The 144179-nt window shown below is 40.8% G+C and overlaps 3 protein-coding genes across 4 annotated transcripts; 2 read left to right on the top strand and 1 right to left on the bottom strand.

The window, feature by feature from the left end:
* Positions 1–44741: 44741 nt before the first annotated feature.
* On the bottom strand, positions 44742–59670 carry RWDD4 (RWD domain containing 4). The gene is made up of 8 exons (NM_001286853.1): positions 59439–59670; positions 56106–56186; positions 53151–53260; positions 52912–53059; positions 50867–50984; positions 48065–48114; positions 47926–47928; positions 44742–45124 (listed from the first exon to the last, which is right to left on the bottom strand). Exons 1-8 carry the CDS (start codon positions 59460–59462, stop codon positions 45092–45094), a joined length of 567 nt encoding a protein of 188 aa, NP_001273782.1. The 5' UTR covers positions 59463–59670; the 3' UTR covers positions 44742–45091.
* Positions 59671–59881: 211 nt separating this feature from the next.
* TRAPPC11 (trafficking protein particle complex 11) lies at positions 59882–108468 on the top strand. 2 transcript variants are annotated; one of them, XM_038560440.1, is made up of 30 exons: positions 59882–60054; positions 62808–63032; positions 64378–64547; positions 65407–65477; positions 66316–66430; positions 70477–70576; positions 70924–70997; positions 72700–72796; positions 74424–74557; positions 75183–75330; positions 77224–77317; positions 78417–78496; positions 78603–78681; positions 78764–78818; positions 79158–79303; positions 79741–79802; positions 79913–80045; positions 80859–80989; positions 84505–84660; positions 86433–86620; positions 86720–86868; positions 87051–87172; positions 87695–87814; positions 91851–91916; positions 92014–92170; positions 95941–96052; positions 99440–99531; positions 101909–102042; positions 104031–104198; positions 105600–105953. In XM_038560440.1, exons 2-30 carry the CDS (start codon positions 62829–62831, stop codon positions 105633–105635), a joined length of 3393 nt encoding a protein of 1130 aa, XP_038416368.1. In that variant the 5' UTR covers positions 59882–60054; positions 62808–62828; the 3' UTR covers positions 105636–105953. The 2 variants fall into 2 exon arrangements, with proteins under 2 accessions (XP_038416368.1, XP_038416367.1); XM_038560439.1 differs by lacking the exon at positions 105600–105953 and adding an exon at positions 108200–108468 and having other exon boundaries at positions 59883–60054.
* Positions 108469–113253: 4785 nt separating this feature from the next.
* LOC119869495 (translation initiation factor IF-2-like) lies at positions 113254–135365 on the top strand. The gene is made up of 5 exons (XM_038559199.1): positions 113254–113296; positions 116485–116978; positions 117126–117366; positions 117483–117576; positions 134934–135365. Exons 1-4 carry the CDS (start codon positions 113254–113256, stop codon positions 117488–117490), a joined length of 786 nt encoding a protein of 261 aa, XP_038415127.1. The 3' UTR covers positions 117491–117576; positions 134934–135365.
* Positions 135366–144179: the final 8814 nt, after the last annotated feature.

Below are 144179 nucleotides of genomic sequence, written 5' to 3'. Positions count from 1 at the left end.
TGGAAAAGATTATCTTTCAGCCTGAAACAGTTCTTCTACTATTTTGAGGGTTCAATATTCTTTATTTGATGACATTATGTTTATGACAGTTGATAACTGGCCGAATACAAACTTAGCAACTGTATTTTTCTGGTCTGTAAAACCAAAGAGCCTCAGACAATTGATTAAGATGATTCTCCACCCAGGAGGTTTATGAGAACTTCAGGATATCATGAGATTTCAATATTTTACAACATAGATTAGGGGGGAAAAAGGATTGAGAAATGCTAGTCTAGAAGACCATGGAATCAGCACAGGGATTCTTTGTCTATCAACTGACAAAGGTAACCATAATAGGCAAAGTCTTCTTTTTTACCTATAATGGTCCATTTACTTTCAACAACCCATTAAAAATACTCAAATCGGATGCCACCTCACACCTACTGGGATAGGTATAATGAAAAAGAAATAGTAACAAGTGTTGGCAAAGATATGGAGAAACTGGAGCCCTCATACAACAGCTGGCAGGAACGTAAAATGGAACACAGTCTGGCAGATCCTCAAAAATATAAGCCTAAAGTTACCATATGACCCAGCAATTCTACTCCTAGGTACAGTAGGAGGTTTCCATTAACCACATTCTAGTTACCCAACATCAATAGAAGGACATGATCCTCCTTCTGACTAGGCATCAGGATGTGAATACTACCCTAATGCTAGGTCACAATACCTACATCATTCACCTCACTTCATCTTGTCATGTAAGCATTTTATCATCTTATGTCATCACAAAAAAAAGGGTGAGTACAGGATGTTACGATATATTGAGAGCAGAACGAGAAGCCACATTCAAATAACTTTTATTACAGCATGTTCCTATAATTGTTCTGTTTTATTATTAGTTGTAGGTATGTATGTATAGGAAAAAAGGTAGCATATATAGAGTTTGGTACTATCCATGGTTTCAGCCATCCCATGGGGGTCCTGAAACAAATCTCAGGTGGGTAAGGGGCGGGACTACTGTATATACTGTCTATATCCAAGAGAACTGAAAGCATATGTTCACACAAAAACTTATACACAGATGTTCATAGCAGCATTATAATAATATCCAAAAAGTTTTAACAACCCAATATCTATCAATTGGTGAATAGATTAATAAAATGTGATATATCCATACAATGGAATATTATTCAGGAATAAAAAGAAATAAAGTAGGACACATGCTATGACATGGATAAACTTTGAAAACATTATGCTCAGTGAAAGATATAAATCACAAAGGATCACATATTAAACGATTCTATTTAACTGAAACATCCAGAATAGTCAAATCCATTGAGACACAAAGTAGATCGGTGTCTGGGTTTGGGATGGGGAGTGCCAGGGAATAGGGAATAGGGAGTGATGGCTATATGTGGTTTCTTTTGGGGTGATAAAACGTTCCAAAATTATTTAGTGATGATTGCACAACTCTATGTATTTATGAAAAACCACTAATCATATACTTTAAATGGGTGAATTATATGGACTATGAAATATATTTTAATTATTGTAAAAAACAAATAATAACCAGCTTTTTTAGTACGAGTTGCTTTAAAGACATGAAACATTCCACTCATCTTATAGAATCTTAGGGAATCAGAGAATGTCGAAGACAGAATAGATTTTGTTTTTAGTCATCTGGTCTTTTTATCTCATTATTGTCCTTCTCATCTTCTTTATCCATTTCCCAAACTTTAATTTAAATTAACAGGACTGCCCATTTATTAACTAACAATGGAAAATGAATTTACTAATGTACCTGGTGTGAATAGATCCACCAAAAATATCAAATCAGATTAGAAGGTTGTTTAATGAGTAAAGGTTTAGAATAAATGATATTAGATCAACCCATTTGAAAGAAGAATAGAGAACATAAAATCTCCTAAGGCATAGAACAATGACTTATATTTTTAATTTTATGACCAGTTAAAAAAAAAGTCAGAAGACAACAAGGAGGGGCTTTGGGCAGGAGGTACCAGAGACCCAGGAAAGCCTAGGGTTATTTGAATTTTGAGACCCAGTGTTAGGCCGAAAATACCCCTTAAAATGTAATCAAGTCAGGGTGGAAGGAACACATATCTGTGAAGAACAGCTCTCTTGAATTTCTAGTCAGAGGTAGTAACTAAAGGAAAGAGATTGTCCTACTAAATGACTCAATCTAGTGATCGATAACCTATGACCATAAGCATTTAAATTACAGAAGGGGGAATTTGAAATACAGAATATCAAATACTAAGACCTATGTCATGACTTCAAAATGCGGAGGGATTGCATGGATAAAAATAGACCTTAGGTCATTAATCAAAACACCAGCTGATTCAGAGGGAAAAATAAACAGGCAGAAGGTTCCATGCAGGCCCTTTCTGATTTAGGCGGCACTGGTGTTCCAATGACGCTCGAGTGGCAGCGGGATGAGGTACAAAGTGATTCTAAAGAGAAATAAGTCCTCCCAAAAGGGAACCCAAAACAAAACAAAACAAAAGATGGGAGGAAGGTGGCTCTTCACTCATTTTGAATGGTTTATCACATAGAGGTCTCCCGTCTTGGATTTGACCTTGGATCAGGAGTCAAACATTGCTCAGAAAATGGAGATTCCTGAAAGATGGTTGGAGTGCCAGCTACTTCAAAGAAGCACTTCCAAATGCTGCAATTTCCATTACAGAAACACAAGAAAAAACAAGAGCTATGGAGAAAGACACTCACTGGCAATAGTCTTTTTGGTTTTTGTTTGTTTGTTTGTTTGTTTACAGTGCTATTACGACACCATCCACTCTATTCCCTATGCTGTACCTTTGATCCCTGTAACTTATTCATCCCCTAACTGGAACCATATACTCCCCACTCCCCTTCACTCACTAGCAATATTCTTTTTTTTTCTATTTTTTTTTTTACAAAAATATTTATTTATTTATTTATTTATTTATTTATTTATTTATTTATTTTAGAGAGAAAGGGGTGGGGTGGGGTAGTATAGAGGGAGAGAGAGAGAGAGAGAGAGAGAGAGAGAGGGAGAGAGAATCTCAAGCAGACTCCCCACTGAGCGTGGAGCCCATCTCCGAGCTGGATCTCACCACCCTGAGATCATGACCTGAGCTGAAATCAAGAGTCAGACATTCAACCTACTGAGCCACCCAGGTGTCCTACTAGCAACATTCTTAATTTGTGACCCTTTAAGATTATGCTCCAATGATTGAAAAGCCCCATCGTGCTTTTGTAAGTGAAGGCCTATAATGCTTTGTACATGTCCTAAAGGCATAAGTGAAGTTAAATTTAAGGCCCCAAATTCCCACCCCTTTTTTTTTCTGTGGACTCCATGAGCCAATTTGTTCAAATCTCTTCCCTTGGTTTGGCTGAAGGCCTGGGATGGAGAACCTCTTCTGTCTCTCCTGCAAGCTGGTGGGAGACCACTTCGTGCAGCTTCCGAAAGGCCCCTGTCAAGTCACTGGAGACTCCATTTAAATTTAACACGCTGCAATGAATTCTCCCAAAAGCTTGTGCCTGGCAGTTTAGACGGTGTTATGTAAGAAGATGGTGCTCAATTTGGTGGCGGATCAATTTACAGTTGAGTTAGCATGTTTTCGCATGAGCCTTGAACCTTGCAGATCCCCCAGCTCTCAGCTGGGTTTCTTAGCTTCTTTCCCGGCTCCTGGCCACCCCCAAGCGTCACCTAAGCCCGGTGCTCTACCAGCTTTCCTCAGACCCTCACTTCGGAATTTGACAACACATCCGGAGAGAGCACTAGTGAAGTTCCAGATCAGGAGAAGCAGGCTGTTTATAACCTTGCCCTTCTTATCGTCACCTTCAGTATTGCGGGCATGGTCTTCCCCTAAAGGTATTGATCGAACTGACCCAGTTGTCAGTGCAGACTCTTCATTTTAGGGAGTCAAATGATAATTTATAATAAGCCATTAATACTTTAAAACCCAAATAAGATAAATTTTATATCTTTTTTTGATTTGATGTACATATCATACAATCCATGCATTTAAAGCCTATGATTCAGTGTTCTTTTTTGTATGTTCATCAGGTGGTGCAGCCATCACCATAATCTGATTTTAGAATGTTTTCATACTTTCTAGAAGGAAGCTTGTGCTCATTAGATGTTGCTCCTTACTCCCTCACCCCACCCCCACTCCCTCACTCAAACCCCCAGCAACCATAAATCTACTTTCTAACTATTGATTTGCCAGTTCTGGACCTTTCTTTCTTTCTTTTCTTTTCTTTCTTTCTTTCTTTCTTTCTTTCTTTCTTTCTTTCTTTCTTTCTTTTGATTTTATTTATTGATTCATGAGAGACAGAGAGAGAGAGGCAGAGACAGGGAGAAGCAGGCTCCTTGCGGGGAGCCCAGTGTGGGACTCGATCCCAGGACCCCGGGATCATACCCTGAGCCAAAGGCAGATGCCCAATCACTGAGCCACCCAGGCGTCCCCTTTTCTGGACATTTCATATGGAATCATAGTATATGTGATTTTTTGTGACTGACTTCGTTCACCGCATGTAACATTTTCAAGGTTCATCCACCCTGTATTGGATTGGATGGATCAGTATTTCATTTATTTTTATTGCCAAATGATACCACTCCATTGTATGAATATACACATTTTCATATCCATTTGCCAGCTGGTGGACACTCACTACAAAAAGCTTATATAAGAAAAAGCAGTGGCTCTTATATAACCATGAGACCTTATCTTGGTGGTCTGCTGCTCATGTTCTGCAAGAATTTCTAAATTCTAGTTGAAGTGTGATTTACCTGGAAGGCTGGCTAGGAATTGTGACACCGAAAATGAATTACAGCATGGGTAGTGTTTTATTCAGATCTTTCTGGATTAGTAGAGCCTGTCCTCTGACGTTTGCACACCACCCTTCCAGCAATCTCTGGTCCGACGTTCCACAGCAGATGAGGGTGTCCTAAAGAGTGCTACCCTGGGTTTGACAAACACGTTAGTCATTCTGCAGCAATTTTTACATGGTGGTGCTTCAACATGGGTGTTCTAAGTTGCCAGGAACTTCCAGACGATCCAAACTAAATCCATTCTCTAGAGTCAAGCCTTTAGAATGGCTGCCCAGCTCTGAGTCTGATGAGGGGAGATTTGCGTGGAGCCTCAGGCTGCAGAGAGAGGCAGGGTCTGAATTGGGTCCTTCCAGAAGCGATGACTCACTGTCTACAAAGGACACTTTGGAGCTCATTTGCAAACATAACCTCAACCAATTTGTGCAGGGCCGTGTAGCTTACCTGCCAATAATCATTTTCATAAATGATGCTATTTCATTGCCTGAAGATTAGTAGTTACAATACTGGCTGTCGTGGCAACAGGAGCAGCTGAATAGCCACCATTCTAATCCCCAGGTGAGTGGCATCGGCTGCTGCATGAAAGGATTGGCCCCCTCAAAGCAGTTAGGGGCTGACTGGACTAATTTGAAGGACTTATGAATAAAATATAATAGCCTCAGCTATGGAGGGGGGGTGGGGGGTACGCAGCGCCTCTCAGACACAGGCAACGAATGCCCTGGAAACTCAAGCGTTCTGTTTTTATGCTTGCTCTGCTAATGACATGGTGACACCAAGCTGTCATGTCTGTTTACTCCACTGTAAATGCAGATGGTGTAATGATTGTCAGAACGGGGAACTGAAGTAATATATGTAAAAGTGCCTGAAATCTGGCAGGCGTTCCATAAACCATTAACTGGATCTGAGTGGAGCTACAGGAGTCCAATTTGGCTCATGCCGAACACCAGTAGAGCGTTCTCTATTTTACAAAACAATTCCTAAGTCCTGATTATTGCAACAGTTTCCAACAGAACAATTTCTGTGCAACGAACAATGTTTAGAGAGCCCCATGAATGTCACTAGAGGTTGATATGTATAGAACAGTCGGGTCACATCAGCGTGCTACTAGGGATATGGAATAAACAATGGGGACATAATAATTCCTGTTCTCAAGAAGCTTCTAGTCTCATGGGAGGCCAGGGTTACCCTTACTATGTACGAATTCTGGGCACATATGTTTTGCAAGTCCCTCATCTATATAAACAATTTGATTGGAAGACTCTATTACCAAATTTAGGGACCCACCTGAGGTATAGTGGTATATCAATGAAAAATTAGGATACTGGTTAGAGAGGAGGTATTGAAGCATGTGTTCATTGTCCGATCAGTGCATGCAAAGATTCTTCTTGGTTTTCAAGCACCATCCCTTTCTGTTCACACCCAGGAACCATCTCTGTGCTCTCTGTCGCCAGATGCCCCATTCCTGACCACACCGACATCTCCCACCATGAGGAAAGGTAGCAGCGTTGTTCACCCTCGCAATGCCAGGGCAGTATTTGTACATATTGAAAGAACATAGATCTTCTCGTCTCTGCGGTTCTCCATGCTGTGTATTTAGTGCTGGATGCATCGTTATTCATGACGCTGTATCATTCCCGGGCTGCCCATCAACACTGGCTTCCAATGACTCAGAGGTTGGTGCCATGCTTTTTTTTTTAATATTTTATTTATTTATTCATGAGAGACACACATAGAGAGAGAGGCAGAGACACAGGCAGAGGGAGAAGCAGGCTCCACGCAGGGAGTCCGACGTGGGACTCGATCCCGGGACCCCAGGATCACACCCTGGGCTGAAGGTAGTGCTAAACCGCTGAACCACCCGGGCTGCCCAGGTACCATGCTTTGTTAACCATCACCACCGATGCAGGTCTTTTGCAGACTAGGGAGGAAAATGTGAACAATAATTTCTTTTCTGAGCAAGTAAGCTTTTCTATTTGGAACGTTATAATTTAAACATAAAGCAACGCATAATCCGAGTATTTCTCCTCTTGATTCTTCAGGCGGCAATCCCTGCACTGTTAGAATGCGTTCTCTTCGAATGTTGTCTGCACCCCTACCTTCCAGAGGCTGCCACCAGCAGGGGGATAGAGGGGTGTGGGCAGGAAGAGAAGAGTGGTCCAATTAGTGTAAGGAATGCCACTCATTTCTGGCAAAACAGGCGGCATATTGATTGGAAGCAGGAGAGGACAGTGATCAGAAGGGTCCATTGGAGAGGAAGGGCCTGCTGGCATTGCGGAGTAATCGTCCTGAAGGTGCGTGGAGGAGGGAGGCACAGCCCCTTCTGGGGGGAGGACTGGCTGACATGTGTCAGGAGGAGCCTATGGAGAAGGAGGGGTGACTGTCCTAAGTGACAAGGCTGTAAAGGATGCCTGCACCATCCTCAGTGGCCCTCAGGTGCTATTGATGGGAGGTGGCGTCCCACTGGGACACGGGCAAGTGAAAGCCAGCACTGCCTTCCCAAGCTTGTGACTTGGTTGCACAGAAATGAAACCACATGACAAGTGGTCTTTCATGGCTGGCTTCTTTCACATAAACAGGTGTTTGCACGCTCTGCTGTCTCTGTCTTGCAATCCTTAATAATTTTATCTGTGAATTTGTGTCTTGTAAGTGAAGTCCGGTGGGACGATGGAGTATGCATGTGAGCAGCAGAAATATGCCAGGGTCCAGGCCCTGAGCTTTGATGTGATGGCTGGGGGTACACACACACACACACACACATACACGAGTGTGCCCTGGGCATAGTCTGGGCACTATCGGGGGCCTCCAAGGGGCCAGGCCCTGGGCCTTGATCACTTGCAGCAACAGCAGAAGCTGTGTAGGCCACAGCAGCAGCCACAGTCTGAGGAGGAGAGTGGTTCGGTGTGGGTGTCGTGCCAGGACCTGGGATGGGAGGTGGCCGGACCCTCTATCCCCAGAGCCCATTCCTGCATATGTGCACAAATATTAACTCTTCAGCCTGAGCATCAGGACAGGAACTGCGGGTGCTCAGGCAGGAAAGTATGTCAGTAAATTACTACAAAAGAAAAAGCATAAACATGGGAATTGCAATAAAGCATATCAGGAAGGTATTAGAATTCTCTAAGAGTTTCGGATCTCCTGTTTTTAAAACCACTAGAACAGCAAAGCAGAGCAAATATCCACAGGCTTGGAAATTAAATTTAAAGGTCATTGCTTTCAACTGAAAAGAACACTACTTTCAGAAGGAGCTTCAAGTGAACCAATTATTAATGAGGAAGAAAATTTTTAAATTAAATTTTCCTTGTAATTGAAGATACAATTATAGAATGCATAAACAAGTGTTTTAGCTGTATAAAAATCAGGAAGCCAATCTCAGACACCTCCATAAGGTAGTGGAAATGCCAGAGAAACCCTTTAAATGTTAGTGTGTAAATTTAATATTTAAAATTAAATTCAGATTTACACAAAATTGATTTGTATGAAGAGTTAAGTCTTTTTTTGAAAAAAAATATTCTGCGAGAATCATCTCTAGACCTGCTGAACTTTATATTTCAAAGTAGCTTATCAAAAATTTCTCCCAATATTGTCACAGACTGTAAATGCTCTTAGAGCTCTCAAAATGGAAAAATTACCAAAAATTATTGTGATCTTGCATTTGCCAAGAGTGCCTGAAGCTGCTTTTCGATTATATCGATTAAAAATGAAATGGCTAAAAGAATAATTTCTGATCGTTTAATCAGTGGATATACAAAAAAGCAAGTGAGAAAAATCTTAACGTTAAGTCAAGATTTGGCGTATTACATAAAATAACATCAGATGATGGAATGTTATTCAGCCCTGAAAATAAATGAGCCATTAAGGCATGAAAAGATATGGAAGAAACTTAAGTGCATATTTACTAAGTCAAAGAGGCTGATCTGAAAGGCCACATACATCCTGTGAACCTGAAACTGCCTAAAAAATAAATCCTCTTTAAAAGGGGAAAAATGGGAAGCGGTGCCTGGGTGGCTCAGTCGGTTAAGCATCTGCCTTCCACTCAGGTCATGATCTCAGAGTCCTGGGATCGAGCTCTGCATCAGGCTCCCTGGTCAGCGAGGAGTCTGCTTCTCCCTCTGCCTCTGCCCTGCTCCTGCTCGTGCTCTCTCTTTCTCTCAAATAAATCAATGAAAAATCTTAAAAAAAATAAAAGGCAGGAAAATGGGCAAGAGATCTAAACACTTCATGCAAGACCTCCAGATGGCAATAAGCCCATAAAGATGTGCCCCCTCCATCATGCATCACCAGGGAGACGCACATTAAAACAGCGGTGAGATACCCGCGCTGGCCCATCAGGACGGTGACGGCCCAGAATGCTGACACCGCCAGGAGCTTCACCTGGACCTGGACCTTCACTCACTTCTGGAGCTTCACCAGGAGATGCACCTGGACCTTCACTCACTGCTGGCGCAGGTGCAAAATGGTGCAACCACTTTGGAGACAGTTTGGCAGCTTCTCACAAAGCCAAACACTCTTGCCCCAGGATCCAGCAATCACATTTCTCGGTTTATGCTCCAAGGACTTGAGGATGCACGTCCACCCACCCACCAATCTGCACTTGGATGTTTATGCCACTTCATTCATAATTATTCAGAGTCACTCACGGTCATTGAGGTTTTCTCTCATATTATCTTCTAGGAGCTTTATAGTTGTACATTTTACATGTAGGTCTGAGCTCCGTTTTGAATTGATTTTTGTGAAGGGCGTAAGGTCTGTGTCTAGAGTTGGTTTTTGGCACATGGATGTCCCTTATTCCCCTGCTGTTTGTTGGAAGGACTATATTCTGACAATTTTCACCAGTTGTCTCGTTGCTTTTATAAAAGAAAGAATTTTCAGAGGTCTCACTCTGTTGTTTTTCTGAAGTCGACTCGCAGTAGAGAAGCGCTGCTTAAGACCTCATCATATGCGCCCCTAGTTCATGTTCATGTCAATGGTTTAATCATTTTGCATTAGGACAGTTCTGCTTTCCTGAAGCTTCCCATGAGACCTCTAGCCCTGTGCCTCTGGCAGCGCAGCTCAGCACATTTGCCACACGCATCTGTGAGCAAGCTCTTCGGGTTTCTTTTGGGATCATAGTTCTCAGAGCTGTAAAGCATCTTGGGGACAGCAGTCTGTCTTTAGGGGAGCAAAACAAATAAATAAAAAAGCAAAATGATCTCTCCGTAGCTTTAATTAATTTTGTTTCATTAGTTCTGCACTGTTCATGCTCCTTCCTGTCACATAATTATTTGTAAATTATAGTCATAACTGCTTCTTAATTTGTAGTAATTTTATCACTCAGAGGATAATTGTTAATTATTTTCCCTATGATTATCATAGAAGAAAAACAAGACTTCTAAAAACTGTGAAATTAAATTGGATGAGAATTTCAAACAGGCACATTCCCCTTTGCTCTGACATCCCAGATGGTGTCTGTGGTTTGTATTCATAGTTATGCAAAATGACAGATGTCAGGAGCAAATATTTTCAGCATATTAATAAGTGCAATGCACTGGCCACTTTTGTACTAGCAGGTATACCCCTGATAAAGGCGCCTTGGTGGCTCAGTCGGTTAAGCATCTGACTCTTGATCTCTGCTCAGGTCTTGGTCTCAGGGTCATGATTTCAGGTTCCACATTGGGCTTCATGCTGCATGTGGAGTCTAAAAAAAAAAAAAAGAACGTGGAGAACTCTCAGATACAGCAGGGAAAAATAAAAGGCTCACTCACTGTCTTTTTTTTTCAGGATTTTATTTATTTATTCATGAGAGACATGGAGCATGAGGCAGAGACACAGGCAGAGGGAGAAGCAAGCTCCATGCAGGGAGCCCGATGTGGGACTCGATCCTGGGACCCCAGGATCACGTCCTGAGCTGAAGGCAGATGCTCATCCACTGAGCCACCCAGGTGCCCCTTAGGCACTGTCTTTAATTAACTTAGTGTCTGGATCAGTAAATGGACAATCACAAAATTGAGGCAATGACTTCTACTCCCCAAAGATTTCCTGTGTGACTCTGGCTATGCTCCTTTTGGAATGAGAGAGGGTTTTGAATCAATAAGTGCACTAGGAAGTCTAATAATAAGGAGACAGTAACAACTTGTGCATTCAGCATTATAATCAGGGAATGAGATAGTGCATGTACTTTTCCAAATATCTGAAGTTCATTTCTTTAAGTTCTGAAATGTTGATTGTATCCAGTTTTAAGGAAATCCCAGGAAGGCTTATGGTGCAGGTGAGGCCTGAGAGCAGTTTGCTGGATAATTCTCTCTTACTTGGGAGGGTTGATCTCTTCCTGCTATCCAGGCCTTCAAGTGATTGGATGAGGCCCACCCACAGTGTGGAGAGCAATCTGCTTTATTCTACCAATTAAAATGTTACTCTCATCCAGAAACACCCTTGCAGAAACACCCAGAATAAGGTTGGACCTAATATCTGGGCACCGCATGGCCCAGTCAAGTTAACACATAAAATTAACCATCACAAAAATATATGAAACAGACGGGACAAAAATCCCAGTATTTACATTGTCCATAAATGGACTCTGTATTGTTGTGAAAGGAGATCCGCAGTGGCCCAGACGTCCCTTCCTCACGTGACCACTTCCAAGGACCCTGCCTCTCTTGGAGGCGATGTAGCATGCTACAGAGCCCTCCAGCCCACTTCTCTCCCACAGGGTGCGATTCAGTAAGAGGATTCAGAGTACTGCTCCTGCAAGTCCCTTCTGGAACGTGCTGTTGCGTGAGTTAGGCTTTCTCAGCATACAAGAGCAACGTTTCAGCTCCAGCACTTTGCTTTAACTCCTGCATCTCCCCTGCTCCCGGTTTCTAGTGGAATGGAAAACCAACATGAAAACCAACATGATTGGTTTTCACATAATTTGTGTCTCGGACGCATTGGACAATAACATTGATCTCACTTCATTCATTTTAGCTCCCTCTGCTGTTTCAGCAACATAGATCGTTAAAACATAAGTAAATAAACAACCCAAAAACCACACCACAGACACACAAGCTCACACAAAACCTCAGAACTCTTAAGGAGAGGAGAGGAACCGGAAACTGATTTGAGGACTGCGATGGTCTGAATGTGCCCTCGCCTCACATCCAGATGTTTGAATCCTAACCCCCAAGGTGCTGGTATGCGGAGGTGGGCCTTGGAGAGTGGTCAGGTCATGTGGGCAGGTGACCTCTGTCTTCACGATGAGATCAGTGCCTTTATAAACGAGGCCCAAGAGAGACCCCTCCCCGCTTCCACCGGGTGAAGACACAGTGGGTCCTCAAAGGCACCCAGTCTGACCGGAACCATGACCTTGGACTTCCAGCCTCTAGAACTATGAGAAGTAAATTTCCGTTGTCTATTAGCCCCTCAGCCTATGGGGCTTCTTTATTTTTATAGCCGTCCAGACGGACAAAGACAAAGATGGTAAGGAATATGCCTTAGATCTAGATTTTAAAAAGAAGCAATCTCCATATGAAAAAGTAAACAAGAAGTTACGGAATGTACTTTTTAAAAATAGCTACTTTTTTTCTCCCACTATTTCTTCCTTTTCATCGTAACTAAAAATTGTGTTAGCAGAATTCAATTTTGCCAATTTATGCATCATAATTTGTGTCTTGGAGTTATTTATTCTTCAACAAATATTACTGGAATTCCTTATGTACACAGTGTTGGCTGCCGAGGATACAGTGATGGGGAAGAGAATTGTTTTGACCATGCTCTTTTGTCTTATAAATCTTCAAAGCTTTGTTCCTAATTCTCTCTTTTGTCATGCCCAATCCCTGGATAATACGGGAAATCATTAATGAATAGTAATGCCATTTACTACAGATTTAGTTTTTAAAATAAGGCCCTTTAAAGGCACCCGAGTGGCTCAGTGGTTGAGCGTCTGCCTTTGGTTCAGGGTGTGATCCCGGGGTCCTGGGATCAAATCCCACATTGGGCTCCCCACAGGGAGGCTGCTTCTACCTCTGCCTGTGTCTCTGCCTCTCTTCTTTCTGTGTCTCTCATGAATAAATAAATTAAAATATTTTTTAAAATAAGGCCCTCTAAAAGTCTTGTCTTCAGCTGATCTTCAAATCCATCATTACAGCCAGTCATGAGCAGCTTGAGAGCACAGTTTTGGGCAAGGGACTTAAACTTTCTTTGCCTCCATTTCCCCGCAGTATAATTGAGATGATGATAAGAATGACACTACTTCAAATAGGATTGTTGGAAATAGTAAATGAGTGCACACATGTAAAAGTGCTTAGCCTAGGGATCCCTGGGTGGCGCAGCGGTTTGGTGCCTGCCTTTGGCCCAGGGCACGATCCTGGAGACCCGGGATCGAATCCCACGTCGGGCTCCCGGTGCATGGAGCCTGCTTCTCCCTCTGCCTGTGTCTCTGCGCCTCTCTCTCTCTCTGTGACTATCATAAATAAATAAAAATTAAAAAAAAAAAAAGTGCTTAGCCTAGTGCCTGACGTATAGAAAACACAAAATAGGGCAGCCCGAGTGGCTCGGCAGTTTGGCGCTGCCTTCAGCCCAGGGTGTGATCCTGGAGACCTGGGATCGAGTCTCACGTCAGGCTCCCTGCATGGAGCCTGCTTCTCCCTCTTCCTGTCTCTCTCTCTCTCCTCTCTCTCTCTCTCTCTCTCTGTCTTTCATGAATAAATAAATAAAATCTTTAAAAAAAAAAGAAATGTGAGTGGTTATTATCATTTGTGTGCAAATGAACTGAGCACCTACCAGGTCTTTGCTTTCCCTGTGAGCAAATATACAAACAAAGGTTTGCTAATAATGTATTGTTTCCACACGGTAGGAGTGCTGACAATACCGACTCCATCTTTGGCCTGCTAAGTTGCTGATGCCTTGATGCCTGCAACATGGTGCCCCTCAGGGCTACTGCCCGATGCAGGCCCCTTGGGGGTTAATGCACCCCCCCCCCCACCCACGGAACATGGAAAGGCCTGTTCAGATCCTTCCTAAACTTGTGTAGATAACAAAGAGAGAGAACATCGCTTCTTGCCCCGCCCCTCTGGTGCACACAGGGCGCCATGATGTCTGTTAAATATTAGACCCTTCGTCCTCACCGCAGTGACCTCTGCTCATCCCCTCGCTCTGGAAAATCTGTGGACTAAGGTCCAGACTTTGTGGAGAATGGCTGTGCCCACCTGATCCCCTGTAAGTCAGTCGCCCTGAATAAAACTGCGTAAACTGTATGGTGTCACCTGCTTTGTTTTTTGGCCTCAAAGTGCCTTCTCAGTTTGGAGGACACTCTACTGCTGTCCCTCTTCCACCTTTCAACACTATACTCCTTTCTCATTCAACAGCAAACTGTCTGAAAGCAAGTCTTCCCTTCATTGCCATCTCTAGCTCTTCCTGCTGGCCACCCCCGAATCCTCTGCACTGGATCTTGACTCTGGTTCTCTTCAGGATTTGTACTTCTCAGGGTCACTAATATCCCCACAGTCCAGTAAGATGTTTCCAAGGAGTGTCTCCTTCTTGAAGTCTTGGAAGCCTTTGGCCCCCCCTTGTGTGCTGTCCCTGTGGCTTTTCGGACCCCGTGGTGCAGAGTTCTCTAAGCTCTTGGAGCTTTTCTGTCTCCTTTGCCCTTTGTTTAGTTCCAAGTATGAAGATTCTTCAAAGTTCTCTACTCAATTAACTTCTCTTCTTTCCCTTTTGCTTCCTTGGGAGATGTTGTCCATCTCGCCAAGATCAACCATGACCACCGGGAGAAGAGTGACGGGGCTGAGAGCACCAACAACCCATTCTCCACATACCAACTGGGTATCCAACGACTCAATTCAAGCTAGTGTTAGTATCAGATTCCACAGATTTAAGGATTCGGTCCCAAAAGACTCTTCTCACCTCAGTTGCCAGTCACGGTTCCTGGCTACCCATACTTCTGACCAATCACTATTAACCAGGGGTTCTTAGGACCCCCTTTCTGGATTCAACAATTCGTTAGAACAGTTCACAGAACTCAGAAAAAAACACTTTCCTTAGGTCGACTGCTTTATTATAAGGGATACAACTCAGAACAGCAGACAGAGAGACATGCAGAAGGCAAGGTGTGGTGGTCGGGGGCCCCGAGTTTCTGGGCTGCCTCTGGTGTACCATCCTCCTAGCACCAGCCATGAAGCATAGCAAATCTTGTTATTTAAGAGTTTTTACAGAGCTTAGTCTCTAGCCACCCTGCCCTTCCTAGAGAGGTTAGTGGATGGGACCCAAAGTTCCAATTTCCTATTAACTTGGTCTTTGGTGGTCGGCCCCACCTGAGGCTTTGGAAGGGCTCTACCCTAAATCGCCACATTAGCATAAACTCAGATGTGGCCAAAAAGGGCTCATGATGAGTAATAAAAGATATCCCTATCACTCCGGAAATTTCAAGGGTTTCAGGAGCTCCGTGCCAGGAACCAGGAACAAAAGCCAAGTACATTTCTTATTACACCACATCTTTCGAGCCAGACTGCCTGGGTTGAACCCAGGCACCATGATTTGTGAGCCATGTGACTTGGATGCCTTAAGTAATCTCCATGTACTCCAGTTTGTTCATCTGTCCTGTGGGGGTAATAATAATAGAACCTAGCTTGTGGATCCGTTGTGAAGTTTAAATGACTTAACAAGAGCACTTAGAGCAATAGCTGATGCCCAGGAAGCAATCTGAATTGTTCAACTGCTATTCACTCCCAGGCTCACCCTATGGTAAGATCAAATTCTGAGTCCTCTGTTACCTACAGGTTTGATTCCAAAGGGCATTCAAGGCTAAGTATTTTGTAAAAGCATCAATGCTGTATTATTCACAGCACATAGTTTATTTATTTGACAGAGAGAGAGAGAGAGAGAGAGCACAAGCAGGGGGAGCTGCAGAGGGAGAGGGAGAAGCAGGTTTCCCACTGAGCAGGGAGCCCAACATGGGGCTGGATCCCAGGAATCTGGGATCATAACCTGAGCCGAAGGCAGACTGAGCCTGCCAGGCACCCCCAGAACATAGTTGGCTTTTTTTCCCCCAGCACATAGTTTTTTTTTGTTTCCTTTTAAAGATTTTATTTATTCATGAGAGACACACAGAGAGAGAGGCAGAGACATAGGCAGAGGGAGAAGTAGGCTCCAAGCAGGGAGCCCGATGTGGGACTCGATCCCGGGTCTCCTGGATCACGCCCTGGCTGAAGGCGGTGCTAAACCGCTAAGCCACCTGGGCTGCCCCCCAGCACATAGTTTTAATAAGCGTTAGACACCAGTGAGTTTGGTTAGCAGTGTCCTTTATTCAAATTGGGACCTTGGGGAGTGTTGGCTCTGTGTGTGTGTGTGTGTGTGTGTGTGTGTGTGTTTATGCAAATGAGTGAGTGACATTTAGAGAACTCCACCCCCTGGAATGCAAATATTTAGAAAAAGTACATCCATCCTTTCAGTTACACCTATCAGAGAAGTTTCAGACCATTACTCTTGATAAGAATGAAGCCAAACTGTCTTTCTAAATCAGAAATTGAGGAATAACTTTTGACTAAGATATTTTTAAAAATTACGGCAGAATTTGTTATAAAATGTTGATTCAAATCCAGGTATTACAGGGGAGGGTTCATCGTGTTGCATTAAAACCTTTGAATTCAAGGGTGCGCATGCCCTGATGCCTCCCAGGGCTATTACACAATTTTCATTGAAACAAGGATGAAGCGGGTTGATTCACTAAACCAATCATGAAATGACAGCATGCAATAAGTTTGAGGACAAATCCATACACCAAAGTCAGGTTGCAAAGCCAATTTACTCAATTATCTTTCCTTTGCAACTATTTCTGGGTGTGCGCTGCAGTCTTATCTATGAAGAATCATAGAATCTTTAAAAATCTGCCTGGAATTTGTTCCTCTGTGCCAACAAAATCTTATGCTTCCTCCAAGACTCAGTTCAAGTCACACCTATGACAAATCTTCTCCAACAATTTTATTTAGCATGGCCCCCCCATTCCTACTGGCTCATCACCACAATCACCCCGTGACTTTTTTGGGGGAAAAAAAAGTCCCAGGCCACACTTGTTGAGATTCCCATTGGGTAAATTTGATGTGGGACCCAGCAATCTACAATTTTATGTTTCCTAGGGGATTATGATTTTCAGACAGAATTAGAAGCCACTGGTCGATCTCAATGATCTGCTACTTGACCAAAGTGCAGTAGACGAGGTTTGGAACTATCCAGACTTCCTGAGACTGCCCTTTTCTGACAACTTCCCCCCTCTCCACAAGGGATAGGTCTAATAGTGCCTTGACTGCCCGTTAGGCCATAGTGATTTGTCCGAGGGAAAGCATCTGGTAGAAAATGGGCCAGATTTTTTTTTCTCTCACTTTATTTCAATTGAGAGACACTGAGACTGCCGGAGATGGAGCTGCAGGACCCAGAGGAGTGTGATGCCCAAGGTCCACAAGCCTACTACCAGGTCCCTGGGGCCGCCCAAGTTTTCACCTTTCCTGAGGCCCGCTGTGTTCTTTCAACTTCTTGACTTCTGCAGAACACTCTGTATTATTTTCCAAGGACTGCCATAATAAACTACCACCAGCTGAGTGGCTTCAAATGAGAAACATCTATTCTCTCACAGTTCTGAAGCCCAGAAGTTGAAAATCAGATGTCAGAAGGGGTGGTGTCTTCTGGAGGCTCCGAGGGAGAGACTATCCCCTGCATCTCCTTGCTTCTAGAGGCTACCAGCAATCCTTGGGGTTCCCTGGCACATAGGTGTGTCATTCCAATGTCTCCTTCTCCATGTCTCTGCACCTTCTCCTCTTAGGATACTGGCCACCAGATTTAGGGCCCACCCTAAATCCAGGGGGATTTCATCTCAAGATTTCGAATCAATTATACCTGTAAGCAAAGACCCTATTTCCAATTAATTCTGAGCTTCTGGGTGGACACAAATTTGGGCATGGAGGGGGCACTCTTCAACTCAAAACACACTCATTTGCTAAGAAGCCAAAGGCCACATGCTCGCAATCCCCAAGAAGGGAGAGGACTTCTCTTCTACACCATTTATATCAGTGCCATAGAAGAGCTCAGGGGTTGGCTTGGGTCACATGACCTCTTCTGGATGAGTCACTGTGTCAAGGGAGGTGGGCATTTTGATTGGCCAGCCTGGGCCACACATTCGCTTGCCCTGGAGAAAGAGGGTCCACATGATTGACAGCCTCACACTCAGGTGGAGCCCACTCACTCGGAATAGAGGGAAAGGTCCCAACAGGGAGAAATGCTGGATAGATTATATATCCGCCATATGACTCCAGCCTTACAACATCACTATTGTTCATTCCAAATTTGAAAGAAAAATAAAAATTTAAGTCAACACTTCCATCGTTCACAGAATTTGTAGCCAAGTGGCTCCAAATGCTCTTTCCAGAGGGTTGGCAAGTTTGAGAGTTCCCACTGCCTCTTAATTAAAGATCATTACAGAGGTGACATAAATCTTAGTCCCCAAGTTCCCAAGTGCAATATTATTTTATTCATAGAACAACTGTCTCTATCCAAAGAAATGACAGTTATTCACATTTACATGACACTTTGCACATTTATATAAATTATCAAAATTAATAAACACAATAACCCTGGGAGGTAGGCATGTATTATTATTATTTTTTAATTTATTTTTTATTGGTGTTCAATTTACTAACATACAGAATAACACCCAGTGCCCGTCACCCATTCACTCCCAACCCCCGCCCTCCTCCCCTTCTACCACCCCTAGTTCGTTTCCTAGAGTTAGCAGTCTTTACGTTCTGTCTCCCTTTCTGATATTTCCCACACATTTCTTCTCCCTTCCCTTATATTCCCTTTCACTATTATTTATATTCCCCAAATGAATGAGAACATATAATGTTTGTCCTTCACCGACTGACTTACTTCACTCAGCATAATACCCTCCAGTTCCATCCACGTTGAAGCAAATGGTGGGTATTTGTCATTTCTAATAGCTGAGTAATATTCCATTGTATACATAAACCACATCTTCTTTATCCATTCATCTTTCGTTGGACTCCGAGGCTCCTTCCACAGTTTGGCTATCGTGGCCATTGCTGCTATAAACATCGGGGTGCAGGTGTCCCGGCGTTTCATTGCATCTGTATCTTTGGGGTAAATCCCCAACAGTGCAATTGCTGGGTCGTAGGGCAGGTCTATTTTTAACTCTTTGAGGAACCTCCACACAGTTTTCCAGAGTGGCTGCACCAGTTCACATTCCCACCAACAGTGTAAGAGGGTTCCCTTTTCTCCGCATCCTCTCCAACATTTGTTGTTTCCTGCCTTGTTAATTTTCCCCATTCTCACTGGTGTGAGGTGGTATCTCATTGTAGTTTTCATTTGTATTTCCCTGATGGCAAGTGATGCAGAACATTTTCTCATATGCATGTTGGCCATGTCTATGTCTTCCTCTGTGAGATTTCTGTTCATGTCTTTTGCCCATTTCATGATTGGATTGTTTGTTTCTTTGGTGTTGAGTTTAATAAGTTCTTTATAGATCTTGGAAACTAGCCCTTTATCTGATATGTCATTTGCAAATATCTTCTCCCATTCTGCAGGTTGTCTTTGAGTTTTGTTGACTGTATCCTTTGCTGTGCAAAAGCTTCTTATCTTGATGAAGTCCCAATAGTTCATTTTTGCTTTTGTTTCTTTTGCCTTCGTGGATGTATCTTGCAAGAAGTTACTATGGCCGAGTTCAAAAAGGGTGTTGCCTGTGTTCTTCTCTAGGATTTTGATGGAATCTTGTCTCACATTTAGATCTTTCATCCATTTTGAGTTTATCTTTGTGTATGGTGAAAGAGAGTGGTCTAGTTTCATTCTTCTGCATGTGGATGTCCAATTTTCCCAGCACCATTTATTGAAGAGACTGTCTTTCTTCCAATGGATAGTCTTTCCTCCTTTATCGAATATTAGTTGCCCATAAAGTTCAGGGTCCACTTCTGGATTCTCTATTCTGTTTCACTGATCTATGTGTCTGTTTTTGTGCCAGTACCACACTGTCTTGATGACCACAGCTTTGTAGTACAACCTGAAATCTGGCATTGTGATGCCCCCAGATATGGTTTTCTTTTTTAAAATTCCCCGGGCTATTCGGGGTCTTTTCTGATTCCACACAAATCTTAAAATAATTTGTTCTAACTCTCTGAAGAAAGTCCATGGTATTTTGATAGGGATTGCATTAAACGTGTATATTGCCCTCGGTAACATTGACATTTTCACAATATTAATTCTGCCAATCCATGAGCATGGAATATTTTTCCATCTCTTTGTGTCTTCCTCAATTTCTTTCAGAAGTGTTCTATAGTTTTGAGGGTATAGATCCTTTACATCTTTGGTTAGGTTTATTCCTAGGTATCTTATGCTTTTGGGTGCAATTGTAAATGGGATTGACTCCTTAATTTCTCTTTCTTCAGTCTCATTGTTAGTGTATAAAAATGCCACTGACTTCTGGGCATTGATTTTGTATCCTGCCACGCTACCGAATTGCTGTATGAGTTCTAGCAATCTTGGGGTGGAGACTTTTGGGTTTTCTATGTAGAGTATCATGTCATCGGCGAAGAGGGAGAGTTTGACTTCTTCTTTGCCAATTTGAATGCCTTTAATGTCTTTTTGTTGTCTGATTGCTGAGGCTAGGACTTCCAGTACTATGTTGAACAGCAGTGGTGAGAGTGGACATCCCTGTCTTGTTCCTGATCTTAGGGGAAAGGCTCCTAGTGCTTCCCCACTGAGAATGATATTTGCTGTGGGCTTTTCATAGATGGCTTTTAAGATGTCGAGGAATGTTCCCTCTATCCCTACACTCTGAAGAGTTTTGATCAGGAATGGATGCTGTATTTTGTCAAATGCTTTCTCTGCATCCAATGAGAGGATCATATGGTTCTTGGTTTTTCTCTTGCTGATATGATGAATCACATTGATTGTTTTACGGGTGTTGAACCAGCCTTGTGTCCCAGGGATAAATCCTACTTGGTCATGGTGAATAATTTTCTTAATGTACTGTTGGATCCTATTGGCCAGTATCTTGTTGAGAATTTTTGCATCCATGTTCATCAGGGATATTGGTCTGTAATTCTCCTTTTTGGTGGGGTCTTTGTCTGGCTTTGGAATTAAGGTGATGCTGGCTTCATAGAACGAATTTGGAAGTACTCCATCTCTTTCTATCTTTCCAAACAGCTTTAGGAGAATAGGTATGATTTCTTCTTTAAACGTTTGATAAAATTCCCCTGGGAAGCCATCTGGCCCTGGACTCTTGTGTCTTGGGAGGTTTTTGATGACTGCTTCAATTTCCTCCCTGGTTATTGGCCGGTTCAGGTTTTCTATTTCTTCCTGTTCCAGTTTTGGTAGTTTGTGGCTTTCCAGGAATGCGTCCATTTCTTCTAGATTGCCTAATTTATTGGCGTATAGCTGTTCATAATATGTTTTTAAAATCGTTTGTATTTCCTTGGTGTTGGTAGTGATCTCTCCTTTCTCATTCATGATTTTATTAATTTGAGTCTTCTCTCTCTTCTTTTTAATAAGGCTGGCTAATGGTTTATCTATCTTATTAATTCTTTCAAAGAACCAACTCCTGGTTCTGTTGATCTGTTCCACAGTTCTTCTGGTCTCGATTTCGTTGAGTTCTGCTCGAATCTTTATTAACTCCCTTCTTCTCTTGGGTGTAGGATCTATTTGCTGTTTTTTCTCTAGCTCCTTTATGTGTAAGGTTAGCTTTTGTTTTTTTGTTTTTTTTAAATTTTTTTTTTCAATTTTCATTCATTTATGATAGAGAGAGAGAGAGAGAGAGGCAGAGACACAGGCAGAGGGAGAAGCAGGCTCCATGCACCGGGATGCCCGATGTGGGATTCGATCCCAGGTCTCCAGGATCGCGCCCTGGGCCAAAGGCAGGCGCCAAACCGCTGCGCCACCCAGGGATCCCTAAGGTTAGCTTTTGTATTTGAGTTCTTTCCAGTTTTTGAATGGATGCTTGTATTGCGATGTATTTCCCCCTTAGGACTGCTTTTGCTGCATCCCAAAGATTTTGAACGGTTGTATCTTCATTCTCATTAGTTTCCATGAATCTTTTTAATTCTTCCTTAATTTCCTGGTTGACCCTTTTATCTTTTAGCAGGATGGTCCTTAACCTCCATGTGTTTGAGGTCCTTCCAAACTTCTTGTTGTGATTTAGTTCTAATTTCAAGGCATTATGGTCCGAGAATATGCAGGGGACAATCCCAATCTTTTGGTATTGGTTCAGACCCGATTTGTGTCCCAATATGTGGTCTATTCTGGAGAAAGTTCCATGTGCGCTTGAGAAGAATGTGTATTCAGTTGAGTTTGGATGTAAAGTTCTGTAGATATCTGTGAAATCCATCTGGTCCAGTGTATCATTTAAAGCTCTCGTTTCTTTGGAGATGTTGTGCTTAGAAGACCTATCGAGTATAGAAAGAGCTAGATTGAAGTCACCAAGTATAAGTGTATTATTATCTAAGTATTTCTTCACTTTGGTTAATAATTGATTTATATATTTGGCAGCTCCCATATTCGGAGCATATATATTGAGGATTGTTAAGTCCTCTTGTTGAATAGATCCTTTAAGTATGATATAGTGTCCCTCTTCATCTCTCACTACAGTCTTTGGGGTAAATTTTAGTTTATCTGATATAAGGATGGCTACCCCTGCTTTCTTTTGAGGACCATTCGAATGGTAAATGGTTCTCCAACCTTTTATTTTCAGGCTGTAGGTGTCCTTCTGTCTAAAATGAGTCTCTTGTAGACAGCAAATAGATGGGTCCTGCTTTTTTATCCAGTCTGAAACCCTGCTAGGCATGTATTATTAACGCCATCTCAAGGATTTGGAAAACTGAGAGACAGAGCATTGCCTAAGGTCACACGATCAGTTAGTGCAGAACCAGAATTAGAATCCAGATGCGGGGATCCCTGGGTGGCGCAGCGGTTTGGCGCCTGCCTTTGGCCCAGGGCGCGATCCTGGAGACCCGGGATCGAATCCCACATCAGGCTCCCGGTGCATGGAGCCTGCTTCTCCCTCTGCCTGTGTCTCTGTGCCTCTCTCTCTCTCTCTCTGTGACTATCATAAATAAATTAAAAAAAAAAATTTAAAAAAAAAAGAATCCAGATGCACCTGATTCCTGATCCAGTGGTTTCTGTGCTTACTGTAATGGCCCAATTCTGGTGTCCCCTTGAAAGCTAGGACAGTGCCCGGGTACACATTACACCTTCTCATCCGCCAGACTCTCCGTGATATAGAATTACTTTTCTGCCGGGATGTTCTCTATTACATACTTCTGAGCTCACAAATGCATTTTTTTTCTTCCCCAGAGGCATGTATTTTCATTCAGAAGAAACGTAAAGCCCAGGGGTTGATGGAGAGATCAATCTCTCTTGTTTCCTAGGAGAAAGGAAAAATAGAAAGCTTTGACATTTTTCTTCTTGTAATAAGAGCAACAACAACCAAAGAAAGAATGGCCCCTTTCTCCTCTGGAAGTTTGAGAACTGAGGCTTGAGGGTGATGGGCTCCAGTTGTGACAGGGGGGAATGTGTCAGGAATCCAAGCAGCATCTGGGTGTAGACTGTCCTACTAGGCATATTCATGGCATATGGCATGAGGAAATACTGTTAATTTTTTCACAACACGGTGGGTTCCCAGTGCTTATTCCAATGCAGCTTTTCCTTAGACCCATGCTATAATGACCAAAACCAAATGGCATTTCTTCACTGCCTTTGGAACCACAGGAAATCCAGCCCTCTCCATCATCCCAGACGTCCTGACCAGTTGAGGACGAACTCAGGAGAAAGCTGGATATGATGGTTGGTTTTATGTGTCAACTTTGCTAGGCCACAGTATCCAGATAGTCAGTCAAATACTAGTCTAGATGTCACTGTGAAGGTATTTTTTGGATGACATTAGCATTTAACTCAGTACGGGCATCTGAGTGGCTCAGTTGGTTAAGTGTCTGACTCTTGATCTCATCTCAGCTCAGGTCTTGATTCCAGGGTCTTGGGAGCATGGATTGGGTTCCAGGCTAGGTGTGGAGCCTACTTAAAAGCAAAGCAAAAAATAAATAAATAAAACAATGCAAAAAACTTTTAACTTACTAGATTTTGAGTAAAGCACATTAACTCTCCATAACGTGATGGGCCTCGTCCAATCAGTTGAAGGCTTTAAGAATAAACAGACTGAGGTCTCCGGAAGAAGAAGGAATTCTGCTGACAGTCTACCACTGGACTGGAGCTGTAACATCAGCTCTGCTCCGGGTCTCCAGACTGCCGGCCTACCTGCAGGTTTGGACCTGCCAGTCTCCACAATAGGGTGAATTGAATCCTTGAAGTAAATCTCTTTGTATATATCTCCATGCACATGCCATTGGTTCTGTGTCCCTGGAAAGCTGACTAATGCAGTGGGGGTTGTGGGCTCAGGCTCCTACTGCAGGTGTTTGCACACCCTCTTCCGACAGCTACCCCACCCTGTGCCTCATGGCTGCTTCTGTTTCTCCTGCCCTCTTGCCCCCTCAGATGCAAGGGGCCTGCAGTGCTTCTGGACTGGTCCTGTGGGGCATACAGGTCATTCTCTCATGTCTTTCTGTCCCTTGCTCTGACATGCTCTGCCCCTGGACTTGCATGCCTCGTCCCAGCAATGCTGAATTACCCTAGTCTTTTAGGGACTTTGGCATCATAGCCCCATCAGGGTTCCTGTCTCCTCTTTCCAGGGCTTTGGAATACATTTCCAGGGGAAGCCATTGTTCCTACTTACTTTCAGAGGTATCAGAAAGAACTCCTTTTTGAAAAAAAAAAAAATACATTTATATATTCAAATCAATTCCCAGGACATGGATACGACGACTCCATAGTGTAGATTCTCCTCAAGTCATTTCCCGAGCACCTGTAGAGACTTGTGCTCATGTGCCTTAGTTTTAATTTTTGATATTTTAATCCTGATGTGAAATTCAACATCACTTGTAAATTTAAGCATTGAATCCTCTATCAGCAGCCCAAGGATATTCACATTTTATTAAAAATGACTGGGGAAGACATTTCTTTAATAACTTATTAGTCTATTATTAGCCACTTAAACATATAGGAGCTCTAACCTTTAGGAATAAATGACTTTTATCTTCCCTCTTTTCTGAAAAATCCACAAATTTCCATTAGCTTGTCTCAGTCTGTGAATCACTTTCCTTTGGTGGTGGGAGGAGGATGTTCTGTTCTCTTCCTTTTCTACTGGAAAGCTTACCCTTGACCATGACCCCAGGGAGAAATGCAGAGCGAGCTTCCTCTGCAGAGGACACAGTTACTACTTGTCTTTATCTCCCCTCCCTGTCTCTCCTAAAATTCGATTGAAATGAAACACAGTATGTTTCTTAAAAGAATAAATCTAGAACTGAGCTGGAAAAGAAGAAAGGGTGTTATCCATGGATCAGCATTTTTAGCGGGGGTGGAGGGACTCTGGAATAATGAAAGTAAATGGCATCGGATTTAGGAAGAAGGCAGAGAGATACACCACTCAACTTGGTGGGTGAGGGGACTGTTGGCAAGGAAGCCATTCTCCAAAAGGAGCCCCACAGAAACTCCGAGCTCAGAATCCACTGTAGTAAATGCAGACATTAGTGTAAAGATTGTTGGCAGGATAGAAAGACTGTAAATTGTCCTGCCTCTTTACCACTTAACACATAAAAACCTCCTGCATAGGGGCGCCTGGGTGGCTCAGTTGGTTGAGCATCTACCGTTGATTCAGGTCATGATCCTGGGGTCCTGGGATTGAGTCCCACATGGGGTCCTGCTCAGTGGGGAGTCTGCTTCCTCCTCTCCCCCTGTCCTTACCCCTGCTCATGCTCTCTCTCTTTCAAATAAATAAATAAAATCTTTTTAAAAAAACCCTCCTGCGTATCAATGGAAGAGGATAAAAATCACGTAAAAATACGTGCAAAGGATACTAATAGTCAAAAGAAATACAAATAGCCTTTAAGTACATGAAAAGGTGCTCCAATTCACAGGGAACTTGGTAAATGCAGACTCGTTTAAATTTACTCATTTAAAAGCTGACACTATTCTGCTTATGTAAGTGTGTGGGTGAACAGGCTCTGAACTCTGTTGAAAGGACTTTGAAGATACAGTCTCGGGATACCAATTTGTCAGCATCTAGCAAAGTGTGCCACACACATAGTACCGCAGTACCTCTTCAAGGACTCTCTTCCAGAAATATTGACACATGCGGGAAGATAGACTATGAGATTATATCAGGCAATATCACTCGCAAGGGCTAATAATTAGAAACAGTCAACAGAGGAGGGGAGCAGTTGTGGTTGATTCATACTCTGAAACACTGTGTTCACCTGAACTGACATGGAAAGATCCTTAAAATATATTGTTAAATAAAAAATGAAGAAGCAGGGGATCCCTGGGTGGCTCAGTGGTTTGGCGCCTGCCTTTGGCCCAGGGCGTGATCCTGGAGTCCCGGGATCGAGTCCCGCGTCGGGCTCCTGGCATGGAGCCTGCTTCTCCCTCCTCCTGTGTCTCTGCCTCTCTCTCTATCATAAATAATAAGTAAATAAATATTTTTAAAAATGAAGAAGCAGGGATGTCTGAGTGGCTCAGTGGTTGAGTGGCTGCCTTCAGTTCAGGGCATGATCCCGGGGTCCTGGGATCGAGTCCCACATTGGGTTCTTTGCAGGGTCCAGCTTCTCCCTCTGCCTGTGTCTCTGCCTCTCTCTCTGTGACTCTCATGAATAAATAAAATCTTTTTAAAAAATAATAAGAAGAAACAGCAATGTGCTGAACAATATACACAGTAGGATCCATTTATACATTTAAAACCCACCTATGTACTACATATATAAATGCATAGGAATGCTTTAGCTGCAAATAACTTGCCTAGAAACTTGGCTACAGAGGCTGAAAGATAAGGGGGCTTATGGTTCTCATACAACAAGAGCACAGTGGTGGGTGGTGCAGAGCTGGTGCAGCCATTCAATGTGGCCATCTGGGAGGGACCAATAGTTCTACTCTGTCACCCTTGGAATGTTGGCTTTCATCCTCACTCATGTTGCCTCATCATCACAAGATGAGGGCTACTCTACTGACCTCATTTCCGCCTGTCCGGCAGGAGGAAGGTAAGGGTAACAGTTTGAAGTGTCAGCTGGATCAAGAAAGCAAAAGCTTTCCCTCCATCTCTCAGCTTCTATCTCATTGCCCAGAACCAAGTCTCTGGTCTCCACTCTAAACAGCCAGGGTTCTGTTGGGAAGGAAGAGAGGGAAACACACACGGGGGCAGGGTTGTGTGTGTGTGTGTGTGTGTGTGTGTGTGTGTGTGTGTGTACGCACGCGCACAAACACGTCTCCCGTCAGTGTGGGACCAGGGAGCGTGTTCTCTCCGGGGAAAGGAGTCCAGTGTCCTCTTATTCGACATACTTCTTTTGTTGTTGATTTTGAAATAATTTCAAACATGTAGAAACGTTTCAAGAATAGTAGGAGAAACTGTCCTGAGCCATCTGAGAGTGAGTTGCTGATAGAACACTCCATCATCCCTGAATTCTTTGGTGTGTAATTCCTACAAACAAGGACATTCTCCTTCCTAAGCAAAACAAGTACCATCAAAATCAGGACATTCACAATGAAATCTCACCATTTAATCTCAGCGTGCAGTCTTTTCTTTATGATACTAGGTTGAGTTGTCATTGATGATTTTCCTTGATGCCAGGTATTTGGGAGAATATATCATTTTGTTTTGTTTTGTTTTTTAATTAAAACTGTGGCCTTCACAGGGCTTGAGCAAACAATGGTGAGGGTCAGGACAGGCCGGAACGGAAGAGCAGGGGTTGACCAGACCCACGGTGTCTGATCTTGGCAGCGTGTGGATGGTGGCTCGGGTTGGGGCAGCTGGGACTAATGTAGATCTGGATTCCAAACGGACTCAGGTCCCCCACCCCCACACAGTGGCTTTCCCTTTTTAAAGAGTCAGCATGACAGTGGCCTTGCCAACTGGGACACAGTGTCTGCCTGGGCATCAGGAGTCTGAGGTTAGGTGGCAGCTGTTCGGGGCATTAGTTGCCTGGAGCGCCTGCTGCCAGCACCTGTTGGCCTTGCAGGAAGTTGCATTTGGGCACAGCCCCCCCTGCTGGGTGAGGGGAGGCTCTGGGCTCGGCAGATTGTTGCCAGGCAACCTAAGTCTTCAGGGTCAGACAACCCTGTTTGTCTTTCCACAAACCATATAAACAATGCATAAATAAAGCATAGTCAAGGAAAATTTAATTGTTGAGGGAACACAAAATAAGACTTTTTTTCTTTTGCTTCCCTCCTTCTATCACTACCCTCCAGATATTACTGATTTGAAATAACTTTTTGAGGACATGTATGCATGGTCCCTATGCGAAAGAACACAGGGACAATGATCCCATAAGCTGATGCTTTCATCATCTGTCACAAATTAGGAGTTGCTCAGGGGAGCATTGTGATTTTACAATTGACTATTTAAATAATGCATAAATATAACTGTTCTCAAGGTCTGAGTTCAATATCTCCACAAAATTCTTTAATTGCTTAATCATTTAGGGCTGTGTTTTGTCATTTCTCCTCTAGTATATCTAAATCCATCCTCTATCGATGCCACAGAAGATGCCATCAAACTTTCCCTCTAGACCTGTGGCCAATATGGCAGTCAACCATGTGGTTGTATAAATTAAAATGGAAATGAACTGATGTAAATGAAGAATTTAGTTTCTGGGTCACACTAGCCACAAGTGCTCAGTAGCCACACACGGCTGGCGGCTACGTAATTGGATAAGGCCCATATGGACATTTCTATCATTGCAGAAAGTCCTATTGGACAGTTCTGCTGACTTTTGCTAGGAAACAAAGTCTCGGATTGTCCCAAGTCTTATCAAAAGCCAGTTTAGAAGAAGCAGTGTTTATAGGAGATTGGTGGAGGAGTGCCCATTCCTATGGTTTCTTGAGTGTTCACCTTGAATCAGGCAAGACCATCAAGAGTGTTTTGGGATCACAGCAGCTTGGCTCTCTACAGAACTGCTTTCACTGAGCCAAAATTTCGGATTTTGTCCAAGAACTCATTAAGGAATAACCTAGTGAATATTGCTGTGCCAGAAAATAAAGAATTGCTGAAGTATAATGGGGACCTGTCAAAAGAACATAGGTGCCAGTTTGGGGGGATGTTTCCTGGCCAAATCTGAGAGTAATTGAGCAGCACAATAAATAACGATAAAATGGATTGCAGAATAAATCCAGCATGGAAATGAGTCCATGCTGATGTAAGTTAATGTGTGGCGGAGAATACTGGACTGTAGAATGCCAACACATAAATGCAGAGGCGGGAGAGAATTAGAACATCACTAGCGGGCCCTCTCCACAGTCAGAGTTCTTTCAAGCAAGAATCAGCAATAGGATCTATGGGTAAAAGCTGGATGTGGATCAAAACCCTTGCACAATATCAAAGTATCTCCTTATAAAATATTTGTTAATTATAAAGGTAAAAAGTCATAACTTCACGGTGGAGATACCTGGAAGACACTACCTTTGCCCAGCGTTCAAAGTTGATGTCACCAGGCATGGGAAGAGGAGCTATCACGTGCCTCTTGATGGGACACATTTGGGGACACAGTATTACTTCTGAGATATTGCTGCCAAAAATGGGTGACCTGAAGTTAATCGTGAGGAAACACTGGACAATCCCAAAATGAGTGACATTGTACCAATATCTAGCCCACACTGTTAAAAAAAAAAAAAAAAAAAGTCAAGGTCTCGCAAGACAGACAAAACAAAACAAAACAAAAAGACTATGGATGTGTTCCAGATTAAAGAGCAAAGAGACATGATAACAAAGTGCAAGTATAATTCTAGACTGGATCCTGGAAGAGAAGAAAAAGGTTGCTTTGTTTTGGTTTTGGTTTGTTTTTTGCTATAAAGGACATTTGAGAAAAATGATAACGTCTGAAAGAGGAATTGGTCAGCATGTAGAACTATATAAGAAAGAGAGAATTTTAATTTTAGCAAGATGAAGCGTATTTCCCCTGAAATTTTTGTATAAATGGTTCAAACCAATTACATTCATTGATGATGCTTTCATGGATGATGTTGGAGAAGAACTGGGTCAGGCTAGAAAAACTTGCTAGAGTCACAAATATGGCAACAGATGTCACTGTAGTAGAACGGCTGGTCTGAAATCTTTACCCCTTAGTGTTGTTTAGAGCAGAAAAAGACTGCTGACTTGAACGGATCTATCTGTAAAGGCGAGAGGCTGAGGGGAGAACTGTGGGCCAACCATTAGTATCCACCAATGATAACTGAATCAGCAGATGTATTTACTAGCCCCAGGCTAGTCTGCCCAGGAAGCTGCCTTCCAGGGCCAGGATGTGTGGGTGATCCAAGGGCTGCCTAAAGGCCCCTGGTTTCCTATTCCCGGAATGCAGTTCCCCCAACTGCCTGTCACTAAATGCAAGTGGGTCCCCCACTGTCGACCTATCTCATAAAACCCTGGGTTTGTTTTTTTTTTTTCCCTTCAGAAGATTTACACTGTAAGTGTAAAAGCACTTCCATGCAACATTCAACACAGAAGTTTCACACATGTAAACCAAGCTTTGCTCAGAAGCAGAGAAATTAGCACCGTGAGCAGAGGCTGGGTACAGTCACCTACAGGGCCACCTGTGTGTGAATCTTCTGGTTTTCTCACTACAGTAAGTCCTGTGCAGGCGCGCCCTGCAGCAGCTTTACCATGACAATGATGTTGACCTTTGCACAGGTTCCCTACTGACACATACAGGCACTTGGTGCAAATTAGAAGGCCACCCTTCCTTTAGGCAGAGTAAGCCAGAAAGGGTTTTCCTTCTTCCCACTGAGGCAGACTCCAGCCTGGGCATGCAGCTTGGCGATCAGTGTGTCACGGGGATGTTAGTCTACACTTGAGGCTCCCGTGCGAGGCACAAACACACATGATGGCCTCACTCTGCTGGGATCACAAACGTGTGACCCAGGGACTGGTCCCGTGGCTAGGTGTATTTGGCCCATTTTACAAATATTTTTAAATTACCAATGTTTAAAATTCAGGGGAGCCTACATAAAAATACAGACTCCTGGTCTTTGTTTAAAGCTAATATTCAGGGGATCCCTGGGTGGCTCAGTGGTTGAGTGTCTGCCTTCAGCCAGGGGCCTGATCCTGGGGACCCGGGATCGAATCCCACGTCGGGCTCCCTGCATGGAGCCTGTTTCTCCCTCTGCCTGTGTCTCTGCCTCTCTCTCTGTATCTCTCATGAATAAATAAATAAAACTTTAAGAAAAAATAAATAAAACTAATATTCCACCTTCCTTCTCCCATGGCAACAGGAGGGAGTCACACGGTGCTGCTAACTTTGCGCCCTGCAGACCTCTGCACTCCCCATCACCCCAATATCCTGGACTCGGGGGCTGAGGAGAGGCTGGCCCTTCCTTCATGCTCTGTGCTGTTTTTCCTAAACTCAGCCTGCTGTACTCACTTTCATGACTGCCTCCTGCCCGTAGGCATTTAAGCATTCGGTCCCTTTTACGGTTTGACTCTCCTTTGGTCACACGGTGACACAGAGCAGGAAATTCCCACGGAACAGCCCGTGGGCCTTAAGCAGAAAGGCAAGAGCAGCTCGGAGTCCTGCCAAAGCTTGCTGCCCACCACCATCTCTTGGTAGGCCCAGACCAAACCTTGCAACAGCTCGTGATGCTGCTATTTGTTGGCAATCTTATGGTTTTCATATCTTTAGGGTTGCAGTGGTTTGAGGGAAAGATAATGGGCTTATGGGGTATGTAGACTTGTGGGAGGGTGAGGCTCCTGGGAAGGCATTGTTCTTGGGTGGGATTTCGGGGAAGGTGAAGGAACACACAGGAGCTGGATGGATATTGCAGATGGAGGGGATGGTCAAGCCAGGACAAACTGAGCACAGGGGGAGGAGGAAGGAGTGGCCCCAGCACTCCGTAAGACTTTTCTGGCTTTGTCTTTCTCCTCCTTTTCTATAGAGGCTGATGCTATTTGTGATGTGCATCTTTTATAAGCTATCAGTCAGAAGCGCTTGCTGAAAGAAAGGCCATCTGTCCTGGCGGCTGACTGCCAAGTCGGGGGATCTCTTGAGGAATTATAAAACCCCAAAAATGAACTTACTGCAGAGAAGGAAGATCTGACTTTGACCTTGTCGGACCTCTGACACCCCTTGGCCTCCGGTGGACTTCCAGAAGCCAGGGAGGGCAGGGCTCCTGCACCGTACTCCGTCGCTCCCCCTAGAACACAGCTGCCTCGTGCTTCTGTGCATGTCCTCCGGTGTGTGCTCATGCGTCTCTTTGGAATCAAAGAAGCCACCTGCTTGTCAGCACCGTGCAGCGAGCGCCCAGTGAAGCGCCACCATCGGTGCTCAGAGGCACCCAAATGCCACCACCGTGCGATGTCCAAAGATGCATTGGTCTGGGCAAGGGAGTGGCAACAACCTGGGACAAACGGATCCACCGGGCATGAGAAGGATAATGGTTCCTCCCACCCAGGAGGAGATGGACTGGGGCGGCCCCCCCCAGAGCCCTCCACAAAGCCCGGTCATGGACCTAGAAGCCAGGATGCACAGGTAAGGGGGGAGAAGGGGCAGTGGGTGCAGCGGGGGCGGGGGCGGGTGGTCAAGGCTGAGCTTTCCTCCCTCCTGTCTGACAGCAGGCACAAGAGCCTATTGGGTGGCTGAAGGGAATGAGCAGCAGAGAGCCACTGATGGTGAGAGAGAGGGAGAGGGCTCCCCGCAGAGGCCTGGAAGAGAGCACCTGCTGCCTGGGACTGGCCAGGGCGGCAATGTGAGCGAGCCTGCAACCAGCCTGCTGGCTGCGCGGCGGCACGAGGAGCTGTTGGAAGCAAGAGTTTTCCTCCAGATTGAAGAGAGGCATTTGATCAGAGGCATCAACGTGAGTTTTCATGGGGGAAGGAGATGTGATTGAGGGCGCCACGGGGGACACGAGGGGGCCCGGAAGTGGCAACTCTGGGGTGTCATGATAGCACGTGGACTCGGTGTCTGTAGAACAGAAGAGCCGAGAAAGGGAATGGGGAACCCCAGCGCAGAGGTGGGCAATGCCATTCTCACTCTTGGGGTCTTCCTTGGGCTGTCTACGGCAGGGCTACAGCTTTTCAGCCAAGGAGTGTTCACCAGAATGTTTTACACAAGCGCCAACAGATTGCCTCTTCCTGAGATTAGAAATCCTTGCAGCTCCCAAATTCTGTTGAGTTAATTAGTGAAGATCAAAAAACTGTGGTACCCCAAAGAAGAAGGCATCCTGGGTAGCTCAGTGGTTAAGCATCTGCCTTCAGCACAGGTGATGATCTCAGGGTCCTGGGATCGAGCCCCACGTGCCCCACATTGGGCTCTCTGCTCAGTGGGGAGCCTGCTTCTCCCTCTGCCCAATGCTGTGCCTATTTGTATGCGCGCTCTCTCTAATAAATAAAATATTTTTTTAAAAAATGTAATTAAAAAAAAGTCATCCAGATGCCCAACAGGTATAGGAAAGGGTGCTCAGCAGCACCCATTGTCAGGGAAATGCAAGTTAAAGCCACAATGAGCTATCACTACACCCCTGTGAGCATGGCTATTATCAAGGAGACAAGAGATAAGAGTTACCAAGGGTGAGGGAAAGGGAATGGAGCCCCTGTGGGAAACGGTATAAAGGTTCATCAAAAATTAAAAATTACAATGGCCATAAGATCCAGCAATCCCCCTCCTGGGTAAATAAATATCCAAAGGAAATTAAAATAGGATACCTGCCCTCCCATGTCTATTGCAGCCTTATTCACAATAGCTAGGAGGTGGAAACAATATAAATGTCAACGGGTGAGTAGATAAAGATGTATATATATGCACACACACATATGTATATGAGTATTATTCAGCCACGGGAAAGAGAGAGATCTTGCCATTTGTGACAACATGGATGGATTTTTGAGAACAATATGCTTGGAGACATAAGCCAGACGGAGGGAGCCCTGTGTCAGACTCCCTGCACAGAGGGGAAACTGCTTCTCCCTCTCCCTCTGCTCCTTCCCCTACTCGTGCTCTCTCTCTTTCTGTCAAATAAATAAATAAAATCATAAAAAGAGAGAAAGAGAAATATGTTTTTATACAAGTATATGTTATTTACTTATTTTTTAAAGATTTTATTTATTTATTCATGAGAGACACAGGGAGAGAGGCAGAGACACAGGCAGAGGGAGAAGCAGGCTCCCTGGGGGGAGCTCCATGTGGGACTCGATCCCAGGACCCCAGGATCACACTCTGAGCCGAAGGCAGAGGCTCAACCACTGAGCCACCAAGTGTCCCAAGAAATGATAATTGTACAGCATGATGGAGGCATTAGGTAACACTATAGTGGTACTCATTCCAATATATAAATTAAAAACCTATGCAATGGTATATGTCAATTATATCTCAATAAATTTAAAGCTCTAATAGTTTATTAAAAAGAAAAAAAAAGAGTAGAGTACTCACCAGGGAGAGCAATAAAGAGATTGCTGGGGAAGCTGGCATGGCCCAGTGGCCTCAGGAAGAGGGGCGGGAGTCTGGGGGCGGCCAGAAGCTAACACAGGTTCAACCGCTTACCTTGCAGCCAGACCAGGGCCCCAGCGCCTATGTGGAGATGCCCGACAGGTCTTTCCTGACACTGTCGCTCAGCATTTCTTTCAGTAATAAATAAAATCACTGAATATGGAAAAAGGAAATTATGTGAGGACGAAATGTGAAAAGATGAAGAACTTTTTTTTTTTAATTTTTTTTCTTTTTAAATTTATTTATTCATGATAGTCACACAGAGAGAGAGAGAGGCAGAGACACAGGCAGAGGGAGAAGCAGGCTCCAAGCACCGGGAGCCCGATGTGGGATTCGATCCCAGGTCTCCAGGATCGCTCCCTGGGCCAAAGGCAGGCGCCAAACCGCTACGCCACCCAGGGATCCCGGAGAAAGAACTTTTAAGCTGACTATCCACTGCTTCAGAAGGATATTCTCCTTTTGTTTCAAGAATCACAATGTGGGGGCGCCTGGAGGGCTCAGTTGGTGAAGCATCTACCCAGGGTCCTGGAATCAGCCCCACATCTGGCTCCTCGCTCAGCCAGGGGGTCTGCTTCTCCCTCTACCCTTTCCCCTGCTCCTGTGGTCTGTCTCTCAAAGAAATAAGTAAAATCTTAAAAAAAAAAAAAAAAAGAATCACAATGTGGGTGTCGAAATGGATCATTTTTTGTTTTAAATCACTGACTCAACAGAGTAATAAAGTAGAAGTCCTGCCAAAAAGCAGGATGTGTTAGAATGACTCACAGGTACAGCTCAGGTGGGAGATAAACTAGTTTGTTCTGCAGCTTATTAAAAAAAAAATCGGAGGTTTAAAGAAAATGCACGACTCTGCTCTAAATTAGAAGAAAACTAAAATTTTAAAGCAAGAATCCATTTGCTGACAATAACATTTGTAGAATGTGTTCCTTGCAGTCTCTCGGAGTGAACTCTGGAGGGTTCTGGGTTGGTGTCGGGGATGGACGCTCTCCTGTTGGCTGACTTTCAGAATTCACTCCTCCTGACTTCCTGCCATCTTCGGTCCCATCTAAGGGTTGATCTGACTCCGTTGAAACCCTCACAAGTGATCAAGCCAAGCAACAATTTAGAATTTAGAAAAGGAGAATTTAGAAAATTTAGAATTTTCTAAAAAACAGAACACACAGTACCCTTTATACCGCACCTAAGTAGGTAAACATACTGGTTCTAACAAACAAGCTGACAATGTTTCACGGAATGGTATCTACTCTGGAATTTATATTGTATCCAGATCTCTTTTATCCTACTCTGTCCATTTTTTTTTAAAAAAAATGCTGCTAAAAGCTCCCTAAATTGAATTTATATCCACAAATAGATTACAAACAAGTTTGAAAAACATAGGTTTAGAAAATGTATTTTCCCCTACTTCAGTTATTTATAGTGGCATGATAGATAGCCAGGATTATAAACTAAAAACATTTGCTGTTGATACTCAGGGACATCTGGTTTGAAGACCAAAGGTGACAAAGACATTAAAAATAGTCACCACCATGTACTTCCTGCTCCGTCCCATTATGGTGTTAGGCTCTTCACAAATGTATTCTCTCATTTTCCTAACAACCTGGTGATTCGAGGTAATATTGTTCTTTATTTTTTAAATTTTATGTATTTATTTTGAGAGCGAGTGTAGTGGGGGAGGGGCAGAGGGAGAAGGAGAATCTCAAGCAGGCTCCGTACTGAGTGTGGAGCCCAATGCGGGGCACGATCTCATGACCCTGAGATCATGACCTGAGCCTAAATCAACATCTGGACACTTACCTGACTGAGCCCCCCAAGCGCCCCTCCAGGTACTATGGCAAGAAGTCACAATCCTGGAGGAGATGACTGTGCAAGGGAGTTAATCAACCTGCCATACTTGGAAGTAACCAAGACTGAATGGGCTGGGGTGAGGCTGTTTGTTACTCACAGCGCAGCAAATGACAGCAGTTTAGCTTCCCCTGAGCCCATGTCCCATGGGATGGGCTCTGTGGCACCTGCACACGCTGGGTTGCACTGTAGCTGAGGAACCCAGGCCAGGCCTCAGCGCCCTGCATAGCAGGAGTCTTCTGCTCTGTGGGGAGGGCGGTCCTTCAATTTTGAATTTCCTTCAATTCACCCAACGCAGAGGGTGTACATTCTAATGCACCTGCCCTATTCTGACACAGATGCTCTTTTCACTTTAGCACACAGCCTCTGGCCGAGCCCAGATCCAGCCTGCTGTCTTTCACTCAGGGTACCCCTAAGGATACTGATATCGACTGGGGGCAAGTAATAATACAGGACACTCTCCACCCACATGGGTCACTTGACACACGGACAAGGCAAGAAGTGGGGACAGTTTCTAGAAGTGGAATTTCTGGACCAAAGGCTTTTGTGATTTTGACAGGTATTGCTGACTTGTCTTTCGTAAAGGTTGTATCAATTCACTCAAAAACCGTTGGAAGAGAGAATCTGTTTCCTCACACCTTCAAAAATGGTGTTACCAACCTTTTGGTCTTTGCCAACCTCATAGAAGATAAATCGACTCTCACTGCAGTTTTAACGTCACTTATTCTAGAGTTCACATCGTTTTCACAGTCACTGACATTTCCTTTTCTTGAACTGTCACATTCTTTGCTCATTTTTCTATTATTTTTCTTCCTGATAACTTCTAACAGCTTTTGATACATATGTATGCATATTGTAAGTAATTTCTCTTTCAAAAATCAAACTTTCTTTCAAAAGAGAGATAAAGTTAGTTATCTTCCTTATGTGAATTTTTCCTTGCAGATTTTTTTTTTTTCTGTCTTCAAACTTAGCATTTGCTTATGGCTTTGGAGTTTTGTGTCCTATATAAGGAAGGTCATCTCATCCTGAAATGAGGCATTCAAGAATCTCCAGCGTTCTCTTCTTTCCTGATATATCTGGAAGTTACTAACGTGAAATGTGAGATAGGAACGCTTTTCCTTTTCTTCCCTATTGTTGGTTGTCTAGTGGTCCTAGTGCCATCTATTGAAGAAATTACATTTTCTACAGACCTATCATCTATTCAGTTCTTTATGTATAGGTCTATTTCTGGAGTCTGTTTTATGTCACTGACAGGAGCAGGTGCCAGCTCCTTACCACCTTAATTCCTGTGGCTTGAAAGATGTTTTACTAACCAGTAGAACTAATCTCACTTTATTACCCTTCTTTTTTTTTTTTCAGTATTTCTTTTAGCTATTCCAGTAAATTTAGTTTTCTATAAGGACTTCAGAATAAACTTGTTTCTTTTATTTTTATTTTTTTAAAAAGATTTTATTTATTTATTCATAGAGACACACAGAGAGAGGGAGAGAGAGAGAGAGAGAGAGAGAGAGGGGCAGAGACACAGGCAGAGGGAGAAGCAGGCTCCATGCAGGGAGCCCGATGCGGGACTCGATCCCGGGTCCCCAGGATCATGCCCTGGACTGATGGCGGCGCTAAACCACTGAGCCACCTAGGCTGCCCTGTTTCTTTCTTTTTAAAAATCCAGTTACAATATCACTGAGATTACCTTAAATTTAACGAATAATTGAAGGAGAATTAATATGTCTATCAGTGTTTTTTTTTGCAATTGCTCAGGCCAAAAACTTAAGAGGACTCATGTTTGATGCACGTCTGTCTCTCCCACATCCTTTATCCATCTATCAGCAAATCCTGGCAACAGTTCTATAAATATAAATATAAATATAAATATAAATATAAATATAAATATAAATATAAACATATTATTTATATAAAAATCCAGAAACTGGTCACTTCTCACCCATATCCCCCACCTAGTTCACACCACCACCACCATTTGCCACCCACGTTTCTGTGATGGTTTCAGAACTGGTCTCCCTGCCTTCCCTCTTGCTTCAATTTATTCTCAACCCAGAAGCCAGAACAAACCATTCAAACATGAGTCAGATCACCCCCACTCCTCTGCTCCTCATGCTTTACACAATGGAATATTATTCAGCCACGAAAAAGGAAATCCTTCCATTTGGGATGACATGGATTGACCTTCAGGGCATTATGCTAAGTAAGAGAAGTCAGACAAAGAAAAGGAAGTACTGTACGATCACTTGCAGTTAGAATCTAAGAGAGTTGACCTCACAGAAACAGAAAGTAGATTGGTGGTTGCCAGGGGTAGGGGTGGGGGATGGGGATGCGGAAGTGTTGGTCAAAGGGTGCAAACTGCAGGTTCTGGTGAATCTCATGGACAGCATGATGACTATGGTTCGCAATCCTGTATCATGTACTTGAAAGTTGCTAAGTGAGTAGATCCTAAATGTTCTCACCATTCACACACCAAATAATTATGTGAGTTGGTGGAGGTGTTAACTGATCATATTGTGGGAATCATTTTGCAACAGATAAGTGTCTCAAATCATCATGCTGTACACTTAGAACTTCCACAATGTTATGTCAATTATACCTCAATAAGGCTGGGGGGTGGGAGGACGCCCTCTACAGGCTTTCTACTTCACTGAAAGTTAAAAAACAGACGGAGCACAGATCTGAAGGTGAACGAGTTAACCATGTAACTATCTGAGGGAAGGAAAGAGTCCTGGGCAGAGGCAAGAGCCAGAGCAGAGGCCCTAAGACAGGAACATGGTGGAGAGTCTTGGAGCTGAGGTTACAGACAGCAGCAGACCACACACAGGGGTCCTGTGGGTCAGTTTAAGCTAAAAATTTTGAAAGCAGTTACTTATGTGGGGTGGGAATTGGGATAGAAGGAGTGTGGCAGAGAGACTTGCCTTTAACGTTAAAAATCTTATATGACAGGGTGCCTGGGTGGCTCAGTAGGTTAAGCATCTGCCTTCAGCTCAGGTTCTGATCTCGGGGTCTTGGGTTCGAGCCCCACATCGGGCTCCCTGCTCAGTGAGGAGCCTGCTTCTCCCTTTGCCTGTTGCTCCACCTACTTGTGCTCTCTCTCTCTCCGTCAAATAAATAAATAAAATCTTTAAAAAAAAAAAAGCCTTGTAGAACTATTTGACTTCTCAAGGTATATGTATGACTTTGATAAAAATAAAAAGTTAATAAAGAATTTTAAAACACTGACATACAAAAGAAAAATATAGAAACTAAGGGAAAATCTTGACAGATGGCATTTGTCAGCATGTAGTGGGAGTTACGCTTTTCTCTTAGCAGATGGATGGACATTCTTATAACCAAACTCCGTGATTTCTCGGTTATCATGATTTTAAATAACACCCATCAATTTAAATTTTTATCTTTGAGTAGCCCCTGGAAGGTAAGGGATATTTAGTCAGTGTCTTCAGCATTTAGCAAGTGAAATGGCAAACTGACAAATTCTAGATTTTGTGATCTTCAGAGAAATAGAAATGGAAAAGGAAAGAAAGGTTTCAACAGTATTTCTTTTCTTTCACTTTCATTTTTATAAAAAAATCACATTAGTGGGCAGAATGTGAAACACGTGTGATTTTTAAGAATGCAGAACAGATCATGAAAAGAATGTAGACATTGATTGTTTGCTTCCACTGACACCTCAGAGGGATTAACATTTCTCAGGACGTGGGGGCCAAGCCCTGGCAGGTTCATTCACAAGCAAGGTGGGTAGTTGAGTGACTCCGAACACCCACTGCCCTCGGAGAAACAGAGTCTTGCCTGGCACCAGAAGCAGGAGAAATGCAGTGCTGGAGCACACAGCAAGGAGAGCTGCGCAGACTTGTCTTCCTGCAATTGCACGCGTTCAATGAAAACCTCTCCCCTCACCTTTCTGTATTCGAAAAACTGTCATCATAGGACAATTTTCAAGGTGAATTTCTAACCATTTAATTGCAAAGCAAAAATGTTTTCATGTGTGTTTTTCTCCCCCACTGTGGAGTTTCCTTTTATAAATTGCATTCTCTTTTGTTAATGAAAGGACTAAACTGGACATAGAGATGGCTTGCTGCCTAAAATACCAAGAATAGTGTCCCAATAGGCCAAAGCTTTGCAGGAGCCACAGAAAATTAATGCTCCAGAAGCCCTCAGAGAGGCACGCAGGGTTACTTACAGATTCCTGGGTGCCAGCAGCAACAAATAGGGGAAGGCGAGGGTGGGAATGTTTCCTGTTTTAGCACCACCATCAGCCTGTTACAGCAATTCATTTTAAAGACTAGATGTACATAGTAAGCCCAGGAAGCAAATGATTATTCCTCTAGAAATGGTGGGAAAATAGGACTAAGTTTCTTATATTTGGTTCTAATCAGTAAGAAATGAAAGCTGTTAAAATTATTTACCGTAGATTCAGGCATTAGCGCTTGCAGATCCTCATGCAAGTTCCTCAAAAGCTGTCATGTAGATGGTAGCTGTACCTGTGGGGAGCTTGCACAGCATACCGAGTAGGATCACCATGTTCTATGCCTGAAAATAATGTAACATTGTGTATCAACTAGACTTGAATTTTTAGAAAAAGTATTAAAAATTTTCCCAAAAAATTCTGAATGATAAATAGAAAAAATATATAAGCATTTAGCATATAAAAGACCCAGTCCCTAGAACTCCCAACAGGGGGAGCTCTTGGAACTCTCTCAGGGTTGGAGGGACGGTTGTGCACCATAGTAAATGTATTTTTGAATCTGAAAGTAATTATAGATTTTTTAAAAATCTGCTGATATTATAGGTAAGTCCTACATACCACTCACCCAGTTTCCCATATTGTTAACATCTTATTATGTTTATAAAAGCTAAGAAAACAGCATTGATACATTACTATTATCTTAAAAAAACCCCACCCGTCATGCAAGAATTTTCATTATTACAAATCTACAAAGTCATTAAAAGAACCTACCCTAAAAACAAACAAACAAACAAACAAACAAACAAAAAACAAACAAACAAAAAACCCTACCCTAAATTAACATCTTGCTTCCTTCCCATTACTACTCAAGGTAGCTCTATTTCATTGGTCTTTAGGGATAATGCAAAATCAACGATAGATAAATGCGGTTAATACTTTGAGAGGCACATTTTGTGCTTTTAAAAATTAAGTCGTTATAAAATTTGTCCCACATTGTGTATGTTCTGACCAGTGCCTTTCAAACTTTTTTTCGCTATTACTCTTTAAGAAATAAGTTTTATACAGTATCTGCACATACATACCCCAAACCAAAACAGGGGTCACACACACTCAAAGACCCTTACAATGACATGTGATACACACTGGTATTTTCCATTGAATTCTGTTCTCTTCCATTCCATTAGGAAAATTGCTGGTAAAGACCCCCAGTTTCTTCATTAGTGGATCATAAAAAAAAAACACCCCACTTTAGATCGTTGATCAATTTCTTACTATTTTGTTCCATAATTAAAAACACCAAAATTTAGAATCCTAGGTTACCAGATAATCCCTACTAGATAATGCCTCGTGTTCTGTTTTTATTCTATGGCACATGTAATGACAAAACAAATCTGTTATTATATTGCCATGATTTCTAAATTTACTATTTTTAAAGCTATCATAGACAACACTGGCCAAATCCTTGTCATAACTGGTCTCTACTGAAACAAGGTCCGGGGAGGCACAGGCACAGGTATCAAGCAGAACTTTTTGAAAGCTCCAATCACCCAGCTGCCCTAAAATGGTGGGGTCTGTGAAGACATAATGCAGATAGATTCTTAGGTTACAATCGAAAAGAGAGAAAATCCAAAAGTGCAGATTTAGTACCATCTTCCTTCCATAGGAGACTTCATATTTGCTGAAGCACACTTTGCAAGTAGTACTTGTTTTCATCTGTAGCTTTAATTTCGATTATTTTACTTTCGAGAAGTTCTATTTGGTTCTTTTCCAAACCTGCTTGATGAGTTTTCCTTTTTTTTTTTTTCCCCACCACCCTTGAGTTTTCCTTTTTTTTCAGATTTTATTTGACAGAGAGCCAAGGGAGAGCAGAAGGGGGGCAGGGGGAAGGGCAGAGGGAGGGGGAGAAGCAGGCTCCTTGCTGAGCAGAGAGCCCGACTTGGGGCTCCATCCCAGGACCCTGAGATCATGACCTGAACCAAAGGCAGACGCTTGAAACGACTGAGCCACCCAGGTGCCCCTGCTTGGTGAGTCTTAACAGTTTCTTAGACTCAATTCCTCTTAACATCAGAGTCTGTGTCACATCAATATATCCTTGAAATGCTTATTCCCCGAAGCTTCCCTGCAGCAGGCTGTCGCAATGTCCTGCTGCCACGGACTGTGGCTTTTGACTGTGAGCGTACATTCCAAGCATTCCATGTGCAGGGCTTTCTTAGGAGGTCTGGCTTGAAGGTGGGTTGATACGTGGTCATTTCAACTAGTTGCCCAGAGGCTCTATCCAGTTGGCCCCACTTAATTTTTATTTTAGTTTTTAAGTAATCTCTACACCCGACCTGGGACTTGAATTTACAACCCCGAGATCAAGAGTTGCACGTTCTACCGACTGAGGCAGCCAGGTGCCCAGTTGGTACCAGTTTAAACTAAAATCCTGGCTTGAGGGGCATTTTTTTTTAAAGATCGCTCATATGGGGCAGAATTTTTTTTTTTTTTTTTTTTTTTTTTTTTTTTTTTATGGGGCAGAATTTGAGCTGAAATCCAAGTGTGATGTAAGCTGTTGTGAGAGTACATGTACATATGTTTACATTTCAGCCCTCCATGGAGAACCAAAGTTCAAGACAGGAACCCTCCCTGGTTGGGGGCCTCATGCATGCAGCCTCATGCATGCTGTGTGAACGTGTGTGTGACTGCGTACCCTGGGTTGATCCGAGACTTCATCTGTCTTCTGGATCCCTTGATACTAAAAACTGAAGCTGTCCCTAAATTTTTTAGACTCTGGGTATGACTTACCTTGTCAGGTCATTAAAATAGTGTTTTCTGAATTCAACATCTTAAACAGTTTTGAGTAGGAGGGTACAACTTAACACCGTATGTCTGTACAAATTTGAAACATCAATTCTCTCTCAATCGATTTGAAATAAAGCGCAGAAAAACCACTATGAACCACTATGTGTAATTCAGGTTTTATTGCTTATTAATTATGTCATTCCATACAATTTTAGGTAGACAGACTGAGAAAATATACTGGGAGCGTTAAAGAGATGATGGCAATACAGATGAGGATGTTCAAGTGTGTTACAGAAGGTGGTCAGAGGCACCACTGCCACCATCACCCCCAAAATTTGTACATTTAATATAAAAAGAGTAAAAATAGTTCATTGGCATTTAACTAGCATTATTCTTTGTCATCTCTGAACCACAATAAGCCCGAACAATTTCAGAATTTTCAGAGCAAAACACGGTTTGTTCACTAGCAGATGCAGTGGTTTCAGTTTAAAAACAAGCAAACAAGTCAACACAACTTAAACCACGTACACAACCCCAAAAACAAATGTTGGCATGTTCCGGTGGTCTTGAATTTCAATGTTACTGTTAGATTAGTTCAAGATAAAAAATGTGATTCAGCTTTTGAAAATCAGATTACACTTCTTCACCGTAATTGTTTTTACTATGTAATTCAAACAATTTCAATGAGCCTACTGTTAACCCAGGAAAAGCCACAGATACAATTCAAACTGCTCTTATGCTAAGGACATGTCTTGGGAAGTTTTTTAAGTCTTTAAAAACTCAGACCCAAGCTGCACAAGTATAAATGGAGGAACCAACAGTCTACCCTTCTAGATAGAGCAGCAGTTCTTAGGGTTTTCAAGCCAGGGAGTAAACGCAGTCACTGAAAATCACACATGTCAGTAACTTCCTGGTTACAGGACACTAATAGTTAACCTTATTCACGATGAAAAAAAAACAAAATCAATCCTGCACTATGATTCAGCATTTGAAAAACTTCTATGTCTATTTCTACGAAGATGCTCAGGGTGAGAAATCTGTGTGGATATACTTGAAAAGAAGTAAGACTTGAAACGTGGTTTTATGTTAAACCATTGAGAAGATCTCTGTTACCAGATAACCACAAACACACAGTAACAGATAAACAGGAATTTATTAAAACCATTGTCTCCAACAATACAAAAATTAAATATTAAGGCATCTTTGACTCCCATCTTGGTGTATGCAGCAAAGAGAAATGTTTTCAATGGGAACCAACACTTCTGTTCAAATGCTTTCGAACGTATTTGGCAGATTTGTTTTTATATCCTCCTACTCCACATACAGCTGGAAACTCTCATTGCCAAGTATGACCCAAATGAAGGAAAAAGTATAAACAGATACTTGTTTATTAAAAAGTAGTTCACTCTTGAAAAATAAAAAGGAACTATAAAGAATGGTATGTATAAAGCTCAAATACTAGTATTTAAATTTCTCTGAAGCAATTTATGCTTCAGTAATTGAGAGAAAGAAGAGATGAAGACTTCACTAAGATGAGAAGTCTTAATATGGATCATGCCGCAGAATAACTGTTCACTCAATATTCTCCACTGGGATGAGAGTTTCAAAAAGGCTTCCTGCTCCTTTAAAAAATATCACATCCACTAGGATAAGATCATATAAACTCACATTGATTATTTATTATTTCCCATTTTGTCCATTTACAAAGCTCAACCATCTTCAAAAATAATGCTAAACGGTAACATTTCACCTTTTATTAAGGCAAGTTTGTGAAAATAATTTAATACAACCAGATCTCTTCATGAACTTTCAGCTTAAAACATTTTTTACATAAGAAACATACAAAAAAATTCTGTTTTATAAAAAGCCACCTCAATAGCAGAAAAGAGTAATGAAGGATTTTGAACCCAGTTTACTTTTTAAAGGATGCTCTTCTCTTGTCTTCAATTCCAAGTACTATTCATCATCTTTAGAGCCAGTTTTGCTTAACTACAAAAAAAAAAAAAAAAAGATAAAAGACATAGTCAACAAAATTAAGCTATCATATTATCTGAATTCATTATTTTCACTTAATATAAAAGAAACATATTTATGGTTGATAGAACAACAAACAGATAACAAAGTTCATGTAACTTATACCATCTACAGCTTTCACCATATTTAACTACTTTTTAACTTCAGGCTCAGCTACTCTAGGATTCTTTAAAAATACAACCTCAATAGAGCAAGGGGGGGAAAATCCCTCAAAGCTTTCCAAGAAATAAATTGGAACCAAGAATATATGAAAGGTACCACTTATAAAATGAATGACATTCTATTTTTGTTTTCTATCAATAAACTCTTGAAATTAAAAAAAAAAATTGTGGCTAAAAAAACTACAAATGAACAGTTCTAAAAATGGGATAAAAAATTTTTTTTAAAGATTTTATTTATTCATGATAGTCACAGAGAGAGAGAGAGAGAGAGAGAGAGAGAGAGAGGCAGAGACACAGGCAGAGGGAGAAGCAGGCTCCATGCAGGGAGCCCGACGTGGGATTCGATCCCAGGTCTCCAGGATAGCGCCCTGGGCCAAAGGCAGGCACTAAACCACGGCGCCACCAAGGGATCCGTGGGATAAAAATTTTAAATTGAAGGTCTTTTCTGATAAAAATCTATAGAACTTAGCAAATGGCAGAGAGGGAAGTTCCTAAAGAACACACAAGCAATTCTGACTAAAGACCCAGCCAAGAAATCCAAGTTGAAGCCAAACCCTGAGGACCTCAGAGAAATGTGGGAAGCTGTGAAAAGCAGAAACTGCTAATGTTCTTGAACATTGAGGCCCCAGCTCCTCTTCCCACTTTGATCATCTTAAAGAGCTTTTTTTTTTTTTTAATTTACGTTATACCTACTGCATTTGAATTGAAAACTGAGAAACTGAATTCATGTAAAAGTAACAATAAACTCATTCATTACATGATAACTGAGTAACATTTCTTAAATGAAAAGCTGCATTTTCTAAAACAAACTCATAAAACTTAATGTGAAGAATAGGAGTGTTTTACATTTTTTGTGAACTTCCTTATTACCAAGGTCCACAGAAGACAGCTGGGTTTTTCTGCTTCTACAGTTATGCTGGTATAATGGAAAACAGCTAACAAGGACACAGTATGAGTACGAAGAACAAGCTGAGTTAATATAAAAATGCACATACTTAGATTCTAGACCTACTCACTACCTTAAAAATTCTGGAGAATACAAGAATATAAAAGCACACATTTTATTAGTGCTCTAACAGAAGAGAATTAGTGATGGCATCATCACACTTCATGGAACCTCTGCTAAACACCACCGTTCACTTGTGGGAGAATGAAGAAAAAAGGCAAAGGACACCTTAATATTATGATGTAAATAGTTTTGACCTTGCAGACCCCCAGAGGGCCTCCAGGGTCTCCCAGGGATCCCAAGATCACACTAGGAAACTACCAGCTTAGGGTAGCAGATTCTGAGTCTGGACCACACCTCCGTGGTAACTTCCCTCTTAAAAACAGCTTCGCCTGTCTCCCAAGATGACTGGATTTTTTAAATCTTAATTTCTATTTCTTGAAATTTTGATTTATATTAACAAGGACTCTATGAAAAACAAGCAGAAAACTAAATTTCTGGAGTTAGGGAAGGAGAAGCACCATCTATCTTTGGATTAATCACATTACTTTTTGAGCCTGTGTGGAAAAGACACACTCTCACTGTGAAGCCTGAAGCTGGAAGCACTTGAAGGAGGGAAACAACTTAGCTGGTGAGGTACACACATGCATACCTAAGGACAACATGGTGTACCCATCAGGCTGACCATACACAAACATCCCGAATGTGGCGGCCCTCTTGTCCAGGAAGCGGACAAGAAATACTGCTCCTTTATTCCAACTGTGTTTGGTTCCCTAATCCCAGGTTATATTTTTCTACTAGATTCTAGAAGCACAAATGATGATTTTAAATAGTTTGTATGGCAAAGGTCTCCCATGGCCCAGACAGCTGACTTCAAATAAACTTTAAGAATGTTCTGCTTAGGGCAGCCCCGGTGGCGCAGCGGTTTAGCACCGCCTGCAGCCCAGGGCATGATCCGGGAGTCCCGGGATCGAGTCCCACGTCAGGCTCTCTGCATGGAGCCTGCTTCTTCTTCTGCCTGTTGCTCTGCCTCTCTCTCTCTCTCTCTCTCTCTCTAAGTAAATAAAATCTAAAAAAAAAAAAAGAATGTTCTGCTTATAAATACCCAGATTTGTGGGTCCCGGTTAAAGTCTTAATCTTTAACTCCCCTCAGATCATATTAATGACTTCTCACAGCAGTCCTGGCACTAATTGGCATGTAAAATTCATCTTGTGAAGTCCTACAAAGAGGATTAACTAAGCCTCACTTTAATATATGGGAAGCTACAAATAAGAAAAAATATTGAGAGCAGTTGGCAAAAAACTTTGAAGTGAAAAGTAAACAACTTTAAGAGAAACAGAAATCCTTCTTGACAATGGTGGGGAATCTTCATCTAGGGTTTGTCTTTAAAACAAAAAACAAACAAACAAAAAAACCCCACTAATTTCCACTAAGAAATCAAGCATTGCTTCCTAGGATGAATACTACGAATCACAGGCATTTTCGTTCTTCAGATGCACTTATATAAACAGTTGTACATTATTGTACTTATAACTTAGATTCACAGATTTTTCCTTATTTTTTTAAAAAAAGAAAATCTAATGCTGAGGTTGTAGGAAAGAATATTTCAAAATATTCTTGTAGTGAAAGATACTTCAAAAATACTTACATGCTGCAGTAGAAAAGGAAATACGCATCCCAGCAAAATTCAAAGGTTGAGGCGGGAAAGAAATGAAACATATAAATTTCGTTATTTGATGGCGGACTTATAACAATTTTTTGAAGCCCAGAAGAGAAGTGTTATATACCTTCACCACGTCCACCCAGTTCCATCCTCGAGGAAGTTCTCCTTTGTGATCTGGAGGATAAAAATGGTAACTTTATTTCTAAGACCAAGCAATAATTTTTATAGTAATCAATACTCTACTACTAAATCAGCTTTTATAGACTATCCTGCACAACAAATAGATTAAAATCTTAAATCCTGCATTTTCAAGCTGGAAAACTAGTTTATCATCATTGTGAACTGGAAGCACCATTCTCCTGGGGATACTTGCAAAGTAATTCATATGTACTCCCTTTTCATATTTACCCTATTGCCATTCCTGGTGAAATCTGGTATTAGGGAAAAAACATAGAAGTGAGGTGGAAATGCTAGGAAGAGGAACTAATCAATTTATTAATTTCATGCACTTGTACAATTTTACCGCTTTTTTAAGGTCTCATATTATTTAAGCAAGAAACTGTGTTACTTTACTGCTTCATGAGGGTTTTTACTACGAAGCTGGGTTCAAGCCAAGAGTTCTTTTAATTTTTTTTTTTTTTTAAATTTTTATTTATTTATGATAGTCACACAGAGAGAAAGAGAGAGAGGCAGAGACACAGGCAGAGGGAGAAGCAGGCTCCACGCACCAGGAGCCCGATGTGGGATTCGATCCCGGGTCTCCAGGATCGCGCCCTGGGCCAAAGGCAGGCGCCAAACCGCTGCGCCACCCAGGGATCCCCCAAGAGTTCTTTTAAATCAAGGTCTGGCCTTGAGACTAAGAGGTATCCTGGCCCACTTATTAGTAACCTTTGTGGTCTGATATAATAGTATTTAATCTAACATTGTTTATAATCTGGCAGGACTTTAATCTGTTGAGAGTGCTTGAAAACAAACTCATACTTTATATAAAAATATATATATATAGCTTACAAAGTAATTTCATTCTTATAACAGAATATTCAAACTTGAAGAATAATATAAAAATGTTTTAATTTAAAAAGGCCTGATTTCCTTTATGCTTGATATATTTACATATATTTCATTTTATGAAATCTTTAAAATCGACATTCAAAACCCATACATTAATTTTACACAAGGAAGACTAACCTATTGATTCCTTTTTTTTTTTTAAAGGTCAGTTTATTTATTCATGACAGACATGGGGGGAGGGGGGAGAGAGATATAGGCAGAGGGAGAAGCAGGCTCCATGCAGGGAGCCCGATGTGGGACTCGATTCCGGGTCTCCAGGATCACACCCTGGGCCAAAGGCAGGCACTGAACTGCTGAGCCACCCAGCAATCCCCTAACCTCACGATTCTTATAAGACAGAAGCAGTATTAGTATTACTGGGCCTCAATCCTAGATGCTAATGTCTCTTTTCTCCATGCCAATAAAAATTTTATCTCATTGTTTACTGGTTATAAGGAGCATGGGGGCAGATCACCAATTTCATTAAGTAAAACTTACCCACACAGTACCATCATGGTCCCATTAAAATTTTATTTAGAGTACAAGCTCCAAATCACAAAATCTTCTACCATAATTATAAAGAGAATGCCTTTTAATTGGGCATCATAAAAAAAATGGAGATGGGGAAATGATAAAGGGAATGATCATACGTCATTGTTTATGAAAGCAACAGTTAATGAACTGACAAAAATGCTACAGCATTAAAAAAGATTAGCCAAGTTCTAGAAAACGGATTGCAATGGTTGACAATTCACTGCTTCAGTGTTCATGCTTTACTGCTGCTTTGACATTAGGTATAATGGATTCCCAGATTTTTAATTTCACAAACCATTACAACTTCAAAAGTGTATTTTGAGGGCCAACATGGGGTTGCTATCTTTTCATTCTGCCACGTAGGACATTAAACAAAACATAAACCAAAAACTTGCCATCACTTTATAAAAGAAAGGGTATTATTTTAAACTTCCTCACCAAAGTAAAAGGATCAGTTCCTTTCTTTTTTTTTTTAAATAAGTTTATTTTTTATTGGTGTTCAATTGCCAACATACAGAATAACACCTAGTGCTCATCCCGTCAAGTGCCCCCCTCAGTGCCCGTCACCCATTCACCCCCACCCCCCGTCCTCCTCCCCTTGGATCAGTTCCTTTCAATAAAGGGCAGCTTGTAACCTTATACCAAGAACATACACACATTCAGACATAAATATGCATGGATACTTTTGTGTATGTATAAATAAATATATACATTTCCTTAACTGGAAAAAAAGTTTACAGACTGATACCAATTTGCAAATTTTTAAATAGTGAAATCAAATATTATTGGTGATATGAGCTGGGATTTATAACTCTCTTTTGAAGGTCCATAACAAAATGACTCTGGTTTAGGAGACACAGAATTTATATTCTTAAATCTTATTCTAATTGTATAAATAAATCAACTACAGACAAAAATTATATTTATTGTCCTAAAATCTAATGGTATACCAGATTTCATTTCAAATGAAAGCTGTAGTTCAAAAAATTTTTAGAAATACACATATCTGCCATGGAGGTAAACAAATAGGAAAATCCCAAACATGTCAGAAAGGGTATAAGTAGGACACATTTTGTATGCTATTCTACTATTTTCCAACCTAAAGACTCATTCTATAGTTATTTTGCCACTCAGTTACCTTCTCCTCAAATGGCTATCTCTCGTGATAAAGTGGTAGTATAGATTTTCAACATACATTTGTGACCTAACACAGTGTCTGATCGAAGTGTTCCAGGAACGAAGAGTAAAGAACTACTCTTCTAAACCGAAATATACTTATTAAACCCTCATATTATACTAAAAAGGAACCCATTTATCTGTTATAAAAAAAATAAACACAAACCTGTTTTATCTGCCAGCTTACGTTTCTGGGCTTTTGAAAGCTGTTCTTTTTTGTCTTTTTTCTTACTCGATGGGGCTGTATTAGGAGTTTCAACGGAGATGATACTGCTTATGGGGATCTAGAAAAAAGCAAATAATTCCTATACTGATGCCTTAGAACTTACTGAATTATACTAAGTATGTCTACATCCTTCAGTGAGTTGACAATTTTTAGATACGTGAAGCAAAAGAATCCTGTATTATAATACCCATTTATTAGATCAGGTGCCATTAGCACATTTTTTTTTTTTTTTTAAGATTTTATGTATTTATTCATGAGAGACACAGAGGGAGGCAGAGACACAGTCAGAGGGAGAAGCAGGCTCCCTATGGGGATCCTGATGCGGGACTTGATCCCAGGACCCTGGGATTATGAACTGACCCAAAGGCAGACGCTCAACCACTGAGCCATTCAGGTGCCCAGCACATTGATTTTATTCTCAGAGTTCCCACAGAGGGACTTGCATAATGTCAGTTCAACTGTTGTAACCAGCTCTCTGAGAAAGAAGACCTGATATCAGCATTATGTTGAAGCCCTGAAGTTCTAAGGTAATTTTACAATTCAGTTAATTTGCTTTATTTGGAAATTTAAATGTCTTTAGAAAAATCACAAGTGTCTACCTATAAAACCCTGGTTCCCTGAAGAAACGAAGAAAAATATTTTAGGGGGCGCCTGCATGGCTCAGTCAGTTAAGTATCCAACTCCTGATGTCAGCTCAGGTCATGATCTCAGGGTTGTGAGATCAAGCCCAGTGTAAGGCTTGGAGCTCAGCGCAGAGTCTGTTTGAGGTTCTTTTTCCCTCTCCGTCTGCCCCCGCCCTGCACATGCGTTCTCTCTCCATAAATAAATAAAATCTTAAAAAAAAAAAGAGAAATATTTTAATTTAGATTCATGTAGTCAGAGTGTAATAGACAAAATTTTAAATGCTTACTAGGTGCCCAGCACTGGTGTGGATGTTGTATATACAGTACTCATTTGAGCCTTACTACAATCTTAGGACATAGATACTATTATAATCCCTGTTTTACAAATGAAACCCAGCACCCTTTCCCTCTACCAAAAAAAGTCACACAGTAAGTGTGCAGTGAGGCTTTTCAGGGCCATGCAGTCTGGCCCATAGTCCACAAGCTTTGCTACCACCTTCTGCTGCTTCTCTAGCTGCTCTCAGTGCTCTCCTGTGTTCTGTCAGGAATGTGGAAGCCAGAACTGCTCAAGGACAAGACACACAGCCTCTGCTCTCAAAAAGCTTCCCGCTTGGTTCACAGAGTCAACAGACTCTGACCATGCGAAGTCTTTTAGGACATGACCTGGTGCAAAGGGGTCTAATGCACAGGTGCCTATGATCATAAAAGATGATGATTTCCTAAAATACGTTTAGAAGTAAAATTGTTTTTTCCCATTAAAGTCTCTTTAAGCTGGCACTCTTTAGGTTCAAAGTGAACTGTGACAGGACTATTCACAACTAAAGAAGGCTCATGAAGAAAGTAATTTCAAATGTATTTTAGGACTATGTGAGAAATCCTCCACCTGAGCTTTATGAAGACATTAAATAAATGTAAATATTTGGTTCAACAACATCTCAGTTTTGGAGGGCACATTAAGTATTTTAGTCCTTTTTTATTTTATTTTTTAAAGATTTTATTTACTCATGAGAGACACACAGAGAGAGGCAGAGACACAGGCAGAGGGAGAAGCAGGCTCCCTGCTGGGGGCCTGATATGTGGGACTCAATCTCAGGATCCTGGGATCATGACCTGAGCCAAAGGCAGACACTCAACCCCTGAGTCACCCTGATGCCCCAAGTCTTATATGAAGGGTAAGATCTAGAGGATTTGATTTCATTTTTAAAGTTAAATAAACACTAAGAAATCTAAAATTCACTCTTCTTATTTTAGCTCAAATGTAATTCATTTAAAATTTAACACAAAATTTCCTTCCAATTTAAAAAAATAATAACTAGTAAAGATGAATTAGCGGAGTGAAACCAATTCAAAGCGCGAGCTCACCGTAGAATTCACAGGCTGGTGATTCTCCATGAACTGCTCTTTATTGTCCTTGGCGTACTCAAACAACGTGTAGGTCATGGCAGTCCCGAGATTGACCTCTACCGCTTCCTGTAACTTGGCTAATATGCTCTGCTTTACAGCCGATGATCTACAATGCACAAGAAGTATACCGCTGAGAGACACATGAGAGATAGCATTACCAAAAGAAAGAAAACCAATGAAAACAGAACATTACTCACATGGTGTTGTTAAAAAAAGCGTTCATAGATATAATTGGAGGTGTTTGGGGATATGTTTCTGTCCAGGAAATCTCTATTAAGAAGGCTTTGGGATCACCATTTTCACCTATCTGAAGAAAAGGGAAATCTTAGGCTTGTAAAAAGTGATACAAAGACAGAATATTTAATTATAACTTTTAAAATGATGAATATTGCTGATGCTCATGATCAGATTGGACACGTAATACTCTGAAAAGTTCAGGGTCCAGGCTAAGACTTGGCAGGGGGTGAGAGCTGTATTAATAATAGAGTCTGACTTGATGTCCATGGCCTGTCTCTCCAACCAGCCCGCCAGCTTTTTTCAGTGTCAAGACTGTCTTACATATATTTTTGTTTTCATCAAAGCTTTTGGAGGACAAAGACAAGACATCAATTGTGGAGGATAGAAAGAGAACGGAGAAAAATAATAATCCACCAACTTGAAAGACCTAATCTTGCTCTAAGTTTTCTAATTGCTAAATCAGAAGAGGCGTTAAGAACAAGTAATTGATATGCATTAGCACAATCTCAAGAGATCAGAAAATGAAATGTAAAATTGAGAGAAAGAAGAAAAAGGTGAAGAGATAAGGTTTAGGAATACCTTAGGCTGCGTGAGAACTTTGAGGATCTATCCTGTTTGCAACCTTCAAGTATGCAATATAGTATTATTAACTAAGGTCACCATGCTGTAAATTACATCCCTCTGACTTATTTTTTTTTTTTATAACTGGAAGTTTGTTATTTTTGACTCTCTTCCCCTGAATAATTTAAAGATGTCTTTTCTATTTTCTTTCTTTTTTTTTTTTTTGCTCTCCCCAACTTTTTATTTAAGACACCTTTTTAGAAAGATTTTATTTATTTGACAGAGAAGGAGAGAGAGCACAAGCAGGGGGAGCAGCAGAGGGAGAGCAAGAAACAGGATCCCCACTGAGAAGAGAATCTGATGTGGGGCTCGATCCCAGGATCATGGCCTGAACTGAAGGCAGACACTTAACTGACTGAACCACCCTGGCCCCCGTTTGAAACATTTTAATCTCAGAGAGAAACTGGAATAGGAGAGCCCTCACTGACATGTATCTTATTTACAAAATACCTTTGCTTCCATCCACTTGTCATTCTCTCCTACAGAATCACTTCCTCCCCTCCCCCAAAGAGACAACGAGAGTGACTCTTTTTTTTTTTTTTCCCTTTGGTTTTTGTTGAACTATTTGAAAATAAACGATGAAACATCCTTAAATACTTATGGGGTAAAGTATTCTAAGAGAATCAGAATCCTCTATTAACAATACTACCATTGTCACACCCAAGAAATTCAACATGGATACAGAGACATTATCTAATTCATTAATCCATCTAAAAAGTTTTCCATTCACATTGAAAGTGTCCTTTAATAAATCACCTCCTCAACCCCACTGAGGTTCATGGATTACATTTGGTTGTCATATTTCTTTATTCTGCTTTTATTTAGAACAATCCCCAGCCACCCTGCCTACCTTTTAATCTTTCATGACAAAAAGAATCTAGGCCACTTTTCTTGTATAATGGCCCCAGATCAGGACTGATTGTTTCCTGCACTCCAATTGGGATTTAATATTTTGGTAGGGACACTATACAGGTGATGTGGATTCATTCCTTTAGCATCATATAAGGAAGCACATAAGATCTCCTGGAACCATCAATGGTTATACTTAGCCTTGATCACTTGGTTAAGGTGATACTCTTCAAAACTCTTCAAAGTTAAGGTACCTCTCCCATTTTGTAATTAACAAGTAATCTTTGGAGTGACACTACAAAACCTGGTGAATATATTGTTTTTCAACAACTTTTCAACCAAAAGGTTTTAGCATCCATTTATGAGCCTTGCCTGAAATGATCAACATGCTGGTGGTTGTAAAATGGTGATTTTTCTAATAAAATTATGGAATGATTCATGAGTCAGCATCTCATCCTTGCATGGGGTGATCCTAATCTCCTCTGTAATATTTTTAATATTTATTTTTTAGATAATAGCAATAGATTAAAATTTTTTTCACCCCAAACCATGACTTGATTCTATCTTGTTCTATCCATGGATTCACCTTTACTCTCCAACCAATAAGTTTTTATTCTCTCCCCCTCACCTTCAATCACAAGACACACCAATATAAGATGAAGCTTAGAAATTATGTTCAATAAATGTAGGGACGTGTTGATATACACCTACGTAAGTCGATGACATAATCAGTTTATTGCCTGTGTTCCAAATACGGAGATAATGAAAAAGTGATAAAAGTAACTTGCTTCATGCAATCACTAAGTCCCTACTCAAGGTGTGTGGAGAAACAAGGTGCCCATGTCTCTTACAGTGCTAGGTACAGAAGATATAAAAATAGAGGTAAGATGGTTCTTGTCTTCAAGGGGAGCAGACATTTAGGTAACTCGCTAAATTGTGGCATGATTAGAAGTCTAAAAGTGATCAAAGTATGAAGAAACAGGGAATGGCCAATTCTGCTTTGAAGTCAAGGGAGAGCTAGGAGACTAGACCCAAACATGTCACAGAGGAGCCTGGGTTAGGCAAGCTTGGAATAGAGATGTGGATTTTAACTCTAGTACTTGTCAGCACCAGCTGGGAAAGCTTGGAAGTTATGATTGAGAGATTCTATCTTTAAGATTAGAAGGCAAGAAACTTTCTTCCATTTCTAACATTTGATAATTCTGCAACAATAAAAACAAGCTCATCTTAGTTTTTAAAAGTTTCGGCATTGTTTTCAAAAGTTAAAAACAATTGATGTTGTGGTGATGAGCTTTCATTCAAATGCTTCAGAAAAACCCGAAAATGTAATACAATTAAACCATTAAATTTAAATAACAAAATCGTTTAAAAAGTAAGAGCATTTTTAGCAAGCTTCCATCTTTTCTAGCAAAGTTGTAAGGGCTCTTCTTCATGTCATGTCTTACCCTATATTGAAATGAAACGGGACTCAATTCCCGGAAACTTTCATCCCCTTCATAAATAGAACGTAGGGCTTCCAGTTCCATCTGAAAAAAAAAAAAAAAAAAAAGATTCAGATGAGTTTTGTTTGGTGGTATAAATGGATTAGAAATAGAGGATCTTTACTTTCTGATTCAAGCTCACTCAACTATGTAAAACTTAGCTACCTTATATGGCCCTTGATGTTTATAACATGGGTATATAATGTATGTAACATATGCGCCTAGAGTAACACAACAATAATACTAATACTACTTTAAGATGATGTGCCAGGCACTCCTAAGCATATCACAGGACACTATCTCACTAATTCTCACATCAATCCTATGAAGAGTATCTTATTTTCTCCAAGGAGGAACATAAGAGTCTGTTGAAAGCAACTCTAGAGCACGTGTCCTTGATCACTCTGCTAAAGAGCAGCCTGGGGTGGAGAGAATATTAAACTTGGAGATGAGAAATACAAACCATAGTAACTCCCCACTATTCACATGTATTATTTATATTTTTAATCCTTCCCACAGAATGATGTGAAACTTGAAAAAACACATAACAAAAAGAACTTTAAAAAATAAAAATGATGGTTAGAAAAATGTTTGACAAGGATCTATCCAAGATGGAAAAAAAGGGACTGCAAGAGGAAATGTAACTAATGGTCCTTGCCTGGAAATATTTCTAGAACACCACGGGCTGACAAATGAGAAGACTCAATCTCTGTTGTGATTGCTGATGAATGCCTGAGAAGAGAAGCAAAGGCAATACTTGGGTACAGGTTTTAGTTTTTAGGTGCACATGATGCATTCTACAAACTAAAGACAGACAAAATTTTAGAACAGACTATTATTAATAGAGAAATAGTTCATGGGGGCCTAGGAGGATAAAGAGCAGTAGTCCCTAAGCCTTGGCAGGCATTTGAAAACCAAGATAAATGTAAGCAGGCCTTCTTAGAGAAGATAACTTTGATGGTACATCAAGGAAGGGCACAGAACAGTCTACCTGGGCTTCTCTTGCTACCTTCCCATGGAAAAAAAATACAGTTCAAGTGGATTTCAGAACAATCAAGATTAGATTAGAAAGAGCCACCTTACGCAAAATATAGTGTTACTTCTCCCGCCCTTAAACCTTTCCTGTATTTTAACTAATGAGTAGGACAGGAACAAAATTGAAGGCAGGGTTATGAAACTGATGAATGAGAATTTGAGGGGACAGTGAATCATGCTGGTGGCACAAAAAGAATTCAAAATGTCCTTGAAAAACCATATAACGAGATGAAATTTTACAAGTAAGTGGAAGAACTTTCGATCCCTAAACATACAAATAGAGGATGAAAAACAAATTGCCTTGTACAGAGTACTTGAAAAGCTGTAACTGACAATAACTGTAGAAAACTGATGCTACAATTTTATTTTATTATTATTTTTTAAGATTTTATTTATTCATGAGAGACACAGAGAGAGAGAGAGGCAGAGACTCAGCCAGAGGGAGAAGCAGGCCCCATGCAGGGAGCCCCATGTGGGACTTGATCCCAAGTCTCCAGGATCAGGCCCTGGGCTGAGGGCAGCGCTAAACCGCTGAGCCACCCGGCTGCCCCAATGCCACAGTTTTAAAACAGGACATAAACTTATAATCTGTCCGCAGACACACGATTCCAAGACTATAAAGGAACAACAACAAAAATGGACATATGGAAAAATGCCAAAAGGAATCATTAGTATGAGAAGAGGACACCTGAAAACCTGGGCAGAGGACTGATTTCAAAGACCTGAAAATCAGTCATGTGGAGGAAGAGACGGAATTATACTGTTAAAATGAAGATCCCTAGAAGAAGGGGAGGTGGGTGACTGGGTGACGGGCATTAAGGAGGGCACATGATGAGATGAGGATTGGGTGTTACACTGTATATGCTGGCAAATTGAATTGAAATAAAATCTAAAAAGAGGATGCTGCATAAACAACAAAACATAAAACAAAGATCCCTAGGCCTCATGGGAATTCCAATTCAGTAAACCTGAGGTACAGTGCAGGCACCTGCTTTTCTCACAACCACCCAGATGACTCTAAGGCAGTGCTCCATGGGCCAAACTTTGAGAAACAGGACGTTACAACGCTTCACTGTAAGAGCTCGTTGGTGCCTGGACTCAGAAACTCACTTAGCAAGAACAGTTTAGAAGGGATTTCAGAGATCGACCAGCTTGCTGGACTTGGGGTCCTTTTAACTTCGATTCCAGGAATCCCATCACATCTAAAAGGGCTGACTTGCAGGGCAGCCCGAGGGGGAGGGCTCAGCCGTTTAGCGCTGTCTTCAGTCCAGGGCCTGGGCCTGGAGTAGCAGGATCGAGTCCCACGTCGAGCTCCCTGCACGGAGCCTGCTTCTCCCTCTGCCTGTGTCTCTGCCTCTCTTTCTCTCTCTCTGTGTGTGTGTGTGTCTCTCATGAATAAATAAATAAAATCTTAAAAAAAAATAATAAAAGGGCTGACTTGCAACAGACATTTTCTAAACGGAGAGTGAATTACTCATCCAGCAGACCTGGATTCTTGTCCTGATTCTACCCCCGTGCTCCCTGTGCAGCCCCGCAGCGTTCACTTTACCTATGCAAACTCTCCTCCTTCACCTGTGCGCATTACACACTTAGACGGTCCCCCTGGAGCTGACCCATATCATTCCCCTGACCAAAGGATTCGGTGTCAAAGTGGCAGTCCTCGAGAAAACACGTGGGGCACAAACCATACGGTGCCGCCGCCGGTTGCACGTATGCTCAGAACAGACTTCCTCTCCCCTGGACAACTAAGTCCCAGATGGAGACGCGATCCCAACAAACAAAAAAGGAAAAAAAAGGCCAGACACGGGGGGCCGCGAAGTGTCATTCTTTTCCTCCCCCCCAGGAAAACTGAACTCTCCCCCTACCTGCCAATAGATTTTTAAAATGTACAGGTGGATCAGATTCCAGGCAGCTTCGCTCAGGACCTAAGCGCTAAATAAGAACAGTGGGGATTGAAGGCGAGCCAGGAGCCCTGGGTCGCCTACCAAGGACACCCGTCGTCTGTCCTATTAGGGAGGCGCGGGGCCACCCGCCCACCCCGCACCCCGCAGCCCCGGGGTTGCAACACCGAAGACAACAGGGGAGGCGGAGGCGGAGGCGGACCCTTCCCGCGCCCGCCCGCCCGGCCTCTCCCCCAGGGGCAGGCTCGCTCCGCCGCAGGGGCGAAGGCACGTGCGGGGCCGCGCGTTCCGGCGTCGGCTGCCGGCCGGGCCTCCCCCGGGGCCAGCGCGGGGAAAGGGGCGTCCAGCCAGCGGGACTCACCTCCTGGTCCTCGTTGGCTCCCATCGCGCCGGTCGGGGGACGCCCCCCCCACCCCCGGGAGGGCGTTTGCGACGGCGAGACAGCGAGAGCAGCGTGGGCGGCCCCGACCCTTCCTCCGCGCTCTCCGCGCCCCGGGGCTGCGGGAGGCACACTCCTCGCACCGCGGACAGAGCACGGCGCGCCACCCGGGCCTCCCGGCAGCGCGAAGCCGCCTGCGGGGCGTCTGTGGGCGGGGAGCCGCAGGCCGCCGAGGGTGGGGCGCCGGCGCCGCACGGCAGCAGCCGAGGCTCCGCCTCCTCCCGCTTCTCGCTTCTCCTATTGGCTCCCCCTGTCCCCACCCCCTTAGCCCACTTCCGACGTTTTGCGGCGCAGCGTTAAGTTTCCGGGGCCGCGGTTGGCGTAGAGCGCTGTCACTCACGCCCGGGAAGTGCTTCCTGTGCGTGCGCAGGCGGGGACCGGGAAGTCTCGCTCGCGGGGACCGGCGGCGGGGCGGTGGCGGTAGGGACGGGCCGCGGCGTTCTGGGGCGCCCGTCCTAGCCCCCCCCACTACCACCCCCGCTCTCCCGGCTGGCGGCGACCGGCTACAGCTGCAGCGGGCCCGGGGCGTGCGGCCTGGGTGAGTCCGGCCCCCGGAGACCGCCGCGGGAGCGAGCTAGAGCTCTGAACAATGCTGGTGTTGGGAGGGGGGGGCGCGTTTTCCTTCTGCTTCTGCAGGTGCAATGCCTGGCATTTGTCGTCCAGCTCGTAAAGAGAAGACGCACCTCTTTCTGGGGCCTTCGGGGGGCAGGGGCGGGGGCGGGGGCACGGTAGCGTCTGCCTGGAGGGCTGCAGCGTTATTGCTCGCTGTGCTCATTGGGCCCCCGGGGCCGAACGCCGAGCCCCCGAGCCCCCGAGCCGCCGGGGATGGTATCTTCCGAAGGAGGGTGGTGGCTTCACGTTCTCAGCACCGTCCCTGCCCCGAATTGTCATTCCTCCTGGGATCGTTTTTTGTAACCCTTCCTGTAGCCTTGCGTACTATATACACCCCCGAACCTCCATTAATTAACCTGCACGTTGCCCCCTTTTTTTTTAACCTGCCACTTTGATGAGGTCGCCTTTCTTTGCAGTATGTCATCCTTTTCAAGAACCTTCCTTATGATTTTCCACGTCAGCTTCCAGTTTACTCCCCTCGCGTTACATGATCTCTCCCATCCAGAGTGTTTCCGACTTTTGCACCTTGTTCCAGGTCGTATAGCTCGTTAGTGGCGCCACTGGCTTCTCCCAGGAGACCTGGGAAGTTCTACAGGCCGTCCTTAAGATCCACACACCTCGGGGCAGCCCGGGTGGCTCAGCGGTTGAGCGTCTGCCTTTGGCCCAGGTCATGATCCTGGGGTCCTGGGATCGAGTCCCACGTCGGGCTCCCTGCATGGAGCCTGTGACTCTGCCTCTCTCTCTGTCTCTGTCTCTCTCTCTCTGTCATGAATAAATAAATAAAATCTTTAAAAAAAAAAAAAAGATCCACACACCTGTCCTTCGCCGGTGTTCTTCCCTTTGCTGTAGAATAAACAGTACCATCCCAAGGGTCAAAAGCTTTTAAAGTAGTATGTGGCAAGAATTTCCCATACGGTTTTCATACGGTAATTTTGGGGACAGAACTGCAGTAATCTCAGCTGGGCTGTCCATTGTGCTAGCCAAGTAGCCACTTCTGGCTATTGAGCATGTGAAATTGGCTAGCCTGATTTGTTATGTGCTGTCAGCGTGGAATACACATCATCAGATAATGAAGACTTAGTACAAAAAAAAAAAGTATCTCATCAATAACCTGTATTAATGTCGAAGTGTTAATATTTTGGACATATTGGTTAAATAGAAAAATAGAATCTTGTTAATGTTAATTCCACCTGTTTCTTTTTTAATATGATTAGAAAAATTTAAAATTACATGGCTCATAACTTCTTTTGAACAGCTCTGTGATTTAGAGCTTCATAAGTCATTTCTAGGTCCCCTTATTTCCACTCCATGTTCAGGGACCACAGCTAATTCTCATGAGCCTCTGGGTTTTTAAAATTTATTTATTTATTTTTTAAAGATTTTACTTTTATTCACGATAGAGGAATAGAGAGGGAGGCAGAAACAGGGGAGCCCGACGCAGACTCGATCCCAGGACTCCAGGATCACAACCTGGACCAAAGGCAGGTGCCCAACTGCTGAGCCACCCAGGGATCCCCAACGTCTGGGGTTTTTAAATGAGGGAATGGATCTTTAGGGCTCTCATCTAGATTCTTGGTATAAAGCACAGTTCCCCATATAATATGTTTTGACCACCTCTTTTTAATGTTCACCCCAAATTCCTTAGAACTAGAAATTTTCTTTCTCTGAACTTATGATCCTTTGTCCTCATAGCATAATCCTGTCTGGAAAATGTTTGCTTAAATAGTTCCAAAACTTCTATGTCTTGTTGACATTTATCATTTCTGATAAGCTGCCCATTATTGCTTCAGTACGTAAATGTGAAAAGCCTAATGATCTTTTAAAAATTAACTTTTCAGTTAAGAAATTTTTGGTTATCAAGTTAGTAGCATAGTGCTTTTCCCTTTTCATAGAAATTATATTTTGAGTTTTATATGATACACTAGTAAAGATCACTTTGAAAAGAAACTTGGTACATGATTTTGGCAATGAGAAATGATCTTTATAATGGCAGTTTTGTTTGGAATAAGCACATTTTTATGTAATTGCTTTTCTAACGTTAGTGTGTGGTAGGATTTATTATAGACTAATTCTCAGCTGAAGGACACAGTATAAACAAATCCCTCCTAGAGGTTTTCATTCATTGTTAGTTTTTCTCTTCTAGATTTTCTTCTAAATAGTACACTTTACATTAACTATGGAGAAGTGAAAAAACATAGCTATTTAGAGAACTAGCATATTAGTTTAATAATTTCCCAGGAATTCAGGAATTAGATGCTAGTGATTACAGAGAAATTAGTGATAGTTGTATTTATTGTGTATGTAAGACAGCAGTTACTTTTCTTTATATCAGAAATGGGTCATGAGACCTATTTTAGTTTGATCACCTTCCTGCTTTCTTGGTCTGCTCATCCCACAGTTCAGTTCTGTGTGCATTTGAGATGTTACTGAAAGTACTGATTTGTCTTGAAGTTGACTACAACCTTTGTAACAAGAGATTTTTAAAATATATAATACCGATAGTTATTCAAAAATTGAAGCTTTCCATTTTGTTCCCCAAATTTTTATTTGCTCAGTGTTTGCAGATACTGGAAAAGAGTCTTGCCTTTTTGTAATGTTTTATAAATGGTGGAGGCTCCTCTATTAGATATGGATATGGGCTTTTAAAACATTTTTAACGTATTTACATTTGTATTTCAGATTTTTCTTGACGCCTCGAACATGAGCCCCACACAGTGGGACTTCCCCGTGGAATTATGTTGTCGGCCTATGGCTTTCGTTACCCTTACGGGCCTGGATGTAGTTTATAATGCTGTTCATCGAGCTGTCTGGGATGCTTTCTGTGCCAATCGGAGGGCTGATCGGGTGCCAATTTCTTTCAAGGTGCTCCCAGGTGACCATGAGTATCCCAAATGTAGACCTAAGGTAAAGACATGATTGCATGGGGGCTTTTCCTTCTCTTCCTCTCTTCCACCGTATGCATGGATACCTTTTTCTTTTCTAATGTCTTTGCTGGAAAACCCTGAGTTTTTTGTTTGTTTGTTTTTTGAAATAAGATTTTATTTGTGAAAAAGTCAGAAAGAAAGACATTTTTTTTTTTTAAAGAAATTGAAATACAATACTTGGAGCGACTTTAGTCTACAAATAGTCCCAACCCTGGCCACCCAAAGTATGATTCTGGGAACAGTAACAACACCTGGGAACTTTTTAGAAATTAGGAATCCAAGATCCCCACTAGACACACACTATTTGGGAATCTGCATTTTAACAAATTCCTGGGTCATTTACATACATATTAAAGTTTGAGACAGATAGGTCTAGACAGTGGCCAAACATCTACTTATATTCCTTAGTCTTTTTATACACTGTTGGAGTTATTGCAAAGTCAGGAAAAAGCGTAAATACGCTTTGGAAAATGACAGGCCTCCAGGAGAGACGGGGGAAGGATAGGGAGCAGAAGGGTGAGGGGTGCTGAGATGGGAGAGAGGAGTCATTGCCAAGGAGCACTGGTCTTCTGGCATCTGACCTGTGGGAAGTAGAAGGTGCTGCTTGCTACTTGATTCTTTATCTGCTGTTGTCAAAGGCAGAATTATTTTTCTTTGAGAAACCTCAGAGGTAAAACCTTGAGTTTATCAAAGCTATGGTTGTAGTGATGCATTAAGAAAACCCAAGACTTTTTCATTATGTAATACACTAATAGGTATATTTAATGACAGCTATTTTTTTAACCCCAGAGGAAAAATTACTTTATAATTATCATTTACAATTATAATGGATTTTCTTTTTTTTTTTTGCATTTGCTTAAAACCCTTCGTAGTCTACATTAAAGCCCTCTCTAAAAGGAAGGTCTCACATTCCCCATTTATCATTACCAGTATCATTATGGAATCCATGGCCTTTGCAGTTTGGTTCAGTTTCACACACATCATTTGAGCACTTGCTTTGTGTTAGGTACTAGGAATTATGCAATAGACTGGTGACAGAAATTTAAATAAGACATGGTCTTACTACATTTCTGTATTTAAGAGTCATCCTTTATTTTTTCTTCTCTTCCCAAGTAAGGCAAATGTGGCCCTGGCAATATGTCATTGAAACAAATGAAGCCATTTTGGCTCTTATGTCATCTCTGTAAGCCTGAATTACCTCATCTTAAAAAGGTGTCATGTGTATGTCGAATGAAATGAATGAGCACAAAGTGCGTGCCATTTAGTGACAGGTGGCTTTTGCCTGCTGCTGTTAGGAGTGCATTCAGCTTTGCCTATGTTTGCAGAGAACTTCATATGAATGGTACATTCCTAAGGGGATCTTAAAGACCGGCTGGATGAATAAACATCTGAATCTGGTGCCCGCCCTGGTGGTTGTGTTCTATGAGCTGGACTGGGATGAGCCTCAGTGGAAAGAGAAGCAGTCTGAGTGTGCTACCAGAGTGGAAATAGTCAGGTACAGTCTACTCCGTCTTTGCCATGTATCAGGTGGTCCCCAGTAGGTTGCATGTGTCTTGTTTACTAATATTTATTCAAAGCAGCAGTGTTCCTTTGGGAATTGCTGACCTCCTGTGACCCTTGTTTGGTTCCTGACAGGTAGCTTAACATGAATGCTTAACTTCTATAATGCTTAAGTGTGTGAAGAAATTTAGAAGACATTTTAGTTGGAATCTCCAAATGCTTTTTTCTTGCATTCATGATATTTTGGGGGAGGTGTATAGTAATTTGCTACTTGTCTTATAAGACACCTGTTTTATCACCTTTCCTGTTTGAAAATAATTTTCTTTGCATGGCCAGTCTATAGCGTATCACCATAAAGAAATAAATGGCATTATAGCTTTTACATGAAAGTAGATATTAAACTTTGTTTTTAAAGCAGATTTTTGTAAGGATTAGAAGCTCGATATGAGAGTATACTTTTAAAACTTTTAAATCATTGTACCATAGAAGTTTCTTTGTATGCAGGAAACATTTCCCCTAATCTTGGGGGCTTGGGGGTTGACATTTATCTTTCTTCAATTGAATTATCAAGCTTGTACTTTAAGGTTTTTTTTTTGTTTTAAGATTTTATTTATTTGAGAAAGAGAGTGTGCATGAGTGGGGTGGGGGAGCAGAGGGAGAGGGAGAAGCAGACTCCCCACTGAGCAGGGGGCCAGAAGCAGGGCTGGATCCTGGGACTCTGGGATCGTGATCTGAGATGAAGGCAGATGCTTACCTGACTCAGTCACCCAGACACCCCTACGTAAAGTCTTGAATGCATTTTTAAAAGTCAATTTTTGTTATATGTAATTAATTTTATTATTTTTCCATTGCAGGCAAAGTTTACAAGGGAGAAACACAAAAGTCGCAGTGGTTCTGATTCAGAAGAAAACTCCTTTGCCCCCAGGTATCACAAGGTTAATTAATAATGAATTAATTGCTTTATACTTCCCATTCTTATTATCAAGAAATATAGTTTTTGATGTTAAAATCTTTTATGCATTCAATTTTAGGAAAGATGGTGTGTTCACTTGAAAAAATACTAATAATGCATGAATAAATGTCTTAAAAAAGAAAAAGTTAAAATATTAAAAGAAAATTAATATTAAATATAAAATGTTCTTCTCCCCCAGTTCCACTTACCTCACTTTGTAGGGATATATCAGTTGATGTAACAGTTATTCACTTGGTTTTTAAAGAAAGAATGTTATTTACTTATCAAAGATCAGTTTAAAATTCTTCCTGTTTTTTTTTTTTTCTTAATTTGCAATAGGACAAAGAAAAATGCAATAGGATTTTTAATTTCTTATAGGAAAATGTCTTAGCTTCAGATGCTTATTTCTTCTACATTCTAAGACTTTGATAGGCCAAAAATGTTTTTTGTTTCTCTTTTGAAACTTGTGCATCCCAGTTTTAGAAACCACTTTCATGATTATTGCTTCCATTTTTGGCATAGTTATGTGGCATATCTGTTGGCATTATTTGGCCTATCTTGGCTCAGTAGAAAGTTCCATAGGGTTTTCCTGACAGGTATGTACTGTGACTTCTGAGAACCACCACCCCCCCCACCCCCCACCCCCCCCCCACCCCGAGCTCTCAAGGATCACAGGAGGCCTTTTGGCATGGTGAAAGGGGGATTGTGTTTTTTTCCCTAATTATATTGCTTAGATTTGGGGAACCATTTGTTTAGAAAAATACATGAATCACTTTATTTCTCTTTTTGTCTTTATGGGACTTGTCAACAGGAGAAGATGTCACTGCATCAGAAAGAGCCGCAGCTTTATGTAATGCGTGTGAACTCTCAGGAAAATCTTTGTTTGTACTGCCCCACACTGACCACCTGGTGGGTTATATTATAAGGTAACTAAAGATCTTAAACATTTTTTTCTTTAGATTATTCAGAGGCATTGAAAAATTGGTTGCTAAAAAAAGAAAAAGAAAAATTGGTTGCTTAGACTTATTAATTAAAAAAAGACATGTTTTTGGGAAAAAAAGTCAGAGTACTCAGGTTTTGAGGCAAAAAACACGAGTCCCCTTTGTCAACTCCTTAACTTCCACTTCCTTATTGGGACCACAGCAACAACTTCCTTAAGTTTCTGTCCAGACATCTCTTTTAATGTAAAAATAATTGTAATCAGACAACACATGGTGAATTGCCACTTAGCATTACCTCATTAATGCCATATATGTATTCCATGTTAAAAAATATAGGGATCCCTGGGTGGCGCAGCGGTTTAGCGCCTGCCTTTGGCCCAGGGCGCGATCCTGGAGACCCGGGATCGAATCCCACGTCGGGCTCCCGGTGCATGGAGCCTGCTTCTCCCTCTGCCTGTGTCTCTGCCTCTCTCTCTCTCTCTCTCTGTGACTATCATAAATAAAAAAAAAAAAAAAAAAAAAAAAAAAATATATATATATTTGCATGTTTTTCCATTGTATTTTTCAGTAACCACTAGATGTCCTCTGATGATCTGTTTGTCCTTTTATAGGATAGTGTCTTCATTTCTGGCCTCCATTGCTTCATTTTCAATATGTTGATGTATATATTTAAATAATTTTTAAGATGGATCTGAGGCTCACCATATCTTATATATCTTTATAAAGCCCTTGTATATGAAAGGCATCTGGCTTGGGAACACAACAATATATCACAAAATCTGTGACCGTGATCCATTATTTTCTAGAATTTAGTGTTGTAGAAGAAAAGTTTTTTTTTTTTTTCAGATTTTATTTTTTTATTTGAAAGAAAGAAGGGGGGGGGGAGTGGCAAAGGGAGAGAGAGAAGCAGACTCTATCCTGAATGCAGAGCCTCACATGGGGCTCAGTCTTAGGACCCTGAGATCATGACCTGAGTCAAGATCAAGAGTCAGATGCTTAACCGACTGAGCTACCCAGGTCCCCCGAGAAGAAGTTTTATAATAGTAAATTTTGACCAAAATGTATTTAGATATGAACCTTTTCATTGATTTTAGCTATTTTTCCTTGAACTGCATACATGCCCCCTCTCAAGCCCAAGAACAGTGTAGTTAATCTTTGATTATTGCCTTGCAAGATGATGTCCTGTAGGAAGTAATGTGACATTCTCATTGGCCTACCAATGACATGGCTTCCAGGAAAGAGAAGTATAAATTCAGAAGGAGAGAGCTTGAAAAGGCAACAAATGAAAGGATGAGCTGCAAGAAAACCTTAATGCAGTTAGCAAATCCAATCTCCCCCCTGGAAGCAGTAAATAGTGGCATGGTTACTCAGAAAGTCAGATTGGTAGCGCTCTGGATAAAGTTGAGCTGATTGCCCAGAATGCAGGAGGGGATAATGAGTTTTGTCTTTTAACGGTGTGTGGTGACCCCTGAGGGGAACACAGAGCGGAGCCCATACATAGATACCTGGTAGCACACCTGCACTGCCTTTCCTCCTTGGAGGCATGGCCCAGCCCCCCACGGGCCTTTGACTGCCCCTCCAGGCTCTCAACAGTTCCTCTTGGACTTTGCACTGCATGTACTCTTTCCCTGTTCCCAGTGCTGTTTCCTGTCAGTGTGCTGTCCTACTAGCTCCTACCTTCCAGCTCCCCTTTCAGGGCTCTCTTACTCAACTTTTAAGGCTGAGTTCACATGCAGACTTGAGTAAAAGGCCATTGTCTTCAGTCCTGCCTCTTAATCCAGTGACTCTTGACTGCACTGAAGTGGGCCTCCAGGGAACATGGCTAATGCCTGGAAACACTTACCTGGACCCCTACTGAGACCTCTTTCCTGATGCTGGCATCTGGGGGTAGAGTTCGGGGATGCTCCTCTGCATCCTTCCATGCACAGGAAGCCCCATACCAGTACCTGATCCGAAACACCAGTGGGGCTGAGGTTGAGAAACCCTGCCTCAACGTCTTCGTCAGCTTTCAGATTTAGTACTGTCATGGACGCGAGAGAAATAGACATTGTGGCTTCTGCCCTTTACCACTGACTGCCCTTACTCGGAATAATGCCTCGTTTAAGGAATGCAAGCTCAAAATGATTGATGTATAAGAAGCAAGTACTCTGGACCCAGGACCTCCAAACTATGGGCATGAGCACCAGGGGTGAGATAGTCCACACGAGATGAGGGAAGATGTTAGTAGACCCTTTCTTCATATTTGCATTTTATCTTAAGAGAGAGGGTAATGCTGAGTATCTCTAAATCTCCGTATTCAGTCTCATCTGGGAGTCTCATCATTGACAGAGTTGCTGGTGGTACCCTCACTCATTTGTGTGCTTTCAGAACATTTTGATGTTTTGGGGCTCCTGGGTGGCTCAGTCGGATAAGCATCTGCCTTCGGCTCACGTCATGATCCTGGGGTTCCGTGATCGAGCCTCACGGTCGGTCGGGGAGCAGGGGGGTCAGTTGGCTCTGTGCTCAGCAGGGAGCCTGCCTCTCCTCCTCCTCCCCACTACAACTCTGTCACTATCTCCATCTCTCTCAAATAAATAAAACCTTAAAAAAAAAAAAAAACCACTTTGATGTTTTAAGTTTACAAGCTACAAGATGTCAGCGATTTGGTTAATTTTTTTTTTAAGTGTCTGAGCAGTAGAATGTGTATAAAACTTCTGTGTGATGTGTTGAGTGATGGTGAGAATTGTTTGTGCTTTAAAGGCTCACTGATCATTCTGAGTCAAAATACTTAAAAGAATTGTCAAACTTGTGATGAGTTAAGCATTTTTCTTTTATAAAAATATGTGTTCCAAATCCTCAGGCCTTTCTTCTTAGGACAATAGACTATCAATGTCATGCTAACCAGATTTTTTTTTTTTTTTAAATCTTATTTTGAAAAAAAACATATTTTGCCTTTAAAGCAAAGGTTACCCATTTATAAAACTATAAGTTTTCGGGATCCCTGGGTGGCGCAGCGGTTTGGCGCCTGCCTTTGGCCCAGGGCGCGATCCTGGAGACCCGGGATCGAGTCCCACGTCGGGCTCCTGGTGCATGGAGCCTGCTTCTCCCTCTGCCTGTGTCTCTGCCTCTCTCTCTCTCTGTGATTATCATGAATAAATAAAAAATTAAAAAAAAATAAAATAAAAAATAAAACTATAAGTTTTCAGCTTAGGTTAATATATTCTTTCAAACAGTATGGTTCAAAGTTAGAACCTAATTCTAATTATTTTCATGTTTTAACATTTAAAAAAACTGTAGTTTTAAAGATAAAAAAAATCTTACCTTAGAAAGTATGTTGAATAAAGTTTTGGCTTATCCATTTTTTTTTTTCTTAGCATATTTTCCTTAGATATGTCTAAACTCTTTGAATACAGCTTCAAAATTCTGTTTTATTCTGAGGAGGAAAAACCTTGAAATCCAGCTTTTTCTATGAATTTAGCTTTCTTTCAGGCCCTAGGGAGATATTTCTAATCCATGCTTATTTTCATGAAAGGAACTTTGAGTTTTCAATCTGTGGTCACATTTTCTTTGTTCATATGTTATCTCAAAGTTAGGGAATGAAGCAGGATTTGAATCCCATAAATGCTACTTCCCCCTCATTTGCCAGTTTTCCTTTATGGTCTTTTTACCATTAGTTTTCTTAACCTTTAACCTTAACTATTAAAAGCACAAAAAATAAAGATTCAGTGAATATTGGAAATCTGTTTCTTTCACACTTCTTATAAAACGAAAGAGGTGGAAGTAATTTTAGAGATTACTTAATTTCTACAAATTATAAAACAGTTATTTTTATCAATTACTTCTTGGATTTTAAATCTCAATGGCTTTGGGGTCTTTACATTTTTCATTTAGAAATTCAGTATATTTTACGTTACTTTTGATCTTTATCATGCAGTAAACTAGATATTATCTCTGTCAGAATTTTATTTTCAGGTCTTACAAATATGATTCTTGAGAACAGTTTGGTTTAAAATAACTTTAGTGTTTGAAAATGTTGATTCTTTTTTAAACAGATTAGAAAATGCCTTTTATGAACATGCACAGACTTATTACTACACTGAGATCAGAAGAGTGAAATCTCATAAGGAATTTTTGAATAAAACAACACACCAGGTACAATACTTTTCCAAAGAAGGAAATAATAGAAGCATTCTAGAGCAGATTATTCATCATTATTTTCGAGATTATTAAATCTGTAATGCTTTGACGTTTTTAATTGGCTTCTATACTTTTCAAGTTTATTTAAAGCTTTTAAAAACTAGTTTGTCTTTCTGCTTTTTGCCCTATTTTACAGATAGCTTTTTATAGCTTCCTTAACTATGCTTGTTTGTTGGAATAATTCTAATCTTTAATTTTGAGTATTTTCCTTAGTACTTTTAGGACTCCTCTTAATAAATACTGTAATTATTATGTTTTAAGAGAATGTGTATAATAATGATTTTTTCTATTCTATATTTCAGCTTTTATTTGTTAGACATCAGTTCAAAATAGCTTTCTTCAGTGAGTTGAAACAAGATACACAAAATGCTCTGAAGTAAGTTTTTAACAATTGTCAGGGATCCCTGGGTGGCTCAGCGGTTTGGCGCCTGCCTTTGGCCCAGGGTGCGATCCTGGAGTCCCGGGATTGAGTCCCGCGTCGGGCTCCTGGCATGGAGCCTGCTTCTCCTTCTGCCTGTGTCTCTGCCTCTCTCTCTCTATGTCTATCATGAATAAATAAGTAAAATCTTAAAAAAAAAAAAAAGTTTTTAACAATTGTCAAACTAAATTTTTCTTATCTTTATGTTAACAGTAGCATATTAATGGCAATTTCTGAATCTCAACCAAACTTTAATTAATTTTAAAATTTTATGTTGGTTACATTCACATATGTAATATTTAATTTGTTTAGAGATGAATGGAATATAATATTTTGAGATATTTAAAAAATTTCCATTTTATTATCAGAAATAAATTTCGTAGTGTCATAACTTTCTGGTCTAATTTAAATTTCATGATCTAAAGGAACATATTAAAATTCTTCCCATCCTGTTGACTACTTGTATGTTCAGTAAAACTTTTGTGTTGACTGATTTCTATAGTTACATACATATTAAACATTATTTAATGCTATGAATTTCTTAATATGCATAGTGCATTTATTTAATTCAACTCTGATTTTATTTTTAATTTAAAAAGTTTTTTAAGTTCATAATACGTCTCAGCCTCATTTTTAATACGAAGGCACTGCTTAGAAGTTTTAAAGAGTAGTTGTGTATGTGTTGGCAGTGGTCACATGTTTTATTCTTTCGCTTTTACTGAGCACAACTTAATAAAACATTTTTTTCTAGCTTTGACTCAATATTTTGAAGATTGACAGCAGTGTAATGTAGTGATAAAAGCCAACTATATAGCCTAAAACTGAAGAGAGCCTAAGTGTACAGGGCGGAAAAATAAGAGAAAAAAAAAAAAAATGAAGCTGTTATTCAGAGAAATATTGCAGAAACATTTTCCTTTTTTGTAATTGTTCAGGTGGTGAATACCAGATTGTGTTCTCTAAATCTCAACGACTCCATACGATTAGAACTGGCTTTAACGTAGTTTATATTTCTTTCCCATGGTATTAGTAAAAAACCTTCTATTCTAGTTCTACTGGAAAATAATCCTGGGAAAAGAAAATTTTTACCTGAGATTTCCTGGTTGCCTTCCCTCCTCAGGGTAGGGACTCCTTCTAGAAGTCTCTCCTTTCCCACCCCAATGCGCCTTTTCTAGCTCATGCTGGTGATGAGCAGCATCCTCTGAACTTGTGGAGAGGCTGGGGTTTAAAACCCATTGACCTGTGCTTGGTCTCCTTAGTGGCTTCTTTGCTGATACAATTTCTGTTTGTTGGAGAAGCTCATAATGGTGGTTTAAAAAAAAAGGTTTTATTTTTTTAATAGAATACTAACTTTTTAACGTAATTCTGGACAGTTGTCCACTTTCGTGTTCAACTTATTTTCTGGCCCTCATCGACAGAAGCTAGTGACAGAACAATGTACATGTGATGGTTCTGTTCTTAGTGATAGGTTGTTGATTCCTCCCACATGTTATTAATTAATAGATCGTTTTTCAAGGAAATCAGTGATCACTATATGTGAGTTATTCCTGAGCTGTTGAGTACTAAGAAATTTTTAGTAAATATTGTTTCATTTCTAATAACTTATTCTTGGGAGTCTCTTCTTGAAATTGATAATTAACCATGTTCCGTATGTTTATATTAGGAATTATAGGACCGCCTATAATCTTGTACATGAGTTGAGAGCCCATGAAACTAATATTCTGGAAATAAAGACTATGGCAGGATTTATAAACTACAAGGTAATGATTCTACTGCAAATAAAGGAAACTTGTCTTTAAATATTAGATGATCTTTTTGAAATTTGAAAACCAAAATTAGTTACTTGCTCTGAAAAGTATTTGATTAATTGTGTTCTCCTCTTTTTATATCCCTTGTTTCAAACAGCACCCTGGTTCTTAGCAGCCTAACTGCAATACTTGGTTTTGAGTTTATGGGTCTGGGAGTTCTCACTTAGAACAATTTTACTTTTGTGAAACTCCCTTAGGAGGGTCTTCTGTGTTTAAGTGGGAGCAGGAGAGAGTGAGAAGAAAGCAGCCTGTATTACTGAATTTTGTAAGATGCAACAAACCAGAACTTTATAAGCCTTCCTTGGTTTAATGGCACCGCCGTATGAAAGGTGTTTCTGTTCACCCCACAGGAAACTTTTATACCTGTTATTTGAGCATTTTAAGATTGCACATAGTAGAATTAGATGCCCTCAGAAGGCAAGTGAAGGCTTCTTGTTTTGCTTTTAATCATTCCGCACTCATCTTTTAAAGATGGCTGGCACTGGGATGGTGGCATGAGGGCATATAGATGCTGGAATTCACTATTAAATTGTTACAACGTCTGTGGAGAATATTTTTGCAATGACTACCCATTTAAAATGAGTGTTTCCTTTGACCTAGCAATTCCGTTTCAGGAAATTTATCTGATGTATGTGCTAAGACTTGTAAATCACATATGTGAAGAAATTTATTGCATCTTGTAATAGAAGAAGATTGGAAATAACCCAGCAATAAGTGTATGGTTAATATAAGTTATAACGCCAGATGATGGAATATTCTACAACTATTAAGAATGAGACAGCTCCACTTACTGATATGTAATATTAGGTGAAAAAAGTAAAGTACAAAACAGCATATTTAGTGTGATGCTATTTGTTTAAAAAGTATAGTTTATATATAAATGCACATACACTTGTCTGTGTGTATACTGTATCATGGAACATGCTGGAAGCTGGTTGCCTCTGGAACAGGAAATTGGATGGCAGATGGACAGGAATGGATGAGAGACTTAACTTTTCACATATTCCTTGTACCTAAAATATAAAACTGATGATAAGCCTCTGGAAATAAATTTAGGTTTTGTTTCTTCTGTTTTTCCTTTTATGTTACATAGATACAGATTATTACTGTTCTGAAATAGCATTCCAGATAAAAAGTTTTCAAGAATTTCTGTAATCCTTGTTTGATATGGAGGCTACTGTGCTCTGTGGTACAGAAAATCTTTAGTTTTCTGACAATTTTAAAACTGAAAGTTAGTCTGTCCTAGAAGAGATAGTATTTTTATTTTTGCCCATCTTTATGTTCTTCACTGGGTATAATTTTTTTGTATTCTGTTCTGTACTTTTAATAAGCTTTGCTAAGGTATGCAGTAGATTTAGTACAAATACAGAATAATTTTATTTCGTTAACCAGGGGAACACAACCTCTTGTTTTAGCTTAGCCATTCCAGTAGAGAAAATCCATGCTATTGCCAAGAACTGAAGAGAGGAAATTTAATTGTCTTTTTAAGGTTAATCTCACATTTTACATATTTTTAAATGAATATGCCTTTTGACTTTTATTTTCTTCTTTATTTTGGGGTTGATTTTACATTTTGCAGATCTGTAGGCTGTGTTTTCAGCACAACACCCCATTGGATGCAATTGCTCAGTTCCGAAAACACATTGACTTGTGTAAGAAAAAAATCGGAAGTGCAGAGCTGTCTTTTGAGCATGCTGCATGGATGTCTAAACAGTATGTTTTAAATTGTACTTTCAGAATTTTTTTTCTCTTTAAATAGGTGGGATTTGGAGGAATGGAATTAGCATGGACTTTGGTTCTAAATTGAGCTAAGCTTTTTGTCAGTAAATAGGCTTTTGGACATCTAGCATAGGTATGTTTCCAGTAATAGTTGATATTGATTCATAGAGTTCCTTAATAGAAATCACTTAATTCACGGAACCATCTCTTTTATTCAGTATATATTTATGGAATTTCCACCACGTGCCTAGGTACTGAGAATATAACTGGGAACAAAACAAAATCTCTGCTGGCATGGAACTTGCTATTCAAGACTGATGTTTAAAAATTCTAAAATCAGATTACTTCCAGAAGCATGAATGTGCTTGAGTTGTGGGAACTATGTTGACATACTCTAATGGTATATTTAGAATCATTTGCTAGTACAGCAGAATTGACTTAAATTCAGAAGTTATCTGTAACCTATAATTAGTTGTAAATGCCAACAATTTTTACAGTTCGTCAATAGCATTATTTTAACACAGTTTGCTGAGGTTATGTTTCCACAATGAATAATTATCAGAAGTAGGCTTCTTTTTCTTTTTCATCCTTTTCTTATTTCTTGATTTTTTTCTTTAAGATTCCAGGCCTTTGGAGATTTATTTGATGAAGCTATTAAGTTAGGGTTGACAGCTATTCAAACTCAGAATCCCGGTTTCTATTACCAGCAGGCAGCGTACTATGCCCAGGAGCGGAAACAGCTTGCAAAAAGCCTCTGTAATCATGAAGTAAGTCACCCACTCTGGTATTATCTGGCACTAAGGAAATGTATTAATCTTCTCTCAAAAGAAGATAAGACTAATTGATGTTCATATTTTTTTCCCAAGCCTTTTAATATAATCAGTTTTTATGTTTTATATTTTTGGGAATTACAATTATTTTCAATTTTAGCCTGAGTACTCCATTCTCCCTGTGGATGAAGCAGAAGTTTTTCTCTAAATACTGACTTACGATTGGCAACAAGTTAGTGATTTAGACGAAAACAAATTACTTCGAAATAAAAGTCACAGTTTAGTCTGTGCCATGCTAAAACTCTCATCAATCACTGCCGTAGGAGTTTGAAAGACTTTGGAGGAATGTGCATTACTTTGACCCACCAGAGAGGGTAACTTTGGACTTCTCTTCCTAGGGTTTTCGCGGTGGAAAATTCTTAAGAATCTGTTCGAGGCATAATGTCAGTTACAGTTTCTTAACTTGACATTTCATTCTGTCCTTGTGGGTGATTATCGTTAGATACCAGTTTCTCCCTAAGCACCTTTAAAATAAGAATGTGGTATATATATGTATAAACACATTTACATTTGTATCATTCTATCAGGTTACTTTCCTTTAAAATCTGTAGCTTTCTTCTCTGAAGATAGGTGAATATTATCAATGAGGCTATTTAAAAAATTGTTCCAAAACCAGTTTACACATTAGTACTTAAAATGTTGGATTTTTTTTCTTTAAATCATGATATAACCAGACTGTTTTCTACCATGTTATTTGCATGTGATTTGCATGTAACTTCATTACATGTTTTATATTTAAAAGTTTGGCATATTAAAATTTGAGCACAGTATTTTAAAAGGTGATTAAAACTAGGCTTTTAAAGGATATAAGGAAATGGAATTAACTAATATCCTTTGTTGGGATGTAAAATAATATTTCTGCCAAATAATTTGAGAAGCCTCAAAATCATGCATATCCTTTTGATCCAGAATTCTATTTTCAGGAAGTCTCAGGCAGATAAGAGATCCTAAGAGATAAGTACTAAGATTTACTTATAAAGTTACTTGGACAGGCTTATTAATCATAATGTAAAATATAACTAACAAGATGAACAACATAAATTTATTAAAATGTTGAACAGCAGGCAGCCACAACACATAATGTTTTAGAAGAATATTTAACAATGAAATTTAAAAAAAAAACAATGTGAAATTTACAGAATATATTTAAATGAAAAAAGGTTGAAAAAATTTTTAGTTGATGACAAATATTTGCCTATAAAATCTGGAAAACTAATGTATACTTTATTAGTAGTGGTAATAGGTTTATAAATAATTTAAATTTGTATCCTTTTCCTTTGGGATGTTTTCAGTATTTCTGAACATGTACTTGCATTATATTTTGGTTACAGAGGGAAAAAGTTACAAGAAAGAAAAAGTGGTGGAAATTTGTAAATTCTGGAGCCAAACATCCCTCTCTAACCAATACCAGGTTAATACACAAGTGATAAAGAATGAAAATAGTGTCTTCTTTTTAAAACTCACATTATTTTTATTTGCACAAAAAGCATTTATATATATGGAATAAACATCAAGCATAATTTCATATATTTTTACTGGTTTATTATATAGCAAAGGTGCAAAGAAATGTAAAGGAATTAGTTACTATGAAATCATTTGTCAGAATCAGGTTGATTTATTCAATTTAATTTTTACAAGACTGCCTAAGTTAAATGGAGCATTTTATTTTAATTTTTGTGAAAATTTAATGCATGTTAAAATATTCACAACTTTGATATCTAAGCATGTGTTTGGTATTCGTATTTATGAGAATGTTTTTATTCTGTCAGAGATCAAAGGCAAGTGTGACAGGTTCATGAAGTCTTATTTAGGGTGTGTTTTACTTTACAGGCTTCTGTAACGTATCCCAATCCTGATCCGTTAGAAACACAAACAGGCGTTCTTGACTTTTATGGACAAAGGTCATGGCGACAAGGAATACTAAGTAAATAATTTTTCCCTCCTCCCTTTTCTCTCAACCTCAATAAGGACATATTACTATCACAGTTTTTCCATTGGCTATGTAGGCCATAACAAATTATGTTGAGGTAAAAATGTGTGTCTTGAAACATCCTTTTAAAGATTTTTCAGTTCAGAGTGCCTGGGTGACTCGGTTGCATGTCTTCTTTCAGCTCAGATCATGATCCCTGGGACCTGGGATCGAGTCCCTATTGGGTTTCTTGCTCAGCAGGGAGCCTGCTTCTCCCTCTTCTCATTGCTTGTGCTGTCTCTTTCTCTCTCTCACATAAATGAATAAAATCTTTAAAAATAAAGACTTTCAGTTCTTTAGTTTTTAGGATGTTTTGTTTGTATTACTACATCTTAGAATAGCTTCTAATTAAACGTGGTTGTGATGAAAACATTTGGATGTCTCTTATCTTAAATGACACAATAGCCACTTTGGTCTATTTAAATATTTTAATTCCTGTTAATTTTGACGATTTATTATATTTGATCTTTTATTTATGAGAGACACACAGAGAGACAGAGACAGGCAGAGGGAGAAGCAGGCTCCATGCAGGGAGCCTGATGTGGGACTCGATCCCAGGACTCCGGGATTACGCCCTGAGCTGAAGGCAGATGCTCAACCACTGAGCCACCCAGGCCTCCCTATATTTGATCTTTTAAAACAGTGTTAACATGTATCACCTTAAAAATTTCTCTGCATCTTTTTGGGTTTGATGCATACTTAATTTGAGTAATTTCTGTGGCAATCAAACCTAAATCGTTAAGAAATTATTTTCTTTAATCTCCAGAAAGTATATTCTGTATTGAGAATGATGTTGATATTATTCCTCAGGTGATTGATTCCACTGGACAAGAGAATGTTGAGTTCAGTAATGTTCTCTTCAGAACAGAGATCATAAAGAAGCTCCCATGCTAATAAAGCGGTCTCTTAGGGTCTTTAAAATTCCAGAATGTTTAAGAGTCTTAAATACATTATATTTAAGTAAAGAATTCAAGGAGTGTACACATCCAATGTTGATGTGAAGGATTTGTGTTAAATGAGCTATCTAAAATGGGTTGCGTCTTATCTTACACAGGTTTTGATCTTTCTGATCCTGAAAAAGAGAAGGTGGGAGTTCTTGCCATTCAGCTGAAGGAGAGAAGTGTTGTTCACTCTGTAAGTTTGTTTTTTTTTCCCCCCAATATAAACTTTTTTGTAGTATCGAGACGTACATGAGAGAATTTTTTATTGGAACGTTTCACACTTTTTCTCTCTTACACAGGAAATGATAATAACTCTTCTGAGCAATGCTGTTGCACAGTTTAAGAAGTATAAATGTCCAAGAATGAAAAGTCACCTAAGTATGTATCCAGAATAGACCACAGTTTCATGCAACTTTGAATAATTTAGAATTATGTATATAAAATCTTTTTCTCTTTACAGTGGTTCAAATGGGAGAGGAATATTATTATGCAAAGGATTATACCAAAGCTTTGAAGTGAGTCCTATTCCTCATTTATTTTTATAAGTAATCTGATTACCTTACAGCAAAATTAGAATAAAAATGTGTTTTGAAGGATTTATTATTTCCATATTTATTTCTATTTCCATTAAACTCCATTTCTGTGTTTTTTGTTTTTTCAAGTACTATCTGCCGGTACAATCATTCTCAAAGTCTTAGGAAATCTCATGTTTAGCTAAATGTGAAAATACCTATTAAACTATTTCAGTAAGAGTTCCTGATGTGTACAGAAAATAAGTACATTGTTTCCTCCACGTCTTCTGGGGCTTTCTTGTGAAGCTGTTTCAGCGCATCTGACATTTTGCCTTCTATCAGGTTGCTGGATTATGTGATGTGTGATTATCGGAGTGAAGGATGGTGGACCCTGCTCACGTCCATACTGACTACAGCTCTGAAATGCTCCTACCTCATGGCCCAATTAAAAGATTACATTACTTATTCCCTAGAACTCCTTGGAAGAGGTAACTTGGTATTCTTTCGGTTAAGTCTGAATCTTTAAAATTGTTTAGCATCTTTAAGTTTTTTAAAACTGAAAGAATAATTCTCAAAGCCTTGACCATACTTTTAGCATGCATACATCGGTCTGCCAAGTGAAGAGACTCATACTTTCACGGAACTAACTATATCAGACATCTCATGATCGTGTGATAGTTGAGAAGATCAAAAATCTTCCTTTTTTTTTTTTTTTTTTTTTTAAATATGTCATGAAATGATTTTCACATCTAGTTCAAAAGAGTACTTGAAAGTGCTGGGGCTAATATAGGAAGCTGTGCTGTTGTACATTGTCTAGAATTTTCCTTAGCCATTTTAGAAGGCATTTTAATACTTTGCATGGGGGAGGTAGACTTACTTGCTCATCTTACAGTTAGAGTTTTTTCCCCTACCTCTTTCATGTTAGCTTCAACTCTGAAAGATGACCAGAAATCTCGGATAGAAAAGAACCTCATAAATGTTTTGATGGTAAGTCAGAGTTCTTTATGTAATGTACGTCCTGGGGCTATGTATACCTAGATCTATATCTGTGTATTTTGTATCACTAGCTGAGCGAATTGTACTCTGTGTTGATGCAGAATGAAAGTCCTGATCCTGAACCCGACTGTGATGTCTTAGCTGTAAAGACTGCTCAGAAGCTGTGGTCAGACCGGATCTCCCTGGCTGGTAGCAATGTCTTCACCATAGGGGTGCAGGACTTTGTGCCATTCGGTGGGTAGCTAGCACCTGCAGCATTGTTTCAGAGAAATCATCCTTATTGCTACAAAATGAACAGATGCAGGATCTTATATATAAAAGCCAAGGAAAGAATGTTCAGAATACATCATCCTACAGATAAAATTTTGATTGGTTTTTCTTTCTCCCCCTTGACTTAAAAAGATCTTCAAAATTCTAAATACTTGGCTTATGCGTTAAAGTTTACTTTGTTCATTTGTAGTTCAGGTGTGATTTGAAATGCATTTGAAAAGATAGTCATTCTTGGGATGCCTGGTTTAGTGTCTAAGCGGTGGCTCAGCGGTTAAGTGCCTGCCTTCAGCCCAGGGCGTGATCCTGGAGACCCAGGATCAAGTCCCACATCAGGCTCCCTGCATGGAGCCTGCTTCTCCCTCTGCCTGTGTCTCTGCCTCTCTCTATCTGTTTCTCATGAATAAATAAATAAAATCTTTAAAAAAAAAGAAAAAAGTCATTCTAAAAGTTTATTCTGTAATGCATAGGGCAGGTATTTTGAAATAAGTTAAAAATAACAAAATGGGGTTTTTTCCCCCTTTAAAATCCTGTGTTAGTTAACATTTCAGGAGGAACTCTGTTTTTAGAATTAAAGGTGGTTTTGAAGTTAGACTTTATTTAATTTTTTTTTTTTTTAATGAGCTACATTTATGTCTGTTGAAACGCTTCAGGGGGAGCATTCAGTAAGGACATCCAGGGTAGGTGTTTCCTTCCTGAAGACTAAGTGTGGATCAGAGAATCATGGGTGTGTGTCTAAGAGGGTCTCATAGTGTGTGACTCCCTTTGTTTTATTCCTAGTACAATGCAAAGCCAAGTTTCATGCCCCAAGCTTTCATGTCGATGTTCCTGTGCGGTTTGATATCTACCTGAAGGCTGACTGTCCACATCCCATTAGGTTTTCCAAGCTCTGTGTCAGCTTTAATAATCAGGTAACGGTACCTCTTACTGTGCTTTTACCACGTGTATCTTACTGTAGCTTGCATTAAATTAGATGAAATGAACTTAGTGAATCTTAGGTCTTAAATGGTTTCATAGTAACAAATGGACTTTGGTAAAGTCTATTTGAAAATAAGTGTATTTATAATTCCCAACTTCTGTATTAGCCATTCAAGTTTTACACTTTTCCCTCTTTAAGTTTTGTTTTTATTCCATCCTTATGAGATGTAGGAACTTTATTTTTTGTAATCTATAACATGAATTTTAAATAAGATTAATCAAATATAATCTAATTTTGAAAATTACTTGTTTTACATCCTAACACTGGTATTAGTTTTTTATTATGAAACGTAAATGGTTGATATCAAAGAAACTGAAGTGGAATAGATGGATATAAAGTGAAAAGTAAGTATATGCCCTCCAGTTCCTTTCCTCAGAAGTGATCACTATTAACCTCCTGAACAGTCTAGACATTTTCTGTGTATGCACATATAAGCAGCTTTTTCTTTCTACAGAACTGGGATTATATATGTTTGTACATTTTTACAGTGTATTAGAGTGTTGTCAAGTACTTGATTACATTCCAGATATTTTAGTTACAAGCTCACTTTATAGATAATTATCTTGTGGTCACTCAGAAAGTATATTAAGCTATTAACTAGCAAGCATTTAACCAGAGTTACAGTATTCTTAGCATCGTACAAACCTGAAAACATTTAGTGTATGTCAGCCACGTTGCAATGGAAACATTTGGGGGGCAGGGGCCAGTAGGTAATGAGGACTAAGTTCCATGACGTAGGCTACAAATACAGTTATAGTAGATGTGCCAAAGAAGAGGGAGGAAATTTCAAGGCTGAAGATGAAATGAATAGTTATAAAGCGATGGAAAGGAGGAACATGTTTGGCAAAAGGAAATGCATAATGGAAGCAGGGGTGTACATTCTGGGTTTGTGGGTGGTGGAGACTGCAGCCTCCCAAGGGCATAGGGTATGAGCTGGGGCAGTGGGATATGAGGCTGCTTGGCTTGAAGGAGCTTGAAGAGTTTATCAGGGATTGGCTAGTAAGAAAAGTATCTTCAAATACTTGAAGATTTACCCATTCATTTACTCGTGTTCTGTCTATTTATTGGATGGTGGTAAAGAAAGAGCTTTACCTATTTTAATAGATTTTTTTTTTTTACTCTTCATGATTGAGAAATAGCCTTGCAATAGGATCAGTTCAATGAACTGGGGTCACCTGAAGGTCATTGTGTTTTCTTCAACTTTGAACCATCATCTAATGATTCTTTCTCATTAGTTTGAGAATTTTAAAGCAAGAGCATGAAATTTATTTATTTTATTTTATTTATTTATTTTTAAGAGCATGAAATTTAGAATTTAAGTTATGAAATAGAAAGAAGTGATCTTACAGAAACCAACCGGAGCCTCTTTCTACGAATCCAGGGACTAAAGTATGAGGATTTGCGTTAGGATGATAGTGGTGGCAATGGAAAGAAAGGGATGCAAGAGGCGTTTACAAATAGAGAAGTCTGGATTGCTGAGTGCATTCTGTAGAAGATAAAGAAGGGGGATAGGATGAATAAACAGCCCCTGCCCCACCAAAAACTGTTTGTTTTATAGTTAAAATGTACCTACAACATGATGATTTGAAGCACATACATATTGCAAAATGGTGACCGCAAACAGTAAGGTTCCTTAATATCCATCACCTCACATAATTACCTTTTTTTTGCAGTGGAAACATGTATGATCTGCTCTTTTAGCAACTTTCAAATATATATATAATACATTTTTATCAAGTATAGTCGCCATGCTGCACATTAGACCCCCAGAACCTATTTGTCTCATAACCTGAAGTTTATGCCCTTGGATCACCATTTCCCCTTTTCTCCACCCTTTGGCATCCACCATTTTACTCTGTTTCTATGAGTTACTGATTCCACATGTAAGTGAGATCACTCAGTAGTATGACAGGAGATTTTGTACGTGATATTAGTTCTTGGATTGGTCTTCCCTCCTCTTAAAATTCCTTCTCATGTTTATGCCCTTAAAAGCGTCACTTCCTCAGGGACACCTCTCGATTTACCTAGCCGTAACCCTCCATAGTACTTATCACAGCTGTGGTTTCATTTTTGTTACTGTGATTATTTGGTAGATTATTAGTTTTCTTTTTTTTTTTTTTTAATTTTTTTTTTTATTTTTTTATTTATGATAGTCACACACAGAGAGAGAGAGAGGCAGAGACACAGGCAGAGGGAGAAGCAGGCTCCATGCACCGGGAGCCCGACGTGGGATTCGATCCCGGGTCTCCAGGATCGCGCCCTGGGCCAAAGGCAGGCGCCAAACCGCTGCGCCACCCAGGGATCCCCGATTATTTGTTTTCTTTATTAGGATGTGAGCTTTCCTAGGGAGAGAATTTTTTTCTCAACTATGAAATTTGTTTTTGAAATATTCTAAATCTGGAATTAGAGGATGAATAGGGAGATTCATGTTTTACTTTTCCTGTTATATCCTACTATTCCATTTCTCCCACCCCTTTCCTTAAACAATAAACAACTTTTATAATTAAAGACTAACTTAAAATATAAAAATAAAATGTAAAGCAATTAATTTTTAAAGTTCTATTACGTTCCAATGTGGTATTTGAAATCCAAGAGACAAATCACAAGGAAAAAAGTACTTAGCTTTCAGAAGCATGGGATAGAATGAAAATTAGAGGGAAAGGTTTAAACTTAACTAATAAGAATTTTCTAGGAAGATGATTCATTTGCTGGGATAGAAGATGGCTCTTGGAAAATTCTTGAAGTTTATTGAGTGGATGAGAATGGTGACTCCATAGATATACACAGGAAGGATGTCTCCCTTTATTTATCTGTAAGAAGTATGCTACTTTGGGATGGTAGATGTGAATCCAGTTTGGAACATGCTAAATTTGAGTGGTGGCGGAATTCTCTAGAAAGTTGTGGATATGAACTTGCGGCTAAGGAAACAGAGTTAAAAACAAATAATGGGAAATATCAGAGAGGTGCAGAATGTGTAGAAATGAACAAACTTTACAATGAAATGAACACAAAGGGAAAAGAAAGCCGGGGAATGAAGCCTGTGGAGCCTCTGAATTGAGACAAGAAGAAGGGAAAAAAAAAGACCTTTGAGGGGGAAAAAAAAAGAAAGTAATCAGGGTCACAGAAGCCAAGTAAAGAGAGAGCTTTTTAAGAAAAAGAGATGATAGTAGCATCCAGTGAAACAAAAAATACATCTTTGTTTCTCTCCGGGAAAAGGATGTGTAAATGTTTGCAGAAATTAGCTTGTGTGCAGTGAACTGTCTTTACCTTGTAGCAGCTCTGAGAGTGCTTCCATTTGGCATAAAGTACTTCTCATTAATCATCCTTCAGGATGTTTTAGTTTCGAGCAGTTAAACTTACCTAGCTCCGAGATCATTTGGTGTTTAGTGTCAGCAGAACATACATTTGATGTTTATGAACTGTGACCCTTGCTAACCTCTTTTACAGGAATATAACCAGTTCTGTGTAATCGAAGAAGCAACCAAAGCAAGTGAAGTTTTAGAAAATTTGACTCAGGGAAAGATGTGCTTGGTTCCTGGTAAAACAAGAAAGTTTTTATTTAAATTCGTTGCAAAAACTGAAGATGTGGGAAAGAAAATTGAGGTTAGTTATGAAATTTGTCTAAAACATACTTTAAATGACAAAAGCAGATATGTATCCATTGGAAAAATTTTCAAATAGTACACAAGTTTATTAAGTAAAAAATGAACATTGTCTACTTGGATTCCCAAGGGAAATCATTCATGGCTTGGTAGGTCTTATTGAAACTGTACTGTACATAATAGTCTGTCTTCCCTTTTTCTCTTACCAGTGTATATTAAGCATCATTTCCTGTTAGTGCATAAGACCATCCTCATCTTTAATAATCAGTTAAAGGGATCCCTGGGTGGCGCAGCGGTTTGGCGCCTGCCTTTGGCCCAGGGCGCGATCCTGGAGACCCGGGATCGAATCCCACGTCGGGCTCCCGGTGCATGGAGCCTGCTTCTCCCTCTGCCTGTGTCTCTGCCTCTCTCTCTCTCACTGTGTGCCTATCATAAATAAAAAAAAAAAAAATTAAAAAAAAAATAATCAGTTAAAGAATTTTAAACAAAACATATATATTAAATACTATAGCAATTAAGCTTTGTATAATATGACAATTCAGGCTAGAGATATCCTTTTGATGTTTACCCATTTCTGATTGCATTTTTTAAAGGAAAAAATGAAGGCATAAATCTTTTGAAGGATTCGTTTGGTGTGCATAATTAAAATGCCTTTTAGAAATGTGTGATGAAAGTAATATTTTTGTTGAGCATAAACCCTGGAACCAGACTACTTGGGTTTAAATTCCACCTCTCCAGCTTACTAGCAGGTGGCCCTGGACAGTTACTTGACCTCTTTGTATCTCAGTTTACTCATCTGTAAAGCGGGGATAATAGTGGTACCTACCTCTTGGTGTTTCCTGAGAATTAAATCAGTTAGTTCATGGGGGATCCCTGGGTGGCTCAGCGGTTTGGTACCTGCCTTCGGCCCAGGGCACAATCCTTTAATCCCAGGATCAAATCCCGCATCGGGCTCCCTGCGTGGAGCCTGCTTCTCCCTCTGCCTGTGTCTCTGCCTCTCTTTCTCTCTCTCTCTCTCTCTGTCTATCATAAATAAATAAAGTCTTAAAAAAAAAAATCAGTTCATGTAAATTGCTTGAAATAGTGATTAGTACATAGTAAGCTCTCACTAAGTGCTTGTTTTCCATGGCTTGAGTGATGGTGATTGGCTAATCTAAATTTAGGACCATTTCTAAGATAGAAACAGAAGACTGTACTACCAATATTTCCATAAAAATTTCTGTGAATCTGTTGATTTTATTATTAGCCAATATCCAGAGTTTTTTGCCTATTCACCAAAAATAAATTCTTTATGATTTTGACTAAATCCCGAATTACATATTTTATTTTTTACAAGATACCTGAGGAATCCTACCAGATGAAAATTGTGATTAATAATACTATCTTGAGTACATCTGTTAATGGATTTAGTTGAAAGGAACATTCATTCGGTTAATAATATTATAGATGTCTCTAGGAAAAATATGTTTGGAATTAGGAATTAGGTTACGAATATGCTAATGGTCATCAGAACATTCATCTATTTCACTCAGCAACCACTAATTGAGCATCTGTTATGTCAAGTTATTACCTCTGTTTAAAGGCGAAGTAGGTAGAACCTAGTCAGGGTCCCAGCTCATAGATGACCAGGACAACTGTAACTGCAGGTGTTCTGACCTCATCACACTGTGGGTCTCTAGAGGAACTCACTAGACCAGCCATTTCTGTGTAATTTGTTACAAGGGGATGGTGACAAGTATGATGTGGCATTTCTGACAGCCCTCCATCTTTCAGATTACGTCGGTAGATCTGGTTCTGGGCCATGAGACAGGAAGATGCGTGGTTTTAAATTGGCAAGGAGGAGGAGGGGACGCTGCTTCCTCCCAAGAAGCCTTGCAGGCCTCACGTTCTTTCAAAAGACGGCCCAGGCTCCCTGACAATGAGCTTCACTGGGACAGCATAGTCATTCAGGCAAGCACAATGTATGTCCTCCTTGCTAGGCAGATTATGGAAAATCATTTCTTTTAAATACTTTTTTTCTTAAAAATCAGTTACTCAGCTAAAGTTTTTTTCCCTCAAAGGATCATCTCTAGAGTTCCAAACATTTCTGTCCATCTGCGACATGACCCTCCTGCCCTGACTAATGAAATGTATTGTTTGGTTGTGACTGTTGAGTCCCACGAGAAGACCCAAATCAGAGATGTGAAGCTCACCGCTGGTTTAAAACCCGGTAAACATTTCCTTCTTAAAATTTGTTCAGTATTCCTTCAACATGAAATAAATACCAGTGATATCAACTACAGGAAGTTTGTTTCAAATGAGGTTATGAAATAGTGCTGTCTATGCAGTATGAATCGTCAGGATAATGTTTGAATTCTCTGTATTTTAAAACACTGATATTAACATTTTTAGGACAGGATGCCAATTTAACTCAGAAAACTCACATGTCTCTTCATGGAACAGAACTGTGTGATGAGTCCTACCCGGCTTTACTCACTGACATTCCTGTGGGAGACTTACATCCGGGGGAAAAGGTGAACTTGGTCAACCACGAGGGGAATGGAAATCCAGCTAGATGGCAGTTTTAAATATGTAGTGGGTCTTAGACAGTTAATGGGGCAATTTAACAGCATATCCTGAGACTAAAAATGAGATTTAACTAATGCACATGTATATACATTTTACATACTTCAATGTGTAGTTTAAGTTTTTATACATGTGATTTTAGAACAAATGACTGTAATTTAGAGAATTAGTTGCCTGGATAAAATAACTAAATAATATTAATTGTGTAACTTAGTGAAATGACCTCTCAGGCAGCTTGTATTTCCAAACTAAACATAAACAATTCTTGGGAAGTTGAAAATGATAATAAGAAAAGGTGGAATAGTGATAATCCCACTCATATATGGAGGCATGAACCGTCTATAAAAAGTATTTAAGAATTTAAACAGTTGGTACAGTATACTCTTAAAAGGTTGGGAACATTACCCTAGAATATGTATTAGGAGAAAATCTCTGAATTATTAAAATAAAGTACTTTTATTTTGTTACAGCTGGAAAAAATGTTATATGTTCGCTGTGGAACAGTAGGTTCAAGAATGTTTCTCGTGTATGTTTCTTACCTGATCAATACAACTATTGAAGACAAAGAAATTGTTTGCAAGTGTCACAAGGTATAATTCTTTATAACTATTTCGGGAAGCATCCTATGTGGAGTGTTCCCTATTTTGTATTTTTTTAGTTTATGTGTAAAAAGATAAGCAGCTTAGGTGCTTGTAGTCTGTTACAAATTTTTTTTTTTCTTTTAAGATTTTGTTTATTTGACAGAGAGAGTACATGTGCACAAGCAGGGGGTAGTGGCAGGCAGAGGGAGAGGGAGAAGCAGATTCTCTGCCTAGCAGGAAGCCCAATCCGGGCTCAATCCCTGGACTCTGGGATCATGACCTGAGCTGAAGGCAGATAGAGCCATCCAGGTTCCCAATTACAAATTTTTAAAAAATATTACAAATTTTAATTAAACATCTCTTGGGTTTTTATCATTTATACTTATTATAAATGATATACTATGGAGTCATTGCTCAAACTTTAGAATATTGGCCACCATGGCTTTTTGTACAGTCAAGAGGTTTGAGATCTTTTGCAAAAAGTCTTGAGGCTCTAAACCTATATGTTTCCTTATAAAATCACGATAGACAAAAATCTATTAAGTTGGTTATATGCTGAAGATTTTGGAAGATGGGAGGTCCCCCTTTATGAAATATTTTTTCTGTTAAAAAAATACTACGGAAATTGTTTCTGGTAAGCACAGACAAGAGAGAGTGAAAATAAGAAGGCCAATATGGTCATAGCAGCTTGGAGGCAACTGCTGTCACCTTATTGGTGTATTTTCTATCGGTCTCTTTTCTATTTATAGTGGTTTGGGGGAGCTGTGTCTTTATTTAAATTTAACCATCTTGTACGTAATTGTTTGTATCCTCTTTTAGTAATGGAAAAGCATGATATTTCCTGTTTATTATTAGTCTTGTCTGTGTTGTTTTGGCCTGTTCTCAGGAATTGGGCCCTCGGTGGGCAGAGAAGGCAACCAGTCAGTTTATCCATTTGTAGTATGTTTACGGCACAGCATCTGGGCTGTCAGCTGTTTTATGAATCAGTGAGAGGCAATTTCATCCTAAGAGAGTTAGGAGTATTTCCCAAGTGGAAGGAGGGAAGGCATATAATATATCAAAGATTTCACCTAGCCGGATGCACTAGAATGAATCCTGGATGGTGAAGTAGGAGGTGAGAGTGCCAGTGTCAGCATGGCCTCCTAACCTGCAGCTCAGGCTGGCCATGTAAACCTTTGGCCTGTTTCCTCATCTACAAAATAAGAACAGTCCAGTTCTGTGCAGCTTTAGTGTCCTAAGCCATGGATGTCATTTCTACTTTTGATAATTTCTAGTAGACTCAGAACATACCTTTTTAAAGTAATTGTCTGCTACATAGTAACGATCCTGGACTCAAGCTCCAGTGGTGTGCAGTGCTCTCTTGTCCTCAAGACATGATATTGAGATATGTGCCACTTGTTTTTAACTCTCACCCTGGGACACCTATTTCCCCCACCCCACACTGCTCTACCCTCCGGTGACCATCAGCGTATTCCCTAGATTTAAGAGTCTTTTGGGTTGTCTCTTTTTTTTCATTTGTTTTGTTTTTTAAATTCCACATCTGAATGAAATCATATAGTATTTGTCCTTCTCTGACTTACTTTGCTTAGCATAACACCCTCTAATTCTGTCCACGTCATTATGAATGGCAAGATGTCATTCTTTTTATGGCTGAATAGTATTCCACCTTGTGGGTGTGTATATATATCCTTCCCCATCTTTTTATCCATTCATCTATTGATGGACATTTGGTTGCTTCTACAATTTGGCTATTGTAAATAATGCTACAGTAAACATAGGGATGCATATATCCTTTTGAATTATTGTTTTCACATTCTTTGGGTGCATACTCAGTAGGGGAATTACTGGATCATATGGTAATTCTATTTTTAATTTTTTGAGGACCCTCTGTACTGTTTTTCATAGTGGCTATACCACTTGGCATTCCCACCAATAGTACACAAAGGTTTCTCTTTCTCCACATCCTCGCCAACACTGGTTTCTTGAGTTTTTTATTTTAGCCATTCTGACAGGTGTGAGGTGATACCTCATTGTGGTTTTGATTTGCATTTCCCTGTTGAGTGATATTGAGCATCATTTCTGTGTCTGTTGATCTTCTGTATGTCTTTTTTGGAGAAATGTCTGTTTATGTCTTCTGCCCACTTTTTAATTAGACTATTTGGATTTCTTTGGTGTTGGGTTGTAGAAGTTCTTTATGTATTTTAGATATTAACCCTTTATTGGATATATCATTTACTTTTTTTTTATTTTATTTTTTTTTATTTTTTTATTTTTGGATATATCATTTACAAACATTTTCTCCTGTCAGTAGGTTGCCTTTTAGTTTTTCAAGAGAAACTATTTATTCTTCTATCAGCCAGTCCATTCCCAAGATGTGCTTTTAAGGGACACTAATACTGAGGAATAGAAATAGATGTCACACAAAAAAGAATGAATTGGTCATATATGTTTGGAAAATACAGGGTTAAAAGGCATTAAACAGGTATTTTGACTTCAGGGCTTAGCACAGCATTGAATTTGCTAACGTGTTGAGAATTTCACGAATGGCTTTGGTGATTATCTGTCAACGTTATTTAACTAAGACGCACCTTTCTCATGGAATATCTGTCTTACAGGTCTTCATGTTATTTGTAAGACATTTTTGGAAATTTAAATGTAAATTCTTTTCCCTTAATGGGATTAAATCTCATTTTTACCTGCACATGAGTCCACTTCATAGGCCATGTGGAAATTTAAAGTAGGGCACATCTGAGCTACTCACTGAGTTGCTGTTTGATTTCCATAGATATTTTCTGTGGGGGAGATACTGAGGACCTAGGCTTTAGATTCATGGAACCCCTGCATGTGTTTTCAACCACTAGTATCCTACTTACTATACTTCCTAAAAAGTTAGCTTGATGGTATTGAGAGGCAATCCTTGAAGCATATAATAACAATAAACATGGTTCTGGCGATTCCACTAGTGCTGTGTACGCATTCTCTCACTTCATTGTCAGCAGCCCTGCGAGGATCATGAAACTGACACTCAGAGACCGTGTCCCCACCTCAGGGTCACCTCCGTGTGCCCAAGGTCTGCATGGTGAATAAGTATGTATCTTCCAGGATTAAAACCCACATCTTCCTGGCATTTGACAGCCTGAGTTTTTAATCAACATGACTTTTTAAAAAAGAGTTCTCACCAATGGGGTGGGTGGTTTGGTTCCAGAGCCATAGTAACCTCATTGCTTCTTGAATAGACTCAGGGATGAGAAATAGCACGTTGGTTAACAGTACAGATTTCAAGTCAGATCTGGGTCAGTTTCTGTCTTTGTCAGTTCCTAGCTATTTGTGACCACTTTACTGTAAAATGGCGAGTATAATGGCATCTGTTTCCTTGAGCTATTATGAACATTATGTAATGCAGGTATAGCGATTATAGCACTGTCATATCTTACTGTTGTTGTTATTAGTCATCTTACATTGGGGCATGGTAAAGAACTTAGGCAAAAAGAAGACTCTGATTCTAAGCTTGGCACCCCTAGGTTTGTGGGCCAAGGGCAATCAATTTAACCTTCCTTAAACTTTAGTTCCTCTTTTGTAAAATGGTGACAGTGCCTGCCTCCCCACTTTTGCAGACCCTGATAAAAATAATGTGTTAGAAAGCACTAACACAATTTATTAGAAATAGTGGTCTGGTCTCTCTATATAAGTTTTTACAAATATTATCTGAGAGGAACATCCTAGCTTCTTTTTTTTTTTTTTAAATTTTTATTTATTTATGATAGTCACAGAGAGAGAGAGAGAGGCAGAGACACAGGCAGAGGGAGAAGCAGGCTCCATGCACCGGGAGCCCGATGTGGGATTCGATCCCGGGTCTCCAGGATCGCGCCCTGGGCCAAAGGCAGGCGCCAAACCGCTGCGCCACCCAGGGATCCCCCTTAGCTTCTTAATATGTATGGGATTATTTATTAATCAGTTACAGATTGCGTTTTGCACGCCTTCTATTTTTGAAACTATTTTTAAGTTTAGAAAAGCCATTGAATGTGCCCTTTAAATTGTCTTGCAGGATGAAACCGTAACTATAGAAACTGTCTTCCCATTTGATGTTGCGGTTAAATTTGTCTCTACAAAGGTATGGTCCTGTGAAGCATTTTGGAAATCATTTCAGTTATAGAAGTTAACAGAAAAAGTAAAGTGGATTACTGACCTTTTGTCTTCATTTATGACAGTTTGAGCACCTGGAAAGGGTCTATGCAGACATCCCCTTTCTATTGATGACGGACCTTTTAAGTGCCTCTCCCTGGGCCCTCACTATTGTATCCAGTGAGCTACAACTTGCTCCTTCTATGACCCCGGTGGATCAGCTAGAGTCCCAAGTGGACAAAGGTGAGAATGTGGATCATTCCACTTAATTAGAAGACAGGGGTGTGTGCGTGCGTGCGTGTGTGTGTGTGTGTGTGTGTATGTAGATTGCCAGTGTAAGAGTCAGCTTTTTGCTAAGGGAGGGTAATTGAAACTGATACTCACAAAAGAAAATAAATTTAGAATTACGGTGGGATTGGTGTCATTTACTGTTTGCTTGAGTATGCCATATTTTAAAAGACAAGATTTTTGCTACTATAAGGAAATGACTCTTTGAAAAATGTACTTGAAAATGAAATAGTTTTTCATGTTTGGATTTTGTTATAGATTTTTTCTTACTAATTTTTAATTAATGTTTACTGTTAAGTATAATTTGAGATGGTAAAAGATGTTTATTAAAGAAACTTGGGAAAATACAGAAAAATAGACATTAAGTTTTCTAAATCAGCTAAAACAGATTAGAGATGTGATTTACACCTAGGATATTATTTTTCTGGTGCATTCTACTTTTGGGCTTTTATGCTTCTTGAACTGTTAAAAGAGAAGAAAAAAATGAGTTTGAATGTTAACCCAAGCAAAACTGTGCTTACTGTATTGTAAGGGTGAATATTGTATGAAAAAAACCATGCTATATTCTTATTCTTAAATGAGTCACTTATTTGCTCTGTTTATCTGTCTGCTATTGGGCTTCAGTGTTACAAGTCATATAGTTGATTTGCAATGAGATAAGAAGTTTTAGAATTCCAATATATTTTTTTGCATCTGCTGTGTAAATAAGTGTCAGCATTTATCAGTAAATCAACAGATGTTTATTGAGTTCTCTATACGACCCCGTGTTCGGTTCTCAAGACACCAAAAGAGCAAGCAGTCTTCATAGTCACTTCTAAGCATTATGTAGGAAAGTCATCATAAAGGAGTATAGGTAAAATAGATAAAATCTAACATGTCCCTAAGCCTCTCTATTTAAATGCTACTAATAGGTCCCAGATTCTGTGAGGTAATACTAATAAAAAGAACAATTTTGCTTTCAGAATGCCTTCATCAGTTTTATTTTCGTCTTTTGAAACTTGGTTTTTCTCTTGCAGTTTCGGGAGTCTCTGGTTCTACTTTCTCTGTCCTTTTTTCCTCTCTTCCTCCCTGTGCTAACTTGGAATAATCATGAGATTTAGAGTCAGTGCTGAACTAGATTCAGTTCCTGGTCCTACTACTTGCTCTTTTGCTATGTTGGGCTGTTTGTTTTATCACTTCTCAGAGTTAAAGAAGACAGTGTGTATGAGATAATCTATATGAAAATCTTAGCTCAGTGCTAGTCTCCTAACAGCTCCATACCAACTAGTTTTTTGTCCATTGTTTCCCGATTCCCTTTCTTACCCCTTAACTCTTGGTCAGTTCCAGGATCCTGACTTAGGCTCCCTTTACTTTTCCTACAGAGACTCCACCTGCCTGCACCCTTAGGGTTGTCTGCCTTCCTCAGCCCAGCTAGAGGAGCCACTGTACACTTAGTAGCAGCTAGAAACCACAGACAAACTAGATAGACTCCCTCTGTGGGTGCACATCCAGCCCCACACCATGTTCTCCCTTTTTTGTGTCTCTTGAATCCAGAGTCTTTCACCAGCTCTCATCTGGCCTCCAGAAATACCTTGCCATTCTCTCCCCTAGTCTGCCTTCATATTGCTGCCAGAGTTTGATTTCTCCAGAAACTATTCTGAACTTGTTATGCCCACTTAAAAAATTTCATGACATTCCAGACCTTTCCCAGAGCAGCTCGCCTTTCCAGCTTTCTCTGCACCAGTCTTTCTACTTCCCCTTCCTCTTTCCAAGACTTGGATCAAGCCAAACTTTTTGCGCTCAGCAAACATTGCCTCCATCTGTTTTTGAACATGTTAGTTCAAAATTATGCCCCAAACCCTTCCCTTTCTCTTTCAACCTGCCGAACTCTTCTTGCTCTTGAGACTCATGTAAGCTTTGGCTTTTTGATCTTCCCAAGCAGGGCTAGGTAGTCTTCCTTCTTTAGTCCCAGAGTTTCTTGTAGCACTTACCCCATTCTATTGTAATTATTTATTTACAGTTATGATGACACCCTTACTACACCCTGTGCTGGAGCCATGACTTAGTCTCTTCTTTGTATGGCCAACCTCATAGTAGTTGGGTAATAAATGCTTATTAAATTAATGAAGAAAAGATTAATTAATTAATTAATTAATGAAGAATGCCTACCTTTAATTTCCCATTCCTAGTCTTCTATTGCTGCCATAACACATTACCACAAAGTTAGTGGCTTAAAACAATACAGACTTCTTATCTTAAAGTTCTAGAGGTCAAATGTCCTAAAATCAGGGTATTGGGAGGACTGCATTCCTTCTGGGCTCTAGGGAAAATCCTTTCCTTTGCCTTTTTCAGCTTGCAGAGGCCAGTCGGATTCCTTGGCTCATGGCTCTCCTCCATCTTCAAAACCAGCAGCGTAGCATCTTCAGATGTTTCTTTTCTGACCTTTGCTTCCATTGTCACATCTTTTTCTCAGACTCTCTGGTACCTCCCTCTTTCCCTCATAACCCTTGTGATTATATTGGGCCTGACTGGATAAACCAATATAATCTTCCTATTTTAAGATCCTTTATCACATCTGTGAAGTCCTTTCTGCCATGTAAGGTCACATTCACGTTTTGGGAATTATGATGTGGATATCTTTAGGGAAGGGAGTGGCATGGGATTATTCTGTCTACTACCTCTAAGAACACCAGAACTAATGCATTACAAAATTTGTGTTAGATACATTAAAAATAACAACTTTCCTAGGTCATAAAGTTGACCCTAATGTTGTTAATAAAGATTGTATCATTAGATACAATTAGAATTAAGGAGGACTTGGTGGAGTGAGGTGGAGTAGGGGGGGACAGGGAACAATATAAATGTCCCAGGTTTTAGTAAAAGGCATCTTAAGAGGTTTGAATTAATGTGTGTTTTATTTACTGGGCCACAATATCATTTCCTAGTTCTTCAAAATTACTTAAAAGTAGTTAATTAAAGTAGAGGTTGGCCCAGCTTTTTTCCCTTTGACTTCTAGTTTCTACCTACATTTAACTATTAATTTATCACAGCCTTCTTCATTGGAGAACCATTTCACACACAGATTTGCTGACATTGGCACTAGATAGGCCCTTTTCCTGGCTTGCATTAAAGGCGTGGCCCTTAGGCTGTGCAAGGCTGACAGGCAGAGAGGCCTTGGTTCAGATAAGCATTTGTTTTGTCATCATTTTTAGGCTAAACTTGGCAAGAGGACAGCATCCTTGTTTAAGAGGTAAATAACCAAATTAGGCAATAATGAGGCACCATGTAACGGGTTTCCATTTGATGGTGTCAGTAATGTATGTTTGTCAGAGAAAGCCAGAGTTGGCTGGAATGGCATTCTGAGTACCTTAAGGGTTAGTTAAAAATTTCTTGTTCCTTACCGTGAAATGTTTCCTTTGGAGAAAGAAAAATAATCACCAAATGGTATTATCCTGACTCCAGACTTTTCCTTTTCATCAGTTCCCATAGGAACTTGTCATAGGCCTACAGCTCCTTCACCTGTTTTTGTTATAATGAAATATTGATGTATTAGAAAAAACCCTGGATAGGGACTTTGTGACCTTGAAAAAGTCATTTAACATCTCTGCACCTTAGTTTTTAGGTCTATAGAATGTATAGAATGTATAACTGATAAAGTGTTCTTTTTTTGCTCAATTAAAAGAGGTAAAACTCTGCTTTCATAGAGGAAATCATTGCATAAGGATTATAAAGACTGTTTCTTGTAGTTGTCTTACAGACTGGAGAGAGTGCTAGTGAGTGCTTTTGTCTTCGGTGCCCATCTGTTGGAAATGTTGAAGGTGGAGTGGCAACTGGGCATTATATTATCTCCTGGAAGAGGTAAATTATAGCAGCCCTATCTTTTTTTCCTTGTCTGTGCTATTTTCATGCCTTTATTATTTGTTGTTGTCATTTAATATTTGAAAGCTGTTGTCAGTCCTGGGGAGAAGACTAGAAGTCACCTACTATCACCAACTGTTTGTCAAAAACACAAAAATTAAAAAGGATCATTAAACTTTCATTTGTATTTGTCACAATTTGTGACCTATATACTGATGAAATTGTAACCAAATGAATTCTCATAACAAAATCATGAAAAACATCAGGAGAAACTGGTCTTATTTGCAGTCAATAGGATTGTCTGCAGAGAAAACTCAAGCAAATTATTTGCACTAAAGAGTTCTAGCGACGTTGCTGGATATAACATTCAATATACAAAAATCAGTTGGCTTTCTATATATCAGTAATAAATCTCTAGCAATGTACTTTTAAAATAAGTATCATTTAGATGACAGCAATAATCATAAGGTAAGTAAGAATATATCAAATAGAAAACATGTGTTACCAATATGGAGAAAATAATAAAATTTTAAAGCATTAAAAGAAGTTCTTAAATGGGGAAACATACAAAGTGATCTTGGGTAGGATTTGGATAGGTCTGATATTCTTTGTTCTATAGAATCAGTACAATTTCCTTCAAAATCTCAATAGCTTGTTTTGTTTTTATAGAACTTGACACTCTTGATTATAAAATTTATATGGACAGGCAAAAACTTAGAAATATCAAGATACTCCAAAAGAAAAACTAGGCAGGGGTACTTGGTCATCTAAATTTGGAGACTTATTGTAAAGCTTCAGTAGTCATTGCTATGGTATTGGCTTGGGAATATGTAAATTAGCCAGTGGAACAGAAGAGACAGTCTAGAAATAGATACACAGATCTACACATATGGAAATTATATTTTAGAGAGGTAGCATTGCAGATCAGTGGGGAAAGGAATTATTTTATAATCGGTGGTGAACAATTGGGTTTCCATTTGGGAAAAAATTGGATCTTTACTATATATTGTATATAATCAGTCCCAGGTATACTAAAGTTCTAATTGTGAAAAGCAAAATGTTACTACTTTAGTAGAAAATAAGAGAATTGTTTTATGACTTTGGAATAGGGAAGAGTTTCTTTAAATAAGACGTAAAAGTTGGGATCCCTGGGTGGCGCAGCGGTTTGGTGCCTGCCTTTGGCCCAGGGCGCGATCTTGGAGACCCGAGATCGAATCCCACGTCGGGCTCTCAGTGCATGGAGCCTGCTTCTCCCTCTGCCTATGTCTCTGCCTCTCTCTCTCTCTGTGACTATCATAAATAAATAAATAAATTAAAAAAAAAAGACGTAAAAGTATACGACACTAAAATTGATAAATTTGTTAAAATTAATTTCTTAGTTCATTTAAAAATACCATGTAGAAAGTGAAAAGACAAAATACAAATTGGGAAAAGGTATTTATAGCATGTAAAACTGACAAAGTATTAGAATTCATATCAAGAACAGATCATAAGAAAAACAAGTCCCCTAACAGAAAGTTGAGCAAAATCTTGATTATGCTGTGAAAGGGAAACAAAAGAAGCCAGATAGTGAACATAGGGAGTAAACAAGGGTTACTTGTTAGTTAGTAAACAAGGGTTAACCTTATGAGGAATCTGAGATTCAGATGTGCTCCCACTAATTTGGAAAAATGAAAAGGTTTAGCAATGCACAGTTTGTCAAAAGAGGTGGAGTATAAAATAGGACAATTACTTTGGATATCTTTTCAACAGTACCAGGTAAAATTGAAGATGTCTATACCCTATAGTCATAAAAAAAGTCCTAAACGTGCACACCAAGAATATATGTAAGAATGTTCATTGCACCTCTGATTATAATAGTAAAAAGTTATAAATATATATCCATCAACAGGAAAATGGTTGAACTGTGGCAGAATCATACAATGGAATGTTGTCTGTCAGTGAAAATGAATTAACCAGAGCTATATCTGGTAACTATTAACTATTAAGTGAACAGAGCAACTGCAGATGTTCAGAATATGAACGCATTGCACATATGTAATATTGGAAAACATGTAGAATACTGTATATTTCTTAGGGCTACATACATAATTTGGAAAAGTGTAAAGAAATACATAGCAATGATAGATACCAAATCCAGGATGCTTCTGGAGGGGAGGTGCAAGCAGGAAAGGGTAGGTGGGAAGATTCAGCTGTATTATGTTTCCTTAGACTGGGAGGTAGACAGGTGATATTTCATGTGTTATTTTCTTAGCACAGCTCAATTTTGTCATAAATTTTAGAACAGTGGATAGGATATACTAAAAATGAGAAAGGAAAAAGAACATAATTTTATTTTAAAAAACTGACATCTTTCTTTTTCCCCATTTCTGAATTTACCACATTGAAGTTTAGTTTATGTTTATAGGAATTAGAATAGGATTGGAGTGCCTGGGTGGCTCAGTCAGTTGAGCGTCTGCCTTTGGCCCAGGTCATGGTCCCAGGTCCTGGGATCCAGCCCCACATTGGGCTCCCTGCTCAGAGCCTGCTTCTTTCTCTCCCTCTACTGCTCCCCCTGCTTGTGTTCTCTCTCTCTCTCTCTGTCTCTCTTCCTCTCTGTCGAAAAAATAAAATCTTAAAAATAAAATAAAATAGGACTTTGAAGGCACTGTTTAATTTTCCCATCCTGTTTGTAGTACCATACAGACAAATTTCTTAATGATAAGGGATTAGATGTTTTTTCCTGTTGCTTTTGCTGGATAATAACTTGCATAGAGCATCAGCTGTTCCCCACCCAGATACAGCCTCTTCCGAAGGGCTTTCCTTGGTCAGGGGGCTGCCAGCTGGCCCTGCAGATCCCATTCTCACTGTAATGGAGGGAAACGTATTTGTCAGTTTCCTGATGTTGCTCACTTTATCTCCGCAGTGCTGGAATGCCACTGTGTTTATTGATAGTACAATATTTTTAGTTCCACAGTTCTTACTGTAAACCCCTAGTGTAGTTATGACAGCATGCTTGCAAGTGGTCTGGTGCTCAGCTGTGACCTGGCCACAAGGTGATAAGGTCTCTATCATAACTTCAGTCACCACAGTGCCACCTACACTGATCATTTTGCTACCAAACACGGTGTCAAATGGTATGCTTCATGGTGTGGTTGATTTATATTCTGGAACTGGGACCAAACAGCGGCCTTGGGTTGTGACACTTGTTCAAAATACAAACAGGATTCTAAAAGCTTTTCACAAAACTACTATTAATAAAGGTCTAGAAAATGTGTAAGTAATTTCTTTTGAATTACTTTCTGAAGTAATTCCTTTGAAACAAGTTGGCGAATATGCACGTTTTCTGTTTTTGATTTACCTTTTTACATCAAATGTGGATCTGAAAGATGCACTTTTCTGCCACAGGACCTCAGCCATGGGAAATGTCCCTGTCATCAGTACCGTCATCACTCTGCCACATGTGATCGTAGAAAACATTCCCCTCCATGTGAACGCAGGTAATGGCATCAAATTGTATTTGATAAAAAGAATATAGTAAGAATATCTATTTTAGCTTCTAAGGTTTAAAAAAAATTTTTATTATGAAAAGTGCCTAGCATTTACAAAAGTAGATAACGATAAGTCCTGTTTTATCTGTACCTCTACATATGCCTCCTACCCCCATTATTTCGAAGTAGATCCCAGCTACTGTTTCATCTATAAATATTTCTGTCTGCATCTTTAATATCAGTGGTTATTTTTCTAAATATAATTACTCTTCTATTATCATCACTTTAAAAATTAGCAATAATTTTTGTTTTGTTTTGTTTTAAATACACATTTATTCAGCGTCATGATCAGACTATTACATTTAGCAATCAACGGCATGGGTGCAAAAAAACCAAAATCTACCTTAAAACCCTCTGTTGGAATGCTTTATACTTTCCACAGAACAGAAACTAAAATAACCTGTTATACAATTAGTCACAAATACAGTCCTCGAGTTTTTTGCCCATACACATGAGTATTGTCTAAAACATGTCTTCTTTATAGCAGCTAGGCCCTGCTACCACTGTGCTTGGCTAAGTTCACAAATATGCTATAACCTGTAGCTTCCCTGTCACTTCTCTGGCTCTCCTCTCCTGCTAAGCTTTGTTTCCTGGCAGTAATTAAAACCTGCCACTGCCATAGCTGCTGCGGCTGCTGGAACCACCATAGCCACCTTGGTTTCGTGGTTTGGCTAAGTATTGGCCTCCACCACCATAGGGGCCAGAGCTTCTGCCTCCAAAATTTCCTCCTTTCATGGGTCCAAAATTTGAGGATTGATTGTTGTAATTGCCAAAATCATTATAGCTTCCCCTACCTCCAAAGTTGCTGCTTCCATCATTACCAAACCCCTGATAGCCATCCCCACTGTCACCGTATCCACCACCACCTCGACTGCCACCAAAGCCACCTTGACCACTGAAGTTCCCTTCACGACCAGAGTTGTCATTCCCACCAAAACCACCTCCACGACCACCACCAAAGTTTCTAGAAACACTTTGGCCTCTTTAGCTGGACGAAGCACTAGCCATCTCTTGCTTCGATAGGGCTTTCCTTACTTCACAGTTGTGGCCATTCACAGTATGGTTTTTTTGAATGACAATCTTGTTACAGAGTCATGGTCATCAAATGTCACAAAAGCAAAACCTCTCTTTTTGCCACTGCCTCGGTCAGTCATGATCTCAATCACTTCAAATTTCCCATACTGTTCAAAATAATCTCTTAGGTGATGTTCTTCAGTGTCTTCTTTAATGCCACCAACAAAAATCTTTTTCACAGTTAAGTGGGCACCAGGTCTTTGAGAATCTTCTTTTGAGACAGCCCTCTTTGGTTCCACAACTCTTCCATCCACCTTGTGTGGCCTTGCGTTCATGGCTGCATCTACCTCCTCCTCCACGGTGGCGTACATGATGAACCCAAAGCCTCTGGAGCGCTTGGTGTTTGGGTCTCTCATTACCACACAGTCCGTAAGCGTTCCCCATTGCTCAGAATGGCTCCTCAGACTCTCATTGGTTGGTTTGAAGCTCAAACCTCCGATGAAGAGCTTCCGCAGCTGCTCAGACGTTTTGGGGAGACTCTGACTTAGACATGATGGTGGTGGGAGGGGAGACTTTAATGATGCTTACTCGGCGGCATCCAGGGGCAGAGGGCAATAATTTCGTAATATCAAATTCTGGTGGTGTGATTTCCCTGATTGACTCGTAATGTTCTTTAGATTGTTTTAAGGTCTTGGCATTGCAGCTGATGGATATCTCATACAAATGTTGAAATCTATAGGCAGGAAGACTCCCTCTCTACTCCATCACTTCCTTCACCACTACCATGTTCCCCTCTTCCTTGCTGTTCATTTATTAAAGAAGTGGTCAGTTGTCCTGTAGAGCTTCCCACAGTCTGGATTTTGCTAATTGCATTGTATCATTTTTAAGGATCTGTGAGTTGCTGGTGAGATCTATAGTCTTGATCAGATTGAGGTTCAAGTTTTTGGCGAGAATACTTCATAGCTAATGGTGTGTGCTTCCATCAAGAGGCATGTGATGCCTGTCATTCCTTCTTGAACCATGATGGATATTTAGGGAAATGTTTTATAGATTTGAAAAATTATTCCTAAAATAATTCAGCTCTTGACCCTAAGTCAATCAGCTTGGAAAGGAGACTTGATTCTTTTTGGCCTGTTTTATCACAGCCCCGTCGCTATTGTCCAATCAAAGGATTTTCTTATTTAGCAAGAGTGCAGTAGTATCACTAATTTAAATAATCCCATGTCTACAGAATGGGATTCATTTACAAAAAGAACTCATAAATGGTGAACTATTTTTTTAACCAAAAGATACGTGTCCTCTTTCTCTGCAGATCTGCCATCCTTTGGGCGTGTCCGAGAATCCTTACCTGTCAAGTATCACCTACAGAACAAGACTAACTTAGTTCAAGATGTGGAGATTTCTGTGGAGCCCAGTGATGCCTTCATGTTCTCAGGTCTTAAACAGGTATAGGTCATATTTCATTGGGTTGCTTATATAGATATAGAAGTTTGGCCAGGAAATGGGGAGCTGTACATCTAATTTTTACAAATGAACTAATAAAGCTGATTGTGGTTCCTATTATTTTGATAGTAGGAAATTTTTAGTATGTATGTATTTATTTATTTATTTATTTATTTATGATTTGTTTATTTTAGAGAGTGTGCAAGCTTGAATGCAGGAAGGGGCAGAGGGAGAGAGAAGCCTCAGGCAGTTTCCCCACTGAGTGCAAAGCCCGACGTGGCGCTTGATCCTAGAACCCTGAGATCATGACCTGAGCTGAAATCAAGAGTCAGACGCTCAGCCAACTGAGCTACCCAGGCGCCCCTGTAGTCATTTTTTAAGATTAAGTACAATTTGTATAGAGGTCGACTAAGTGGGCAATACTTTTCACATCGAGATCACACATGTTATTCTTTCTTTTTTTAAAACAAGAATTCTGGGTACCTGGGTGGCTTAGTGGTTGAGCATCTGCCTTTGGTTCAGGTCTGCCCTGGGATCAAGTCCTGCATCAGGCTCCTCACAGGGAGTCTGCTTCTCCCTCTGCCTCTCCGTTGTCTCTCATGAATAAATAAATAAAATCTTTAAAAAATAATAAAAATAGAACAAAAACTCACAAATATTTGACTATAATAGAATTCCTGAAAGTTTTACATTTCTCTTCTATTAGTACTCAGTGTGTGTGTTTGTATGTTTTAATTTGAGGCCGAGAGGTATTACTACCCTTATTAAAAGCCTGATCCTCTGGGGTGCCTGGCTGGCTCAGTTGGTAAAACATGCGACTCTTGATTTCAGACTCATAAATTCAAGCCCCATGTTGGGCATAGAGTCTACTTTAAAAAAGAAAAAGGCCAATTCTCTTAATTATCAGTGAAATATTTTAGAGATTTTGATATTGCATAGAATTTAACTTATTTTTGATACATTTAGACACAATTTTATATTTACAAAACAAAATTAGTCCAGTGTTTTGATTCACTGATTCAAATCAGAGGTGAGGTAGGAAAGTTCATCACATTTTTGAATGGAATGTACACTTTCAGGCAAAACCATGTTTCATTGAGAATACTGTCTTAACTGTCAACGTGGATTAACAGACAGTGCTCAGTAGTCAGTAAATACTTGTTATCAACAAGGGCGTAATTAGAGTAACGAATGTATCCTAATACTCAGAAGCGTCTGCCTAACTAGTTGTCTGTGCTGTGACAGCACAGACAACCCTATATGTAAAATAGAATTATATATAAAGTGGACTGTAAGTCCACATGCTAATTGAAGTTTATAATATATAGTACATCTCATCAGCTGTTATATGTTGGTACCCGTATATGTTGACACATGTACATACTAGATGTACTCATTTGCAAACGAGTAAGCTTTTCTAGTGTCCTCATCTTTTTCACATATTGATTTATAAGTAAATAATGTACAACACCAAAATCTTAGAAATTTGTGTTCTTTTCTAAAGTAGTGTCAGAGTTTTCCAAACATCTTTTATTCCCTTGACATCATTTACCTCGCCACAAAGGTAAAATCCCTAAAAGAAAACACCAGAAACGACTAATTTGTCTTAGGTTGACAATGTAAGCAGTGATACTTTGCAACTGATTATCTCATAGCACCTTGTGACTATAAAATCTATCTGGTCGCAGACACAGAACATATTGATCCATCTCATGTTCCCCTTTTTTAAGTTTGTGGAAGTTGCCATGTGGTGGATCTTGGTAGAAACGAAGAAATCGTGCATATTTTTTTTATGCGTTTCTTGTCTATGTAGTCCTCTCGTCTTGCATCATACTATTTCAGTCTTGTGTTTTAGAATCTGTCTGGAAGGCGGAATAGGAGAGAGAAAGTATTTCACCAGAAAGATTTGTAAATAATGAAGGGGTGACAACATGAAGAGGCTGGAGGCGTGTGTATTTGATTTTCTTTCTCTACAACTTGTTATGCTATAGATTCGATTACGGATCCTCCCGGGCACTGAACAGGAAATGTTATATAATTTCTACCCCCTGATGGCTGGATACCAGCAACTGCCATCTCTCAACGTCAACCTGCTTAGATTTCCTCACTTCACAAACCAACTGCTCAGGCGTTTTATACCTACCAGTATTTTTGTAAAGGTAAGGCTTAGAAACCGTCTGTTTTTTGAAATTTCCAGTCTTAGAAACAAACCAGAAGTGTTTCTTTCACGTAAGTTCCTCTAAACAATATTTTGAGACTTGATTGTTTTTATTATACGAACTTGGCAGTATTGCCGTTCATTGCTGTAAGCTTGCTATTATTTTACAGAATCTAACTTCAAAGGTTATTATTCCCTTAGGTAGATAATGATTTACCTTCACTGTGTCCTCAGACCTGTATTTTCTTCTGCTTAGTAAAGTATGTTTTTACATCGTAGTTAGTTTGTAACCAGTTTATAGTCAAAATGGATTAACTTTCTAAATACAGTCCTTGAACTTGCCCAGTTCTCTGTGTCATACTGGATTGGGGTCTTTTCTGAAAATGATCCTTTGTCGAAAACTATACTCGGGTTTAGTGTTTTGATTTTTTACACTGGTAAAACCATTTCCAGGTTCCCGCAGTAAAGGAGCATGTAGGACAGTGGGAGTCCATGTGGGAGAGAGTGAACGGGGCCACACCAGTGGTTCACTAAGCACAGCACTCACCTCTGGTTTAGCCATTCTCACTGCCTGTAATTAAGGCTTCCCTCCAGGTAGTTGTGATTTCCCCAGTAACTCAGATATATGTGGATATATGTGTGTCCTGGGGGCCGTCTTCTACTTCAAGTTTATACTCACTTTTGGAAAGACGGGTTATGTGGCCATTTCCCTTTCTGTGTCTGTCTTAAGTTTAGAGGAACTGTCCCTTCTTTACATAATCTGGGATGGGGTAAATTCTAAATTAGTCTGTGTTCATGTATCCTATGTGATCTTCCTAGAGTTTATCTTCCCAGACTTACCCAACTTCTTTTTGCATCTGTCAAAAATGAATTTATTAATGTTTTGAAGCATCGTACTTTTTAGATTGTAGAGAAAAATTTCATGATTCTAATTCACTTGTGTTTAACCAGTGACTTTTTTTTTTTTAACAATGGTTTTTTTAAAAGGCTTTATTTTTTTTAGAGCAGTTTTAGTTTTATAGTAAAATTGAGAGGAAAGTACAGAGCTTTCCCATATACCCCTGCTCCCTCCTCCTCCCCCACACTGGTGGCTTTCTAAACATTTCCACTTGTTCACATTCCTGGGCCATGTCTGCTGCCATTCTTCCCATCAAGGTCTGAGAGGTCACCTTGCAGGGGTGGGGAGCAGTGGGGGCACAGTTGGTCTCTGTTGTCCTTTTAGCCATTTGAGCTTCTAAAAGTATGCTATTCACAGACTCTGAAGCTTTCATTAGTGTGAGGGTGGGTGTCAGCATAGACAGAGGCATACAAACATAACCCATCCAAGATACGAGAGTTGATCATTTTGAGGAATTAGGATCGACAGTCTACCTATTAATCTCTATCATTCCTTTCCCTCTAGGTCTTGTACACCCAGCCTAACCCCAGCTCCTGCTAGTACATTCTTCTCATTTTCTTCCACAGTAAACCTCTTCCAGGTAGTGCTTAAATCCATAAGGAAAAGTTACAGAAAAATAAACATTTGTAAGTTTTAACATAACTAACATGTCTTTTTCCTTGAAGTTCTCTTTTTTAAAATTTTATTTAAAACAGTTAACATGTAATGTATTATTGGTTTCAGAAGAAGTCAGTGACTCATCAGTCTTACATAATACCCATTGCTTATTATATCACGTGCCTGCCTTAATGCCCATCACCTAGTGAGCTCAACCCCCCACCTTCCCCTCCAGCGACCCTCAGTTTGTTTCCTATGTTTAGAGTCTCTTATGGTTTGTCTCCCTCTCTGATTTCATCTTGTTTTTTATTTCCCTCTCTTCCCCTGTGATCCTCTGTCTTGTTTCTTAAATTCCATGTATGAGTGAGATCATATAATTGTCTTTCTCTGATTGACTTATTTCACTTAGCAGAATACCCTCTAGTTCCATCCATGTCACTGCAAATGGCAAGATTTCATTTTTTTTTGATGGCTAAGTAGTATTCCATAACATGTCCTTTTCTAACCACTGTGGTTTTTTTCCCTAAATACTACCTTCTAGGACTACCTTCTAGTAACTTGACTGCTGCCAAAAAAGTTGGCTGGGATCTTCGGGGCTGGCTCCTTTATCAGTTGAGAGAACTTACGGTGGCAGTTGTTTTAGCTGCCATGCTAAGGATGGTGCCTGAGAATCACCCTCTCCCCATTAGTGAACAACATAACTGACTCACATTGTACCTGCCTTTACTAAACTCCAGAGATGTGCAATTCCAGTAATGAGAGCTGCCAGCCCTACCAGGATTTAAATTAACATTAATTAAAATTTAATTTAATCTAAAAATTAGTTGCACTAGCTGTACTTGAAGGCTCAATCAGCGTGACAGGTGGCTACCATGTTGGACAGCGCCGACCTGAGCTTTTCCATCATCACAGAAAGTTCCACTGGACAGCAGTGTCCTCCTTCAAGGCTGGATTAATGTTTTTCTTTCTTTGAAAAGTAGATTCCAGCTTTTTAATTGCATGATATTCCTGTCTTCTGTCCCTTTGTAAAGCTGTGTATGGGGATTTTAGCAGGTTTCGCCATTATTTTTTCCCATTTTTTTTTTTTTAAAGATTTTATTTTATTTGAGACAGAGAGGACAAGCAGGGGGAACAGCAGAGGGAGAGGGAGAAGAAGGCTCCCCGCTGAGCAGGGAGCCCAATATGGATCTCGATCCCAGGACCTCAATATCATGACCTGAGCTGAAGGCAGATGCTTAACTGAGCCACCCAGGCGCCCCCATTATTCTATTTCTAAAACTGAACATCTTCTATCAGTACTACAGATGATGTGAAGTATAAAAGACCTGTATTTAATTCATTCTTTTCCTGCCTTGAATGTCAGAGGCCTAACTTACACACGTATGTGTGCATACACACACACACACATACACACCTAAAATGCAGAGCGACAAAACTAGAAGCAGGAGTGCTCCCTTCCCTGCCCCAGGGAGTCCCACCCTAAGCATTCTGCCTAAAGCCTAGTAAATGGCTTTTGGTGATAACGCCATAACACTGTTCTGTTCATATCCTGAATTCCAGTTCTCTTGCTTTTCCCACAAAGGTCTACTAATGTACATTGTCTTAATAAAGTTATTTACAAGAATTGCATTTTTTCAGTTCCTTGATGACTCCCTGGGGTGCTGCTAACCTGTCAGAATTTTTACCCCTAAGGATAACTATGATACCTTAACCTTTACTCTTCTGATATGATGTTTTGTTTTTTCAGGGACCTTAGGGAAAAGGAGAGTCTTGTTTTTATCTGCTGCTTCTGACCCCGTGGTAGTCATTGTTAGATACCCCAATTCATTGTGAATTGCCTTTTCTTACAAACAGGAGATTGGGAGACCTTGAATCCCAAGGAACTGGTCTATCAGCTCAGGTTTGTGGCCTTCTTCAAGCTTGAGATGCTGGAGGGTCCCGAGCAAGGGAGAGAATGAAACTGTCACTGAAGCAGGAGTGGTGATGGGTTCCCTGTCACACGCTCTCAGTGACAGATCTGTAACTGCTAGAACACAGGGTGAAGAGAATTAGTGACTGAGGCAGATTCAGCTGGTGGAGGTAATGCAGCTGGCCTGCGATGTCAGTGTCTGGTGGCGGAAGGAACCGCTCTGTCTAGACCCCACAGCTCCCTCCCCAGGCTCAAGTGAAGTGACAAGGTGGGGGGAAGGAAGGAGAGATGTGATTTTTTTTTAAAGATTTTATTTATTCATGAGAGAGAGAGAGGCAGAGACATAGGCAGAGGGAGAAGCAGGCTCCCGTCAACGATCCCAATGCAGGACTTGATCCCAGGACCCCAGGATCACGACCTGAGCTGAATGCAGACACTCAACCACTGACCCACCCACGTGCCCCAGACAAATGTGATCTTGATACCTGTACACGTTTATCCTGTTTTTGTGAAAGTTTCCAGAATTACAAAATCTTTTCAATGAAGGAAGCTTTTGTCATAACTACTTTGTAACCTTTCTTATTTCCCTGCTTTAAAGCCACAGGGCCGGCTCGTGGATGATACCTCTATTGCTGCCGCGTGAAGTTCAAGACTAGCCCTCGGCTGTTCTTAGAGAAGGCAGACGGAGCTATAGAAGTTTTTCATTGTGAACTGTAGCTTTGATCATGGTAAAAGTTAATCTTTTCTATTTTTTAATGGATGTCATACCAACTCTTCAGAGGAACTCATGCTAAAAATATTAGGAAAATCTATCCTCTCTTCTAGTTTCACTAATAAATATTTGAAATCTCTCAGTGTGACGTGGAATGATGTCAGACCGTTGTTATTTTTGGAAGTCGTTTTATGAATAGTAGGTTCTTAAAGTAAGTCGTTCGCATGTGCAATATCAGAGGAAAAGCCAGCCTCCCAAACAGGACTGGCCACGGAGGGGAAGGTGCACCAGAATCTGCCCCAGGATTTCTGAATGCCCGTGGGTCACTTTCAGAGTCGGCTGAACCAGAGCTAAGCCCATCCTCACAAACTGAATGAGTGCTCAGGTTACATACATACCAACTCATAGCAGCTGTGTGACTGATCCAGAAAACTTCCAGAAAGTTCGAATCAAAGCAATCAAAGGTGTCTAGAAAAATCTTTCCTTAGGATCAAAACATGTGAAATGGGTTTAGCTTGCTGCCAAAACGTGGATCGTTTATGAAGCAGGTTTGTATTTGTAAGGGTGTTAACTGTTCATTCTGACAGGTTCAATCTGAACTACAAGGATGGGATTCTCAGCCTAATTTCTTAAGGAAAAGTTTTGGAAAAAGCTGCAAGTTCTAAATGAGAGCTTTTAGGTAGATTGTGCTGTTTCAGAATGAACTATTTAAAACTCTTGGGAAATTCATGTAAATAAAAATCATATTGTGAAAATTTTCTTCAGTTAAAATATCTTAATTTAAAACTTACCGGATTTCCTGGAAAATCTTATTTAAAAGTGTAGGAGTTGTAAAAAGAAAATAGTGATGTAAATAAATATATTCTCTTTCAAGTACGCTTGTATGCATCTTTCATTTATTCTGAGCTTGTTTGATTTCAGCCTCACAAAGTAGGTTTTACTAAGAATACTGTTGTATGAAGTCTAGGGAGAGCATAGGATTAGAAATTGGGAGATCTGCGTTCCAGAACTCTGCTGACCTTCAGGGAGGCTCGGACAGTGGAACAGGCTGTCTCAGGAGGACATGAGTCCCCTGCCTTCTCAGCTTTTCAGAGAGGCCACAGAAGCTCGTCTCCACACTCAGATTGTCCATGGTCAGATCCCGGCTCCGCTGCTTGCTCATGAGGTGCTGTTCAAGTTATGTATCCTCTGTACGTAAGATGTGGATGATGGTAATACCCATCTCTTAGGCTTATTGGGGAATGATAACAGCTAATACATGAGAAGAGCTTGGAAACATTGGCTGACCCACAGTAGTGCTCAACCAGGGACACCTGTATTATTATTATTATTATTATTATTATTACTGTTATTATTACTATTATTATTATGAGAAGGCTGGAAAGGATATGCCTGCATCTCCTGGATGGTCTGTGTTATCAGAATTTATCAGTATTTCTGTAGTTCAATATATACATGAGCACACATGTGTATGTATGTGTATATATGTAAATGCCTAAAACTGAAAAATATCATGAAATACTTGTCTTCTATATTCTCCTATATTTTATATCCTCTTCTTTTTTGTTACAAAACATCCCTGGTGTAACCTACCAAATTAACTTCATGACCCACTATTGGGCTTAATCTCCAGCTTGAAAAACTCACAGGTTCCTTTGAATATGAGATGGTCTGATGATGCAGGGCTTGTGTGATAAAGATCTCACATGTCCACACTGCCATCATCAAACACAGAGTAGGTGTTAGAGCGAATGAATCCCTGGCATATACCTTAAAATGATTAGCATTGGTGTCCATGTGGTCCGTGTAACTCTGTGCTATTGTAAACACACCAAATAAACAGCTCTGTCTTTCTCTCGATCATCCTCAGAGTTGGCAATAGAGTAATAACCCTTTCCCAACCTGGAGTTCTCTCATAGCATTAATTCTGCAAAGATACTCTTATTTTATTTTTAAAATTAAATTTAAATTTGAAATTTCTTATTTTTAATTAAAAAATATATGAAATTATCATCTTCCCTGGGTCCAAAAAAATCAAAACTGTCATTGTTATAGGAGCTGTTGGTGAACTCAGGTTACAAGGATGTCAAGGGAGGACCTCATGGTGTTTCCCTTCCTGCCTCTGGGCCGTCCGTCCACTGCCATCACTGCCTGTGTGAAAAGCTCTTGATTGTCAATATTGCTTTTTTTTTTTAAGATTTTTAAAATTTATTTATTCATGAGAGACAGAGAGAGAGAGAGAGGCAGAGACACAAGGCAGAGGGAGAAGCAGGCTCCATGCAGGGAGCCCAATGTGGGACTCGATCCCGGGACTCCAGGATCACGCCCTGGGCCAAAGGCAGGCGCTAAACCGCTGCGCCACCCAGGGATCCCCAGCTCACCTTTTTAATAGGGAGGGCTCATGTCTCAGCGAATACCTTTCTGAAACACCCCTCTTGACCTAAAACCCTGGAAAAGGCATCTAATGTGTCCCAATTCCTAGTGTAGAAAATACTTAGAGATTAGTTCTATTACTTGATGGTACAGTAAGTAGTAGTGACTATAATTTTCAAGAAGCAATGATGTATACAGCATTAGTGATTAGAGATTGTTAAGTGAGTATAGGACACCAGATAAAGTGTACTTTGTCCTATCCACCTCCCCTTTATTTCATGCTGTAAATACTCTCTAAAGTGTTATGAATGGATGCTAAGCAAAAAAACATTGATCTGTGCAGTAAGATATATGAGAAAACAAACTCTCATTTTATTATCCTTGCACTTCAAATGCCTTTTTTTATGCATATGGATTTGTTTTGAAACATTTTTAACAAGTGACACTCATGCCATCCTTTGGTGAACTCCAAAAATATCTTCCTTTTATTTTAGCAAACAGTGTCATCCTCAGACATATCTGTGCTCCATAAAACTCACTAAACGAGTATAAAAATCCCATGTTTTTGTGAAAAATAAATTCATAGTTTAATTATATTCAGCTTTTCTTCAAAGATTGTGTTTCTTCTGATCGTGTTTCTAAACTCCATTAACTCATGCCTGTTTCTGCTTCCTGAAGCATGCCTTACCAGACAGAGAAGTAGAAGTGAAGTCAAAGCATTTTTTTAAAATTCCACTTTCTCCAATTATTGAAAGAACGCCTAGCAACCTTGAAGTTGATTTTTTATTTATGTAATAACAACCCTTATTCAAAAGGGATCGGCAAGTGTGGCCAGTGGGAAATCGCAAATATTCTCTTTATTAAGTTGGTCAAGATGTGTGTTTCCCAAATGATGATTGCCAGTATTTATTCAATGCTATAAGGTACCAGTGACGTTCTTACCTCTTTAATACTCCCAGTAGCCTGATGTATAGGAAACATTTCAAAGTTGTGGAAACTGAGGCTCGGAGAGCTAGTGGCCTGGTTTTCTATTGCTGTAGAACAGATCACCCCAATAGTTAAGGATTTAAAAGAACAATCACTATCTTTCATGGTTACAGTGGGTCAGGAAGTCAGGAGGGGTGTGGCTGTGACCTCTGGCTTGGGGTGACTCAGGCAGTTGCGTGGTCCGACCTTAACTGGAATTAGAATAAGCAGGAATGGAACTGGGAGCTGAAGCAGCCCTGGGCCAGCTGAGAGTATGTGCTCATTGAGCCTCAGGACCTTTCCAGGGGTCTGCGGGGTGCTGGACTCCTGGCAGAGCGGCACCGAGCTCCAGTGTGAGGGCTCCAGGCAGCACGGTGGGAACTGCGCTGCCTTTGGTGGCCTCACCTTGGCCACACAACAACACTTCCACTGTGGCCATGAGCCCACCCAGATTCAAGAGGAGGGAACATAAACTCCCATCTCCACATGAGGAAATGGGGAGAACATTGTGGGACAGGAGAAACTGCAGCTGTCTTCGGGACATAGAGTCTGTCATATACCCAGTGTCACGGCAGGTGGTGGGAGAGTGGGATTCAAGTCAAGACACTGCACACGGCCTCCGTTCTAACACTGCAAGCGCTTGGTCCTAAATAATGAGTCTGGCTAAGTATGTTTTTGGTGACTGAGGCATTGTGCATTCAGAGTTAAGACCTATGTTCTTTCTTTTCTTTTTCTTTTTTTAAAAATTTTATTTGATAGAGGATGAGCAGGGGGAGGAGCAAGAGGGAGAGGGAGAAGCAGACTCCCCGCTGAGTGAAGAGCCCAATGCAAGGCTCGGTCCCAGGACCCAGGGATCATGACCTGAGTTGAAGGCAGATGCTTAACCAACTAAGCCCCCCAGGCGCCCCAAGCCTGTGTTCTTACATCTATGGCAATACAAATGCTGCCCTTACACACTGAATTCCAAGTGTTTACCAAGCAACTCCTCTAAGAGTCAGTTTCTGTGCTGGTTGCTAAAGCCATAAAAGACACTCCATTCCTGAAGACCGACAGGGGAAAATGTATGCAAACAAATTCCAAGGTGCATTTATTCCGAGGTGATAAATGCAGAAGTGGGTGAACTGATGGGTATCTAGGATCCATTTTAAAATGCTCCAGGGGAGGGAGCAGGTGGGGGAGCAAAGAAAAACTAGGTCAGATAGAAATGGATGAAATAAGATTTGAAAAGTGTTGATAATTGTTAAAGGTGGGTAAAGGGGTTCCTGGGAATCCGTTTCATTCTATATGTGTCTGAAAATGGCCATGGTTAAAGAAATACTAAAAATACGAGGTAGAAAGGAACCACGGGAGGCGAGCATAGGGTGGGAGTGAGGAAGCTGCAGCGAGGCCAGGCCTTCCTCCAGGAGCGACATCAGAGTTGTTTTCATATTTGTAACAACATGATGGTGCTTCTCTTGTATGGAAATGCATTGCCATTATCCCTGAACAGATAATGTTATGTGAGTTTTGGAGGACATATAAAAATTGGTAAAATAAACATCAGGGAAGAGCTTTCCAGGTGATGAAGGGTATGCTGGCTGGCATCCACTCCCGCCAGCACCATGGCACGCCAAGTGCTTTTAGCACAGGCTTGTCAGCTGTTGAGTAAGCTAGTGTTTTCCTACCCGGGAGGTTCATATTCCGTGATAAGAGAATTGGAAGGGAGGAGAATGAAACTTACCAAAGCAGAGCCTTTTTTCTGTTGGAATTCAAGGACTTAAGGACGAAGCCTGTCTTCTTTTCAGCTTTAAAATGCTCATCAGATTGAAGAGCTGTAGTTTGAAAAATGTTTGGTCTTGAGTGATCATCAACAAGCCATTGTCTCAGCAAAGGACTGACTCTCAAATGCCAAATTTAACTGGAAGAAGTAAGGAGCTCTATGTTCCAGATGAAGTATGGAATTATTTAAATACAAGATGGGAGGAGCTCTGTGATAGCTCATGTTTAATCCAAGGTGATAATGACCCCCAGGTATTCAGACTACATTTACAATATTTTCTCCACCTCAGAAAGTCGTCACTTTCATTTTTTTTTATCATGTGAATTTTCAAACAACCACCAAGAGACTATAACACACTTCCATGCTTGTACTCAGCTTCAGTCATTATCAATATTTGGCTATGTACTTTTAGTTCTCCTCTTAGATGATTTCACCCATAAATAAAAGGACTTTAAAAAAAAAACACAATTCATTATTACATCTAAAAAATTACCAGTAATTCCCTATGTCTAATACACAATACATATTCCATTTTCCCTGACTGGCCAGGAAGTCTTTTTATTGATTGATTGACTGATTGATTGATCTTATTTATTCATGAGCGACACAGAGAGAGAGGCAGAGACATAGGCAGAGGGAGGGAGGCTGGGAGGTTCCTCAGCAGGGACCTGATGAGGAACTTGATCCCAGGATCACGACCTGAGCCAAAGGCAGATGCTCTACCACTGAGCCACCCAGGTGCCCCCAAAAAGTCTTTTTATAGTTTAATCATCATCCTAATGAGGTCCTCCATTATATTACATCTTTAAGTCTTTTTTTTTTCCAGTTACACTTAATGTAGAAAAGTCCCTGCTTTTTATCCTTTACCATTGACATCTTGAAGAAAGGGGGTCAGTTTATAAAATATTTCACATTCTGGTGTTGGCTGATTACTTCCCCAGGGTGCCATTTAACTTGTTGCTCTATCCTCTGTTTCTGTGGCCTGGGAATTAGAGTTCAAAGCCTGCCTGAGTCCCTGCCTGCCTGCCTTCCTGCCTTGCTTCTTTTTGGGGGTGGGGTAAGAATATCTCTGCTGATACGCTGCACATTTTATTGCCACACATGTCTGGTTGCCTCACTTTTGGTGATGCTGAGATTGATGCATGGGTCTAGAGGATGACAGCCTCATCCCTTTTGTACATGCTTTCAGCTGGAATATCCATCAGCAGCAATTGTGTAAATCAGAAGTTGGAAAAGGAAAGTTTAAATGCCATCCTGCATTTATTGGCTGGAATTATTCTGTACTTTTCTCCACAGCCACTAAGTCTTTTTAATTATGCTAAAATATAAGAATTTTTATAACATAATTCTTTCTCTTTATAATATTCATACTGATGAATTGGTGCTCCACTAACCTCTAATGTTATTCAAGAGTTTTGGTTTTTGTGTTGGTTTGTCCTCTCCTTCCCCCCCCCCCCCCATTCTTGTGTAATAACCATTTAAATGAAAAGCTAGAGGATGGGAACGTCAGGTTGGTGTAATGGCTTTATGACATTTTTGGTAGTGACTTTCACCTTCTCTAAAGGAGACCCAGTACCCTCTGTCTGGCTTCCTCTGAACAGAGGCATCTTTGTGCCTATGCTCACCTGTTCAAAGCTTCTGCTTTGAAAACAAGTTTTCAAGCAATCTTCAGCTGTACGGATAAAATCAATGAGATAACTTCAAACTGATACTGATCAGACATTCATTCCTGAGCACCTCTTTCAACCATTTCAACACTTAAAATCAGTATTACAGATGTTCTAAACGATTACTTTGGGAAGTTAGCACACGAGCCTGACACAGAAGAAAGATTAAATTGTTTAACAAATGTATTTTACACTAATTGTTTAAAAAACAGGTAGTCATTACATGATGGATGGGTCTTTTACCACGCATACCCACACATGCACGCGTGCGCAAACACACACACCCCATCAGAAACTGCTAAAAAAATTATTGAGGACTCTTGTTAAATAAAGATAGTATGGCAGCCTTTAATCAAGAGGGGCTAGCAATGGGGTTTTGTATAGGAAAGAGGTTGGACTGGATTCTAACAAGGACAAATGGGGATGGACAGGCAAGGCGCAGGGCAGGGGTCACTGCATGGAAGGAAGATCGCAAGAAGGGTTAAGGGGGGGGCGGATTCTTGCTCAAGGCAGCCCAGGGGCATCAGAAACCGAGGGTGGAGGATTCAGCCACATTCTTACTCCAACAGGATTCTCCAAGGTCAAAGAGAAGCCAAGCCCAAGGGCAGACCTAGTCGACCAGAGTGCTCACAGGGGCAGTCTTTGTCGGTGCAGCCTTGCCCACCACCACTTCCCACAAAATTTTAATTTCAGGTTAATCATCCCCCCCCTCCTCCGGCAGGTAGCGGAGTGTTGGAGCGCGCTGGGGAAGCAGAACCTTCCCGGGCCTCATAGAAAATTAACCCAGGGTTGCCCCTACCGAGAGAGGTTCGCTGGGGAAAGCTCATGCATCAATAATCCTGTGACCCACGGGACGACTGAGTCCAAGTTCCGCGGAGCATAAAGAAACCTCCGGAGTGGTCGGACTGGCTGGGTGACTTCAGGACAATGGGTCTTTCTGCTCCAAAATCGCAGCCCAGGGATCCCTGGGTGGTGCCGTGGTTTAGCGCCTGCCTTTGGCCCGGGGCGCGATCCTGGAGACCCGGGATGGAATCCCACGTCGGGCTCCCGGTGCGTGGAGCCTGCTTCTCCCGCTGCCTGTGTCTCTGCCTCTCTCTCTCTCTCTCTCTGTGACTATCATAAATAAATTAAAAAAAAAAAATTCAAAATCGCAGCCCAGCTGTGACGAACGCAGGATTCTGCGCGCTTAGCAGACGCGAGCTGCGGACTCCCCGCAGGTGGAGGGCGTCCGAGGGCGGGGGCGGGGGCGGGGCAGGGGGGAGTGACTCGGCCCCGCGCCCCGGCCACGCCCCTGAGCCCCAGCCGCACCCCCGCCGCGCACGCGCGGCCCCGGTGTGGTCTGCAGAGACCCCTGTGGCTCCCCCCCTGCCGCGCACGCGCACGCGCGGCCCCGGTGTGGTCTCCAGAGACCCCCTGTGGCTTCCCCTCTGCCGCGCACGCGCACGCGCGGCCCCGGTGTGGTCTGCAGAGGCTCCCCCCCACCCCGCGCGCCCCCGCGCATGCGCACACGAGGCCCAGGTGTCCTCAGAGCCCCCCGCGGCCCGAGGCGCGCAGTCCCGCCGCCGCTGCGGGCGTCGGGCCGAAGACGGAGCTGCGGCAGGACCGAGCGGCGGCAGGACCGAGCGGCGGCAGGAGAGGCCCCGCTGCGTTTCCAAAGCCTCAGGCAAAATGCCCTCCACGGGCTTTGCGAAGCCCACCTAGGAGGCGGGGCCTTTCCTTCCAGGAGGCCGCCCGGTCCGGAGCTCGCGTCCGGCTGAGACTGAGCCCCAACCCGGTCCCACGCGCCGACCCCCGCCCCTCAGCCCCCACTCTCCTCAGAAGCCCAACTCAGGAAAAGTGGAGAAACTCCGCTTTCCAGGGCGCCCAGCGACCGGGACCCCAGCGGCGCCGGCGGGCTCAGGTAGGTGCTTCTGGGGGTGCGGCCCCCGGAGGCGGGGTCGGGGCGCTGCCCCCAGGCCGCCTCCCGCGTCCGTGCTGTTTGCGTTGGCGGCGCTCCCCCCCCTCCGTGGCCCGCGCCCCCCGCCCCCGCAGACCAGGCCTTCGCTAGGGGCCCTCCCCCGGGCGGAGCCGCCTGGCCGCCGGGTGTGTAGGCGGCGCTGGAGACGCGCTGAGCGGCCTCGGAAAACCATGCGTCGGTCTTGTGGAGGAAGAAGGCGGGTCACGAGACAGCACGTGTGACACGGTCTTGTCTGCGAGGACACACGGACACTGTGCACAGAAACCCGGAGGCTTCGAAGCCACCAGAAGTATGCAACACCAGACTCTGTTTTGGGATGACTGGATTATAGGTGATTTTCATTTTATTTTATTAATCCGTTTTAAGTGTTTTCAATACTACAAAAAAAAAAAAAACAAAAAACAAAGATTCCTAACGAGAATAAATGATAAATGTTATTTTTAAAAGGAAAATAATCACAGCCACCAGTGGGAAGAGAGTCAGTGGATGGATCCTGGGCATGACCTTGCTCCTTAGTGACCCCATGACCGTCCCCCTGGAGGTAAGCTGTGTGAGGGCTGCGTAAATTATTCTAGGATGACGGTGTGATTAAAAAGTTTGTTTATTTATTTAGTTTTGTTTTATTTTTTATGTATTTTTAATTTTAATGTTATTTTTTAATTTTTATTTTTTTTTTGATTAAAAAGTTTCTATCTTGGGCAGCCCGGGTGGCTCAGCGGTTTGGCACCACCTTCAGGTGTGATCCTGGGGACCTGGGATTGAGTCCCACATCAGGCTCCCTGTGTGGAGCCTGCTTCTCCCTCTGCCTGTGTGTGTGTGTGTCTCTCTCTCTCTCTGTCATGAATAAATAAATAAAAAATCTTAAAAAAAAAGTTTCTATCTCCACTCAGAACTCTCTCTTCCTATTGGAGAAGTTCTACTCACAGGAGTAGTAGGTGGATCTTTGGCAATATGATTTGGGAGAAGGTATTAGATTCCACAGGTAGAAATGTAACCCTGAAATTCCCCCTGGGTGAAAGCATTGTTAGCTGTCTGAGACAAGGAACATTCTACTCAACTCTGAGGCACAGATATGTCTGCATGTGAGCTGCGATTACAGACCCCCACCCGAGAAGCGTCCTGCCCTCCAGAGGCACAGGCCTGGCTGTAGGAGCTCCAAGGGAGCAGGACATGAAGGGAGAGAGACCAGCAAGGTAAAGACACAAAGATACATTTTTGAGGGGTCATTATTTTCCCTCTCAAAGGTCAAACCTGGAATGTTCACACACACATTCTGGTAGCCAGAGGAAGTAAGGAAATGCCATCTCTTTCTGAGTCCCCAGAAAGTGGAAATGGTAGACAGGGCATCATCTTTGCCACAGGAACCCTTCAGCTGCATCGCTACCTTCTCCATAGCCATCAGGGTCCTTCTGTAGCCCTTCAGAATCCTCTAGCATTTCTTATACATACTGTCCATCTTGTGACTTTTTAGAGGATGCATTCTTTCTCCTAGCTGGACAGAAGTTCCTTGTTTTTCACCCCTTTCCTCTCTAGTGTCTGGTACAGGGCTCCAGAGGAAGTTGGACAGAACCATAAATGGCCAGGATGTGACTTAGATGCTCAGAAGTGTGTCACTTGTGCAGTCCTTACACATCACTAAGAACAGTTATGTGGATGGAATACCAAGTTAACAACCAATTGCTTGTACTCGGTTACTGACTTGGATACAGAGAAGAGAGAAAATTCAAAACTAAGGTCAGCTGCCTTATTGATTTAGTTAGGAGAGAGAAAGTTCTCCCAGCCAGAGCACCCTGGAAGTCCAGCTGGCTGCCTTCAGGAATTCACAATCTGGAAAGAGATGGGTCAACACCTAGTATTACTTGTTGGAATTGAACAAGGATTCATGTGCTCGCTTCGGCAGCACATATACTGAACAAGGATTCATTTACTAATCAGATAGAATTTTTTTAAATGTATACTTCCTGCTAAGAATGAAATTAAAAGGCAACTAATCCTTGCAGAAATCGCTGATTCCATATCTGAAAACAAGAAATGTAAAGATGAGTTCAGGACATTTTGTCGTCCCAGAAACTAGGAAATAATCAAATATTTCTAGAGTCACTCCAGAGTGAGCTTGGAGCCAACCTGAAGAGGCTCCTAGTGGAACTGTAGATTCACAGTGGCATTCAAATAAAAGAAACAAACACCACGGGCCACGTTGGAAGATGTTAAAGAACCGTCTTACTTTGAAAACTGACAAAGAAAGAAATTTGTTGATTTTGCCATTCCTGAATGAATTGTACTTGAGGGTAACCAAATAGCTGATAGGATAATTTTTCTTTATGGGAGTATCCCAGCTAATAATAACTCTTGGTAATGATTATCAGTAGCTTGTGATATATCACAAAAGAAGGGACAACCTGACACTATATGCCTCCTGGTGGAAATATACAAGCCTATGAAATCATTTTGCCCAAAACATGAACCTGATTCTGCTCGTGCTTCTATGTAACTACCAATTTTCAGAAAATGCAGTGAAGTATTAAGTGGCAACATAAAGACCTAGGCAGCAAAATCCAGGCTATAGGTAATTTTGGGGGACAAAAGCTCCTCCAACAAATACATTTTAAAGAAGAAGTAGGAGAAGAGGGAATCTATACATTGAAAGATACTTAGGATATGTATTATTTAATTCCAGGGGATCTACTTGGTTCTTTTAAAAAATCTCTTTGCAGCTACTAGAATATAACTTCCAATAAAGGCAGGGCACTTTGTCCATGTTGTACACTGCTCTATCTCTATCTCCTAGAGCTAGAAGAATATTTGTTCATGGACAAATACATGACTTTGTCTTCCTGGCTGTAGCTAATGAGGTAAGGAATAAATGGCTGACTTAGTTAAGGCTATTTTTTTTTACAGGAAAATACAAATTTGACCATAATTAACTTACATTTTGTCTAAATAAAGATGCCAAAAACAGAGTGAAAAGAAAACCTAAAAACTGAAAGAAGATACTTACAAGGCATATATAACATAACAAAAGTTGAATTACACATTAAGAACTTCTCCAATAATAATAAATCAATAATAAGATGACAACCCAATAGGAAAATTGGCAACAATAAAAAAATTCACACAGAAGAAAATCCACATGAGCAGTGAACACAAAAAATATCCCACTAGTGTCCACAGAAATGAAAGTTAAAACACAATTAGATGCCATTCTCATTATATGAGAAATTCTAGATACTTGATAATGTCAAGAACTGTCAAAGATGGGGAAAATAAAATTAGGAATTTTCTCATCTTAGTTAAGACTATTTGGGAGCAAACGAGAGCTGCCAGATTCTTCTTTTCTCTCCAGGGTTTGAGGATCTCAATGTCTCCTGATTTCCTCATGAAAAACTATATTTAGAACAGTTTCTGACTGCTTTAGTTTGGGTTCCAAAGAGGCAGACCTTGAGAACTTTGATTAAAGTATTCAGGTGGAAGGAGTTTATTTTGGGAAGGATCCCAAGAAAGATCTATGCATAAGTAGGGAACTGAGAAAGGAACAGAATGGCAGCCAGTAAAAGGTGCATTATAAAACACTTCTCTTTGTGGACATCTGGAGCCTAATGCCAGTGGGGAATTCTGTGAGTCAGTGTAGGACTATCCCACTCTAGGGGCAAGGGAGCTTTGATCTTTGTACAGCACTACCATCAGTCATTGATTGAGGAATGCTGGTGTTGGGGTAAAGGGTTTATTCTGTACTTTTAGCCTGCTACATTAACATTTCTGCGGAGATGGGCTCTGCAGCCAAAGAAAGACCTTGGGTGTCAGAAATCCTGCAGAATGTGCTACTATAGTAAAGTGTAAGGAGGCATGAGTGGGGCACCTTCAGTAGGTATTATGCTGATGATAAACTTACTTACTCTGAGAATATATATCTAATAAGACAAATACTTAATACAGTGCTAGGCTCACATAGATAGTAGCCTAGAGTAGTAGATAAGTCAGATTCTGGACCCACCCCAACTTGGGTTCAGCAACAATCTCCTCTACTTACCTGCTTTGTGACCCTGAAAAAATACACTTAACTTCTCTGCGCTTCAGTTCCCTCATGTATACAAGTGTCTAAGGCATCAGACTGGTAATGGAGAATAAATAAGATCGTACCTGGCACATAGTCTGCACTAGAAAAAAATTTACGTCTTTTCCCTTCTCCTTGGATTTAAGCCAAAACCATAAATTATGAAATTTCAGACATCAATGAACCAGGAGGAATCTGTATGGAGAAGATGAGGAAAAGGAAAGACAGCCTTCTGGTATTCCTGAGTTACAATACAGAGGAAGCACCTCTACCTGCTTCCTAGTTTGGAGCTTGTGTGTCCATGAAAGCAGTACAACTGATAGAAATGGAAAAGTTGGGGAGAGAGGTTGTTTCAGTGTGAAGATGACCAATGAAGAAATTCAGTCAACTTTTGGGATACTTAGTCCATGAGAGGGTCAGAGATCTGAATGCTATCCTAGATTCTGACAACCTACTAGCTCAACTTAAGCATTTTTAGCAAATGTAGGGACCACTCAATATAGATCACTCAATTTGAGTTAGAAAACACTGTGTAGAGTTTTCACTGGGGCATGGGACATAGAAGCACAACTTGGTGATGAGAGCCAGAAGATTGCTACAAAGGGAAAAGGCCAATGGGCCTATGATGCCTGCAATATCTGAGAAGAGTTTTCATTCTCATGTGTTGACAAAAACCACTGGTATCATGAATGCACATTACCATATGTTCCATCAATCTCAAATATATATGGGGCTGGAAATGAAAATAAAGGGCACAGTTGGAATCATTTGGGTTTTGGTTTCTCCTAAATGAGAACTATGTTGTGTTGTGACTGGGAAGCTTCCAGGGATCATACCTGGCTGTGACTTGGGGTTTCAGTTGTCATTCAGGTGGGTCAATTTTTATAATTTTTTTTTAAATTTATTTATGATAGTTACAGAGAGAGAGAGAGGCAGAGACACAGGCAGAGGGAGAAGCAGGCTCCATGCACCGGGAGCCCGACGTGGGATTCGATCCCGGGTCTCCAGGATCGCGCCCTGGGCCAAAGGCAGGCGCCAAACCGCTGCGCCACCCAGGGATCCCTAGGTGGGTCAATTTTTAATGAATGTCTAGAACGATAGTAGGCAAATGATACATGGGCTGGGGTGAGGGAGGAATTCTCAGGTATAGATGCAAAAATGAGAAGAAGGTGGAGGAGGAGAGGGGAAGGAGAAAAGGCAAGAAATAAGAAAGGACAGGAAAAAGAAATCCAAAGGACTGGGAGATAAACATTTCCAGAGTGTCTGTAGTTTAGCCATACATATGCAATAAGTATTTATCAGTCTCTTTTAATGTGTCGAGGTTGATTCTAGGAGCTGGAGACACATCAGTGAGTCAAACATGCCTTTGTGGCACTTACATTCTAATGGTCCTGCTGGAAGGCCCATTTGTGGCAAGACCGCAGTCTGGTTTAGTTAAGACTTTATAGTTCTTTGGGTCCCTTAGCATCATCCTTCAGATCAGAGATCTAAATCTAGATCTGCCTTTTACAATCTAGAAACCAAGACACAGCAGAGTCTCTACTATGAGAATTCTCCTTGGCCAGATAGGCTTGGGAATGGGAAGAGAACCGATTCAGTAAGTATGTTGCCAAGCAACAGATCAGAGTCATCAAATCCTTGGAAACCTTCTGAGTAAGAGAAAAGCATCATGGTTATAATTACAGTGGTGGTTCATCTGCCTCTTCCTTGAGTAGCATGGGACAGGAGCAGATGTTTATCTTTTTTTTTTTAAGGTTTTATTTATTCATGAGAGACACGGAGAGAGAGGCAGGCAGAGGGAGAAGCAGGCTCTGTGCAGGGAGCCCAACGTGGGACTCGATCCTGGGACTCCAGGATCATGCTCTGGGCCAAAGGCAGGCACTCAACCACAGTCACCCCGGCGTCCCAGATGTTTATCTTAAGCAGGGCAGAAACCTCTCCACATGGAATCCACGTGGGGTGCTTCCAGTATCATTTACTAGGGACCCCATTGCAAAGCAGAAGATGCTCTGGAAGTTTTGCAGCAATCATCTAGAAATCACAATATGAGTAGCTAGCAAAGAGCAGATATCAGATGTCAGATACCTGACATACTACCTTCTTGCTCCAAAACATTTCCAACTACGCAGCAAGATACGTACTAAAATGCCCTGGTAGTTCCAAGACAACCAACAATCACACCCCAAAACCTGTGTTTGTACATGGCAATAGGATACCAAGAGAATCTAAGGGAGGAGTAGTGCAGTAAACAGGAGATACTAATTTGTGAAAAATGGGTTCCCACCTGGCTTTGCCACCAAAGCTGTGTGATCTTGGACAAGTCACTTCATTTCTACCCAGAATCTGATTCTTTCTCACCAGTTCCACTGCTACTACTCTCTCCAGCCCCTGGAATCATCACAACATCTGCTTCATATCTTCATACCCCAATGGTCTAGAATCAACCCCACATCCAGAACAACCCTATAAAAGCTCTCAGATCTTGTCACTCTTTTGCTCCATCTCCCCAGTGGTGCCTGTTTCATTCAGAGGAAAAGCTAAGTCCATGCAATAACCTGGAAGGTTCTACGAGATCAGACATCTCCTACGACTGATCTCATCTACTGCTTGAGCCCTTGCTCATCCTGCTCCCCATGCTATCCTGACATTCCTTGAACCTGCCATGTGCTCCTGCTCCAGAATATTGGGCTCGCCTCTCCTCTCCTCTCCTCTCCTCTCCTCTCCTCTCCTCTCCTCTCCTCTCCTCTCCTCTCCTCTCCTCTCCTCTCCTCTCCTCTCCTCTCCTCTCCTCTCCTCTCCTCTCCTCCCCTCCCCTCCCCTCCCCTCCCCTCCCCTCCCCTCCCCTCCCCTCCCCTCCCCTCCCCCTCCCCTCCCCTCCCCTCCCCTCCCCCCTCCCCTCCCCCCCCCTCCCCTCCCCCCTCCCCTCCCCCCTCCCCTCCCCTCCCCTCCCCTCTCTCCTCTGTGCCTGGAACACCGTCTCCCCAACTGGCTCAAATCCAACCTCCTCTTCTACCTCAACTCTGCTTAAATATTGCTTTCTCAGTGAGCCCCACTCTGACCTCTTATTTAAAACTGCAGCCCCACCCTTGCCCCTCAATCACTTAACCTGCCCTATTTCTTTTTCTAGAGCATTTATTGCCTTCTAAAACACTATAATTTACTTCTTGATTATGTTTATAGTTTATGATCTGCATTCCTTTAAGACCCATGAGTGCAGGAATCTTGGTATATTTTTTTTTCACTGATTTTTAGCTGGCCTAAAAGAGTACCTGACACAGAGTTCAATAAGTATATGTTAAATGAACAAATGAACAACTCAGAGTAGAATGAAAAATCTCCATTCACAGGCAGATAGGACTCTAGGCTACGATGGCCAGAAACATCCAGCAGTTTCTTAACTTTGTCGACTTCCCAAGGGGTGGTAAGGAATACTTGAGTAGATACACTACCCTGTCGACTTCCAGGTAAAGAGTGGTTGTTCCTGGTGCTTCTTCTACCAGCTTGCTCCATCACGATCCTACCTGTCCCTGTGAGATTTGTGCTGGACTCAGAGATGAATGGCCAGACTGCTGTCAATCACAAAGTATCTAAATAGGAAGGGACCCCCTCCCTCTTACACTTCAGAGGCATTCGTTTCTACCCATGCCCCTTGGCTTGAATCCAGTGCAGGGTTGTGCAGAAGACAGGATCCACTACTAATTGGCCAAGTGGTTTTCTTAGCATTGGATGAATCAAGTGCCCTTAAATGTTAAACTGTATTAAGGTCCTGGACCTCTGCCAAATCTTGTTACAAATAGTAAAGGGCAAGTCAAATCCTGACCATCTCATGGCATAGGTTAAATTCCTTCTAGATAGCACATTCTACAGAATTGTGACCAATGTTAACCCAACATATTCATCCAGGGTAGAGTAGAATGAGGAGGGATAAAATAATCTTTTTTAATGAGCCACTATTCCCCCCAAGAACAACAGGCAGCAAAAATGCAAAAATAGAAGGGAAATCAGTTGTGATTATTTTACTGTTTATAGAGATCACTAAGAGTTTAGCTGCCTTTTTTACACTAAAAATATTTTTTAAAAAAATCAAAATACATACTGAAGTGCCTCAGTGCCCATCATCCAACTTCAATGAAAGTTCAGAGCCAACCGTATTTCACCTACCACTCACCAAATAGCAAATACACTATTTCAAAATAAGATCATATTTACAGATTCTGGGTGGATAAGAATTTTGGGGAAATACTATTCAACCCAGTATAGACCTCATCGCCTGTCCATATCTCCTGACGACTTGGTGTAGATATATCAGGTTTCTGTTTTGCTTTAACCCCTTCGGACAAAATATTTTAAAACTCCCCCTTGCTTACTTTTCAACATTTATAATCAAATGTACGGATTCTATTTGTGCTTTTCTGGGTAGACTCAGGCCATCAAATGTGTGTCACAGAGGTCTGTGATGAGGTTTGAAGTCTGCTGTGCTCTCTGGCACTTGGGCTGGCACTAAAGAGTTTGTCTTTTTTCTTTTCCCTTTAGTTATTACCTGTCACTTCTTACTCTTGTTAACATTTGTGTTTGGGTAAATACACTGTCATTTCTAATTTCTCTGAGTTATTTCTAATTTCTGTGAATTAAAAACCACAACTTCAAGTTTGCTGTAACTGTCCAATTTAGCTTAAATAGTCTTAATAACAGGTTAAGGAGCTTCCCTTGAGTAGAATAAATTATATTGAATACAAAAGTTGCATGTAGCACACACAGAAATAAGCCAGAATTCTAGAGGTTTCCGAACTTGGAACTTGTTGAGGAAGCTTGAACTCAATGAAGCAATATTTTTTTTACGATTTTATTTATTTATTTGGCAAAGAGAGAGAGCACAGCAGGGGAGGAGGGCTCCATCCCAGGACTGCAGGATCATGACCTGTGCCTAAGGCAGACGCTTCATCTACTGAGCCACCCAAGTGCTCTTTCAGTGAGACAATATTATAGCTCATTTAGGCAGGAATAGAAACAGTTCTAGGTGTTGATATTGTTTTTCTGTTCCTTATAATTAGAGGTCAGCTGATAACATTTTGGCCTAATGGCCGAGGGTGGACTGTCCCAGTCATCCAGAGCATCTGTCGTCTTTTCATTGTCCCTGTGTATCTGGCTCTTCTTTTCTGTGTTGAGCCCTTTTTTTTTTTTTTTTTTTTTTTTTTTTTTTTTTAAGGCTTGGCTCAGTGCACTTGTTCAAAGCAAAGTCTTTTTTTTTTTTTTTTTTTTTTTAAATTTTTTTTTTTAAAGATTTTATTTATTTATTCATGATAGTCACAGAGAGAGAGAGAGAGAGGCAGAGACACAGGCAGAGGGAGAAGCAGGCTCCATGCACCGGGAGCCCGATGTGGGATTCGATCCTGAGTCTCCAGGATCGCGCCCTGGGCCAAAGGCAGGCGCCAAACCGCTGCGCCACCCAGGGATCCCCAAAGCAAAGTCTTGAAGCATGCAAGTTTCATTAATTGATTTCTTTAGAAGACTTTGCTTCCCTCCATATAATCGATAAAATGTGGGCTGCCTGCTTTGCGGGTTAATAGGAATGCACAGTTCTCTGCTTGTCCCTCTCTCTACCCCAAGGTTTTCTGATGCCTGTAATTTCTACCCCATCATGAGGCCCTCTTCTGCTTTCCTGGTTCCCACGTATGCATTTACTATATAGTTGGATTGTAGGTGAGTGAGGTGTTACTGTATTTACTCAGTCTGATAATGTGTGGAAGCTCAAGTGATAATGGAATGTACAGTTCTTGTATCACTGAGCCTTGGATTCCCAAGTCCATTAACCTCTGGCCCCTTGTCTGCCAGGATTCAACAAAGAAGTCAAAAGTTTAATTCTGGAGTAGGAGAAAATTGACTGTGCAAATGTTAAGTTTTTCTAGGCATTAAAATGAAAGATCAAATACTGATCCCATTGTATCCTGCCATTGTTTTTTTCTGAGAAGAGGGTCAGTAGACTGTTTTCAATGTGCATATTTTTAGACACTTTGCCATTAAATCCGGTTTTGCAGGTGTAGGGCTGGCTCTGGGTAGAACATAGCCAAGTTTGACCTTACTGCCTCTGCAGCTCCTGTCTGATTCCTCTGCCTGTCTGAAAGGCCCTTCTCTGTCAGGTCCCTCACTGGATGGAGTTCACTCCCTTAGGCAGCACCCTATGCTCCAGAACTTCCCATTTCAAAAGCATAGTCCTATCTTGTGTTCTGTTTCCTCAAGGTTGAGCTAGATACTAACACAACACAGAATACTGGAATTTCAAGCTAAAAGAACTCTAGAGGTAAATTAGGTGGCTTGATTTTAGTAAAGAGCTGCACAAAGGATATAGGTACATGCATATATATGTGTGTGTGGGTGTAGGTAGGTGAATATGTACATATGTATACATATATACACGTACAGATATAACAGAAGTGTAATGTTGTGCCAGTGTGCTGTGGGGGGAGTCCTCCCAATTACTCCACATCAAACGTTTACTTCTTCAAAAGACTTGCCCAGTAAATGATACACAGCTGAAATGATCTTCTCTCTTTGGTTCATTGAACCACCTAAGACATAGTGTTATACCAAATAGGAGACATTAGTGAGCCATTATCTTCCTGGGGAATTTTTGGTATGGAGTTCACTCTTTATTTACAAGGACACAAGTCTCTTTAAAATCTTGGAATTTGAGGTGCCTGGGCAGCTCAGTTGGTTAAGGTCTGCCTTTGGTTCAGGCCATGATCTCAGGGTCCTGGGATGGAGTCCGACTCAGGGCTCCCTGGTTAGCGGGGAGTCTACTTCTCTGTCTCCCTCTGCCCCTTCCCTGCTTGTGCTCTTTCTCTCATTCCTTCTGTCTCAAATAAATAAATAAAATCTTTAAAAAAAATCTTGGGATTCAGTAAGTTTTTTAATTAGAATTTTAAAAAAAATTGTATTTATTTATTTGAGAGAGAGAGCATGAATGGGAAATGGGAAAAAGCGGAGGGGAAGGAAGGAGCAGACTTCCTACTGAGTAGGGAACTGGACATGGGACTCGATCCCAGGACTCTGAGATCATGATCTGAGCCAAAGGCAGAGGCTTAACAGACTGAGCCACCCAGGCACCTCTAAATTAGAATTTCTATTTTGAGATAATGAGCTAATCACGTGCAGTTGCAAGAAATGCATTCAATGCTTTTAGTTCAGGGAACAATTTTATAATGCCTTACATACTGTGGGCATATTTAATATGTAATGGTTGATGGATAGCTTGATAAAATAACTATAATTTGTGCCCTCCAAGAGATTTCTTGAGGGAAATATGTTCAGACATTACTGGGCCCAGGTATAGAAAGTGAATCTTTTGGATCATTTGGTGGCTTTGTGTTCTGTTTCTTATAAATTTCTCATCTTTAAGGTAGTTTTATTTCATTTTTACACATGTAGTATGCACTTAGTCTCACTATATTTTGCTCTAGTGAAATATGTTTCTCTAATTATAGTGACCGTGATGAAATCTAATTAGTGAAGTGTTCATATTTTCTCCACTGAGCTGATCAGGGGTGAAAAGCCGAGAACTGGAGAACATGCCTGTCTGAAGGCTACAGGCTCCTCTGGTATGGTCCCTCCAAGGAGCAGCATGGCTCACAGATCTCTTTCCCAACAGCGCAAAAGGAACACCACTTCCTTTAGATCAAACTCACCCACAGTGGATTCTATTTATCATTCTTTCATCTCTCTCTAGAATCCTGACAAGCAAGAATGCTACCTGAGGGCTGCCATGCTGCAAAGTATGACAGCCTGCTCTCGGAGAACCATAAATATTTGGAATTTGAAGTGAATTGGGAACTTAACAACAACAAAACTAAAGTTTGAAAACAAGTTAGCCAAAGCCTAGATTCCTTGAAATGCATTGGATAAGCACCGCATTAAAGCTGACCTTTTTGCAAGAGTTTTGGAAGAATGTTGGTTAGTGGGTTTTTTTTTTTTCTTTTAATGTGATAAAAATTCACTCTGCCAGCTGAGCATGTACAATGGGGTGAGAGTGGGTTCCTTTCTCTGTGGGAGAGAGAAGTGTTCAAGTGAGGCCCTCTGGGGGAGTTTTGATGCTGGCTACAGCTTTGATGAAGGCTTAAGCTGAAAGATACATCAAGTTTGAAATACATATTTTACAAGGGGAGGGTGTGGGACAGTGTCCTGGATTCCATCAGGCATGCACAGAGCATCCTGTCACGCAAGGCAGAGAGGGGGGTTGAGCCTGCTGCTTGAATCCCTTTGGAGGTCTGCTCACTCACCCTCAGGAGCAAAGTCATATAATTTCTCCTGAGACCTGTCTAAATTAAGAAAATACAATTCTCTGATTCTGAGGAAGGCCAAGAGTAACATTGCGCTAAGAAAGAACAAAATAATCATTTGACTAAGTTGTTTGGTGATATTTTAATGCTTCCTCCTCCATAGTCCTGATAGGGAAATCTTGGAGCAGTGGTTTACTGTGCACAGACCAGAGTTTTCAAGGCCATGAGCACAGCAGACTATCAGGGTGAAAGCCAGGGCCTTGCATCTTAAATCACCACCTCCTTGCAGGTAGCTATCATGGGTGGTAGTGGGAGTCAGGGCTGGGGTAGTTTGGGACTGGAATCTGGGGGCTGGGGGGAACCATGTAGGTGGATGCAAAATCGGGCCCTTGAGATATGTACAGTAGGACTGTTTTAAAATCATATCCCTCTTCCTACCCCAAGACCACTATTTCTGGCTAGGCTAGCCCCATCTTCAGCTTGTCAGATAATGCCCCAGTGTTATTTATCCTTCCTCTCAAGTCTCACAGAGAGAAAATCTGGTGATAACCATCATCAAGGAGAAAGCTAGAGAGAAAAGGAAAGAAGCCATCATAAAAGGCCCAGTGTTTGGAAGGCAGAAACCCAGCTCTGACACCCCTTGGGTTTGTGTGATGGCCAGCTCGGGCCTTTTACCGCCAACTGCAGCACTGGATCCTTCTCCATCCTACACTTGGACCTCTGGCAACTTCTCCACCAACTGCTCCAATCCTGTTACCTTGAGCATAGTTGTTTCTGATCCCAGGTCCCCAAATCCAGAATGGCAAATTTTGGGAGTTCAAAGGAGATGTGAGAATTTGATAGAGTAGCTCCAGGGGTCAGTTTGGATCAGAGTCTGGTAGAAATGAACAGGTTTTTTGTTTTGTTTTGTTTTGTTTTGTTTTGTTTTGCCTTATGCTAGGCAAAATAGTTCTATTCCCTATTGCCTTATGATTAACATGGCCAGATTTAGAAATAAAAATACAAGTGCATTGATAATATGCTACAGCGGGGATGGACCTTGAAATCAAGCTAAGTAAAAGAAGGTAATCACAGAAGACCACATATTGTGTGAGTCCATATAGGTCAAAGGTCCAGAATGGGTAAATCTATAAAAGTAGAAAGTAAATTAGTGGTTTCCCAAGGCTGCAGAATAAGGGGACCTCGGGGATGGGGCTCAGGGTTTCTTTTTGAGGTGATAAAATGTTTTAAAATCAGCTTGTGAAATGGCTGCACAACTCTGAATATACTGAAATCCGTGGCTTCTTATACTTAAAGTGATAGAATTTTATGATACATGACTATCTTAATAAAGCTGTTTTTAATAATACAGGATGGCAAGTTAAATTTGAATTTCAGATAAACTATGAAAATAAATTTAGCGTAAGTATATGCTATGCAATCGTTGAGGTAGATTTATACTGAAAACATTTTCATTATTTATTTGAAATCCACATTTAAATGGATGTCCTGTATTTTATTTGGCAACCCTACTTAGGATTCGATTAAATGTCTCAGAAAGCACCAATCAACAGCAAAAGTAAGAAGAAATGGTTCATGAGATGTCATTTAAAGAGATTTATGGAGACCCCCTACATCTTTTGGGCATCAAAATTCTTAACAACTAACCAAGACCAAGAACTTCTGAATTTAATGATAATCACTTTTTAAAAATTAAATTTTAGCTGCCACGACAGAGAAATCCAAGGAGAGAAGAAATAACATTGAAATTCTATATTAAAAATTTCCAAAAGTTATAGAAAATGTCTAGAAGTGAGAGGAAGTGGATATTTTATAAGAACCTACTAATCTTTACATTGTACGAGTCTTATTAGAAACATTTTAGGGGAAGTTCACGAGTGTGGATCTAAAGATTTTGACTTGTTCACACAGATGAAAAATTATTATAATGGGGCACATGAGTGACTCGGTTGGTTAAGTGCCTACCTTCGGCTCAGGTCATGATCCCAGGGTCCTGGGGTTAAGCCCCACATTGGGCTTCCTGCTCAGCGGGGAGACCACTTCTCCTCTGCCCTCACTCTGCTCTTGTGCTCTTTCTCTCTCTCAAATAAATAAATAAAACCTTAAAAAAAGAAAAATTATTATAATGTATTTATGATATATAATGATATATAGTGGGATTTGCTATAAAGTAAATATTATCATGCTTGAAAATGAAGGCAGAACCTGTGAAAAAGGTAATATGTACACACACTCTTGCTCCCTTTCATATATACATTCTTTGGGTGTTTTGTATTTGTTTCAAGGGGATGTCTCAGGTTGCAAATTCTAGTAAACAGAATTGTTTAAGTTTGCACTTGCATAATGATCATCTTTAAAAAATGACTATAGCTCTGCTTTGATACTGGAAAATCTAGCATAAAATTGCTACAGTGGTATAAATCAGGTTAGGATTATATAGCAATTATTAGTTAGTCATACCTGCAAAACTTTTTCAGGCTATTAGGCTGTGGTAACAGCAGACAATATTATTTTTCTTATCTTACAGTTTTAAAAACAACTTCAATATGTTTCTCTGAATGTAATAATTTTATAAATTGAAATTTGAACATGTTGAGGTTACATGGTGCAACATTTAACCAAATCTTAGATTTTTAAAATTACATATTTTGAATAAATAATAGGTGTTGAGTTAACCCCTTACACTGTGATAGCTCAACTTTCCTGCTGGTATTGATGTGATAAAGGATACAATTTTCTAAAATATTTATAGATTAAAATATATTAAAATTAAATTGTCAAGTTCCATGTAAATTCAGAGGAAGAGACCCATCTTGCCCCTTGAAAATTTTCAAGGAGCATAAGTAATATCAACATATGTGGATGTTATATGTGATCTCAATAGTGGACAATGATTTTCAGAACACTTTTCCTCTTCCTACTTATACCTAGAGTTTTAAAAAATCATTCATTTAGATTACACAATGAGATTTATATTTGTAAAAGGCCATAACATAATTGTTCTCTTTTTAAAAATGCCCCTCTGGGTCACCTGGGTGGCTCAGATGAGATGGTTAAGTATCTGCCTTGGGCTCAGGTCACTATCTCAGAGTCCTGGGATTGACTCCTGTGTTGGGTTCCCTGCTCAGTGGGGAGTCCACTTCTTCCTCTTCCTCTGCCTCTCTCCCTGGTTGTGCTCTCTCTTTCATGCTCTAGAATAAATAAATAAAAATCTTTAAAATCAATCAATCAATCTATCCTTTTAAGGGCTGACATCTTAGAGAGTATGTATTTTTTTCAAAATAAAAAACAGAATTAAAGAGTACAAAGAGTATTTGGGGACTGAATTTTCTTAAAAGAAGAAAAATTTGGCTCAGGGTGTGATCCTGGAATCCCAGGATCAAGTCCCACATCAGGCCCCCTGCATGGAGCCTGCTTCTCCTCCCTCTACCTATGTCTCTGCCTCTCTCTCTCTCTGTGTATCTCTCATGAATAAATAAATACAATCTTAAAAAAAAAAGAATCATTAAATTTAACCACGTTGCCCAGACATTATTTGATAGGCAAGAATATTTGCAAATTGCAATGATACACACACAGGCTGGAAAAAAATTCATCCATGATGATATTCTTTCTTGGAATTAGTGTAAAAAGCAGAAACAAACTTCACAAGGGCTGAATCTTGTAGACATGAGTAAGAAGATAATCCATTACTTTTCATTTATTCCTAAAGATTGAATATATTTGAATTTTTAAAATTAATTAATTAATTAATTAATTTATTTATTTATTTTAGTGATAATAAAGCAGTTTATTGAGTGATAATAGAAGGCTCCCAAAGAGGGAGATGACCCAAGAGGGTTGCCCTGTGTATATTTGAAACTGTTACTACCATCCCATTTTCTATTCATTCTATAGAAGAAGCTGTCTCTTTGCTATTTCCTTAACATTTTAGTGTCACTATCTTTGGGTCCAGGTAACCAAGTTACCAGGCTTCAGTCCACCAAATAAGGAAACAGAGCCACTCCCTGCCACTGAACAAACACATTATATCAAGAACACATAGAATCTCTGTTTCAATTTATATTATGTAACACACATCATTACATATTTATATAAACAATTCAGTCCAATTCAACAGTGTACTCCTTCCACCATGATCCAATAGGTTATTGGATTCCCAAGCATGCCTCCTCCCCAAGTTTCTGTTGATGTAAATTGGTAAAATCTTGCAGTTCTTTTGGTGTATATGGCAATGTCATAGGTCATATGTTGTACCTGTTGGGACCTGCTAGAATTTGAATCTGATCTAGAATCAATAGGTTCACCCTGAGGAGATTCACCAATCTCTTGGATAAGGTCTTAGAAGAGACCATGTCAGGATCTTTGGGCACAAGATTGAAAACTTCCTTAGACATGGGAGAAAGGATTTCTTCTACTGGCAAAGAAGATTCAGCAGAACTTGAGGACATAAGGTCCCCAGCTGTGTTGACTTCTTCTATGCCCCCTTCCCAATTTTTGTGGTCCTACTCCTTTCCAATCATTGCCTTAACTATAGTAAAAGAGATCCTGTAAGGTTGGTCATTCATTTGGGTTGGACTTTGGGCTTATTTTTCAGAAATCTTGGTCCTGTAGCTACAAGAAAAACGTTTGATTTCAGGGCAAGCATAGATTTCTCATCCTTTCATCAGATCTTGAGCTGGGAATGTAAAGCCCAAGTGCATCATTTTCTCCCCCTAAGTTCTCCAGAATGTGACCAAACAACTCCATAATATATGAATCATTTTTGTAGAAGAAACTACTTTGTCACCCAAAGCTTTGTTTACTATAGACATTTGATTGCAGGTAATCATTAAAGTAACTTCTGCTGTGCATCTCATAGATCACCATTATCAGTTATCATTAATGGTCCTGGATCATTCCTGCCTTTATTTTATTTTATTTTTAAATTTTTTATTCATGAGAGACAGAGACAGAGACACAGGCAGAGAGAGAAGCAGGCTCCCTGTGGGAACCCCAATGTGGGACTCTATCGAGACACTCAACCACTGAGCCACCCAGGCATCCCTATGAAGTCTTTTTTTTTTTTTTTAGAAGAAACTACTTTATTACCCAAAGCTTTGTTTGCTACTGACATTCGATTGCAGGTAATCGTTAAAGTAATTTCTGCTTGCATCTCAAGGACCACCATTATCAATTATTATGAATGATCCTGGATCATTCATGCCTTTAAATTGGATGAGATCAGAGAACCAATTTCAGACTGGTTCTAGAACTGAGTCAGAGAACATGTCATCTGGAACCATGTCTGACACCAGTTTCCCTATAAGTCCAGGTTCAGTCAGAGAAGCCAAATCACTATAAATGATGCCGAATAAGGATTTATTTTAGGAATTAGACTCCATGACTCCATGACTGTAGAAGCTGCTGGGGACTCTATGCAAGGCTGTTGCCTCTCCATCTGGTGATGATCCATAAGTCTTTATAGTTTAAGACCAGCTAGTGGGGAAGGAAAACTATGCAAAATGGTACCAACAAGGGCAGATTCTGACCTGTGAGAAAAAAACAGAACCTGTCTGTCATTGCCTCTAACAGAGGGAACCTGTAGGAGGCAGTGACGCCACGGAGCTGCACTCATGCCTGGCCCAGGACTCAAAAAAGCTGAAGGAAGAGATTTGCTGAGAAGTGGAGAAGCATGAGTCTGGCTGCTGCCTCATGCAACAGGGTGTGCCAGCAGATCAGTGACCTCGTGTGTAAGCCAACACACTGCTGGAGCCCTGCACTGACCTTCAGAGCAGAAAAATATGGCGAAGGCTTCACTTTTAACTTCCAAATATCATACACATTTCTCTTATGGCCACTGTCCCAAGAATATGCAGGGAAGAGAATGCTGGAAATGTATTCGCAATTTAGCTAAGTCAATACAGGACAGTCATCATAGCAGCAAATAATATTTTCTGTTTTCATGCAGCTTATATTCTGTGAAAATGGGTAAAAGAATAAATACATTATCTATCTATCTATCTATCTATCTATCTATCTATCTATACATATGGGTGTGTTTGTATGTGTGTATTTTTTTATTACAACCTTCTGAGATAAATGCTTGCATTATCTCCATTTTACAGATGAGGAAACCAAGGCAGACATGGGTTAAGTATTTTGCCTTAGGTCCTATAGCTAATAAGTACCGGATCCAAGTTCTAGATGAGGGCAGTTTGCAAAGCCCATGGCAGTAACAGCTAGTCTATTTTCTTTATTCTGCATGGAGCCTTCCCCAGATGCTCAACTCAAACTGCACACTTCCTTCAAGTTTTATCATCAATTTTAGCAGTTTGTTGCATCCGGACTGTCTTGTCTTGTAACTTATTGTTGTTTTACTCATTGATAATTATCTCCAGTTGGCATAAAACTGAGAGATAACATGAATTTTATTTTTGCAGGCTGGTTTGGCGGCTAATAGCATACATTCAGCTTGCACCTGTAACTTCTCATTGCTTTGACATAATGCCCTTGATGGTCAAGGCAAAGTGTGTGTACCCCTGGCCTGAGGAACAGCAAATCTGAAAGAAATCTTTTCTCAATTGCTTTTGTCAGTTCTTTGAAACATGCTGAAGAAAAAACAGTCAGGACTCCTTCAAGGATTCCCCTGCGTACTGGTGTTATGATAATCACATAATCCAGACAAGTCGGGACAAGAGAACAGTCGGGGAAGAATGAGGGGTCACTGCTGAGGCTGGTCAGGTGGTGCTCTGGGCTTCCATCTTCTCCCAAGAAGGATCATTCCACAGGATTATTGAATGAATTCCTGTAGTTCACTCAGCCGGGTAGAAGGTCTCAGTGACTTGAAACTTCAGGATGAGGCCCTGCATTCTTGTATGTCCCAGAATGAAAAGGACTTTTGTTGACTTTCTTTTCAATTTAGTTAACATTTGGCCCACTGAAAATGGAAGGCCCGGTATGACATTGAGGGGAAAGAGCCCCCCCGCCCCCGCCCTCCCATCTTTTGGATATCAGCTGTTATAGGCTCCCGTGAAAACACTTGGAAGGGAATTTGTTTTGTGGTTGGATTTCCTTTTTAACATCATTACAGTTATATCTGCAGTATTTCCTCAAATATGTGAGAGGAAGGGAGCGGTGACTTCCTAAAGGAAAGTATTTCTATTTTTAGGCTGAAATAGGCCTTTACAAAGCTTTTCCCAAAAAATATATCAAAAAAGAGAGCTCTGCACAACAAGAAAATAGCACTTAAACTGCAGGCAATGTGGCTTATAAAATACAGTTTCGTGGGGCCCCTGGGTGGCTCAGTGACTGAGTGTCTGCCGTTGGCTCAGGGGTGATCCCAGAGTCCTGGGATCGAGTCCCACATCAGGCTTCTTGCAGGGAACTTGCTTCTCCTCCCTCTGCTTATATCTCTGCCTCTCTCTCTGTGTCTCTCATGAATAATTAAATAAAATCTTTTTAAAAATACAGTTTCGTGTAGTGAGAAAGAGATGAGCAGTTATATTTTATTTTAGAGGATGGCCAAAAAAGAGAGAAAATCCTCCTGGATTGTGGCATATCTGCTTCAACCCCACCTTCTTCTGAGTTCTCTTGCCTTAGGCTTACAGGTCAGCAGAGTCAGGAGAGCATTTCCCTTTGGGCTGATAAGGTCCCGCTCATGCTGTGAATAATGGATGGAGAAGAGGGGGTGGGAGTGGGGGGAAAGAGAGGAGGCGTGGGACAGACGCTCTCTTGGGAGCACACAGCCCACAACTATTTTGTCATAAACGTCCATGTATTATAGCTCAAGAGAGTCCTATGGGGCATCCAGGGCAGTGTTTCGCATGTTGTTGACCACGTGTACCAGGGAGTGGGGTCCAGGATCCACATGCTTAATGAGCAGCCCAGGGGAGCTAGTCCAGTACCCAGCTGGTGCAGTGGCCTTACTTGACAAATGAGTGGTCGGTCGTCTATGGGGGTAATGGGGCTCAGCGCAGCAGCCAATTTAAAGCAGAGTCCACTTGAGACACGTGGCTTAAAAAGGGATACTGTGCTATGCACGCGTGGGTGTATACAGGCAGATGTAGCCTCTTCGATGTGCTTTATGCGGGTCTGGGAAGACAGCCTCCCTGGCCCTCCAATCCTCTCTTACTCGCTCATTCTGAAATCCTTTAAAGAAACTACAAAACCTTTATGTTATAGTTAGAGGTAACATGGGAATGCTCTTTAAAAAAGTAAGAACTTAGCATAAATATGCCCAAAGCTAAGGAGAGGTGATAATGGGTAACTACATATTTCTGAGCAAATTTTGATATCAGAAGAAGGGGTGGTATGATATTGTCTGGGACCAGAGAGTGTCTTAAATTGAGGGAAAGTCACAGGTCACAGATGGAAAATGGCTGGAAGGGAGGAATTTTGTTTTCTAAATTTTTGCTATGAAAGTTTCAAAAATTGAGAAAATTTAAAGGAATACTAGAGTGATCACCCAGAAACCTACAATCAATCTATATTACAAAAATGAAACATATCTCCATATTTGTGTCACCTATCCAAGCATATACATGTGTGTGCGTGCTTGGGGATGAGGGTAAGAATATAAAGTGCAAGATGCAGTAAAATGCCAGCATGTGCTGAAGAGACATTTAAAATTTACTCTGGGTCACAGAGTCAGAGGAAGGAACTAGACCCAAGATTCCTGGGATCTCAGACTCTGCACTTTCCTCTGTACAAAACATCCCATTATTAATCATGATGATTCATACCCACCATTTTGATCACACTTTAGAGCTTCAAGTTGCTTTTGCATAATGCATATTTTGCTCAGTGCCACTGTCCCTAGTGCTAAGGAGAGAGGAAAAGGGAAAGGGGAAGGGGATGACACAGGGTGCCGAATGTCCTGAAAGCCTAAGTCTTTTCAAGGAATTACAGCTCAAAAGGTGAGGTGCTGTTTTTCTCCTGTTGGTTCTTGGGAAGTTTTGAACAGGTTGGAACAGTTGGAAAAACTAACTGGGGGCTGTCAACACAAAAGGAAGAGCCAGAGGACTTTGGAGGGAAACAAATGAGACGGTGGCTCTGGGATCTCGGGGACATGCACCTGCTTTTTACCCTGTGTTTCAGCATCTGTCTCTGCTGCAGGCTTCTCCACTGAGGCTTCCTCTTTCTGGGATTCTCTTCTTCCCATCTCTTAACCGGGTTGGGTGCCCCTCGCTCCCCAGCCTCAGCCCGCCTGCCCCCACTCAGTGCTTCCTCTGAGGACGGTTGCATTTTCACTCTGGGCTGTCATTTCCTATTTATTTGTTTTCCCTACTGAACCGCAGACGTCATAATGACTGAAATCATGTCTTCCTTGCCTTTGTCACGCTCCATCCCTGCCACTGGCAGATGTGCAATAACATTTGTTGAACGAACGACCAGAGTCCGTAAACTTGCAAAGATCTGAACTTTAACTTGCTGCAGTACGATGTAACTACACGTGGAATAAAGCAGAGCAGGGTTTGTTTTAACTTCATTTTATGATTTGTTTTTTGAGAGGGAGAGAGCTTGGCAAGCATCTGAGGAAGAGAGGAAACAGACTTCAATGCAGTTGGGACAGAGGCTTAAGCAGGTTGGAGGGTAGCCTGAGGGAATGTTTGAGGAGCTGATGACCCATTCTTGGGGACAGAAAGTCTGTATTTTTTTCCAAACAGAGTTAATTGAACCCTGTGCTGCAGTCAACAAGGATGGAGGATACAAGACTGCAGGTGGAGAGAAAACAGCAAGGATGTTAAAGCACCAGGTTTTAACAAAGGGTCAAGGTGATTTGTTTAGAAAAAGCTCAAACTCTGAGCCTGAACAAGTCTTTTCTAGTCTCCAGAGAAAGAGACTTAAGTTTCCAGAAAAAAATTTAAAATGTAAATTTTCACTTAAAACATACATAAAATGTATTATTTTAACTGTGTGAAAAATGTTTTTAAGATTATAAAATACCCATAACATAAATTTACCATTTTAATCATCTTACAACATACAATTCAGTGGCATTAAGTACATTTACATTGTTGGGCAGCCAACAATGCCATTTCTCTCCAGAATTTTTGTCATCTTCCCAGACTCCATGCCTAGAACAGTAACTTCCATGTGTCCTCCTCCCCAGCTCCTGGCAACCACCATTCTGCTTGCTAACTCTATGAATTTGACTATCTAGGTGACACATATAAGTAGAATCATACAGTGTTTGTTCTTCTGTGACTGCCTTATTTCACTTAACCAGTAATGACTTTAAGCCTCATCTATGTTGTAACATGTGTCAGGATTTCCTTCTTTAAGACTAATATTCCATTTTATGTATAGACCACATTCTGTTTATTCATTCATCAATCAATGGATACTTGGGTTGCTTTTTTGGCTATTGTGAATAACATGTTCATAACCTATGAACATGGGTGTGCAAATATGTACATATGAATATAGCCACGTACAAATATGTACATGTGAAAATAACTATGTTCATAACTATGTACATGGGTATACAAATATCTCTTTGAGAACCTGAGTTCAATTCTTTTGGATATATACCCAGACGTGAGATTGCTGGATTATATGGTAATTCTATTTTTGATTTTTTAGGAACCACCATACTGTTTTTTTAACAGTGGTTGCACCATTTTATGTTCCTACTGGCAGAGCACAGAGTCCCAATTTTTTCACATCCTCACCATCCCTGTCTTTTTCTGTTTTGTTGCTGTTGTTGTTTATTTTGGTTTTGATGATGTCCGTCTGAATGGGTGTGAAGTGGGATCTCACTGTGGTTCTGATTTGTAGTTTCCTAATGATTAGTGACATCGAGCATCTTTTCATGTGCCTATTGGCCATTTATGTATTTTCTTGGAGAAGTGTCTATGTCTACTCATTATCTTTTTTAAAGATTTATTTATTTATTTATTTGAGAGAGAGAGAAAGTGTACAAACAGGGAGAGGGGCAGAGGGGAAGAATCTCAAACAGACTCCCTGCTGAGTATGGAGCTCAATGAGGGGCTTGATCCCATGACCCTCAGATCACAACCCAAGCTGAAATCAAGAGTTGGATGCTTAATCCATGGAGCCACCCAGGTACCCCTAAATTTACTCATTTTTAAATCAAGTTTTTGTTGTTATTGTTTAATTGTGTGAGTTCTTTATGTTCTGGACATTAAGTTTTCAGAAGTTTAACCACTGTTCTCTTAGTATTGGTCAAGGGTTGAACTTGATCAGATGACAGACTCATTTCTCCTTTTTGCCTAAGGACAAGTCTAGGCTCATTAGAGGGGCAAATTAGGCCCTCCATGTATATTCCAATTATACCAGCTCCTCATATATTTCTAAATATGCCTGCATTTTCATTTCCTCAAGACTGGAGGGCAGTCCTCTACCTGGACTTTCTTTCCCCAGCATGCCCACCCTGCAATGTTCAACTCACTTTTCAAGATCCATTTCAAATGTAAGTCTCTTTTAGGTTCAGGAGTAGTTGGCCTTCAAACTTTTTGGTCAGACACCCTCTAAAAAGATTTTGGAAGACTGTCTAACCCTTATAGATGGTCAGGTTGATTTTATTCCCAATTTTTAAAATCATAAGTTGAACTAGATTTAAATGAGATTTAATTTCCAGAGTATTAAAAACTGATAGTTTAAAATACAATTATTGTATTTCTCTTAAATGTATCCAGTGGTGGTGCAGTATTTCCTCTAGAGGCTCTTTCTGTGCTGACCAGGTCTTAGAGCATCCCATATATATATGCAAATCCCTGCTCTTTTCAGCTTTGCAATTTGACCTCTACTTTAGACCCATTAAGATATATAAGAAGAAGTTTTTTCTTAGTAAGAGTAGGATGAAAGTGATAGAAGGCAGTAAGAGTGTAGATGTTGGTGGGTTCCAGAAGGAAGAGCCCTGCATCTGCTTCCCTGGTTTGGGGCAGCAGCAAAACCACAGATAGGTTTGTGTCTCCCCCTCCTCGTGCCCCAAGAGGCCACCAGATCCTAGAGAAGAGGTAGCTATAGAATGGCTTAGACATCCTGCACCTACTCATGTCACAGAAACAGCAGGATGATACTTGGGTATCCACAAGGACCCCAGGATTCAGAGAGAGAACCCTAAAACTTGAAGGAGCAAGTGGATTGAAAGGGAACTATCTCTGTGATCACATGGGTGGACCTCATACCAAGGACCAGGCAGGCAATGCATGTTTAAGTGGATTTCTGTGTGGACAGGTGCCAGTGAGGGCCTGGCTGGCTCATCTCCCCTTCTGGACACCTTGACATAACATACGGCCCCTGTTACCACCACCTAAAACCTAGATACAGCCTCAGGTATAGGGTTGAATGGGATTTAGTTCTACCACTCTGATGAAATGGTAATGGTGTAGTGGTGGCTTGAAAGACAAAATAGTATAAGTCAAAGAAAAGTAGAGCTCTATTTCTTATATATCTTGGGGGGGACAAGAAAAAATATACTGAGACATAGACTAGCTGCAAATATATAGAACATATTATTCTTGCTCCTCTAATTAGATATATGCTCTGAGAATGGGGATTGTATCTGCTTTATATTAAGTGCTTGCATACTTGTGTTTCTGGAACGTGTGTGTGTATGTGTGTGTGCGTGTGGGGGGGTTATAGCAACTGTGGTATTTGAGGAAGAACCCATCTTGATTTCAAACAACTCAACCAGTATTTCCACCTTTTGATTTGATTTATGCCTTTTTGGGTCTCATTTTGGAATCACAAAGTCTCTCATGAGTGTTGGGAAGTAAGCATTTTCACGAGGAAAAAATGAACTCAGAAAGCAAAAGCAAAAGAAAAAATGGATATCGGAGAAGGTAGAAAAGTCCTAACAAGAATGAAGGAAATTGCGAGAAGGATTTCTTTCTTTTGGGGAACCAGAAGGAAGCAATAGGTCAGCTCAAGTTCATCAGGCCATCAGATAGCAGCCAAGAGGGGCTTCCGACTAAGCACAGGTTGGGAGTCTAAGGTTCCCAGATTTAAATCCATTTCATAAATGGGCCTTCAGATCCAACTAAATGGGGCCAGAGTTATAATAGCTTTAAGTTAAGCTGTTAGCTGAAATCTGAGGCCGGGAAGTTGACTTGTGCTTTGGATCAAGCACAAATAGTTGGTTAGACAAAGCAAAAGCAATAATAAACCAATTTTGTGTCTTTAGAATCCCTGAGCAGACAAGCTTACTGTTTACAACACATCAACCTGTGCCTTTTGTTCTTTCGGGCTAGGAGTCTTGAAAAGGCGCTGTGTAAAATTGCCATGTCACAGACTTGAAATAAGATCTTGGATTAATAAGATGCCTTGTGTTGGAAGAGTGCGTGGGCTTTATAAGCACCGAGAGAATGCATATCAGGGACTTGGTGTTAAAATGTCATTGGGGAAGAGATGCTGGTTAAGAGTTTCCTCCACCGGGGGAGGTGTGGTACTTAGAAGAGATAAATGGTGCTTCTGCAAATGTTCAAATGGGAAGCATGTTACAAAAAAGGAGGACTCTTGGGCACCTGGCTGGCTCAGTTGGTTAAGCATCAGACTCTTGATTTTGGCCTAGGTCATGATCTCAGGGTCCTGGGATAGAGCCCCACATTGGGCTCCCCACTCAGCAGGGAGTCTGCTTGTCCCTCTCTCCCTCTGCCTCTCCCTCCCCACTCTCTCTCTCAAGTAAATAAATAAATCTTATTTGTTTTAAAGAGGTACTATTATGTGCGTGCATGTGCATATGTGTATTTAATTACCAAAGTAACACCTACTCATTTTTAAATATAGAAGAAATTATAAAGCAGGATAAAATAAAATGTTGAACCATTTATCAGTTCCTCTTAATTCCACTCACCAACTGCAACTCCTATTAATTGCTTGGATTGTGGCATGAAATAGAAGGTGCTCTCAAAAGTAGTGATTGAAGAAAGTTTTGTGAAGGGAATATTAACCAAGGAGTGAGTAGGGTTAGGGGAATCTAACAAGGGGCAGCGAAGCATCCTGGGGCTAGCGGCAGCAGGGACTCTGCTACTCTCCTAAGCCAGAGGAGCAAGCTAAGGAAGTGGTTTCTGGCCCAGCAAGACCGGCCATTGCAGAAGAGGGCCTTGGAGAGGAATGATCAGCCTTGGGAAGATGATCACCTACTGCCAACCCAGGTACCTGACCAGGAACAGCTGGGAAATCTATACCCCATTGTCTCTCTCCCCCTGGCCTCCCATGTTGTGCCAATTTCTATTCATTGGCTGAATCTAACTAGAAGTAAGAGGGCAAGAGAGCCCTGTTGGTGTGGTGTGTGGCAGCCTATGTCTCCTGGTGGAGAGCAGGAGAGAGGAAGATGGAGAAGGAATCTGAAGGGGAAATGGAGAAAACCCAGCAGGTAGTTTGCCTACAGCCTCAGACTCCCAGTGCCTAGAAGTCTCTCCATAGCCCAGGCATGTGCAGATTTCCCTGGGCTTCCCCTTGGGGCCCAGACAAGCTCTGTGGAGGATGATCCCTTGGAGACGAGGGCTGGTGGGATGAATAAGAGCCTGGGGGACATAAGTCTCCCAAATGGTTAGAGTCTCTAGCCACAAAAGGGCAGATCTGAGCAACAGACATTGCCTGTGGTGATGTTTCAATATTTAGAGTCTGACTCATCAAATCCAGGTGGTAATCACTGAGATCCTTGGGTCACCAAACGAAGATTTATGAAAGAGCACTTAGCTCTTAATTAATGCATGACAAAGCATAGAAGCATTTTCCCTTTCTGGGAATACAATGCTTGGGCTGGTCTGACCGTATTCAGGACCGTAGCATCATTGCTTTTGTTTAACTGCAATACATTCCCTGGCTTGCACTCTGTTGTAATATTAGATATTAGGCAATTCTGTATAG

This window comes from Canis lupus, chromosome 16 (assembly GCF_011100685.1).
Source record: "Canis lupus familiaris isolate Mischka breed German Shepherd chromosome 16, alternate assembly UU_Cfam_GSD_1.0, whole genome shotgun sequence".
NCBI lineage: Eukaryota > Metazoa > Chordata > Mammalia > Carnivora > Canidae > Canis > Canis lupus.
This window is presented reverse-complemented; position numbering and strand designations above follow the sequence as displayed.

Bases quoted from the DNA above. Each gene is read 5' to 3' on its own strand.
- RWDD4 (NM_001286853.1), bottom strand. From the start codon at position 59,462: ATGGGAGCCAACGAGGACCAGGAG. The intron at 56,187-59,438 runs GTGAGTCCCGCT...TTTTTTTTTCAG, and splicing joins GAGCCAACGAGGACCAGGAG to ATGGAACTGGAAGCCCTACG. The intron at 53,261-56,105 runs GTAAGACATGAC...CCTTTTCTTCAG, and splicing joins CCGTTTCATTTCAATATAGG to ATAGGTGAAAATGGTGATCC.
- TRAPPC11 (XM_038560439.1), top strand. From the start codon at position 62,829: ATGAGCCCCACACAGTGGGACTTCCCCGTGGAATTATGTTGTCGGCCT. The intron at 74,558-75,182 runs GTATGTTTTAAA...TTTTTCTTTAAG, and splicing joins GCTGCATGGATGTCTAAACA to ATTCCAGGCCTTTGGAGATT. The intron at 104,199-108,199 runs GTAAGGCTTAGA...CCTGCTTTAAAG, and splicing joins CTACCAGTATTTTTGTAAAG to CCACAGGGCCGGCTCGTGGA.
- LOC119869495 (XM_038559199.1), top strand. From the start codon at position 113,254: ATGGCACGCCAAGTGCTTTTAGCACAGGCTTGTCAGCTGTTGA. The intron at 113,297-116,484 runs GTAAGCTAGTGT...TGTGGTCTCCAG, and splicing joins ACAGGCTTGTCAGCTGTTGA to AGACCCCCTGTGGCTTCCCC. The intron at 116,979-117,125 runs GTAGGTGCTTCT...GGCCTTCGCTAG, and splicing joins AGCGGCGCCGGCGGGCTCAG to GGGCCCTCCCCCGGGCGGAG.